Source organism: Gossypium hirsutum, chromosome D13 (assembly GCF_007990345.1).
Source record: "Gossypium hirsutum isolate 1008001.06 chromosome D13, Gossypium_hirsutum_v2.1, whole genome shotgun sequence".
Classification (NCBI taxonomy): domain Eukaryota; kingdom Viridiplantae; phylum Streptophyta; class Magnoliopsida; order Malvales; family Malvaceae; genus Gossypium; species Gossypium hirsutum.
The window spans coordinates 4956216-5100394 of NC_053449.1; the positions used below are offsets into that span (position 1 = coordinate 4956216).

Sequence of the window (144179 nt, forward strand, 5' to 3'; positions counted from 1 at the left end):
TTCCACAGATTCTTCATGAGGCAGAACCTGTTTATCCTCTTGTTCCACCATTCTTAACAATTCAGGAGACGAGACATAATCTTCAGCATTTTCTTCGACTTCAAATTCTCCTAAGCAAACAGCCTTCTCAAAATCAATTTCAAGATTCGTAACGGCTTATTCATGTCGTCAATATCAGAGCACCTGAAAGTTGAATGGAAAAGGAAGCTATCGGGGACATCCAAGTATTGGAAACAACAAACAAAATGTTATGTCATGGCAATGAGGCAAATGTAAGGATAGGCTATGAAATGAGAAAATGATTATGAAATTAGTGATAATGCGAAAAATCGTGACAAAATGCATCTTCATTGATATTCACTTAAATGATAAAGAGCGAATGCAAGCTCCTACAAAAGAATTCCATTATATCTAAGGACACAATAGAAGGTTGATGTTTAGCATTACTCTGAAGGCTTATAAACTACAAGAAGCTCATCAGCAATCCAATTGTTCAACATGAAACCAGGAGGGCAAGGGCGTATCCTCGAGACATCTTTACTTGCACCAGCTTCTTTGTCAATGACATTTATACTGACATTCTGAAAATCCCTTTCAATTAATCCCATCATATTTCGTGGATCATCTTGTCCAGGGTACATCATTCCCGCAGATGTAAATGTTTTTGACAAAGGAGGGTACTCTATTGGTTCTCATTCTGGTTCTCGGCCCAAAGTTCTTGCAATTCTTCTCTCTTGATCCTTCTTCCACTGTCTTCTTCTTTGGCGCATGTCAGGTTTGAACCCCAAACCGTATCGGGCCTTGTGGTGCACTGGCTTTAAAGCCCTCACTATTCCTTGTAGATGTCTCCCTAAACCTCTTCTCGCACGAGCTCCCCTTCCTACGGTCAACTTGACACCTATTCTGGTATTTCTCGACAGTTTTGGCATCGGAATTCTATTTCCCTCAGCGACGAAAGTGGCATTGATGAATTCAAGGGATCGAAAGGAACATTCCACTACGTCCTTGCTTACTTCCAGGTATGGCGCATCAGCAGAGATAGATGCGACGATGTCTTCTTCGCCCTCGACTGTGACCAAACAGCCATCCATGATGAATTTCACCTTTTGATGGATAGATGATGGGACTGCTCCAGCAGAATGAATCCAAGGTCTTCCCAAAAGGCAGTTATAAGAGGGTGTAATGTTCATGACTTGGAATTTGACCTCATAGATGTAGGGGCCCACTTCCAAAGGGATTTTGATCTTTCCCATGACTTCGCGCTTCGTCCCGTCGAATGCCCTTACCATGGAATGGCAGGGCTTTAAGTAGGACAAATCCATCGGTATTCTGGAAAGCGTAGCCAATGGCATAACATTTAACGCTGACCCATTATCGATGAGTACGTTCGGTATTATGTAGCCCTTGCAGCGGGTCGTGATATGCAGTGCTTTCACCGAACCTCTACCATTTAGCGGTATCTCATCATCACTAAAAGAGATGAAGTTGTCCGCATTCAGATTGTTTACCCACCTATCAAGCTTTTCGACAGATATGTTGTTGGCCACGTAAGCTTGATTTAACACCTTCAATAAAGCGTTCCGGTGTGGCTCTGAATTTAACAGTAGAGATAGAACTGAGATTCGTGCTGGCTGCTTACTCAATTGTTGCACCACACTATATTCGCTGTGCTTAATAAATTTCAAGAATTCTTGAGCTTCTTCCTCATTCACAGGCTTTTTAGTTTCTTGCACGGGTGGAATTTCTTGCTCGACTTCGACCTCGTGCATTACTGCTTTCCCTTTTTGCTTCGAGTCGCTACTTTTCTTTACTGGTTCAACTTCTTTAGAATAGCATCGTCCACTTCGAGTAAAATGACCTACCTCCCCAACATCTTCAGTTATGGCTTTGGACTTTTCAACTTCCGGTGTAACGATATTAACATCATATCTCCACGGTACTGTTTTGTTGTCCTTATACGGGAAAGGAGATGGTACTTCAATTACCATCTGTGGCTTCAATGGCTCTCTCATCGCGTCGTAATAAATTACCAACGGTCGATCAGCACTATAAGGGGGCCTTGATGATTGGCTATCAGAGACGCATACTTCTCTTTCGTTGGCATCTTCCCTCTTGTTAAGGACCTTGATCTCCTTATTATTCATCCAGTCTTGAAGTAACCTTTTAAAGTCCTCACATGACTGAATGTCATGTCCAACAATCCCATGAAAATTGCAAAAACTTTGACCTTCTTCTCCAAAAATTCTATCAGAGTGACAGAGCAATCCTTTCTTAACCAATACCTCCCAGATTTTCTGCAGAGGCGTCCTTATTTCTGATACACATCTTCTGACCTTCCATTCATCCTCTTTCCCCACTGTGCTCACATTCTCTTCGGTATGGTTAGGGAACGGGTTCCCCGTGGCGTTACTAGCACTATCGAATCGTAGGATATCCGCGTCAATGAGTCCTTGAACTCTCTTTTGAAAGCGAGACAGTTCTCAGTAGAGTGCCCTTGGCTCCCTGCGTGGTATGCACAACTAGCGTTTGGATCGTACCACTTTGGGTATGGAGGTTTAAGGGGTGCCATGTAATGGGGAGAAATTAGCTGTTTTTCTAAAAGTTTTGGGTACAATTCCCCATACGACACAGGGATGGGGGTAAATTGCGGTCTCTCGGGATTATGCCTTGATGGTCTTGATTCGTTTCTGGGTTGGCTTTGGGCGGGTACCGTGTTTTGTGGGAAAGTGGTAACGGGTCTTTGGTTGTTCGTGGCGTATACGGGGCAGGACGGATGTGGTGCTTGGTAGTAAGGGGTTTGAGAGGGATAATAGAAATTCGAGGGTGGATAATTTCGAGGTTGGGGTTGGTTAGGATACGAATTGAGAATGTAACGACTCTCAGTTCCCACCATGTGGGCTTCTGGCTCTTTCTTCCTTAAGGGTGCTGCTTTTCTTGAGCCTTCTGATCCTTCCATTCTACCACTCTTGACGTCATTCTCTATGAGTTCACCAGATATTACAATATCCGCAAACTCTTTCGTGGCACTTCCCACTAATTTGTCATAAAACGGCGCCTTTAAAGTATTGATAAAGAGAACGGTTATCTCCGTTTTTGTTAATGGGGGTTCCACTTGAGCTGAGACGTCTCTCCATCTCTGCGCATACTGTCTAAAAGTCTCTGATGGCTTTTTCTCCATCATTTGCAAGGTCATACGGTCTGGCACCATATCCGATACATGCTTGTACTGCTCGCAAAATGCTAACGCCAAGTCCTTCCGGGATCGAATTTTTTCTCTACTAAGTTGATTGTACCACCGAAGAGCTGACCCTGTTAGACTATCTTGAAAGCAATGTATGAGTAGTTTATCCTCATTCACATAACTGGTCATTTTTCGACAGAACATAATGAGATGTGCTTTTGGGCACCTTGTCCCATCATACTTCTCAAAATCAGGCACTTTGAACTTCGGAGGCAAAATTAGATCAGGTACCAAACTGAGTTCCTTGGCACCTAGTGCGGAGAAGACTTCAATGCCTTCTATTGCTTTGAGTCTTTCCTCTAGACTCCTATATTTTGCGTCATGGTTATCCAATTTCAACTTGGCTACCTCTGCTGGGTCATCCAGATCTGGAACTAGTGGATTAGCAGGACTAGCCCCTGGGTTCGACGCTAACATTCCTTGCCCCAAATTAGTGGGTGGAGCAGGTGGCATAGGTCGATGTTCCAAGCCAGTGGGTTCCTCTTGAGTATACCCTCTTTGTATTGTATATGCGGGCGGTGGAGTGAATCCCGGGGGATAGAGTGGATCCTGATCATGGTGAATTCTTGATTGAGGTTCCATAACATCGGGGTTCTGCATTTTTCTTTTGACCAAAGTTTTCATCATCTCCATCATTTTAGCCATCTGATCTCTTTGCTCGAGAGATTCCTCTCGAGATCTCACCATTAGGTCTCTCGTCTCTTGTTGCGATTTGGCCAGTTGCTCTTGTAATTCATTTTGAGCCCTTTCCATCCTTTCAATTCTCTCATTGAATTCATTCTCCATTACTCTAGCTTGTCGGTGCGTTTTATACGGATGACGTGGTTCCAGTATTGAAGTCTTGCAACTGCGAATTGTACGTTTTAACCTCAGCGAACGAGTATGGGATATGCAATGAATGAATTGATGCATGAATGTCAAATGAATGTCAATTATGAATGAAATGCAAGAAATTGGTGTTGATTTCAAGATAGCCCCATATTTAGGCATTTCATTTATCAACATAGTCTATTACACAAAGTTCTCATTTTTCCAACAGTTACACAAATTTCCTAGCCACATTGCCTTGTTTCTTCACTTGCTCTAAAAACTCTGATATGCTCGATCTTTGGCTCGGAGGGAATTGGCAACTGAGAACTTCGGCTTCATCTGATAATTGAACAACTTGCATAGCCGCTTTACGAATTTCATTGATCAAGAAGTCAAGTTGCATTTCTTTTTCTTTGAGAGTTCCTTCATACGCGTGAATGTCCCTATCGTACTGCTTACTCTTTTCTTCTAGAGCCTTCAAGAGGTTATCTAATTGTTGTTGACGAGATTGCAGCATATTTTCTAGATCTCGTGTTTTCCTTTTTAATTCTTGATGTTCAGACTGACTATTCGCCAATTTTGCAGTCACTATTTCATACTCGGCGTTCTTCCTTCTTAACTCTATCACAGCGCGCGCAGCCTTTTCCTCCTCTTTCTTTGCTTTTCCTTTCCAAAACTCCATTCCTCCCTTGATATTGCTAATTTCTTCCTTCTATTCTGCTGTCGACTTGCCCAACCCGCTATTCTTTATAGTGTTTCTTAATTTCTTGTTTTCCAAATGAAGGTCCCTTAAGTCGTTTCTCACAATCTCGGCTTCTCTTTGTACTTTTTCAGTCTTGGACCTTTCAACCTGAACTTCAATCTTCAGTTGATAGTTTTCTTCTTGAAGGGCACTAAGGTCCCGAGACATCTTGGCCTTTTCTCGTTCGAATTTTTGTCTTGCCATTTCTAGCTCAGACGGCGTTTCCTCCGAGAAAGGATTCTGGATGGTGTAGTTTGTTGATGAGATTTGCTGACTATTTACCCGTTGCTTCCTCCATATGTCGTAATCTTGGGTAAGGGTATCAACATACAAAGCTAATTCCATGAAATGAATTTCCTTCCAATACTTTGCAGTGTCTCGGACTCTCTTCATATATCCTTCACCCGCAAAAGCGAACTCGAACTGTGCTAATCCTCCAGTTGCGGGGAGGAATTGTCGAGAAGAAAATTGCCTTTAGACTAATAGCGGAGCATATCCAACTCCTCCCCATAACCCGAGTAAAGGTACCCAATCTTGGCTTCCACATTTGTATAGCAGAACTGAAGGACGGATCCAGGGTGCTCTCTATGTTATATTCTCGGCACGAAGATTCTGAAAAACTGATACCCAATGTTGCTCGGTGACTTCCTTCGGCCATTCTTTATTGAGGTAAGCTTCTAGCGGGGAGAATGTTTTAGAAAACATATGGAACGGAGTGCGCTCTACCTTCCAGAAGTGACTCAAAATCCAAACATTGAGCAACTGCGCACATCCGATAAATCGTCCCTCCCCTTTTCTTTGACAACTACTCAGGGACCTGAAGGTCTCGGCTAGGATGGTCGGGACAGGGTTGATTCATTGTTTTAACCTTTCGAAGAAATCAACTACTGCAACTTCGATATGTCTGAGAACTTTTAGGAAAATGACCAAACCATAAATGGCCAAAGCGAATAGATTTAGCCTTTTCAGCATGTCGGGATGGTTCAGAGCCAAATCTCGTAGGGAGGACCATGGAATGCAAATGGTTTCATTCTTCTTCTTTATCTGTTTTTCGGCCCATGCATCATTCATGTCTGTCAGTCTCACTAACTTTTTCTTGAAGGTCATCGGCTTAGGCTCCTTCACCTATATTTTGCCGAATTGTACATTGTCGATGCGGAGTAAAGCAGCATACTCTTCTATGGTTGGAGTCATGTCTTCTTGATTGAAGGTGAAACACTGATAAGCTGGGTCCCAGAACCAAACCATGGCTTGAATCAACTGTTCGTCTACACGGATGGTGATCAGGTGAGCTATATCTCCATACCTCTCAGTGAAAATGTCTCTAGTGTCTGAATCCCACTGATTCCAAATTCGAACCAAATCCTCAAAGTTATTTTGGCGAACATTTACAGTTATATGTTCGGGCAAATTAGCGACACACCCTTCCACTAGACTATCCCCCTTTTCTCTCTGAATTTTTAGAGACCAGTCCCGAACCACGGCATTCTTCTCGGTTATTTGTGTAATTGACTCCTCCATCAGAAACCCGTTTTTTGGCAACCAACTTTTAATCAACACCTTCCTAATATGATGCCTTTGATGCATGATGAAAATAAAAATAAAAACAAACAAACTTGGTTAGTAAACACAACAAATATAATTTGAAAAACAAATTAAACTACCCAATCCAATTATTTTGCATAAACAGTGTAAATGAAAGGCAAAAGGCATTTTCCCCGTGTACTTATTTTTGTGACTATAAGCGGACAGAGGTTCGGCATGGCTCTAGTTAGGTGGCTCGTATGGTTCATTATATGCGGTTTTGGTTCTAGATAGGTACTCGAATTGCCCGTACTATCATCTGCTAAGATTAACACGGAGCCTCGGTCATTACCTATCACAGGCTCACGAGTTCAATTCGAGGGGTTACATTTACTTATGCCTATGCGGAGGGACAAGTTAACTCACGAAAGCATAAGTCATATGTAACCCGAAAGTATTCACTAGCCTGTGCGGAGGGACGAGTTAACTCACGAAGGCGTAGCGTTTACTTTCACTTAAACGGACGGAGCCCGGGTAGAGAGCTCATGTTATGCGAAAATGCAAGTACACGGTGTGTGGGGAACAACTCATAAACCTTTACGTTTCACTTAAAGAAACTAAACCAAAATTAAAACCATAAAAATTGAAACACTGAAAAACAACCAAATAAGCAAGTTAGAAGAAATATTTACAACACGATACAAGTGCATTAATTTTGAAAACGAGATTTTCGGATCATGACCAAATATTTACTTTGAACAAGGAAATTTGAAATTTTTGACAAAATGTGTTTAATTCCAGACACGACTCTCAACAAGGCTGTCCCCAGTGGAGTCGCCAGCTGTAGCGACGTAAAAATTTTGTGGATTCGGGTCGCTAAATTGTGGCAATTTATTAGGAAATTGGAAATTGAAATTTGGTTTTAAAATAAATCGGGAGTCGCCACCGATCCTTTTTCTAGGTGTGATCGGACACCTATTAGATTTTTCTTTAAAAAAATGAGGAAAAGGCGAGTTAAGGTCTACGTTAAAAGTCAGAGAAAAATTAGGGTCCGGGAGTCGGTTACGCGCGAGGAAGGTATTAGCACCCTCGCGACGCCCAAAATTGGTATCTCCTAAACACGTGTTGTCTTGACTTTTAAAAATACGAGTTCAATGTTAAAATTTAGTCATAATCTGATTAAAAGACCGAGAAATTTTGGTTTATTTCGTTTTTTTTGAAGGGTATATCGCTTTAACATGAGTCAATTGACGTTCACCCAACATAGCGATGAACTCGATGACTTAATGTTAAATCGGTATATTACCTTAATTATTGATTTAAATCATGAATAAGAATATTTTCGACATAATGCAAAGTAAAATAATATGAAATAAAAATCAATAAATGAAAGAGCTAGGAATATATTGAAACAGATAATCGAGGTGACAATAATATTAGAAAAGATGAAGGTATAATGGAATTGAACACGAAATGAAATAATGAATGTATACGCGTAATAATAATATTAAGAATGTGTGCGTAAGATGATATATGTATAAAAACGTTTACATAAAATAGTATCTAAAAATATGAAAATACAATTACCTAAATTAAAATAAACGAGTAAGCAAATGATACAAATAATTAATACAAGCATTACAAAAGACATCAATGATATGATAAAAATAAAAAAAATTAAAAAATAATTACTAAACTCAAAATATGCAAGTAAATAAGCCCGAATAAAAAAACTATAAAATGAATCTAAATAAATTACCTAATTAAAATCAAAGTAAAATAAAAAAAAGGATAATTTACAAATAAAATAAATTACTAATAATAAAATAAGGACCCACGTATAACACGCGTGAATTTATAGGGACCAAGATTGAAATTATCCCTGATCTCGAAACACTGCGTTGAGACATGGGCTAAAGTGTAAGAACTTACAAATATTAGGGAACATTTAAAAAATAAACAAAGTACAAATAGAAGTCAATTGAAAATTGACGCGAAAGAGAAGGACCAAATGCGCCATTAGCCCATTTGAAACAAAAGAATGCGGATCCAATCTTTTGGATTGGGTCAACACGCGTGGGTCCCCTCTTTTAAACTCCATCATTTCCAAATCTGTTGCTAAGCTTTAATTCCCATTTATTTCCTTTTCAAAACCCAGCAACCTTTCATTCTCTCTTTTTTTTAAATAGAAGCTTTAACCCCTTCCCCTAGGGTTTGATTCAACATGCAGCCGCCTAAACCATCATTTATTTGATGGCTGACTGTGCGTCAATGGCGACCGGACCTTGTCAACGGAGGACACGCCCACGGAGATCGGGTAAACACACTCCTTCTCCCTTTTTTCTTTTTTTTTTTAAAAGAAAAAATCTTAAAATGTTGTGCTATTCTACCAAAAAACAAAGAAAAATCTGATGAAAATAATAATAAAAACAACCCTAGCCTGAATCTCCATATTTTCGAGACATGTGGGCTTTCATCGGTGTTGTTTCAAACACGCCTTTCGTTTTCCATGCTAAAAAAAATCACAAGTAGATCGAAAATAAAGAAAAAATGTGAAATCACCTTTGAATGACTTTTTTGATTTCTTTTTGCTATTCAGTATGCAGGTATTGTGTCTGTTTTTTCTTATTGCCCGTCAAAAACTTACAACGGCTATTACATGGCTTTATAGCCGAATGTTCCAAAGAAAAGTACAAAAATTTTGTTTCTTCTATTGGCTACTCCTCTGTTGCTGCCGTTGTTTTGTTTCCTTCTTGTAGGTACAGAGTCTGTTGGCATGCGTACGGGGTGTGGGCGTGGCGTACGAGGGCTGTGGAGGTATGGGACTGCTGTAGTGGGGGTATAGGGCCGCTGTAGTAGAGGTATGGGGCTGCTTCATGGTTGCGGTGCAAAACAAACAGAAGGGGGGACCTAGGGTTGCTGAAATGTTTTGTGTGTTGGGCTAGGTGGGATTTAGGGTTTTTGTATTATTTGGGTTATTTAGTTTTGGGTTTGGGCCTTTCAATGTGGAAATTGGACCTGTTTTGATTTTTGGGCTGTTTAACATTGTAAATGGACTTGAATTTTGGTTATGTGGATTTTATTTTTGCTTGGGCCAAAAAATTGGCCATTACAATCATGATCACTATTAGAGCCTTATTTAGGAGAGGTCACGACATTCCTATAGTAGCGGTTCTTTTAGATAAAAGATTTGATAATCCAATAAAAGCACTTATTGGAGGAATTCAGTCTAATTTACATACAGGTGTAATAGGATTTAAAGTTAAACCAAATTACTTTATTTCTATTACAGACCCTCTAATAGAATAGTGTCTTTGCCAAAGGATTCAGACAAAAAATTTCTGATATCAGTGATTTAGCAGAAGATCTAGAAATCAGTTGGACTTCTATTAATCAGTATACAAATACGGCAGAAGTAGAAATAAAAGAGATTAATAACAAAATTATTGAACTCTTTAAACCAAACAGGTTCACTACTGAAATTCAGCCGAAATTATTAGTGTACAGCCCAAATTTACCTAGGCCTCACCAAATAACAAGCCCAAAAATTTAAAACCTACCCAAGCCCAATTACCAAACCCATTACCCAAAACACAAATCAAAAAAAAAAAAGAAACCCTAAAAAATGGTGATCCAATCACACCTCATAAAAAAGGATTGGTGGCGACTCCCGTTTCATTTTTCAAAACCCAAGTCGACCCCGTTTTTCATCCAAAAAATGGTGTCAACGGCTTGGCGACTCCACTGGGGAAATAAAATAAGAGAGTCAAGCCACGTGTTGATTAATTTTTGTCTTTTGTCGAAAATTGAAAATTTTATTTAAATATACAATCCTCTCATTGCATTTCATTTGTTTTGAGTTATGGTTTTCATCATGTTTAGTATTTTAAATTTTTATATCTCTGCACATTGCATTGCATGACCATTGGTCACACCTTTTAAGTGGGAGTGAGAAGCTACTCCTTCATGAGGTTTTCACCTCCGTACAGGATAGTGGATCGCTTTCGGGATACATTCGTACCTATGTCTTTGTGAGATTTTCATCTCCGTGCAGCCATAGGGAAATGTATTCCCTTGAACTGAACTCGGTCCGTATGAACCTATAATGCATGAGGATCGAGGAATCTGCTGGTTCGGGTACCTTTACTTTAGAGCCAAACCTCATATAATGAACTTTAGGAACCCACCCTAGGTAAAACCACTTCAAACCCCTAGTGGTCACCCGAATAGGTGTTCTATTTATTATTTCTTTCTTTTGCTTTGTACTAACCTGTTTTTTTTTTTTGCTATGATTGCATTACATTTTCATCATAAAAAGAGGTGTTGATTTACGTTCGGTTGTTAAATAGAGAGCTTGTCATAAGAAAATGGGTCTTTTGATAAAGTGGAAAATAATACGGTTGCCCGAATATGTTCCAAGAAAACACAACAAGAGAAAGATGATGGTTTAATAGAGGACAACACAACTATTGCTCCGTTGCCCCGAAGATTCAAGGTGACAAAGATTATTCGAGAGCCGCTGAACTTTCTTAAAGAGAAGCCAATAAGCATCACGAGGATGAGCGAGCAACAAATCACGGCCCGGATCAAGCGAAAAAGAGATAAAAGAGACGTCCCTTTTGAAGAGTTCGTGAGATTCATCTTAACGCACGAAGGAAGAAAAGGATCATTGTCATGGAATATAAGGAAAAGGTCGTATATATATCCGCTTTATGTAAAAAGATTTGTTTTCTAGTAAATTTTTTCTAATAAGAATTGAACCAAGAATCAACGTCTCTTTTTGCATTCATGCATTTGCATTACATAACATCATGTGCATTAAGGACCATTAAAAAACTCTAATTGAATAAAATTATTTCAGTTAACCTGGAAAACCAGCATTCTTGCGGTACCCGAACAAAAAACTAAAGGAATGGACCAAAGGTTGTAGAGATTAGAGCAGATGAAAATACAGATGCTAGAGCAATTGGCCAAATTTTAGCAAGATATGAAGGATCAGATGCTAGAAGTCTAAAGAAATCTGATGAGCCAGTTAACCCAGTTATTGGATATGAGGTTGGGAAAAGGAAAAAACCCAGTGGTCCACTTTGGGAATGATGAAGGTCCTGCATATCTTCCAAACTTTACCCTAACCAACATCCAAGCACAACCAAACACATATCCACAAAGGGTAACTGTTAACATCCGACCACAATACCAGACCAATACCTCGACACCGGTAAATTTCGCGACATGTTCAGGTTCCAATCTGAGGGGCAATCTAACTAATCCTGTTGTCCTTGATGATCTAGCGAGAACAAAACAGGCAAGGGTAGAGTTCTCAAAACAATTTGAAGATCGTTACAAACGGAAAGGGCAAGAGTGTAACCCCCAAAACAATACTTCAAAGGTCTCGAGGAAGAGCAAAAATGAGGTGAATAATGCAGGTAGGCATAATGAGGGTTATTCAAAGCTGATTACCGCAGGTCAGCAAAGGTCGGTTGCTACTGGCCATCAGATATCCCCAAGACAAGAATCTGGCACAAAGCAAAGCATTAAGAGGTCTCAATTTGCACCAATCTCAATGTCGTACCAGGAGCTGTATCAGAGTTTATTTGATGCACATGTTGTGTCCTCTTTCTACTTGAAGCCTTTACAACCTCCGTACCCCAAATGGTACGACACAAATGCGCAATGTGACTATCATGCGGGAATTACGGGGCATTCTATAGAAAACTGCATTGCCTTTAAAAAGCTGGTCGAAAGGTTTATCAATATGGGCATCGTCAAATTTGAGGATTCACTCAGTACAGAAAACCTGCTACTCAATCATACAGATAATGAAAGGAATGCGATGAATAAAGAGATGTTGGGAAATGTTCACATCAGTACCGAATACGAAGAAGCAACCGGAGAAGAGATCTTATTAGATGTTCGCCCTTATAAACTTGAGAGTGTTCTAAAGAAACCCTTGTAGTATTTAGAGCTTACCTAGAGTAATATTCAAAACACACTTGTTGCTTTCAGCCTAGAGGCAACAAGAAGTCTTTGGTGAAATAGGCTCATGTCTGAACGTCATTATTTGAATGGAATGCATCTTTGCGATCTTTTGAACCAATATTCTTTCATTTCTTATGAATGATTATTTTTATTATTCTATTCTTTCATCCAAATCATTCATTCATTCATTCATTCATAATCATACTGTGCAGATAATTATTCTTAACTTCATATATTCTTTGTATATTCTTTTGTACTTACAATAGGTCCCTGGATATCAACGACATGAATGACACTGTTACAGACTTAGAATCTCCTTTTGAGCAAGACATGTGTTTAGAGGGATCCCACGACTTTGAAGATGACATAAATCGTAGCTTATCTCCAAACTTTTTGAGGATGGTAGAACAATAGGATAAACAGATCCTACCTCTTAAGGAATCATTAGAAATTGTAAGCTTGGTGAAGACTAGAATTGACCTAACCACAGAGACGAAGCAAGACCTTGTTGAGTTACCTCTAGAGTTCAAAGATGTCTTTGTATGATCATACCAAGGTATGCCTCGATTCTTATAATAAAACCTGCACAACAGCACGATGTCAGAAATTTACAGTGCGAACGATGCAATTCTTTGCCGGGGCAATGCCTCTCTCGTTGAGTCAGCATAGCTTTGACCATTTGAACTCGAGTTTCATCCTTTCAAGATGTTGTTGGATTTTATTCTGATTAAAGAGGAAGATCCAAAGTTTTCTATCGTAGTTGTGTCCCAAAAGGGCTCTATAAAAGAAATTTGGTACCAAATAAGGTTTTTCACATACAAGATGAAAGTGGAAGATCTTATGTGGAAGACTTTAGAATAACATTGATTCTGGTCGAAAAGCATGACCAGGACTTGCCTGATCTCATGAGTTCAGACTAAAAAAAAACAAAAAAAACAAAAGTCAAAAAATCAAAAAAATAAAAAAAATTAAAGTCAAAAATAGGAGAAAAAGAAAGAAGAAAAAAGAAAAAGAAAAAGAAAATGGAGAGGTCAAGGTGAAAACCCACAAAGGGCGCTTTGACCAAAGGTGGATCTGAGTTGAAAACCCGAAAAAGGGCGACTCAAAATTTGAGCAAAATAGGGCATGGACATCACCATTATCGAAGACTTCTAATGGGCATTGCTTCATTTTTTTGAGAGGCTACTTCATGGATCAAGGTCATCCTATACCAATACAGAATTTCAGAAAGGATGGTATTGGAAAAATGGATTGAACTTAAATGATAGCACGATAACTGAGGTCTGAAATCAATTCAGAAGCAGACACCATATTTTGTCACCGAATTACCTAAAGGTGAACAAGGACTGGCATGAGAAATTACCATTTGCCCTCATTGTTTATCGAACATATGTACTGGGGCAACACCTTTCTTTTTGGTTTACAGGATTGAAGTAGTTTTACCTATTAAAATCCCCTCATTACTTGTTGGAGGGATCCAATCGCGATATGATCAGTTGGCCCTAGGAAAAGGGTTAAAAGATATTCATCAAGGTCGGACGTACCATAAATAAATAATATGAGCCCATAATAAACAGGCTCGTATCAGAGAATTCCACGAGAGGGCTGGATGTTGAAAAAGATTCTTCCTTAACGAAAGGATTCTAAAGGGAAATGAATGCCAAACCAAGAATGTCCCTATGTTGTAAAGAAGACCATTTTTAGAGGAGCACTGATCCTGAGTGATATTGCCAATCCTATAAACTCGGATCCAGTTAAGAAACACTTCGTTTAAAGAAGAATGAAGGACCAAGGTGAAAACCTGCAAATGACACTTTGAGTCAAACAAAAAAAACAAAAAAATGAATGATGAAAACCAAAAAACCAAAAAAAATAAAAAATGAAAAAGTAAAAATGGAGAGGCTAAGGGGAAAACCCGCAAATGGCACCTTAGGCCAAAGGGGATTTGAGTTGAAAACCCGAAGGGCGGCTCAAATATTGATCAGAATGGGGCATAAAGTGATCAGATTGGGGCATGTGGTGATCTTGCTATAAAGGGTAAGGCGACATCTTGGGGCATCGACAGAGTCCTGTAGATCTCCTAAACACATTTTAAACTCAGAAAGGTCTTCAGAAAGTTTGTACAGAGAAGTTCAAGCTGCGATATCTAGGGCACCTAACCTTCATACTATTTATATATTGAATTTGTTATTCTTGGAATACTTCTTTCTTTTTCAAGATACATGTTCCAATCAATTCCTCTTTTTATTCTTGCTATCCTTGATAATTTATTCATTTCGAGCTATGCTCTCAAATCAATTCTATTTTATCTATCGTTATGATCTTTTGGAAGCATGTTGCGTTAGAATAATGATTAATGGAATAATAATACTTTCACAATGGAAGTTTTGCATATTACTCTAGAAGTTTATAAATAATATAGGAACTTGAAACAGGACTATTATTTAGAAAACACCAAGTTTAAAGGGTGAAATATCTAAGAATGAAGAGTCTAAGTTAAAGACTATCCTTTCAGATTTTGTTGTCCAAACATTGATTGAACAAAATGACAAGATGTCGTGTTGGTGACAAGGCTTCAATGATCACCAAGTAATAAGAAAAGGTTTTCTCGAAGAAAAATTTTGCAATTGTGCATGAGCATTTGGTATGACACCTTGGGAATGGGGTAAAAGACCAAAGAGCTTCACATTCTGTATCCTTGAATTACGATAAGAGAATATTGAGAAAAGCCATATTTTTCTACACTTGGGTTACAGTGAGAGATTGATGGTACAAATTTTTATGTCACAGTGGATTGAACTTTGACGTTCACAGTGGGGGGCAATCAGATTAAGTGTTTCTTTGGATAAGCCAGCTGAGCAAGAAGGCGTTGTAGCACGTCAGTGACAAAGCCTTAATAAACTTCGAGTAATGACAACCTAAGCAGGATCATTCTCGGAGAAATAAAATTTTGCATTCATGCAAACACCATTCACACATGTCTAGTTAGGAGCATTTGATTCATTTTAATTATGCCATCCTAATCATTAGGAATAATTAGGTTCATTGTACAGGTCATGTTCCCCAGAGAATAGATCAATGAAGACAACAGATCTTGCCTTCCTGCCTTGACAGTGAAGCAGATCGAAGATACAAACCTTGCGTTTCTCAATTGTAGTGGAGCTGGTTGAAGACAACAGATCTTGCCTTCCTGCCTTGACAGCGAAGCAAATCGAAGACACAAACCTTGTCTCTCTTGGTTGTAGTGGAGCTGGTTGAAGACAACAGATCTTGCCTTCCTGCCTTGACAGCGAAGCAGATCGAAGACACAAACCTTGCCTCTCTCGGTTGTAGTGGAACTGGTTGAAGACAACAGATCTTGCCTTCCTGCCTTGACAGCGAAGTAGATTGAAGACACAAACCTTGACTCTCTCGGTTGTAGTGGAGCTGGTTGAAGACAACAGATCTTACCTTCCTGCCTTGACAGCAAAGCAGATCGAAGACACAAACCTTGCCTCTCTCGGTTGTAGTGGAGCTGGTTGAAGACAACAGATCTTGCTTTCTTGCTTTGACAGCGAAGCAGATCGAAGACACAAAACTTGCCTCTCTCAGTTGTAGTAGAGCTGGTTAAAGACAACAGATCTTGCCTTCCTGCCTTGACAGCACAGCAGATCGAAGACACAAACCTTGCCTCTCTCGGTTGCAGTGGAGCTGGTTGAAGATAACAGATCTTGCCTTCCTGCATCGACAGTGAAGCAGATCGAAGACACAAGCCTTGTCTTCCTCGGTTGTAGTGGAGCAGGTTGAAGATTTCAGATTGAAGATCGAAGATGGCAGATTTTACCTCCCTATGACTATAGTGGAGTACATTGAAGCCAATAATTCTATCTCCCTGATTGGCAGTGGAATAGATTGAAGATTTCAGATCTTATCTCCCAAAGTGGGGCAGATCGAAAATGGCAGATTTTACCTCCCTATGACTACAGTGGAGTATATTGAAGCCGATAATTCTATCTCTCTAGTTGGCAGTGGAATAGATTGAAGATCGAAGATGGCAGATTTTACCTCTCTGTGACTACAGTGGAGTACATTGAAACCGATAATTCTATCTCCCTGGTTGGCAGTGGAATAGATTGCAGATTGAAGATGGCAGATTTTACCTCCTTGTGACTACAGTGGAGTACATTGAAGCCGATAATTCTATCTCCTTGGTTGGCAGTGGAATAGATTGAAGATTGAATATGGCAGATTTTACCTCCTTGTGACTACAGTGGAGTACATTGAAGCCAATAATTCTATCTCCCTGGACAGCAGTGGAATAGATTGAAGATTGCAGATTCTGTCCCCCTAAGCAGTAGTGGAACAGATCAAAGATATGGAGCAGACTAAAACCACGAATCTCACCCCCTAAAGTTACAGCAGAGTGGATTGAAGTTACAAGCCGTATCTCTTTGAAGTGCAGTGAAGTGGATTGAAGCAACAAGACATAGTGGATTGCGAGAAGGCTATTTGCAGAAGCAAGGCACCAAGAGGTCAAGACTCGGCGAGACCGGGCAAATTTGGTCTTTCTTAGTCTTTGCTCTGTTCTCATTGCACGACAACGAGCAAAGAGGGGCAGCTGTACAGCCCAAATTTACTCGGGCCTCACCAAATAACAAGCCTAAAAATTTAAAACCTACCCAAGCCCAATTACCAAACCTATTACCCAAAACACAAATCAGAAAAAAAGAAATCCTAACCCTAGGTGCGCCGCACCTAGGGCCTTCTGACATTGCCGCCGCAACTGCCTCTGCCGACATCACCCACTTGCACCGCCACTGTCACGTCGCCACCGCCACAAGTACCTACAAACATGTCAAAAGCAGCAACAATATTTGACAAAAAAGAAAAATAGAATAGATTTGGCTATAAAAGTCATCAAAGATCTATAATAGGGGGGCCGATCTTTATGTTTGTAAAATAGGTGGTTCTTCTTTAGAAAAAAAAGAAATCTATTCAAAAAAAAAAGGAAGAACAAAGATTAACAAAAAACAATAAAAGGTTACTCTTCTTTTTATTTTTGTTTCATTTTTATTTTTATTTTCATTTTTTTTATTTCAAAGTACAAAATAAATCAAGAAAGGAGGCTTTTTTACCATTTTTTACCGACGCCGGAGCGATCAGGAGGACGAGGAGACCATTCGGTAAAAAAAAATGAGACTTTTGGTCTCCCCGCCGCCGTGTACGGCGGTGCCGGCGCCGACGACCGGCGACCGGTGCGGTGGCCCTCGGCCGGACCCTTGGACGGCGCTCGGAGAGAAAATGGGAGAGTTGAGAAGATTTTTGGGGATTTTTTTTTTGAAGAAGAAGAAGAAAGAAAAATGAAAGTTTTTGGAAAAATGGGTTTAAATAGGGAAGCAAAACGGCGTCGTTTTGCTCAGCCCTTTAAAATGTCAAAACGGCCTCGTTTTAAGGCTATCCGACCCGCTCCAGGCTAGGATCCGCGTGTTTTTGTTGGAAGGGCTAATTGCGCCTTTAGCCTTTCTGACTTTTTAGGCTTTTTAATCAAGTATTTTTATTTTTTTAATTTGACCCCCATAATTTGTTGCGTTTGCAATTTGGTCCTTAATGAAATTGTGCGTTTTGGGGGAAAGGGAAAATTACATGTTCAGTCCTTCCATGTTATTAGCGTGTTAAGATTGGTCCTTCCTTTTATTTTATTTTTGATTTTGCCCCAAATCTTTGTTTTAGAATTTAAATTAGTCCTTTTTTTGTTATTTTGTTAATTAACTTAGTTATTATAATATTTTTATATTTATCCCTCAGTATTATATTATTATATTATGTTAATCTTGTATTATTATTATTGATTATTATTATTTACTCATTTTTATCTTTTTAATCTCAAATTTTGTTATATACATATATATATATACATTTCTATAATATATATTTATACACGTACATATTTTCATAATTTATATATATAAATATATATATATAAACATACATACTTATATATATTTTTATATTCTATAATCTATATACATATCTATATACTTTTTTTTAAAATTTTCATGAATATAAATACATATTTATATATATTTTATATATATATGTCATACATATATCTTTTACGTTTTTATAATTTTATTCATTTTATTTTTTTATCTATTGACTTACATTTTCATTATTATTTTGAAAGAATGCTTTAGTTTTATTTATATGCTTGTATTCTTGTATGTTATTGTTTTGTCCTTTTATTTATTTTATCTTTTATTTGTTGTTGTTCGTATTATTCATACTTACATTATTGGATTCATTATTGCGTTGTTACGAGCATTGACATCTTATCTTATTTCTACTATTTCGTGTTAAATTATTTCATTCAATGTATGAATTATGACTTTCGAATAAATAAAATTTCATGTTTAGATTTGAGAAAGTCGTACCCTAACTTACTGAGTTTCGACTTTCACAATAAATCTAAATGTACGAATATTTTCAAATTTAAGTTTAAAACGATCTCGAGAATTAAGAAAAGATCGTGTCCTAACTCACTGGGCATAACCCTTTTTTTTAAAAATCCGAGATAGCCAAATATTTTCTTAAATAAATAAAATTTTCGGCATGTATTCTCGTATCGGGAATTCGATACGTTGTGTCTTAACATATTGGATATGACATGTCGTTTCCTCGAGATGAGGATTCTTCTAAAAAATAATAATAATGACATTTCGTGTTCAGATTTGAGAAGATCGTACCCTAATTTATTGGGTTTCGATTTTCACAATAAATCTAAATGCACATTTTTTTTAACTCAAGTTTTAAATAATTTCAGGATTTAAAATAAAATCGCGTCCTAACTTACTGGTCGTGATCTCCCTTTTAAATCCGAGATTGCGAAAATATCTTTTAAACAAGCATTTTTACGTATCGGGAATTCGAGATATTCTGTCCTAACTTATTGGATATGATTCTCTTTCTCGAATAATGAGAAATATGCCCTTTTTTGAAAATTGTCAACATTTTAATACAAGGATCGAATTTTTAAATTTCTTTAAAGTTTTCAGTTTTTCGACACTAAGACATTAAGTAATCAACTAGGTACCAATTTTGGGCGTATCGAGGGTGCTAATCCTTCCTCGTGCGTAACCGACTCCCGAACCCGTTTTTCTAAATTTCGTGGACCAAACTTGTTGTTTTAATAAAATCAAACCGTTTATTAAAAACAACTACTTTTCGAGGTGATCCAATCACACTTCATAAAAATGGATTGGTGGCGACTCCCGTTTCATTTTTCAAAACCCAAGTCGACCCCGTTTTTCATCCAAAAAATGATGTCAACAATTAGATTTAAGAGATCTGTCAATTCCGAGAGATTGGGTGATGGAAAAAATTAATAGTTCTAGTACTTCTAAACCAGTAAGTACTATAGAATATATGTCGTCAGGCAATAAGTTGTATTTTAAAAATAATTGTATAACTAATACAAATGAAAATTTAGTTTTACCCTCTAGTTCTCAACCCGAAGAAGAAGAGGATAATATTAGTACAAATAGTACACCAATAGAAATTAAAACTGTTCAAATTCCTGTATTTCCAACTGATCCAAGTAATAATTCTAGACAAACTAGAATGGAAGAAATTCCAACTTCAAAAATTGATAAAAAGTCAAAAGTTGGAATAAATATCAAAGTTACATTTCAGTTTAAAAAATATAAAAAAATATTCTCTAAATGTCTTGATAGATACTGGAGCTACAATCTGTAGTTGCAGCAAAAATGCGATTCCTGTAGAAAAATGGGAATTAATGAAAAAACCCATAAAAATAATGGTAATAGATGGTAGTAAAACTATTATAAAACATAAAGCTAAACATATACCAATCTACATAAACAATGTTAGATTTGTGATTCCTAAAATAGTATGTTTTCCAAACATGAAAGAGATATATTATTAGGAAATAATTTTATTTATAGATATTTACCTTTTACTATAGACAAACATTCTATTTGGTTGTCAGTAAAAGAAGATTTTGTGGAAATTCCACTTGAAGAAAATAATAAAATTGTGTGTAATAAAAAATTTACACCTATTAAAAATTAATTAGTTACTATTTGTGATTTATTACTAATATTTGTTGATTTTTGAGCAGGCCTTTTAATGGATAGAGGTAAAAACCCACTAAAAGAAATTGTAGGTGAATGGACTACCGTCCATAGAAAACCCAACAAAGGGATTGCAGCAACAAACTCCAAAAAAGGATTTGTACCTGCACAAATATCATTTTATCCTAACCAATGATATTATGTGTGTTATCCAATGGTAAACCAACCACTTGGACCAAATGTTTTAAACTATCCAATGGTAAACCAACCAATTGGAACCTCTTTTTCAAACACGGTGTATCAATCACCAATGTCTCAAGATATGAGTTTAGCATCACAAACCAGTTATGCTGAAATCATCAAAGGTTTGGAAAATTTGTTGAAAAAATAACAAATTGAAGATGAAAAAGAAATTTCAAAAATAAAAGACTTTTATAATCCTGGTTTATCACCAGAATTTTATGATTTTATAAATGAGATATGGAAAACTCATATTTCAAATCAAAGAGCTAATTTCCGAAGAGCTCTTACCAGATTTTCATTATTTTTAGTTGAAAAACAACTAAAGAAAATGAAGCTGAAGATTTATTATTAAAATCTATTTTATACAGAGATTAGGATGATTTCCAACTCTTTGTTATGGATATTAAGGAGATAAACAATCTTCTTGATATTATTCAATATTTTATTCATAAGGGGAAAAATAATTCTATTATGAATAAGGTATTTAGAATATGTATGTTTAATAAAGCTAGGAAATATTCACAAAAATAAATGAAGTAATTTGCAGACAACAAATTCAATTTCAAAAAACTTTTTCAGAATATTTTCTACAAGCATATGTTTTTAATGATTATTTAGATAATGAATTTCCTACTTTAAAATATAGATTAGATTATGAACCATTTGATATAACCAATATTGAATGGGGTTTTACTAAGGAAGTAGTTGTATAAAATTTTTCTTTCAATCTTTTAATAGAATTTCCTGCTATAGTAAAATCTGTTTTACAAAGCATCATAAACAATGATGATTTCTTTTATTATTTTCATATCGAAATAAGTAGTCTAATTGGTATAGCTAAACAAGAAAAATTTTATCAGCCATATCAAATGTGGATCATTAAAAAGATTATTGGAACGCCCCAATTATCTGCAGTCAATGAAGATAAAGAACATTTGTCAAAAACTATTGATCAATGTTATAATAAATTTAATCATTATCAAGTCCAAACAGGAATTGATTTATTATCACAAGCTCATTATCTTCTCCATGATGATGTTTATAAATTATGGACGGATGGAAGAAGGATATTGGCATTTCCTAATGGAAACATCCAGGAGTAAAGAGATGAAAAATCTGTGAAGCTGTTAAAAAAGATAGCTGATATAGAGATAGAAGATTTTCCATCTCATATTATAAAAAAAAATAAAAAATACATGGGAGACTTGGAACTCACCACCAAGACTTTCATCAGATTCTTTACATTTAGACGAGATTGAAGAAATGAATCTCAACAATATGCAAGAAGGTTGAAGTCAACAAAGATAGCAACCTAAAATGAACGAAATCCACATATCAACAACAAAGATTGGCAACGTGGAAGTCATCATCAAATCCATGATGAAGACAAAAGAAGAAATCCAAGTGCAGACAACAAAGTCTTGCAACGTGGAAGCTATCATCAAAACAATGATGATGCAAACAATGATGAAAGCAGCCATGACACAAGCAAGTGATGGAAGTAGCCATTAATTCAAGCATGCAACGTGGAAACAACCAAGTCCATGCAATTAAAGTTACAAGAAGATAAATGAGACGTGGAAGCAGCCACATCCATTTGAAGCCGAATCCTTATCAGAAACACTGTTTGGGATTTAAAATACAATTGTATAGAATTTTTAATCTCCTCTATAAATAGATAGGAAAGTTCAATTGTATAGCATCGAAATTTTATAGAATAATATCATCTTGTAAATTACCAAATAGTTTAGTTTTTAGTTTTCTCTCTTGTAAACTTTCCTTTTTGTCAATAAAAGAGTCTATATTTCCTTCCGCTCATACTCTCAAATCCCTTCACTCTCCTAACCAAGGATAAGACAGATAATATCATTATTACTAACCAATTATCGCAGATAATTGGGGGGTTCCAATCATCTTTTTAATGATCCACATTTGATATGGCTGATAAAATTTTTCTTGTTCAGCTATACCAATTAGACTACTAATTTCGATATGAAAATAATAAAAGAAATCATTATTGCTTACGATGATTTGTAAAAGATATTTTACTATAGCAGGAAATTCTGTTAAAAGATTGAAAGAAAAATTTTGTACAACTACTTCCTTAGTAAAACCCCATTCAATATTGGTTATATCAAATGGTTCATGATCTAATCTATATTTTAAAGTAGGAAATTCATTATCTAAATAATCATTAAAAACATATGCTTGTAGAAAATATTCTGAAAAAGCTTTTTGAAATTGAATTTGCTGTCTGCAAATTACTTCATTTATTTTTATGAATATTTCTACCGGTAATAATTTCTTAGCTTTATTAAACATACATATTCTAAATACCTTATTCATAATAGAATTGTTTTTCCCTTTAGAAATAAAATATTGAATAATATCAAGAAAATTGTTTATCTCCTTAATATCCATAACAAAGAGTTAGAAATCATCCCAATCTCTATATAAAATAGATTTTAATAATAAATCTTCAGCTTCATTTTCTTTAGTTGTTTTTTCAACTAAAAATATAATCTGGTAAGAGCTCTTCGGAAATTAGCTCTTTGATTTGAAATATGGGTTTTCCATATCTCATTTATAAAATCATAAAATTCTGGTGATAAACCAGGATTATAAAAATCTTTTATTTTTGAAATTTCTTTTTCATCTTCAATTTGTTGTTTTTTCAACAAATTTTCCGAACCTTTGATGATTTCAGCATAACTGGTTTGTGATGCTAAATTCATATCTTGAGACATTGGTGATTGATACACCGTGTTTGAAAAAGAGGTTCCAATTGGTTGGTTTACTATTGGATAGTTTAAAATATTTGGTCCAAGTGGTTGGTTTACTATTGGATAAGACACATAATATCCTTAGTTAAGATAAAATGGTATTTGTGCAGGTACAAATCCTTTTTTGGAGTTAGATTGTGCTTTCCCTTTGTTGGGACAATTGCTAGCAATATGACCTTCTTTAATAGTTAAAAATAATTTAAATTTTTTTTTAGAAATTTTTCTTCTAAAATAATTATTATCAGAAAACTTGTTATTTCTGATTTTTCTTCACACTAATTTATAAATTTTCTTTTTATGTCTATGAAAAGAATTAGGTTTTAAAGTTAACCAGCCTAGTAAAGTTTTATTAATTGAAGCATTAAATCTTAATAAATCTCTACTAAATGGTTTTTCTGTTTTTTCAGACTTTATCTTATTAATAGTTAATTTTTTTAATTTATTAGTCAAAATATTGTTTGTATTTTGATCAAAAGTTATTAGATAATTATCTATTTGATTATCTGACTCTAATTTTCTTTTTCCATTAGGATCTGTTAGTTCAGTATCCATGGGTTCAGGAATATCTATATTTTCATCTTCAGATGAAGTGTTTTCTTCATCAGAATTATAATTAGAGACTTTTATGTCTTCATCCTGATCTGTTGAAGTTTTTTCTTCATCAGATTGATTACTAATTTTTATATCCTGATCTGCTGAAGTTTTTTCTTCATCAGATTGATTTTTGAATAATTCTATATTTTTAGAATTACTCGAACTGCTACTATCATCATATTTTAACATATAATGATAATTAAACATACTAAATAGATCTTTATGTTTTTCACAAAATTCTTCTATTAATTTTAAATATTCAACTCTTTCTAGTTGATCATTGCTATTAGAAAATTTTTCTTTCCAATGTTCTGTAAGGGTTTTATAGGACTCGAAATCATATTCTTTTGTTTATCATCTTTTTTTACGTTTTTTATGTTTTTTATGATTTTTTAACATAGATGTTGACTCATCAGAAGAAGTGTTTTTTTCTTCAGGTAAAACTAAAATATTATCCTTACCATTACCATAATATAAAGGACCTAAATCTACATCAGACTCGATATTATTATTAAAAACTTGTTCTAATTTATTATTAATATTAGTTAATATTTCTTTAGACTCATAGTTTAAGTCTAAATTTTTTACTTTACTTAAAGTATTTACTTTTTCTTCTACATTACTAACTTTTTTATATAATTTACCAAAATAAAAAGAAGTCATATCAACAAGATTATTTATACCCTTACTCAGAGATGAAATGTTATTTTCATTTCTAGAGTCTATATGCGTAATATGATCACAAGTTTTATCTTGAAATTGACACTCAATTTGTTCCATAATGTTTGTTCCTGGTACCTAAGACCGTCTATTATCTATATCGTCTTCACACAATGCCTAACGTCCTCCCTGGACTCAACGGTAACAAGAAGACAGAATAACAGATATATGGGTTTTGAAACAAACAACTGTGAAACAAACAGAAATGCAAATCAAACATAAAAACTTACAATAAAATAGAAATCAACTTATTCAAAGTCCCCCACTAAGTTAATACTTCGACCAATTTTTTATCCAACCAGTCTAATCCGATCCAAATAAAATTGCTTAAAATAAGTATAGATAAAATCTTTATTTTAAGTAACTTAAAAGTTAACTGCAATATCTAAGAGTCATAGTATGCAATTTGTATCAGATAAAGTTAAAAAATTATTTATTTAAAAAACACTATTTCATATAAAATATTTTGAAAATTATTTTTAAGATGAATAAGAAGTTATGAAGGTATATATTATTTTCAAAGAGAAATTTTAAATTTATACTTTGAAAATAATTTTATTGAAAAGAACAATTACGGATCTTGAAAAGATCAATTTTTATAACCCGTAAAACTAACATCAAATATATATGATGACATTAAAAAAAGAACGAAAAAGGAACATGAAAATTGAGAATAAAATAAATGTATGATCATAGTGTTGGCCTTCCCCAAGTAAATGTGTTAGGCACATAAACTTTGGTGCAAATATTTTGATAGCTTAAAGTTACGTTTGAAAAGGGTTATGACTAAACCAATTGATGTAAAAAATATGTTATAAAATGTTAGAATGCCTTTGTAGGACCCAATTTATGCCCGGGCCCAAAATGAAACAACTTATGTACAACGGACCCGAAACGGCCCAAATTCTTAAAAAACCCTGAACGTCCCATTGGGGCCCAAAAACTAAGCAAGCACCAGGGAACCCTAGAGTTCTCTCCCCTCTCGCGCCGCTCTCCCCTTTCGGGCCACCCGAGGTGCTTCGTCCCGAGGTCTGCCTCCCCTTTGCACCGAAATGGCAAGGTCACCTCCGTTGACCTTGCCTAACCCTGCAAAACAAAGCAAAAATAGAGGACAGAACGCAGAGAAAAAACGAATCTTTGTAATCGGCTATAAAGCCTGAGGAAAAATGTAATCTTTACACAACGAAGAGAAATACAACAGAGAACAAAAATATGTTATAAAATGTTAGAATGCCTTTGTAGGACCCAATTTATGCCCGGGCCCAAAATGAAACAACTTATGTACAACGGGCCCGAAACGGCCCAAATTCTTAAAAAACCCTGAACGTCCCATTGGGGCCCAAAAACTAAGCAAGCACCAGGGAACCCTAGAGTTCCCTCCCCTCTCGCGCCGCTCTCCCCTTTCGGGCCACCCGAGGTGCTTCGTCCCGAGGTCTGCCTCCCCTTTGCACCGAAATGGCAAGGTCACCTCCGTTGACCTTGCCTAACCCTGCAAAACAAAGCAAAAATAGAGGACAGAACGCAGAGAAAAAACGAATCTTTGTAATCGGCTATAAAGCCTGAGGAAAAATGTAATCTTTACACAACGAAGAGAAATACAACAGAGAACAAAAATCAATCAAGAAAAATCCAAGGTTGATATTTTTATTTCGAACTTCTGCTTCTTTTTTAGATTTTATTTTTTTCCTTTTTTCGCGTACTATTATAGTAATAAAAACGAAAAAGGGTTTTGAAACGTACCTGAGGTTTGGCCATGAACCACCGTCGAAGATCTTCTCCGTTCGTCAAGGTCACGGAAGCCTTTAGGACTTTGCTCGGACCGCGAACGAAAAGACGGTGAGGCCGAAAGGTCGCCTTTTGTTTAGGTTCCAAAAACACCCGAATAGGGTTTATTTGCCTTTTTTTTTTAAAGAAAAGAAAAGGGGGACCCCTCTCTAAAAATAACCTATTTTGGGCCTTCCGGCACGACGGAGCTACGGCAGTGCGTGGCGGAGCCACCGTGCAAACTAGTCGGCGGCATAGGCTGGGTTTGAAAGCCTAGAGAGAAGGGGGAGAGTTTTTTTTTTAGAAATGGGGCTGAGATGAGGGTAAAAAAATATTTTAGTTTAAATAATAAAAATGAAACGGCACCGTTTTGGCCCTTAAGATCCGCGCATGACCCGACCCGCTCCAAGGGATCCGCACGTTGTTATTGAATGGGCTATTTGTGCCCTCGGTCCCTTTCATTTTTGTTTTGTTTTAATTTGATCCTGCTGCTTGTTTCTTTATTATTTAATCTGGCCCCGCAAAATGGCTGCATGTTCCAATTAAGTCCGCGCATAAATGCTGCGCTTCAGGGCTTGGGCCTATTGCCTGATCAGTCCCTCGCTTTTGCAGCGCATTTTATTTTGGTCCCTGGGTTCCATTTTCCGTTTATTTACACTCTAGACCCCATGTTTTGTTTCTAAATTCAATTTAGTCGATTTTTTTTATTGTTTTAATTATTTTATATTAATAAATTGGAGGTTATCATGGTTATTATTTGTTTTACTATCGTTATATGTATTTATATTAACTAGTTTAAATATCAAAGATATTTATCTTTATATTAATATTACTATATTTGTATTGATGTTATTTATATTCTTCCTATCTTTCAAACTTTGTTATATATGTGTAATATATCCATATACATAGTTTTTTTTTTCCTTTTTATATATATATATACATATAACTCGTACAAATACATGCATATATATCTATCCTTGGTTTTATACTTCTTAAATACATATATACATACTTCTGTTTTCATATATTTTTATGATATATATGTGTACATACATGTATATCTTTTTATATTTTCATAATTTTTGTTCATCTTCTTTATTGTTGTTATTATTTATGTATTCACGTGTTCATTATTTTTTTTTTGAAAAGGACATTTTAATTCTATTCTTTTATTTGTTTGATATTATGTGATTGATTCGTCTCTTATACTTATTTATTTCGTTTTGATGATTGTTGTATTATTCATGCTTAGCTTGTCTTATTCATTTCCGTTTTGTTATGCCTACTAACACTTTACATCAAAAAGAAACTTTAAAAATAAGGTAATATTTCGCATTTGAAAACTCGAGAAAACATGCCCTAACGTGCTGGGTTTCAGTTTCTCGTTCGACCGAATAGCCAAATATCATTTTTAAACTTTCAAAATAAGGCAATATTTCGCGTTTGAAAATTCGAGAAAACGTGCCCTAACGTGTTGGGTTTCGATTACTCGTTTGACCAAATAGTTGAATATCCTTTCAAAATTTCAAAACGAGGCAATGTTTTGCATTTGGAAATTCGAGAGAACGGGCCCTAACGTGCTGGGTTTCGATTTCTTGTTCGACTAAATAGCCAAATATCCTCTTAAATTTCAATCCATGTCATTCGAGTTTTTTTTAAGGATCATACCCTAAATCTCTTTAAAATTTTCAATCTTCGACATTAAGACATTAATTAATTGACTTAGGTACCAATTTTTGGGCATTACGAGGGTGCTAACCCTTCCTCGTACGTAACCGACTCCCGAACCCATTTTTCTGAATTTCGTAGACCAAAATCGTTGTTTTAATAAAATTAAATTATTTATTAAAAACAACCACTATTCGAGGTGTCCTGATCTCACCTCTTTAAAAAGATCGGTGGCGACTCCTGTTTCGTTTTCATTTTTCAAAATCCAAGTCGACCCAGTTTTTATCAAAAAATGGTGTCAACTGCCCTGTTTAAATATGTAAAGTAAAAATTAAATGAATTTAAATTTATTATATAAAATATTATCTCAATTGATATGAGTAATGTTGCCGATGCAGGAGGACGTTAGATTGAGTGCGTTGAAGTGCATTATCCTCCTATTTATGGATTAGAGAGGTATTATAAGTTGTTCAAGGTATTGTATCAAAGGAGCATATACTATCAAAACTTATAATGATATTGTTCAAAAAAAATATTTATAAATAATTAATATAAGTTATTCGTAAAATCAAATTTGATTATATAAAAATTATTTTAAATATTAAAATTACATATAGGCATAATTCTTATAAATTAATAAAAATTCATAATTGATAGAATAATTAACTCAAATAAAAAGAATTAATATATCACTCTTTCTTCATGTCATTATTATTATCCTAATGAGATAATTAAGCCTTGTATTAAATTTGTATCCAATTGAACTTTTGTCATTAACTAAAATAATCAATTAAGTCCCTCCGTCAATGGTTTCAATCATTTACCACGTTGACTGTTAAAATATATTGACAAACCAATCTAATGGTGATACGTGACAACTTTTTGTTTAATCTAATATTTTTCTCATAAAAATAATAAAAAATTATAAATATCAGAAAATATCAAAAATATAAAAATGATTAAATATAAAAAATATGAAAATTGATATAAACTTATAAATATTATAAAAATAAATTTCTAAAAAATTCTAAAAATATATAAAATAAATAAAATATATTTAAAATTTTATTAAAAACATATTAAATTTGGGCAATTTACCAATAAAAGCCCATTTTTTTAAAAATTACCGAAATGGGCCAATTATTTAATTATTTACCGGAATGGTCCATTTTCCGCGAAATCGCGTCCACGTCAGCGCGATGTCAGGGTACGCGCCAGGAAATCGCGTCCACGCCAGCGCGAGTTGCTGACGTGGCAACAAATCGCGCCCTCAAGGACGCGATTTGCTGCCACGTCAGCAACTCGCGCTGGCGTGGACGCGATTTCGGCCCGCACGTGAACAGTACCCAACGGTCCAAAAAAAAGTATAAATACCCCCCTTTTTATGTGTAATTTGCCCCTTTTTTTAGTATTTTGCCCCTAATAATACATATTAATGTATTACTGTAATATGTAGCTCAAATTATGTATTGTAGTTAATATTCATAATATTGTAGCTCAAATTGTCAATCCGTCTATACTATTGTACTAATAATATATATTAATGTAATATTGAAGAGTTAATTGATTAAAAAATAAATGCAACAAGTACAAAAAAAATTCAAAATTATTACCAACAAGATTTGAACCAAGGTATTAAGGGAAAAAAGCAAGCATCTTAACGAACTAAGCTAAACTAATTAATTGACATATTATAAAAATACTGTTATTATCTTAATTATATTACTTACGTTCTAATGATTTATCAGACCTATTCCATACACGTGTCAAATCAAAAAAAATAATACAACAATTCTGTAAAAAAAATTCGGTGTTTACTTCAAATAAATAAGGAAAATAATGATTTGAATGTTCCAAAATTCAATTTTAAACCGAAAAAATCAAAATTTAGAGGCAAAAAAGGATCTTTTTTGATGAAAACTGTGGCAAACCGCCTTCGGCTGTTTGTCAGCGTGTAGATCTTGAAAAGTTATTCGAAATTAAAAAAAAATCGTCTCAATCGGACAACCGAGCCAAAAGTTATGGCCTTTCAAAGTTTTCCAAGCTAAAAAACAAACTGTTCATGCCACGTCAGCAAATCACGCTTACGTGGACGCGATTTGTTGCCACGTAAGTAATCGCGCTGACGTGGACGCGGTTTGCTGACACATCCCCTGACATCGCGCTGACGTGGACGCGATTTTGGGAAAATGGCCCATTCCGATAAATAATAAAATATCGGGTCCATTTCGGTAAATTTTAAAAAAATAGGGCTTTATGTGTAATTGCCCATTAAATTTCTATAAAATCATAAAAAGTATTAAAATTATTAAAATTATATAAAATTATAAAAAAATCATAAAAATTTGAAATGAACCAAATCAGTCTGTTGGACCAATTAGACCAAAATCGACAAGGGTATCGATCTAAAGAAAGTCATTAGACCGGTTTACTTGGGAACCAAATGGTTGAACTAATTCTTTTTTATTTTATTTTTTATTTAATTGAACTGGATGAGTCACCCAAACTGACAAATTGGTGGCCTGATCGGTTCGACCACTGATCTAATTTTGAAAACCATGGTTAGAATATTTCATTAGGACATATGCTAATAGTTTGATAAAAAAAACATTTAAAAATAAAAAATCGATTCAACCGCCCGATTCCCATATCAACAGGTCTAATGGCTTCCCCCGGACTAGTACTTTTGTTGATTTCAGGCTAACAAATCAGTTCAAATTTTTATGATTTTTTTATAATTTTTATAAGTTGATATCAATTTAAGTATTTTTTTTATTTTTTAAGACTTCTAATACATTTTTTAAGTTTTACTAATTTTATTTTTTTATAATTTATTATATTTTTATAATATTTACAAGTTTTTTTATAACTTTAATATTCTTTTTAATTTTTTTAATTTTTAATTTTTATAATTTTTATACACAATGCGTAGGATGAAACTAAAAAAACACTCCATTATCATGCGCAAATTGTAAAATTGATAAAAGATTTTTTCTTATACTCGGCACACGCAGAACATTAGCTGACTTAGATTGAGTAGGAAGAACAACATTACCAATTGACGAAATCACTGTAGGAGTACCATCACCCATTAAAAAAGATGACGTATCTTAATATGGCATGACATCATGTAGAGCGGACACATCACGACAGACATGATGACTCGCACCAGAATCAATATACTAGGAAGTAGTGCCAACATACATAGGAACATATGACCCATCATCACCAGAATTTATAGGAACCAGGAGAGTCAAAGTAATCAGAAACATGTAAATCACCTAACCGATGAAGCCCAATATACACCCGAGCGTCGGTTTAGTAGACCGCAGACCCAGACCAACACTAATCGGACCAGTAGGTCGCAGACTTGGACCAACACCAATTGGTTCATTCTACCTGGGATCAATCTGAACGAAATTAGATGATGACACACCATTCGGCCCATGTGCAACATTCTGTCTATACACCAGCACTAAACTCATTTGGCCCATTTTTATCATTATTTCATAGCCCATCATCAGGAATAAAATCACGCATATTGGGCTTAGACATATTTTGGAAAGAACAGTCATAACCATGTTGAGCATAAGGTATAAATGGCCCACGTGCAAACGACCCACTAGGTACCCAAGCAAATGGGCTTTGACCACCAGCTGTATAATAACCTTGACCTGCATAGTAACCTTGACCAAAAATAACTTTTGGATTCTTCTGTTGATGAGTCACGAACTGCCCGTCACCATGCTGCGCAAACACCCCAGATCAAGGACCATCAAAAACAGACGTGTACCATTGGTATGAGACCGGAGGCATGACCGACGAGTCGTTCGAGTCCCGATGATAACGGTAGTAGCACTTTTGAGCCACATGACCGAATCGACTATAGATCTGGCATTGAATGCGAGATCTGAAACTTCTACCGTGACCACGAGTAGGCACACGACCACAACGAACAACCCCTTAATCGGACGACGCATGCTCAACAAGATTCGCATGCAACACCGCTTCCTGAAACACTCGCGCTTGACGAGTCTCACACTCAACTAGCGCATCAACCAGTCGCTAGAAGGCCAAAACATCAGTCGATAATAGTGCGGAAGAAATAACCGCCTCATACTCCGGCGGTAATCCCGCAAGCATCACCTCAATCTTTTCCTCTTCTGAGATGCGCGAACCAGAAGTCTCTAGAATAGCACACAAATCTTTGATTCGAGCAACATAAGCCTTAATAGAGAGATTACATTTCTTTAAAGAATGAAGCTCATGTCGAATCCTCGATTGCTTCGCTCTAGTATCGACCGCGAACAGATTACTAGCCATAGTCCATATGTCACACACCGTGCACGCATCGTTGAACGAAGATTGATGAGGAAGACTTATAGTGGACAAAAGCCATGGAGTGCTGAAGATTCCACCAGCAGCTTCGGTTCTAATGAAGAACAGTTGAGTAATTATATAGCATTTACTTTTAGGGTAGACATTGTTGTTGCAACTGAGAGTGATACTGATGAAGCTTCTAAAGTTGAGTCAAATGTTGAGTTTTTTAAGACCTAAAAGACAATACTTGACAAGTGGGAAATGGTGTGTAATGTTAACTTCAGACTAATCATTTACAACAACCAGTTAAAAGAAAAAAAAACCGAAGTTGATCAAACAAGTGGAAGCAAAAGAGTCCGAATTTGCTATCAAAATAGCAAATTTAAATAATGCTCAGAAAGAGCTTGAGTCAACCAAGTAGAAGCTCGAAAAACTAAATGAAATTATGACCGCAGGAAGACAAAGTCCTGATAAAGAAGGTTTAGGTTAGGTTGAGGAAAAAGGTAAAGCCATTGCTGAAGGACCTATAGGGTGAGTTTGGATGGGCGGTGCGTTTACCTGCGGTTAGTGTAAAAACAGCAGTGGCGGTAAGATTAGATACTGTAGCGATACTGTAGCGTGAGACAAAAAGTAAGCTAAACGCACTGCACCGCACCCAATCGCGAATCAAACCCACCCATAGTCTCTGTTAAAGCTGCGAATGTTAATTAAGGTGAGAGCTCAAGAAGCCTATTGTTAAAAAGGTATACTCCAAACATAAGATCATTTGTCATTTTTGTGGTGCACCAGATCACATCAAGGTAATATGTTTTATGATGCTCTACGATTTGAGATGGAAACAAGTAGTGCTAGCTCCAATGCCCACTGGTCCCAATTCTGTTCAAAGGAAGAAGCAAAATCTTGTCTAGAGAAAGAAGGATCAGAAATGTTTGCCTGTTGCTCATCAATCTTTGAAGACCAGTATAGACCATGTATGGTATCTTGACAGTGGATGTTATCACCACAGGACTGTTAATGCTACTTTTCTTTCTGACTTTGATGATAACCATGGTGGTCATGTAACGTTTACTGATGGAAAGAAGGGTAAAATTCTTAGCAAAGGAATTCTTAATGTTCCTGATTTACCTGAATTGAAAAATATTTTTCTTGTTCGTGGATTAAAAACAATTTTGATTAACATCAGTTAATTATATGGTAAAATTATACTTTAATCCCTAAAACTTTAAATAGCGGTCTATCGCGATGTAGCGGCAGCTATTTTATGGTTTAATATATGAACATTTTAATATAAAGTCTTATAAAAAATATTAATAATGCATAAATTAAAGTTGTATAATTTAAATAAAATAATATAAATTTTATTTTCAATTTATTGTTTTAATATATGATTTTATATTTGAATTTGAGAATGTTACTTTTCTTTTCTTTTTTTTCGCACTTTACTTTTCCATCGTATGGCACTTTATAAGTGCTATTTAACTCATTTCTTCGTCTTTGAAAATGTGCACTTTAGATCTTCATACTTTTCATTTTTCAGTTTAGTCCCAAAAGTGGCGTCAACCATAATAGTACATTTCCTAAGTCATCCTCGTGCCCAAAAATCATCATTAACTCCAATTTCCTCAATTTGATCAAATTGCATTATAGTCCTTTAACTTTTCCAAATTTATAATTTGATCCCTTTATGTTGAAATCTCTTAGTCATAATCATTCTCTCAAAATTACCTTTCCACAAGTCAAAAAAATTCTTTACGTTTTCATTTATTAAGCTTTGCTTTTGAATTTCCTCAAAATTCCACTATCCAATCTCTATCATTTATTGTAGGCAAAATTTGAGGCGTTACAATTTAAATATAAGTATTAGATTAGATATTTGTATCTTGCTCTATAATAAAATTAGGGATAAGGTAACTTTTGACCCTGCACTTTTTTTTAGCCACTTTAACCTTTGAACTTAAAAACCGTTATTCATTTAAGCTCATTTGCAATGACTGTGAAAAAAATGGGGAGTAACTTTTGACCCCTGAACTTTTTTTATCCACTTTGACCCTTAAGCTTGAAAAGCTTTATTCATTTAAGCTCATTTATAATGATTGTGAAAAAAATAGGGATAATATAAATTTTGGCCCCCAAATTTGGCAAGTAGGTCTACATTGGCCCTTGAACTTGACAGCTGGGTTTACTACTGTACTTTTTTTTTTGTTCACTTTGGCACTTGAACTTGACAACTAGGTCAATTTTGATCTCTGAACTTGAAGAATCTAAAACTTTGATGATGTGGCACTCTGAGTTTAAAAAATAAAAAAAAATTAGATGATGATGTGGTACTATCTCAGAGTGCCATATTCAGTGTTTTAATAACCGAACCGATAGTTAAATAGGTTAAACCACCAGTTCAACCGGTTTGACTGTCGGACCAACAATAATTAAATAATTAAAAATTCATAAAAATCTAAAAAAAACTAAAAAAAAACTAAAATTGGTTTTACTTGGCTTTTTAGATTTTTATGATTTTTAATAATTAAAAAAAGTAACATTTTAGATTTTTCAAGTTTAGGGATCAAAATGGACTTAGTTGTCAATTTTAAGTGCCACAATGAATAAAAAATGTACAGGTACTAAAGCGAACCTAGTTGTAGATTTTTATGATTTTTAATAATTAAAAAAAGTAACATTTTAGATTTTTCAAGTTTAGGGATCAAAATGGACTTAGTTGTCAATTTTAAGTGCCACAATGAATAAAAAATGTACAGGTACTAAAGCGAACCTAGTTGTCAAGTTTAGTGGCCAATGTGGACCTACTTACCAAGTTCAGGGGCCAAAAGTTACATTATCCCCATTTTTTTCAGTCATTAAGAGAATGGGCTTATATGAATAATGGTTTTGACATTCAGGGGTCAAAGTGGATAAAAGAAAGACAAGAGACCAAAAGTTACATTATCCCAAAAATTTATAGCCTTACAATTTCTTTTTAGAATTAGTGACGAGAAACCTCACTTGCCACTGCAACATCCGTTACATTTATAGCTGTAACCTTATACCATTTTGTAAGAAGGAAATGATTCAAGTAATTAATTATTCATTAACCTTAGATTCAGATAATATTTAGGACAATTTATAAGAAGGCGATATATAATACAATAGTAAATTAAGTGATTTAATTGCCATACTTGGCCTTATAATCACTCCACAGTTGATCAACAGTTTTTCCCAGCAGTTCAACAAAAAACCCAGCATTATACCCACTTCTCATCTTCTTATTAAGCTCTGCAACGAACCCATTCCTCAGACCATCACAATACTCCAAAAACCTAGCCGTAACATCGTATCCTTGGTCCCATCTATCTCCCTGCCCTGGCTTCACCCAATGGCTCGGTATATAATTAGCCTTCAGCCTCACGAAATCAGCTATCCCTTCAATCAACCCCCCAGGGGTCTGACCGTTCCCGTTCCATTGCCAAATATGCGTCATTTCATGGTAAAGCACCCCGTTGAATTCCTTCCTCAAGTCGCCTGTGTAGTTTCCTAGGTAATTGGCGTTAACATGGATTTCGTTGTTGATGGAAAAGGCTACACCGTCGCCGTTTTCGATGAACAGTGTTACTTTCGGGACATTTTTCCTGTCGGATGGGTTGGTTTGTTGGAAGATGTCCCAGATGAAGTCTGTGGCTGATGACATGGTTTGGAGGCTGCTTTGGGCTCCGATTTCGGTTCGGAAACGAACGCCGCCGCCACTGTTGCCGGTCTGGTCGTTGATGGCATAGTCGACTGCATGGGCGCCTTGCATGGCTGCAAGAAATAATAGCAGGCAGGTGAAAAGCAAGGTGTCGGCCATGATTGTTTCACTAACTCTTAAATAAACCATGTTTCCTTTTTAGCTTTCAGAGGGTTTCTTTCCTTTTTGCCAGAAATGCATTGCTGCCTATGGTTTATATAAGAACTTGGCCGGCAGCCTACGTTCAACTTTTTCATTAAAATTTATTTATATTTACTCTTTTGAAAAGTTTAACTTTGACTAAGCCTTATTTAAGTCAACATTGATGATGCAACTATTTCGAATCTTTTATTGATTTTTCTTTTTTACACAATATCTAGAATTAATAATGAATCACGATGATAATCGAACTATATCCTCTTATATGATTAACAATATTCATGCCAATCAAGTTAAATTTCAACCAATTTATTTCTAAATATTTAGTTTTAGCATATTCATATAGACCCACTTAAGTAATAGACCAATAATATTAAAGAGTAAAGGGAAGAAGTAGATTATGAGCTGCTTCCATAGCTGAAGAACAGAAATCTAGAATTTTGATAAATGTTTGGTTTAGAAGTAGACGAGTCAATTTAATGCAGGCTAAGGGGGATGGTGGAAAAATTTGCTCCAAAAAACCTAGACTTGGTCAAATTTGAATAAAGAAATGCACCCATGGATTTTCATATTGTTTGTTGACTTTGACTTTGACTTTTATTGGTATGAAAACAGAACTTTACATAAAGACATGTTCCTGAGTTTAAATTTCATAAATAATTTTTTATTACTTCATTATATATAAATTTTGATTATTCAATCAATCCATACCAATTCACGAATTAACTGATTCAAAAACCCTCACTAGATCAATACTTCGACCAATTTTTTATCCAACCAGTCTAATCCGATTCAAATAAAATTACTTAAAATAAGTATAGCTAAAATCTTTATTTTAATTGATTTTTTGGTTAACAAGTAACTTAAAACTTAACAGCAATATCTAAGATTAATTATATATTAGTCATAGTATGTAATTTGTATCAGATAAGGTTGAAAAATTATTTATTTAAAAAACACTATTTCATATAAAATATTTTGAAAATTGTTTTAAGATTAATAAAAAATTATGATATATATTATTTTCAAAGAGAAATTTTAAATTTAAACTTTGGAAATAATTTTATCGAAAAGAATAATTACGGATTTTGAAAAGATCAATTTTTATAACCCGCATATATGATCACATTAAAAAAAGAAAGAAAAAAGAACATGAAAATTCAAAATAAAATAAATGTATGATCACAGTGTTGGCCTTCCCGAAGTAAATGTGTTAGGCACATAAACTTTGGTACAAAAATTTTGATAGCTTCAAGTTACGTTTGAAAGGGTAATTATGACTAAACCAATTGATGTAAAAAATATGTTATAAAATGTTAGAATGTCCTGTTTAAAAAATTAAATGAATTTAAATTTATTATATAAAATATTATCTCAATTGATATGAGTAATGCTGTCGATGCAGGAGGACGTGAGATTGAGCGCGTTGAAGTGCATTATCCTCCCATTTATGGATTAGAGAGATATTATAAGTAGTTCAAGGTATTGTATCAAAAGAGCACATATATATACTATCAAAACTTATAATGAGATTGTTCAAGAAAATATTTATAAATAATTAATATAAGTTATTCGTAAAATCTAATTTGATTATATAAAAAGTATTTTAAATATTAAAATTACATATAGGCATAATTCTTATAAATTAATAAAAATTCATAATTGATAGAATAATTAACTCAAATAAAAAGAATTAATATATCACTCTTTCTTCATGTCATTATTATTATTATTATCCTAATGAGATAATTAAGCCTTGCATTAAATTTGTATTCAATTGAACTTTTGTCGTTAACTAAAATAATCAATTATCCCCTCCGTCAATGGTTTCAATCATTTACCACGTTGACTGTTAAAATATATTGGCAAACCAATCTAATGGTGACACGTGACAACTTTTTGTTTAATCTAATATTTTCTCATAAAAATAATAAAAAATTATAAATATCAGAAAATATCTAAAATATAAAAATGATTAAATATAAAAAATATATGAAAATTGATATAAACTTATAAATATTATAAAAATAAATTTCTAAAAAATTCTAAAAAATATATAAAATTAATAAAATATATTTAAAATTTTATAAAAAAACATATTAAATTTCTATAAAATCATAAAAAGTATTAAAATTATTAAAATTATATAAAATTATAAAAATTATAAAAAAATCATAAAAACTTAAAATGAACCAAATCAGTCTGTTAGACCAATTAGACCAAAATCGACAAAGGTATCGATCTAAAGAAAGTCATTAGACCAGTTTACTTGGGAACCAAATGGTTGAACTAATTCTTTTTTATTTTATTTTTTATTTAATTGAACTGGATGAGTCACTCAATTTGACAAATTGGTGGCCTGATCAGTTCGACCACTGATCCAATTTTGAAAATCTTGGTTAGAATATTTCATTAGGACATATGCTAATAGTTAGATATTAAAATTTTAGTTCGATAAAAAAAACATTTAAAAATAAAAAATCGATTCAACCGCCCGATTCCCATATCAACAGGTCTAACAGCTTTCCACGGACTAGTACTTTTGTTGATTTCAGGCTAACAAATCAGTTCAAATTTTTATGATTTTTTTTATAATTTTTATAAGTTGATATCAATTTAAATATTTTTTTTTATTTTTTAAGACTTCTAATACATTTTTTAAGTTTTACTAATTTTATTTTTTTATAATTTATTATATTTTTATAATATTTACAAGTTTTTTTATAATTTTAATAAATTTTTATTCTTTTTAAATTTTTATTTTTTACAATTTTAATGAGTTTTAATCATTTTTATGATAAAATATTAGATTAAAATAAAAGTTGCTACATGTCACCATTTGATTAGTTCGCCAATTTATTTTAACAGTTAACATGGTCCATGATAGAAATTGTTAACAGAAAGACTTAATTAATTATTTTAATTAACGAAAGAGACTTAATTGAATATGAATTTAATACAATAGCTTAATTGATTTTTTTTATATTTTCTTAAAGACTTTCTTAACACATAAGGCAAAATATAAATAATAATTTATAATAACCAATGTTAACATTATAGCACATGAAATATTGTAAACTTTAAATACTTGTAAATAATTAATATAAATTGATTGTAAAATTCGATAATTTATAATTTATAATTTATATAAATGGCAAATAATTTTAAAAAATTAAAATTTGGAGAAAAAAATTGATTTTTCTAACTTTTTAGTTTAGCTTAAAAATTAGTTCAAACTCAAAAAAACTAGTTGTTTAACATTATTTATGAGTCAAAAAATTGTTTTACCTAAAAATCAATGCTAGATAAACCTTTATAGCAGTTGAAAAACAACAAAAGGAAACAAACAACAATTAGTCATATCTATTAAGATAACATTATAGAGATAGTAGACCAAAATTAACATGTTCATATTTATTGAGTCTTAACTCGATTAATATTGATATTGTTGTTTATGTAGAAGAAGGTAGGTTCGAGTTTGTTAAAATGCATTTATCCTCGTATTTAAAGTCTGGAGAGAAATTATAGATAGTTGTAGACTTTTATATTTTAAAAAATTATTGTTAAAATTTAACTCTCTGCTCCCAAGAGTGCTTGGTTGAGAAACCCTAGAGATAGCAGTAACTACTGTGGCTGGGGATGAAAGCAAGCGGTGGCGACGATAGAGAGGAAGTGGATGAGATCGGTCTTCTTGCTGAGGAATTAGTTCAACTATCAGTCAAAGGATCGTTGGTGGTACCAAGTTCCAAACCTACATTGATTTGTTCGGTTTGGACCGGGAAATTATATAACCCAGATAGTTTTAGGGCTCATACGAAAAGTTTATGGAAGACAAGAAAAAAGTTTGAAATCAGATTGGTGGGACGAAACTTATTTCTAATAATTTTTGAGATGGTAGAAGATCTGGAGTTGATTTTGGAGGGGAGACCTTGGCTCTTTCGAAAAAACTTAATTTTATTTGACAGGTTACACCAAGCGGTGGAAAGAGATCAGATAAAGTTAACTTCATCCCCGTTTTGGATAAAAATTGAGTCGTGTTTCCCAGAGTTCAACAAGAAAGATCTATTGCATGCCATTGGTTCTACGTTTGGTGGGGTCCTCAGATCTGAAATTAGTGAAGATTTCTGCCGACTCAGAGTTAATTTGGATGTTCAAAGACCACTTAGAAGAGGTATTTTTGTTTCTAATGCTTATGTTAGTAAAGTTTGGATACCCTTCAAGTATGAAAACTTGCCAATATTCTGTTTTGAATGCGGAAGAATGGGGCATGGGATGAGTAATTGAACCCAGCTATTACCTGCAAGAAAAAATAAAATCAGTGAAAATCCTCCTTATTCTGTGGCCTTAAAAGCAGAATCAAGATTAATTGGAAAAGAAAGTGAAATTTAATAGTTTGAAGAAACAAACGGGGGTTCAGAGTTCTTATATCAGAGAAGAGAGAATTTCACCCAATAGTATTAAATGTGCTGAGAAAAGAAGCAATGAAGAGGGGGCCCGCAGGAGAATTTGAAATTAAAAGAAGGGGAGGAGATGCCAGAAGAACAGTAAGGTATTTTGGAGGTAGAGGTAGCTGAGAAGGTGAATTTAAAGGAAAGGGGGAAGATGCTAAAAGAATATGCAGGTATTTGGAGACAAGGGGAAGCTGAGAAGGTGAGTAATTGCAATAGAGAGAAGAGCCAAAATCCAAATCAAGAGAAACAAGCAAATTGGATAAGCATTCAACATGGCACAACAACGACAAAAGCTAGAAATAATACGAGGAAGAGGAAGCCCATTGATGCAGATTTTACCAGCGATCATACAGGAAAAGGAGACAGATGGAATTAAAAGGTCGAAACAGGATACTTCAGACTACTACAAAGGCCCTGTGGAAATGGTGACAGACACTAACGAGCAAATTGAAGTTCAAGATTTATTGATATCGGCGGCTGCTAATAGGCAAGCCGACCGGACACAATGAAAACCATCAGCTGGAATGTTCATGGATTGGGGAGTCCACGAGCTGGAAGAAGGCTGCGTTACTTCCTCAAGCAGCACAATCCCCAAATGGTTTTCTTACTGGAGACCAAAGTTGATAGACAGAGGATGGAAAAAATCAGACAGAGGTGCGGTTTTATGAACAGTATTGATATAGAAGCACAAGGTTCGAAAGGAGGATTATGCTTAGCATGGAAAGGTGACACCAAAGTAAGTTTACGAAGTTTTTCTAGGAATCACATTGATGTTCTGGTTGAAGAGGAACAGGGTAACAAAGAGTGGAGATTTACAGGTTTCTATGGCTCTCCATATGTCCACAATAAGAGTGATTCGAGGGATTTGCTAATAAATCTGGGGCAAGATAACAGCCACCCATGGTTGGTAAGTGGTGACTTCAATGAGATCATGTATTCTTTTGAGAAATGTGGGGGTGCCCCAAGGGAAGAGAACAGAACGAAGGCATTTCGAGAGGTCTTAGAGAATTGCCATTTAGAAGATTTGGGTTTTTCGGGAGTATGGTTTACATGGGAAAGGGGAAATTTACCAGAGACAAATATTAGAGAAAGACTTGATAGGGGGTGGTAAATGATAAATGGAGGCTCTTTTTCCCAGCAGGTAGAGTTAACCATCTACCCCACACAATGTCAGACCACTGCCCACTTCTAATTAACACAGATGGCGAAAGCATTCATAATGGCAATTCAAAATTTAAATTTGAAGCGTGGTGGTTGATGGAGGACACTTGTGAAAAAATAATTAAAGAATCTTGGGAGTCAGGAACAGGCCCAGTAGCTGAGAAACTTGGAAAGTTGCAAGCAGATTTATTAGATTGGGCGAGAAAGATTAAGAAAGGTCGGGAGGGGCTAAAGAAAAAGTTAACGAAGCAGCTAGAAGTGTTAATGGGGAAAGAAAGGAATGACAATACAATGGCAGACATTGTAGACACTAAGATCCACCTAAATATGGAAATTGATAAGGATGAAATATATTGGGAACAAAGAGCAAGGGCAAATTGGCTGAAAGTGGGTGAGAAAAATACAGTTTTTTTCACAGGTTTGCTACTTCTAGAAGACGTATAAATTCAATATCCAAATTGGAGATATCTGTGGGCAGAGAAGTAACTGAGGAGAGTGAGATTAATGATGTGGCCACCTCCTATTTTCAGGAACTTTTCTCGACAAAAGGAAGGGCGGAATGTTCATATCTACTATCGGGAATAAAGGAAAATATTTCATCTGATATCAATAGAGAGCTAATGTTAACCTTTACAGCAGAAGAATTGTATGCGGCATTAAAGGAAATGGGACCAACAAAAGCCCCAGGATATGATGTTTTTCCAGCCATTTTCTTTCAGAAATTCTGGCATATCGTAGGTAAGGAAATAACCAATCTTTGCTTGGAAATTTTAAATAACGGTGCAAGTTGTGGTAATTTAAATCATACCGACATTGTGCTGATCCCTAAAATTCCAAATCCCACTATCATAGTTAATTTCAGACCTATCAGTTTATGTTCAGTAACCTACAAAATGGTGGCAAAAACAATTGCAACTCGACTACAAGCAGTTATTGGAAGATGCATTGATGCTGCTTAAAGTGCGTTCGTCCCGGGAAGGCTAATAACAGACAATGTGATACTAGCTTATGAGATCTTACATACTTTTCGGCAAAAGTGCACAGGAAAAAAAGGATACATGGCAGTTAAACTTGACATGACCAAACCCTATGATAGGGTTGAGTGGGGATTCTTGAAGGAAGTGATGTCACGAATGGGCTTCACACCAGAGTGGGTTAAGCTGATTATGACTCGTGTTTCCACAACATCCTATGCAGTTAATACAAATGGTAGAAGTGGAAGTGTTTTTTCACCGTCTCGAGGCTGACGTCAAGGAGATCCGCTGAGCCCCTTTCTTTTTCTGATTTGTAGTGAGGGGTTATCATCTTTAATGAGATTGGCTTCAGAAAAGGGACTAATAAAGGGTGCAAAAGCAAGCAGAAGAGGACCAGAAATTTCACTTCTACTCTGTACAGATGATTGTATGTTGTTTGGGGAAGCATCTGAAAGGGGTGCCAGTATACTAAAGGAAATTTTGAAGGAATATGAAAAGTGTTCTGGACAGTGCGTTAATTTCAACAAGTCTACCATATTTTTCAGCACCAATACGTCAGAAGAAAAAATGAATGAAGTTTCAGCAAAATTGGGGGTTAGGATCTCAACAAACTTAGAACGATATCTAGGGCTTCCAAACATGGTTGGTCGACGAAAGAAAAAATCCTTTCAGCATTTAAAAGAAAAGATTGCTACCAGGATTGATGGGTGGAGTACTAGAATGTTATCTCAAGGAGGTAAAGAAGTCTTTATTAAATCGGTGTTACAGGCCATTCCAACGTACGCTATGTCATGCTTCTTATTACCAAAGACTCTTTGAGGAGAATTTGAAAATATTTTTGCTAAATTTTGGTGGCAAAAAACGCATGGTATGAGAGGTATTCATTGGTGTCAGTGGAAGTACTTATGCCGTCCTAAAGAAGAGGGTGGATTGGGCTTCAGAAATATGGCTCAATTTAATGTTTCACTTTTAGCTAAGCAAGGATGGCGTATTATAAACAATTCAAATTCTTTAGTTGCGCAAGTATTAAAAGCGAAATATTTTCCAAGTGTTGATTTTTTAAACTCACAGTTGGGGAATAATATATCGTATACATGGAAAAGTATTTGGGCTGCTAAGGGCATCCTAGCAGAGGGCTTATGTTGGAAGGTGGGGCGAGGTACAAAAATTTCAATCAGTCGTGATTATTGGATTCCAGTTTTACCGCGTGATAGATTACCAGTTTTAAGTTCAAATTTGAATGATAGTAAAGTTGCAGAGCTAATTGATTCAAGTAGCAGAACATGGAAACAAGAGTTGGTAGAGCATACCTTTCCGGAGGATGTAGCAGAGAAGATCCTCAGTATCCCACTAGCTGAAACACCGCACGATGATTTCCAAGTTTGAAGCGTTGAAGCGACGGGTGAGTTCACAACACGGAGCGCCTATAAACTATTACAAAGCATTGAAAATAACCCTGAAGCTTATGCTTTACAAAATGACTACAAGGACTTCTACAGAAAACTATGGCTACTTGATCTTCCTTCAAAAATTAAAATTACAGTTTGGAAGATATCTTGGAATTTTCTAGCTACGCGAGCTAATATGCTACTTAGAAGACTGACGAACACGTCAGTATGTCCTCGCTGTAGTTCAGGAACTGAAACTATGGACCATCTCTTCCGGGAATGTCCTGCTACAATAGCAGTATGGAGAGAGTTATCTTTTCATAAGTTTTTGCAAGACAATCAAATGGGGTTTCTACAGTGGCTAACCTGGGTTTTCTCACAAAGCTCGACTCCTCAGCATCGAATCTTTTGTGTTGCAGTATGGGCCATCTGGGGAGACAGGAACAATAGATTGCATAAAAAAGATGGTAAATCTGGAAAAGAAGTAGGGAGATTTGTTCATAGCTATATTTCAGATCTTGATGCAGTTGGTAAAAATAGGTTGCAATCTTCCATACCTGTAAAAATATGGACAAAGCCAGTGGACAAGGTAGTCAAAATCAATTTCGATGCAGCGTACGATGGTAGACAAAGTAAAGCGGCTATTGGGGTTGTGGCCCGCGATAAGGAGGGTTCAGTTCTTCTATCATGTACGGAGGTTCATCAAAGAGTTCCCTCAGCCTTTGGGGCGGAAGCAATAGCGTGTCGGAAAGCCCTCCAAATCGGTGTTAACATGCAGTGGGAAAAAGTTATTATTGAAGGGGATTCTTTATCAATAATAAGAAAATGTAAAACAAAAAGGCCCGATAAATCATTGATTAGTGCGTATTTACATGATATTCATCAACTTCTGCTTAAATTCAAGGAGTGTAGGTTTGAGCATATCCCAAGATTAGCAAACAACCTTGCGCATATATTAGCAAATGAAGCGCTGAAGAGTAGTAGAGGAGCCTACCTGATCGGACGAGTCCCTGAAGCGGCAGAAATCCAAGCAGAAACTGAGAGGGCAAAAGAACCAGATTGAAGGAAGAAAGCGAGAAATGAAGGGATGAGAAGGACAGACATCAAAGTTATTTCAGCAGCCCTAGAGTAATCTCAAGCGTCTTGGAAAAGTAAATAAAATTGAAGAGATAAGACGTTTGTAGTCTTTTAAGACTGATTGGGCAGGTAGAATAGTAAACATTTATTAGAATCAGATTTTGTTTCCTTTTTCTTTTCTATAGGAGATTTGGTTTTTCAATTTTTGTCTTTTAATTTTCTTTTGCTGGGCTCAATTTTTTTAATTGGGCTCGTTGGTTGTTTTTTCTAGGATATTATGTGTAACATTTATTTATTTTAAAATAAAGCCTAATCTGAAACTTATTTCAAAAAAATATATATTTTAAAAAATTAAAATATTCATATTTTCGATCACCACTTTTTTCTTTTTTTAAATAGTAATGTATAAAATATATTGGAGGGCGGCCTAATGAGACTCTTCTAAGCTCAGCCGGCCAAATTTAATAAACTCTTCTACTTTTCTTTTTGTTCGTTTACTAACTATTTAATAAATTAAAAATATAAATATTAAAATTTATTAGCACTGAATTTATATTATAAAATTGTTTGATATATTAGTAATAATTAAGCATTTAGTATCATTATTTTACTTGATAATAGTAGATTTTAATTTTTAAAATTTCATTATTTAATAATTTTAATATTATTAATATGATATTATTTATTTTATTTTGAATAGTTTTGGGTAAAAGCTAAAGATAATAATTTAAATAATTAATTTTTATAATATATTTCAAAAATAATATTTTAAAAAATAAAATTAATTTAATATCTCCGACATTAAGCGGTGAGTAGTTATCTACTTATCATATTCAACACTTTTTAGTTGAAATTTTTATATTGAATAAAAAGTTAATATGATTACCAAACACAATTAAAATAATTAAAGTTACATTTGGTTTCGTTACATTTGGTTTCAAGGAACAGTGGTTGTTTTCATTTTCATTTTCGATTTTTTGGAAAATGAAAAATATTGAAAAAAAACATTTTTAATTGAATTTTTTGGAAACAATTTTTGAAAAATAAAAACAAAATATGTGAAAATAAAAAAATGTAAAAAAAATAGTTTTATTGTTTTTACTAAAAATGTTTTGTAAAAATAAAATAATGAAAATAAAAAATTTTAACTCATGGTATATAAACACAAAAAAATATATTCTTTTCAATATTTTTTCCAATATTAAAATTGGTACGGTGTTTTGAATTCATATAAATACAATTTTTTTTATTAGAGAAAAGTAGTTATCAATAAATTATGTTGAAATAAGAAAATTAATATAAATGAAAATAGAGATAAATAATATTTTCAAGAAAATAATAATGGTTTATAAAAACACACCCTTCGTAAAAATATACACTTAACTTTGGTAGTATTAGTCAATAAATTATGTTGAAATAAGAAAATTAATATAAATTTGATAAATTATAAATCATTTGTTTAAATATTTATTTGTATTATTTCGCTTTTCGGTTTGGACTTCATGCACTATTTCATACCTAAGTTCGATAAAATCGGTTAATAGTTTTCTACTGTTCTACTTTTCTAATTTAAAGGGGGTAACTTCGTTCCACTTTTTAATTTTAAAAATTTTAATTCTCGTAAGTAATTTTTATCACAATTTCAACTTAACTAAATTTATTTTCTATCAATCATATATCACATTATATATATATATATAAAGCTTAATTTAAATTTTAAATTGACAAATTTTGACAATAAATACTTTCAATTTTAATGATTATATTAAGATTTTCAAATAAAAAATATAATGATTGAATTTTTAACATTTAAAGTATAAAAATTAAATCTCAAATTATATAAAAAAATATAAAGATTGATTTTAACTTCTTCTTTTTAGATTTCAATGTAATACTTAAATTTGACAAAAGCTATACATTTTGGTAATAGAAAATAACAATTTTAATTCTTTTATGTTTAATTCAAGTTTTAAGATTAATTTAACGAAAGTTTATAATTAACCAGTAATATTATTAGCAATTAACTGCCATTAATTAAAACTCAAAAAAGTCACCAACATCATCCTATATTTAATTAGTTAAAACAAAATTAAATAAATTTACAATTAACACTGCATTTATTCTATTAAAAATCATGAAAATTCAAGCCCAATAATATTAGCTATATCATATCAACCTTAAAATTTAAATTAAATATTAAAAAATTAATATTATTACTTTCAAATACAAAATATATTCAAATATAAATACTGTATTAAATCTAATATAACAAACACAATCATAATAAAAATGTCAAACTCAAATACACAAAAAAAAAACCTTTCGTTTTCTATTATTTCTAAGCTTTTTTATATTTCAATTTAAATGCATTGTTAAATGCTTTAACTTCAAGATTGTTAATAAATTAGAAATTATCCATTAGAGCATATTATAAATTCTTTTTGATAGACCCTTACCCTTGTTCAAGGGAAAGTTACTCATGGAGGTTGGAATCCCGAAAATTTTTCAAAAGATAAAAACATCAAGTTTGAAAGATAAACTAAGACAAAAAGATGCACATTTAAGTACGAGTTAACCTCAATCCGCACTGTCCATTTCCAAATTTAATTTTATATAAAACGAAATTTAAATATACAAAAATATAGTACAAATGTTAAAAAATGTGTTTATTTATTTAACGTTCAGATGTCTAATAAAAATGACAATAGAAGACAAATAACTACCGAATATTAAATAAAAATAAGGATTTTATATATATATAGATGAACCGAAATAATTATTTACAAATATAAATAAACTCAGATAAAATTTAAAATTCATCACTAAACTTGATCAAATATATGCGATCAAGTTATTCAAATCAAAATTTAAATATTTAAATATGCAAAATGCCATATATTTTATTTGGTTCTAAACAGTTCCTTTATAATTATACTTTTTAAATAATGATAAATATTTTTTTTAAAATGACATATCACATTCATCTGCAATAATAATACTTTACAAAACATATACCATGCACTTAAATTAAAATTTATTAATTTAAGAGTTACTAAATATAATTATAAAATTATTTTTTTAAGTATTTTCTCATAAAAAGGAATGAAAAAAGAAGATACATTTAACTTTTCTTTTGAAATCGTCTTTTACTAAATATATTTTTAATGAGAAACTCACAAGAAAAGGCGGTATTTTTCAACTTGTCTTCACCGGGTTCTGCCTACCCAGCTAGAATGTACTTAGCTCAAGGCCTTAAAAAATCTGTAATCTTTTGTTATCCCAATAATCGGTAGAAGCTCGTTAGAATCATATTTCTATAGAAAACAATGAAAAAGTTCAGATCAGTTGAGTTAAAGCAATGGGTGCCGAGTTTGGGGAAAAAAATGGAGAATACCAACAGCCTAATTGGATAACAGAATAAGAACGAGAGTATTATCCGAATCGCGGTAAGCATTGGATACGGTATTTGTCCAATATGGATGATGCTCAATTTCTTAAAACTTTTTTCATATATTTGGAATATCATAATCTCGTATGCATGACAAGTGACACGTTTCAGTTATCCGTAAAGAGAAAAATCACCTGTGGTTACGCACGAGGAGAGCTGAACAAACAGAAAAGCCACTGGAATGTTGTTCAATTAGTTCAAACCTATCGAAAATGAAATCTATATTATCAGCAACAATAGCTAGATTTCGGATAGCATATACAAGAGTGACAATGTGATACAGCTAAAAAGTGCAAGAATTGTTGGGAATTTATAAAAAAAATTAAGTTAATGATAACATACATGCTAGCTTCTCACCTATAAATCATGGAACCACAACCACTATAGAAATGCAGTGAAAATTTCTTTCATGATTAGCCCATTTTGCACCAGCTGATGAAAGGATCAATGTGGACATTTAAAGAGTCCCATGGATATTGGACTACTTGATTGGAGGTATATGCAAGGTTCCACTATAGTTTTCATCGACAGACGCCTAGAAGAGTTATAACATACAGAAACAAATAAAACTTCATGTCAATTTACAATAAATGAAAACATATAAAACTTTGTTGAAAACAAGAGAAGACTGTAAATAAGTTGAAATTGAAAAATCCGGTGCTAAAAGGTGTTTTTAGCTTCCCAAAGCACAAATCTTGAAGATGGAGAATTAGAAGCTAAACGAAAACTGATTATAAGCCAATAAAATGGCAGAGTATATAATTTGAGGAATATTCTCAACGACTTGTGACCCTAAGAAAATAGCTTGAAACTATTCACAGAAGATCAGATAATACACTTAAAATAGACAAAGAATGCCAGAAGGAAAACGGATAACAATGTGAAGATATTAAACAGTGATTGTCACCAAAAGCAAAAAAATTGGTTTCTAGTATAGGAACGAGACAATAGGAGTGTTGTGATGACCTGAAGGTGGGGAAAGACCAAATTGTACACTTCCAAGAAGAACTGTGACTTGGTACTTAACCTGAAAAAATATTTATGCTTCCATCAGTACATTATCATAATGCTTGAAGGAGCATAAATGACAGAAGGTTAAGGAAAAGATAACAACGAATCTGATCAATTAGCACTTTGATATTAAACAGCATCCTTATGCGAGTATTAACACATATTGTAGATGCACTCCAAGGACAACTAATGATAAATCATGCTCAGTCCATTAATCAATGTTTTGAAACCAGATCAGTTGGTCGAAAAGGCCAGCAATAGTTGAACTCAAAGATCATTATGAGCGATAATTATGAAATCTACAACAAAAATACATAAAATAATAAAGGAATATATATACATAAAGGACCAAGGAGAGAAACAAAATTATGCAAGAACTTCTATCCTCTTCCATAATGGACAAACTTAGCAAAGTACAAGTACATACCTTCTTAGAAGACGAAAACAAACATAGATCTCCTCAATATCTACTACTATCTTCAGTTTAATATAATTCATGAGAAGCTCACTGAAGCTGTGAATAGCTTCATTCCAAGCATCACATCTTGCATTTAAAGGATGTAGGGATTCAGCAATAATGCATTGTAGTATCGAAGATAAACTCTCAGCTGAATTTGCTTTGTAATACATGTCAACAAAAAAATTCAATGTTGACAATTTGCTGACTTTAAACTTATCAACCCAAAGAGGAGGATCTCCAATCCAGAGATTGTTGCTCAAACCAGAATCAGTTGATCCAGGTTGATTGTCAGTAGCAGTCTTGATGCCCAAAGGAGGATGCATGTTATCTGTCCTCGGGCCCAGGGCAGTACCTTCTGGCATCCTGTGCGCAGGAAGTGCCTCAAATATGTCAGCTCTCAATTCCTCGGGCAGCTGCTGTAACACAGATGTGTCTACTTGGCTCAGAGATGAAGGCACTAAATCATTATTTTCAAGTCCTGCAGTGGAAATTGCAACACTATCGGGTCTTGCCTCAGAGTCTGGCACCATCCGCAGTTCCTCCAATATATGTTGTGTGCCCTTTGGGTAAGGAAAAAAATAACTGTCAATAATAAAACCAAATGCATCTTCTGAACAAATATAGATGAACATATGTCATCATAGCCGGGGGAAGAATAATAGAAGAAAGCTCAAAGGTCAAAAAACTGAATCAGTTAGGATATAAATAAAATTATATGTATTGCCATGTTTATCTTACACCAACACTTCAACAAGTAAAGCACATGTTACATATTCTCGAAACCCCAACCATCCCCAACCACCATCAGTGTCACTACTGTTTATATTTTAAACTCAATAAACATAACAACAGAACTAGTACTGTCAGCCAGGTGTTCCAATTGTTTTACAAAGTTTTAGTAGAGATGGGGATATTTTAAACACAATACAAAGAATCAAAAAGCCATATCTAGTTTGAACTCAAGAGTTACCTTCATTTCCAATGCTGTTCTTCTCAATGAAACAGAAGCAGAATTACGGGATCTTTCTGCTTCCTCTACTGCAACTTGGTGAACACCCCAACAAATTTAAAAGCCATTCATACAAGGAAATTAAATATGCACTTAAAGACCAGGTAAGAATATTTCACCTTGGGCTGGTTCAGGAGGAAAGAAGCATGCAGATCCAGTGCTTTTGTCACCTTGTACTTTTCTTTTGGTAATCAATTCAACTAGCTTTCCATCATAAATTTCATTTAATTCTGAGAGGAGCTCTGAAGGAAGATTCTCCACTACTCCCATGTCAAGGTGGCATAAAGGTGGGACACTTGAGCTCTGGTTAGAACCCCCCTCACCATTGGGTGCATTATTTGTCTCATGAACAGAATTCTCCACTGAAGCAATGCGTAACACACCTGAATTTCCACCCACACTCTTTCCTTCAGAATCTGTGTCATGAAGCCAGTAACATTACAAGCTAAGCTTAGTTCCAGTGATCTTTAAGCAAACCAACAGCAGAAACTAATCTGCCATGTACGCACTACGCATTTCAGCTTATTAGAGATATATTTTACTAATTCTTTATTAAATGAAAACTTTGAAGCATGCTGGTCACATATTGTGCAACAGATAAGATCTTAGAATGGCATCTTTAAAGAATACAAACTGAGTTTTAAGAAAACAATGCTTAGCGTAAGGCAATGAGCAACAGTTTGAAATTAGCCAACCACAAGTAATACAATCTAACCACCAAAACATGGGAAAGGGAATACCCATACCAACACATTCTTTGGCTATTCTATTGATATCAAATTGTTGCTTTGAACTCGCTGATGCAGACATGAGCCATGATTTCAAAGAGTTTCTTTCAGGTGCTTAAAATCAAACAAAAAGGATCAGTCAGGAAGAGTTATAGAACAGCTGAAGCAATCAAGAATCTAAGGTGGCTTGCATTACATCTAGGCCACCAAAAAATTAAAAGCAAGCACCCAAATGAGTGAAGTCTATTTTGGATGGTACAACACATACCTTGCCTAGAAGTATCTGCGCTTTCAAGCCTTGAAACTTGCAAACCAACACCCCGGATGTCCTTGACATCTTATATGGAATCAACTTAAAAGGTTATAGATAGTTTAAAAGCCTAAACTAAATTCATCAAATCTAACAGTTCTAATAGAAAATACTGCCTAAAATCTATTTCCAGATGGTGAGCATCAGGTGAAATCTGTCCACCGATTCCCAAAAGATGTTCCAGAATCTCATGTGCATAATTTTCCTTAATGAAAGTTACTTGAGCAAAGTGGTAGTAATTGGTAAACACAATACATTAGAATTATTTTGCCAGAAGCAACAATAGAGACATCTCGAATCTGCCCTATAATAAAGTTTCAAAATGTAGTTCAAGGCTAAATAAAACGACAAATCTGCTTGGGCTATTTTCTTTAATAACCATTGCCAGTTCCTAGAAAAACTGAGCTGAGAAACAAGAAAAAATATTAAAGATTGAAAGGTTTCCCACTCAACAAAGTCAATCAACCTCAATACTTTCGACATAAGGTCCACATTCATGCTTGGAGCCATAGCAACATATACATTACATTTAAGCTGAAACATCCAGAGGAAAAACCAATGGCATGGATAAACTTTTCCTACAGTTTGAGACTCTTTTAACTTTTTTCAAGTCTCGAGCTAACATACCTATGTGGAAAGATCCAAAGAGCTGCTTTGAAATCCTCTGAAGCACTTCAATATCATCAGTAGCAAGTGGAACCTATTGTGACATTGGGCAACGCAATAATAAGATGTGAATATGTAGTGAACGTGTATATGCACATCTCGCTGTTTATGTGAACTAATACCAATGGATAGACAGGGTAAGCACAGTGCAAAAATAACCAATGAGCATTTACTTAATAGTGGAACTGCGAAAAAATTTACAGTTCTGACATGGTTTAAAAATATAAATAATGTGTAATTATATGATAAGGCATGAAAAAATGATGTTACCGTTGTGCTATGGCTCAGGTTTTCGCAGTCTCCACAGCCCATAAACTTTGCAGGCTCTCCAGCATCTTTTCTTCTCTTTTTTATCTAGACATGAGTATTACACACCAGAACATTTCTAGTTTATTTCAGGCCTTGATACATTCTACTGTCTCAGATTATCTTCCAAAGCAATTCAGCAAAAGAATATCACTCAGATCATTTTAGTAAAGTGATACCTCATATAACCCAATACCAAAGAAGAGCGTACCTTAAGTGTGAAAGTACGCCCTTGCACCCCACACCCTTGCAAGCGTAACGAGACCTCTTTGCAAAGGTCTAAAAGGAAATGCTGAGCCTACAAATAATCAATTAACAATGTCTTCCTCAGTTAAAAAGAAAAAAAAAACAAAAAGATCACCCCTGAGCCTTTAGAATACATCAGACTACTGACATGTTGAAGATCCCTGAATCTTACACCCCAGTTCACTTCAGCCCCCACAGACTTGCTCTCCTGCAAGTTACATCAAAAGTAAGTATGACTAATAGGAATAAATTCACAACTAAGGAAAAACTCTTCAAAGTTCAAAATTGACCAATCCAATATTGTCAGATTGAAAAAATAAACTTCTACGCCATCAATTATAATAGACAAGATATGTTCTTCCTGACGACCAAAACTCCAGTTCTGAAATGGTATTTCTAGAACTTAGTTTTCTGTGCAAGAATAACTTTAATGGAGGTGGAACAAGTAAAATTATCAATAAAGATAACATCAAATGTACCTCTACTAACCTATTAGTTCATTTCTCTATTAAGCTGAAAGGAATTTCAGAATTCAAACATGCATTTCTCAATACAAAAAAAAATTATGTTACATAGCTTGAATATATGGATGTGACCTGCAATGCAAATGAGAATCTCTAAAAAGGGCAGGGCTACACAAGTGTGAAATCAGGCAACTCTTGGATGAGAAGAGTATGCAGTTGGACAAACCTGAATCATCCCAACAAGCCGATTATCCATTCCTCTACTGTAATTCCAGAGCATCTCACCAGTTTTAATCCCAAAATACTTTTGCAGGGAGTCCTGCAGATGAAGTGAGGATGGATATACACAACAAATTAGATTAATATTCCACCACAGAAGTTTTGAACATTATATCCCATTTCTGGGATAATGATCTATTCAGTCTCATCCATTTACCCAAACTTGCACATTAGAAATAGTAAATTGACCACTTCAATATAAGGAAGTACACCATGTTTCAAATGAAATCCGGTACTACCTTTGAAATCAAACGCAACTCCCCACAAGTTCGAACATTTTTATTTTTCAATTTTTCAGCCAGTACATGACCTATTCCAGGGAGTACTTTTATTGGAAGTTGATCCAAGTACTCATCAACCTGCAAATGAAAAGAACACGGTGGTCAGCACCGAAGAATTTATTGAAGATTTATCAGTTTACAGATATTTTCAAAAGGATTCTTGCAATCCAATAAAACCAAAACTATATATCACTAAGAAGCAAGTCTAACGTGATCAGTTCGATGCCATCTATCAATTATAGAAATTTAACCATATAGAAAAAGGCATATCCATGCTGATACTGGAAGTTCAAGTCCACTTATGAAGCTCCTATTAGTTTTGCAGATAGAGCTTTTCTACTGGCTACACTGCTTGATAGAGCCTTGAGTTGAGCAATATAAAATATTGAACGCTTATTTGGTATCATTCAATCACAACACAATCATAACAATATATGGCACTCAATAGCTGCATCTACAAAGGTTAAACAAAGCTTACACATGTGCATTGCAGTTTACTTCACTGAGGCTAGTGCTTTTCTTGCACCTTGCGCTTAAGGCTAAATAAAGGTTCTAGTGCCAAGAGTGCACCTAGCTCCCTAGACAACACTGATTTCACTTTTAAAATTAAGCGCAGGATAGTTAGCTTTCCTTAATGTGTTATGTGTCATTACAACAGAATCTAACATTTAATATGCTCCATAGAAACCAACAATTAGGATAGTTTAATATACTTTAGGGAACAGAATGAAGAGATAACTTACATTCAAAAAGATACATGTTGAAGAGAATGAGCATTCTTCAAGAATTCAATCAAGGATCATTTTGGTATTTAAAACTAAGTGCAGGATGGTTACCAATCCTAATATTGCATTTTCTTGATGTGTTATTGTCATTAAAATTTCTTATAGTAAAATATAGTACAAGAGAACCCAACATTTAACATCTCCAAACTCCACAGCTTGGAAATTGCAAAATTATCAAAATGAATAATAATAATAATAATAATAATAATAATAAAAAATTAGCTGAGCATACCCTCTCAGGATGGATATAACATTGACCATTTGGTTTAGCAGTTCTAGTGGCTAGACGGGCCATAAGCATGTTCTCTGCAATCCCAGCACTTGCAGTGCATCCTGTAGCTTCAGATATTTCCTTTCGTACTGCTGAAGCTAAAAGCTGAGGATCTTTACCTTCTAAGTCTGTGACATCTAAAAATGCTTCATCGCAGCTGACAGCCTATATTCAACAATAATTGTGACATTAGCAATAACAAAGGCTTTCCTTCTACCAAAAGACAGACTTGATCCAATACATCATGAGCAGACCTGAACTCTGTTGCAGTGTTTATGCAAGATGTTATAGAATTGATCGGCAACCTGCATGATTAAATTATATATGAGAAAAAGCAAACAGGACTAAAACTCCAAAGAAAAAAAAAGTATTTTCCTAAGATGTAAAGTTGGAAACATGAATCCACATCTAGGACTTTATTCTTAGTAAGATCAACTAATTCAAGGTCCTTTTTTTATAGTTTCCATCCATGACCACCTTAGTCATGTCATTCCCCCTTTGACATGCACATCCTCCATTCAAAAGGAAAAGAAATGCAGAAATAGAAGTTATAAAGGAGGACAGCAGAAGAAGAGAGATGAGGGAACCACGACACTCTTCCTTATCTATGCAAGTGTAACAGCAAAATTGCATACCCAGTTGGTGATTTACCTCCTCATATGATTCAAAGTTGTACGGGAGAATAACAAGTTGGGGGCATAGACTCTTGGCATCTCTAACAAACATTCCTGCCTTAATTCCTGAAGCATAATAAAAGTTTATCAATCTCGTGCTGAATAAAAGCTCTCCAGCTAAAATATTACAGAAAATGTAGAAATATAACTTAGATAAAAACCAACCATAATCTCGAGCAGGATAATTTGCAGAAGAGATTTCAGCAGTTCCTTTTGGATTGTCTGAATGGCATACAGCTACAGGCTTGTCATTTAATTCAGGATGGCTCCTGATAACCACCGAGACAAAAAAACAGTCCTGAAGCAACATATTAGTATCAATCCAAAACCACATGTACAGAGAAGAAAAGGTCGTCCTCCATAGACATCTACAGATTTGTAACTCATCCTAAAAGCCTAATCCCATATACCCCATTATCAATTATCAATACAACTATGGTATTAAAAAAGTAAGAGGATAGACAACAAAAAGTCAAGGTTAAAAGCTCAATTACCATGTCAATATGGATAATGGGAGTCTTTTGAGTACCAGCAGAGACATTCGAATGAGACTTTGTAAATCCATTTGACAAACTAGGAAAACGGCTACGATATCTATTTCTCCAGGTTCCAATGAAATGCAGCCTTGAATTCTACAATAATTAAAAGACCTGTCAGTGTATAGCTGTTATAACAATATCTACAGACATAAACAACTCAAACGCATGAATGCCCTTTCAAAGGGAAGCCAAGAAAGCATTAATATTACCAGTCCAGTTAATCAATTACTACTGATATAAACAAGTTCAGCGAAAAAGTTACCACAATGAAACGCTCGATAAACAAAACATATTGTGCTACTTGGGCCACTAACAGGGATTCAATAAACTTCAAATGGAACTATGGCAATCACCATATGCCAGTCTACAGAATACACTGGTAATTAACTCCATAAGGCATACTCAAACAATTAGCCACATAAAGGTTTAACATTCCTAATACTTGGGGGGGGGGGGCAGAACAATTGGCTTGAAGCAAATATCGCAAAGGATTATAGAGAACTAATCAAATATCGCACAGCAATGTGAGAAAAGGAAATCATTAATCTATTCAATACCTTGAAGTAATTCTCCACAAAATTGGGATCTCCAAGAGTTGAATGCCGATGCTTGGAAGGTCCAATGACTGTTGATGTGGGTGATCCTCTTATACCATGATTGTCAAAACAACGGCTACTAACAGATGAAGAGGACTGTTCAGGACAGGCCTGAAGTCTGTCATTTGCCATGCTTTCATCCTCCTCCTGCAGATTACTCTGTTCTACCACCTTTACTTCCTCAGGTTCTTCACTATAGCTGTTACTTGGCCCATCAATTACTGTTTTATCAGTATTTTCATACTTAAGCTCATCATTTTCTTCAGTAGCTTGCTTCCTCCGTTCAAAAGAATTACCTGCTTCAGAAAAACTTGCATCCTTTGATGCATCCTTCAAACATAAAACCTCATTTTCATGTTTTACTTCACAAATTGCATTTGTAAAAGCACCCTCATCCGCAGGATTACATTTTGTAGTGAAGAAGGCTGACAATGTAGGTTGATTGTTAGCAAGCTGGTCAAGCTGGTAAGGAACCCCTTGAGCAAACAAAACAAGATCCATAATAATTCAATAAGATGGAAAAATGATAGTTGACACTATTCATTACAGAAAGTAAGACAGATAAATAAAATTATCAAAGCTCCACAAGGAATATTATTTCATTGGAGTTAAGGTTCAATAGTTAATCGACCATTTCTCTATGCTTATCTCTTCTACTATATAACCATAAACTGCAAGCCAACTAAATGCATCAACTTACAACTCAAAAGTTTGTTGGCAGCAACAGAATCTAGAATCCACATAGGTTTCACTACAGGAAGTCCACTGCTAAATGACCTACATTCAAATCAACAACAATAACTAACTCAACTTACAATCAAAATCCGCTTTAACCATTCTGAGCATGGAAAAATAATTTAATTTTTTTTTTTTAAATGAACCTGAGATTCTTGATTTTACTGTCAGGAAGATTGCTGCAGATGATATGAGTGACTCTATGCCTTGAAAAATAATTCTCAAATCGACCACCGTGGTTTAACATATATTGTCGCAGCTCCTGCACATTTCATCATCAATACAAACAACAAACGTCACCAAGTAAAAGCCATAAAACATGAATTGCGGAAATGAACTAAACAACACTAGATGGAATTCAAGGAAAAGTAGAAAAGAACTAAACCTGGCTAGATGGAACCGTGAAACCATCAACAAATATAGAAACCCCGTGAAAAATAGGTTTCGCAGAAGAATCGCTACGAGTAGAATTCGAAGCCTCTGCATCAAACTGATTTTGAAGCTTTCTATTCTTCACTACCATATAACTACAAAATGATAATAAGAATAATAACTAACAACCGAATCATAACTGAATTGTTTTAAACATTAAAAAGAACTAAAAGAAGAGAGAAAAATAATGAAAACCTTCCAAAATCAGAGAAAGGAGAAGAGCGAAAAGAGGAGCGAGAGGAAGATAGAGAATTGCTGCCCCAAGCCATGCCTAGGGTTTTCTGGTTACTTGTCCTCTTCTTGCTGCTATTACTTTGATTTTTCGAAGAATGTGAATTGAAGCTTCGTTTCGAATTAGAGGAATCCGCACTCATTTTATTCTTGGAACTGAAAGATCGTGAAATCGTTCAAAAATAAAATCACCGCCACAACCGAGAAAAAAAAAACAAGAAGAAGAAAGAACAAAATTAGCGGGAGAATTTCAGTTCAGACACTTTACAATAGGCGTATGCAATACGCTATCTGTATACGGTATTCATTAAGTATTATATAGGGTTAATTTAACGTTTGGTCCTGTAATTTCATCAAATATGCAATGTGGTACCTGTACAAAAATATTGTGTAATTTTGTACCTATATCATTTCTGTGTATTAATCCACCTAGAGGCTTAATACAAGAACAGAAACCTGCCGGCTTGATAACATGCAATTTGGACGGTGGATTCACATATTTGCGGATATCCGATTCGGATTTAACGGATTCAAATCATATTTGGATTCAGATTAAAAGGGTTATCAACTGCAAATTCAGAGCAGATGCAAATAAATCCGCTCAGGTATTCATTATTCCATCACTAAAATAATATCATTTACTGACAGAAGCTTATACTGACGGACTGAATTAGTCAATATAAACGATTTCTGACGGATTTAACCCGTCAATAATTTTAATAGCATTTATTGACCGACCACAACATCCGTCTATACGAATATTGCTTACCGACGGATGGTAAAATACCATCGCTATAGGTAGACCTTATATCGACGGATGGTAATGGACGTCAGTAAATGTACGCATGTGGAAACTTTTTTCCTAATAAATTATTTACTTTTAATTTCTAAATGAGGTTTAAAATTAATTGTGTTTTTTAGGTATAAATGTGTTAAAGGTTCTTGTATTTTTTTTGAATTTAAAATATTTTAATTTTGAGATATTAAGTTTCTATATTTTAATTATTTTTTTTCTTGATTTTATTTTTTTAAATATTTTTATGTTTTTAGTTAATATATGGAAAAAAATATTTTTTTTAAATATATTTACATTTAATGGGTGAAGACCAATTTGTTAATATTAAGCGACTTAAGTTTTGAAGCAGTATAGAACATGTCCATAATGTATTCTCTCACATTTCCTTGTCCCTTATACTTTATAGACATCAAAGAAGTCAAAAGTGATGTCATCTTAACATTATCATTTTTAGCAAAATGCTTCTCAATTTCATCAAGGAAAACCTTAGCCTGAGTAATCTCTTCACATTTTGTGCCTCTAAAGGATTCTAGAATGTTGTGTTTCATGATCATTAGACTCGTGCAATTTGAAGAATCCCACCTTTTAACATCAGGAGTGCTTGTCGTAGTGAGAGGTGCAGGTTGTTATTCCTTTAGTGCAAGATCTATGTCCATACAATCAAGCACTGGGTATAGAATTGATGTTAGTAGATATTGTGGCAGCAGAAGATAAACTAGCTGAATATAGAATAAAATTAAATATAAATAAAAATATGCTCACATCAATATTAATAAGTAAACAATAAATTCAAGATAATGATTAATCTCATGTCAATATACCAAACACAACATTAATATCAAGTCTTCAGGCAGTAATATTAACCGTAAGCGATACTCTTGTTGTAGCAAACATTAACAATAAATTATGTCAAACAATGAATTAATTATTGGACTAACTTATTACTCATATAAAGTACCTTATAATTACCACACATTTATCACTGCAGATGTCATTGAAATTCTGTCAAATATTAGCTCACTTTTAGGTCAATTAATAAACGCGTGAATAACAAAAACATATAATCATATTGATATTTTAAATAAATTAATCTACGTAAAAGATGACACTTTGGTGGCATTTTGTTTCAACAAACCTATTTAAAAGATTAGACATCCTTAATTAAAACCTAAAGTCAAAATATGAATTTATTTGTTTCAACATATTTCTCTTAATTTCATTTTTGGACAAAAATATTAACTTGTAAGTGATATCTTATTGTAGTAATTAAATTCTGACAATAAGTCGAAAAATAAATCTTCCTTCGAGCCGATTTATTACTCACATGTAAAACTGAATAATATTATTAATCTTCCTTTGGGCAAATCAATATTAACATAACTTAAGTTACATCCACGCAAACTTTCATATTTTAAAACAAAATAAATTACACAAAAAAGATCACTTTGGTGACTTATTGCTTCGATTAAGTTATTTTAAAATGTATGAAATTCCAATATTCAAATTGAAAATTTTTAAACAGTCAAAGATCAAAATTGAAATTTCTGAATGCACTACAATTTCCAAAATAACCCAAAGTAAGATTAGAAAAATAAAATAAAAAAAATCAAAAAGATGAAATCATAAAACATGATTGCATATTTATACATAATTGACTATGTAAATATTAACAACTACTTCATGTATATTAATAACATAAATCCATAAACCATACTGTGAAAGAGCTTAGCAATCGCCTACTTCACTTCACTTAATCAGATACCATAATCAAAATTATATTAACCACTTTCCAAAAATAAAATCGAAAAATAATTCAAAGCATGATGCTTTTGGTTTCACCATTCAGCAAGAGACCAAACCAAATATTTTTTATTAAACGCATATCATGTTCATTATGAGTTTGCACCAATGCATTCAAAAAATAAAATAAATATCCATAGCATAAAATTAACAACTGCAACGAATATTCAGTACATCAATTTAACAAAGATTTCACATTGTTAATCGAAAGTCGGTCCAATTCGCTAAACATGAGCAAAATCTTGCTCATAATTACTAAAATGTCTCCAGAATAATATATATAACCATAAAATCGTAAAACAAACTATTAGCAATTAATTAGCCCAACCCAAATAAACTTCAACCAAATTAGATTACTTTTAAATTGGAGTGACATTTTATTATAACAAACAATAACATGTAATTACTGGGTTTAATCCTTTGGGGGAGGACAAATTACGACTGCCAAGAGAGGATATCGTTAAATGATGATTAAATCCTTATCGATTTGATACTAAATCCTATATGATTTATTGTGTGGATTAAGGGTGAGAAGTACATATGTCTTGCAATGTTTCGAACTCCTGAAAAAGTTTATTTTGAGGATGCAAGTAACTGAAGTGATCACTACCCCACGCAACGAGAAACCGTCGATACGCTTATGAGCGAAGTTTAAGATTTCAGATTGGGACTGATCATTCAACATCCATCTTAATACGATAGATCATAAAATGCAAGAGGTAAATATAGAAGGGGAATGAAATGATTCTTCGAGAAGATAAAAAGTATAATAAATCGTATAAATTTGAAGCCACAAGCATCAAGCACGTCCCGTCATCTCTTCCACTTTACCACCACTGAAGAACTTCAGCAATGAGGAATAATTTAGTTGCAGTAAGAGCAAAGAATCCAAATCTGATGTCAAGCTTTATCCTTTCCTTGTAAGAAGAACTGAGAGCAAATTCAATGCTGTGATATTGAAACCATTGTTTACGAGCAAAGTTAACAAGCCTCCACCGAAAAGGAAGACAAGATTGGTGTTGTAGTGGGGGTAGTGATGGATGATATAAAAGTTTGAGGTTCCAGCTTTGAAAATCAAAGCTTAGTTTTACTGAGACTGCTAAAGCTAGTATTGAGAAGGTTTGTGGAGAATGCTCGACTTTAAATGCTCCTTGGCACTTCTTAGAGGGTTGAAGAATGGTTGTAAAGTAGTAAACACTTTGGTCTTAGTCCAGCACTTGGTGTGTTTCACAACCACATATTCAGTCAAAGGAAAGTAAGTTAGAGAGGGCTAGAATGGTGAAAACAAAAGATTATATAATTTTTCGACACACATTCGGAGCTTCATGATACGACACCGCCATGCACAACAAAGCGAAGAAAAAGAAATGAAAAAAAAATTGAAAAAGAACTTGAATAGAAGAAGAACCAAAAGATTATATAGACCCATCCAATCCAAGTCACCCATTAGGCACCTCTGCAATCAGCCCTCTTCTCAAAACTGCTTTGGAAATTGATCGTGAGCCTCGAAGATTTTCAACTCTGACCCCCCCCCAAACCCCCACTTAGGACCACATGCTGCTTCCTAAAGAAAAAAAAGGGGAAAAAAAAAGAACAAGCAACTTTTTTTCAACAACATACATAATATTATATGACATATTTCCATGAATGTCTTTCATATCTGAACCAGGTGTTTACCTTTCCCAGGTTCCGGTTTTTTCTACTCCTTTGTTACCCCCTTTTGATGATCCATTTCAAGATACAGAGCTATCAAAATCTTTTTTTTTTTCCAGACAAAAATGGCACTGCTTAGCTCTTTACCAAGTTAGCCCTAAAATTCTAACAAAGTATACTTCAAAAAACTAGCTACATATAAATTCACAGTTTCACTGCCTTATTATTACATTGTTTCCCATCGTCGCCGGCGACCAGAAATCGGCACCGTTGCTATTCTCCACGTGTGCAGTGCAAGCAACGGGGACCAGGCACAGCCCCCTGCTCTTCAGTTCCTTTCTTGATTCTTCACCTCCGTTGTTTTCACCATCCTAACAGCAACACAAAAAAGACACCCTTTTGACCCCATTTTTTTCGTTACACCATTAATTCATCAAAAGAGACAAAAAGAAAAAACTGGGTTATTATTAATATTTGTTTGATTACTTACATGCGGGTGTTGCAGGTAAGGAGAGCAAAGGACTTGAACCTGGTCATGCAGGAACCTGATATAACCCATTGCTTCATGGAGTACTGATGCCGTATCTGTCTGCAACATTGTTAAATTACCCCAAATTTCATTACTCCCTTAATCAAAGTCATTCAATCCAAAATTAATGATTAAAAAAGAGTTGAAAAAGAAAACCTTGCCAAATGGTGAAACCAGCTGCTGCAATGCATTGATTCTATCTCCTATCTTCTCTTTCCTCACCTGTTTGTACAATTGATTCTTTGCTTTTCAAAACAGAACCAAACAAGTCAAAAAATGAAATTATATGTACAAGTAGAACCACCTTTGCATGGCCGCTGGTGGTGGGGTTCTCGACTTTGGACCTTTTATTGGTTCTTCGCCTTGTCGGTTGAGCTTCAACAATGGCACCCCTGCACTGCATCGATTTGGTGTTGTTACCAGAAGAAGTCGAGGAAGAATCACTGCATGTGAGCCCAGCTTTAGGAGCAGCATTAATAGCAGGTTTACCAAGCACTATGTCAGCATCATTTGGATGGCATCCCCCAAAGCAAAGCATTTTGGGTGTACTCTTCACAGCAAACGAAGAGCAAGTGTAGTTAAAACTCTGGGCAGGACCAAGAGTATCACCATCATCATCATGGCCACCACCAAACAATAACTGAGAAAAACTACTACTAGTAGTAGTTGTTGTTGCAGTCTCCTGGTCCCCCTCAAAACCATGGTCAGCCTCGGTTTCAGCCATCATAAAGGAAAAAAAGTAAGAAAGAAAGAACCCCAAAAGGCAAAACGCCCCCACAAGCTTGAATATTAACTTTTAAATTTTCTTTGTGTTTTGTAGTTGGAAAGCAGCTAGCAGGCGTTACAAAATACAAAAATATGAGAGAATTATAGTGTGTAAAGTAAAATGGAAAAATGGGTGGCTGTTTTTCCCAAGATTGGCTTTGGTTTTTTCGACTGTAGTGACAGTCAAACCCATCCACCCCGAGAAAACCGTGGTTTATTTATCCAAAGCTTTGGTTTATTTACAGTACTCAAATCTTACTGGTTTTCCACTGGGTCTTATTTTAATTCCAGTTCAAGACTAGTTGATTGTAATAAAAATTCCTTTAAATTGGATCATCTAATATTTTAAAGATAAAAATTTAGAATTTCACTTGAGATTTTTATTATTTATTTGGTGTTTTTTACAGGTATTATATTGAGAAAAAAATATACCTTTCTATATATATGACTGTCTTTTCAGACTTGAAACACCAAAAAATTAAAGAAGCTGATCAGTGTTCAGTCACCACCACCGATTGAGTTGACTTGACCTACAGAATTTAAAGAAAAATATCTAAACACGGCCTTTATAAATTCAGACGCTCAACCCACTTTCTCTGCATGTTGATTGAGGGCGTGTCAATAACATATTATGTATATGCCTACAACTCATCATGTCTTCCATCGAAAGCTCATTTGAAAAATAACAAATTGCGCCTCCTCCGCGAGGCATGGTAGTATTGCACAAGCTAGATCAGTGAGAAAGAACGATGAAAATTTAAAAGATTACCACAAGGAGTACATCGATATTTGGGATAATAGGATGAAATTTTTACTTATCTGCGAATCTTTTTTTTCTTATCGGACACGACGATTTGTTTCGAGTACATGTCCTGGTTCAGAGTCGTCGATAACTCGTATTTACTATCGGTGGAGGCGAGGAGTAGGCAACTTCGTCAGAAGAAGCAATGACGAGCGGGCCAGTAGCGTAGGTATGGAAAATGTGTCGTGTCAGGTTCATCACCGGCTCTGACACAACAAGCGCAATCGATGTTTATTCCACATCCCAGTCAATTCATTCCATTTATTTCTATTCATATCACTAACCTCGTGTTTTTTCACCAGCACCACAAAATGCACCATCACAGCACGGGACACCTCCGTGCGTAACATTTTACCCGCATGACCACGTTGATACTAATGCAAACGTCGAACCAGATATTGTTGCATGTACCGTCACTAATGCCATCATTGATACCAGTATCGATGCTCGGGTTAATACCGACATATCTGAGTTTTGCGACATCGTTCGATTATTCGTCGATAGTGTCACTAACACTCACCGCATTGTTTTTTATCGTGGTAGGTCATCAACACAACCACCTTATCGTGGAGTGAATGACACACAATTGAAGGCTAGAACGACATAACACTCGAGCACGAAGGAAGGCGATGGAGACAAAGATGAAATCGAGGGTGGAGATGAAAATGAAGACAATTGTAGAGATGAAAATGAGTACAAGGGTGGAGGTGAAGATGAAGAAGATGATCCGACACCACTAGTTGTGCGTAGAAATTCTACGTGCACCTGCCAGCCACCATCTTGTGGCACACATTCGGCCCAACAACATCGATGATGTATTTTTATTTACTTATTGCGATGTAAATATAAATGACATCAAAAGAAAAAATATTTATTTTTTTATATTTATATTACAACTTGTATTTGTCTTTGTTAAATTCTAATGTAAGTTATGCGTTACGCGATTGTTATGCAATAATGGATCGAAGTATAACAAGGGAGCCAGTTGACAGTTGTTACGCGGTCACGAGTTCAAACTTTTCAGATACCTAGAAATGTTGCATTATAAATATCATACAAAAGTTTGAGGGCATAATCATAGGAAAAAATGTGGGGCTTGCCGCTATAAATGGCGTAACTTTTTTCTCCATTTTCACGTAACTAGTATCTTTAACCTTCCTTCATATCTAAAGGTTGGCACTACCGTGGACACAAGAGAACTCTCAAGCGGACAACAGTTGTTACGGTGCAGTAAAGGTAATGCTCCTTTCGGAGTGACAACGGTTGTCATTATTAAACAACCTATTAATGATTACAAACACTGCCATACTAACTCGAGTTTGACATTTACTATGTCGGAACATCTACTTTCCGCCTGAGATCTCTCTTGTGTCCACTTCAGTGTCAAATTTCGAATAAGAATGAAAGTTTAAAGATACCGACTACCTAGAAATAAAGAAAAAAATTAAGTTGATTACACCAGAAATCCCTTCATTTTTTGTTATAATTATCACCTCAATATTATATATGGTATATATAAGGCATCGTTTGTAGGTATCTAAAAATCTTGAACTCGTGAACGTATAATGACCATCAACTAGCCTCTGGTTATACTCAAACCCATGACCACTTCACAACCGTCAACTAGGACCTCCACTTAGTCTTCGACTCGAGACCATATCAAGCACTATCATCCCAAAACTTGACTTTCATAAGATGAGTTTCTAAGGTAATGGTATTATCTCGACATGACATATGAAGTGTATATGTTCTAAGGCACGTTACCGTAGCCCCGACCCCTCAAATCTACCTATAATTTTTACAATTTAAACCCTAAAAACCCAACCCTAACAAAAATGAAAAACCCTAACTCTAACCCTAACAAAAATAAAAAACCATAACCCTAAGAGAGAGTGTGTGAAAGCGCACCCAGCTGAACGCGTTTTCACACACTTTCTTCAAAATCGGCCTATTTCATTAATTTAAAAAAATACTTAAAAGGCCAAATAAAAAAATTGGCATATAAAGATAAATTAACCTAATATTTATATAGTTGGAAATTAAAACTTGAGTGCTCAAAGTTTAAGTGTTTGAGCATTGAGTTTCTGTCGATTGTGTAAAAAACGGCATTTGATCTCAAATACTATGTACTATAAACGTGTAAGTGTCACGGACTTAGATTTTTCCCACAAGATCCGTATAACGTTAGACAATTTCTTCGCTCTAAAAATGCTTAAGTCAACCTAACTCGCAACAATTGAGGATTCAACAGAATTCTTCACAAGCACCCACAAAGAACAGTGAACGAACGAAATAAGAACGAACTCAAAAGATGAACAAAAGCCACAGAAAAACAAGAACACTTGAGAAAAAGTTTAAGTGAATGTTCTTAAATTTATATTAATAACTGAATGAATTATAACGAGGAGGAGAGGCCTCTGTTTATAGTTAAGCCTCCCCAAAATCAATGGTATAGATCAAAGCACATCAATGGCTAAGATTAAAAGCTATCTAGATATCAAATCTCTAATATTACAGAATTGTATCATCTAAAGATTAAATTTAATGTCTATGATCACATATATTTGAAGATAACATTCTATATTTGCCAAGCTTCGGAGATGGGCTTTCAATCTCTCCAAGCAACGAGCCAGTCTAATTGGGCCAAATGACCTCATTTGAACACGATGGATCACACAAGCTCATCATGGTTGCGGGATCCCATGACATTATCCATCACTTGTTCTAGCGACGACCTCGTCACGTCCTCCTCATGGAACCGGTTTATCTTTTATTGGAACTGCTACAATGCATCGGCAGGTTCTCAACTTGCTTCACTATCGGGAAGTCCCTTCCATCGAACTAAGTATTCATGCTGCGACCTATGGTATTTTCATCTGATCACATATTTTACCTCAATGCTTTTAATTTTACGATCGTATGAGACCTTTAACCTCATTGGTACTCGTTCGATCTTGCCTCGATTTAGATCCTCTTGATCCACATGAAATGGCTTAAGCATACTCACGTGAAATATTGAGTGGACATTAAGCTTTGTTGGCAAGTCAAGCTTGTAGGCCACATTGCCTACTATCTTCACAACTCGAAATGGCCCCTCATACCTTCGCACAAGCCCCTTGTGCAAACCTGTATATCACAAAATCAAGTGTAGTTTACTAATCACTGAATCACCCACCTGAAATTGTACATCTCTTCGATTCTAATTGGCTCACTTTTTCTTGCACTTACTTGCCTTGTGTAAACAAACTCTAGCCAAGTCATTTTTCTCTTGCCAATCATTCGCAAATCAATAAGTTGTTGAATTTGGTACTGTATAACGGGTCACAACAGTATTGGGTGTAAGTGATTGTTGGCCCGTCACTATCTCGAATAGAAATTGATTCGTGGGCTCAATTCGTTGTAAGTTGTATGAAAATCGGGCCACATTTAACAACTTTGGTCAATCCCTTTGTGTGGCACTCACATAATGCCGAAGATATGTCTCCAACAACGTATTCACTCGTTCGATTTGCCTATCTGATTACAAATGTATGCTAGTGGAAAATTTCAAGTCTGAGCCCATTGACTTGAACAATTCTGTCCAAAACTGGCCTGTGAATCACCTGTATTGATCACTGATAATAGACATTGACACTCCCCAATATTTCACCACGTGTCTAAGGACCAAACGGGCTACCTCTTCAGCAAGGTACTCCTCGGTAGTTATAATAAATGTCGCATACTTCGAAAATTTATCCACCACAACAAGAATACTTGCACATCCATCAGACTTAGGCAAACCAACAATAAAATCCATGGATACACTCTCCCATGGTCTTTCTGAAATAGGTAAAGGTTGTAATAAACTGACAAGAGTCTTTAACTTAACATTTTCTTGTTGGCATACTAGAAAAGTTTTCACATAGGTCTCCACATCATCACCCATATGAGGCTAATAGTAACAATCCTCCAAAAGGGCCAATGTACAGTTCATTCTTAGATGGCCCACCCATCTCGAGTTATGACACTCTTTCATGACTTCCTTGCGCAATTTCTTATGATGAGGCACATAGAGCCAGTGACTATAAGTGTATATCAACTCCCAATCAAGCTAAAATCTCTTCGTTTTCCCTCTATTGGCAAGATCAATCAAGCTTTTGGTTTTGGGATCATGGGACAATCCCTCTCGAATGTGCTCCAATAAGGAACCATCGGATTGGTTGATTGCAGCAAACTCTATCTATCGGCTAAGCGAATCAGCCACAGTGTTGGCACTCCCCGGCTTATATTCCATCGTGAAATCAAACTCAACTAGGAAAACTTGCTAACAAGTCTATTTGGGAGACAACTTTTTCTGGGTTAGAAAATAAATATTGGCAAAATTATCGGTAAGGACCACGAACTTGGAACCTAGTAAATAATGCCTCCATGTATACAAGCAATACACCATAGCTGTCATATCATTTTCTTGGATCATGTACCTCCGTTCACTCTTATTAATCTTTAGCCCCTAAAACTTAATTGGATGCCTATCTTGCATCAGTACTCCCCCAATGGCATAATTCGATGCATCCGTGAGTACCTCACAAGGCTTCAAATGATCCGAAAAAGTAAGTACAGGCTCCCTCATCATCACTTGCTTCAATTGATTAAAGGCCCTCTCATATTGTGGATTCTAATCTCATACCTTGCCCTTTTTCAACATGTTCGTCAAAGGTGTGGTAATTTTAGAGTAGCCTTCAATGAAGCGTCAATAGTAATTTGCTAACCCAAGAAAAGATCTCAATTCCGTCACCTTGGTTGGAGGCTCCCACTCAACAATATCCCAAATCTTACTCTCATTCATCTGGATTTTGCCATCTCCTACAATGTGGCCTAGAAATGGCACCTCTCGTTAGGCAAATGAGTATTTCTCCTAATTAACAAACAATTCATTTTCCATCAAAGTTTGGAACACTTCCCTCAAACGTTTCACATGCTCCTCGAGCAACTTACTGTACATCACAATATCATCAAGGTAAAAAACCACAGAACAATCAAAGAAAGATTGAAGTACCTTATTCATCAGGGTGCAGAATGTAGCTGGGGAATTCGTGAGTCCGAAGGGCATCACCGGGAACTCATACGAACCATACCACATCACAGAAGCTATCTTTAGCTCGTCCCCCTCGACTATCCGAACTTGATGGTACCCTGATCTCAAGCCCAACTTGGTAAACCATATCGCACTACCAAACTGATCAAACAAATTCGCAATAAGAGGAATAGGGTACCTATTTTTCATAGTAATCTTGTTTAGAGCTCAATAATTGATGCACATCCTCAACGACCCATCATGTTTATTTTAAAACAATACCGGCGTACCATACAGAAATTTAGATGGCCTAATGAATCTTGCATCTAAAAGCTCATTCAATTATTTCCACATCTCTTCTAATTCTGGCAAAGGTATACGATATGGGGCCTTTGTTGGAGGTACCATGTTAGACACTAATTCGATCTTGTGGTTCACCTCCCTCTTGGGTGGAAAAATCTTGGGTAACTTGGGGGCATTACATCTAAAAAAAACTGTAATAATTGGCCCACTTCCTTTGGGATCTCACCAACGGACTTAACGGTTTCCTCGATATTCAAGATGGCTAAATAAGAGACTTCATCTCTACGTACTCCTTTAGCAAATTGGATTGCCGATAATGTTTTTCCTTTCATGTTTCCTCACTTTTCATTCTTACTATACATTATGGTTCGAATCTGAAATCACTATGTAATTACCAAAAGGAACAATAGATGCATTAACCTGGTCAATAAAACTTAATCTAACCACAAAATTATAGTCATCAAGTGGTATTACTTTAATGGATGTGTTACCGGTCCAATCGCCAAGTTGGAGATCACTCATTTTGTAACCCCATTGATTGGAACATTTTCTAAGTTCACATTTTTTATTCGACCCTACTCATTTTAGATCTTGAGATCAAGTTTACGAGTAGCTTCTTTAGATATGAACAAATCAGACGCACTTGTGTCGACAAGCGTACTCAATTCTCTGCCAGCCACTATGATATCTACAAATATCAGTCCAATACTACTTTTGTCTTTGACACCCCTTAGTATCGAACCAAAATTATTGTTTGCCTCATCTGCCTCCTCTATTTCTTCCATAACAAACAGTGCGGCCTTTTTCGTACAGTCCTTAATCATATGTGGACCATCACAATGGAAAAAACTTATAGGCCCATTCATCTTTTTTCCCTAAGGCTTCTTACTGTTACAATTCTTAGCGGGATTTTTTTTGTCTCTTTCACCATTGCCCTTTGGTTTGAATTTGGGCTTGGAAGACTTAGGCTTGTCTTTCTTCCCACCAAATTCGATAAACGATTCTACTACAAACATGGTATTAGTAAGCTCTTGAACTCCTCGGCGTTGCAACTCTTACTTCGCCCATGGTTTCAACCCATCCATGAAGGACAAGAATACCTCTTTCTCAGACATATCTGAGATTTGAAGCATGAGTTTGCTAAACTCCTACACATACTCCCTCACAGTGCCTTATTGCGTAAGCCGGTGCAACTTTGCTCGAGCTTCATCCTCGGCATACTTTGGAGTTCACCTTGTAGATTGTGAGTTTACCTTTGAGCTCTGCAATCTCTTCTTTCAAGGCCGTCATCATAGCTCCAATAGCATCATCCTTACCAGTCAGCTTTTGAATAAAGTCCAACATATAATCTCTGAGTTGCTCCTTCATAGACTACAACCCATTAGCGACCCTATCATCGACATCATCAATCCTTTCATTGACATCCCCCACAGATTCTTTGAGAGTGACGACTCGATTTTCCAAAGCTGATAGTATGTCCTTCGAACGACTAACTTTCCTAGCGCTTCCACGGGTCTCCATTGGCTTAACATTCTCAACAACTTCTTTTGATATCTTTCAACGGCCTTAGCAGTTTCTTCTCTCCAAAAATGTCTAAGTCAGCCTAACTCGCAGTAATTAAGGATTCAACAAAATTCCTCTAAGGCACCCACGAAGAAAAATGGACAAATGAAATAAGAACGAACTCGAAAAATGAACAAAAGCCATAGAAAAGCAAGAACACTTGAGAGAAAGTTTAAGTGAATGCTCTCAAAATTATATTAATAACTGAATGAAATACAATGAGAAGAAGAGACCTCTATTTATAGTTGAGCCTCCCCAAAATCAACGGTACAGATCAAAGTACATCAATGGCTATGATTAAAAGCTATCTAGATATCAAATCTCTAAGATTATAGAATCGTATATTCTAAAGATTACATTTAACGTCCAGGATCACATATATTTAAAGATCACATTTCATATTTGCCAAGTTTCAGAGATAGACTTTCAATCTCTCCAAGCAACGAGCCAGTTCGATTAGGCCAAATGACCTCCTTTAAACACGATGGATCGCACAAGTTCGTCATGGATGCGAGCTCCTATGTGCAACCCATGACACAAGATAATGTTTTTTTTCAGTAAGAAAATGACACATTGTAAATTTTGATGCTTAATTTTTGTATATATGCTGAAAAAAATTATTTGAGAAATTATGTTTTTTTAATTTATCGATCTACGTTATTTTTTGGGGGAGAGAAAAAAGTATCCTACAGGGCACGTTTTGATTGTGTGGCAATGAAAACGTGTCTTGTAGGACGCGTTTTCTCTATTATGTCAGTGAAAACGCGTCCTCCAGAGCGGTTTTAGCTACTTCAGCTGTAGGATGAGTTTTAATATTGACAATTCAGTTTTTTTAGTCAAATGGTTAAATGTTAATGTTTTTGTCCTTGAGTTTCAAACTCGATTACTCTCCTACTCACATTTGTATTTTTTTATTTCATGTTATTTTAAGCTTTTTTATTTTTAATTAATATTTTTAACACATTAATTTTTTTATTAGATGGTTAGATAATTGTGGTTTCATACTTGAGTCCTAAGTTTGGTTCTTTTTATAAACATTTTAATATGTATTTTTTTATTTCATATTGTTTCAACTTTTTTTAATTAATGTTTATAATTAATAAATATATTATTTTCAAGTTTTTTTTATTTTTAATTCTTTTTTAATTAATAACTCTTTTATTTATAAAATCAAATAATTATTGCAAATATAATTACTTTTAGCAAATATAATTTTTATATGTGTAGTATTTATTTTTCATTCCTTACAATGAGTGTAGTAAATTGAGATATTATATATTTTTGTATGTGTATTTGAAATATCTCACATATAAAAATATTTGAAATATCATACCCACAATGTAGATTAAAAATAACGATATTTGAAATATTTTACATATTTGAAATAATTATTTGATTTTATAATATCAAAAATCACCATAGCTCTACAATATAGGTGGAGAAAATAAATTTTTGACATATAAATATTATATATAAAGAAAAATATATCTAAAAAATTAATTAATTTTTTAAAAAAATAATTACATATTTATTATTTAATTTTATAAATAAAAGAGAGATGAATTAAAATTTAAAAGAAACTTGATAAATAATATTTTTATTAATTATAAACATTAATTAAAAAAACTTGAAAGAACATGAAATAAAAAATATTAAAATGCTTATAAGAGAAATCGAACTTAGCACTCAATAATAAAATTTCAATTATCTAACTATTTAACCAAAAGAGCTAACGTATCAAAAATATTAATTAAAAATAATAAAAGCTTCAAACAACATGATGTAAAAAATACAAATGTGAGGAAGGAGATGAATTGAACTTGATACTCTAAGACAAAAGCACTAACATTTAACCATCTGACCAAAAGAGTAACAATATTTAGTACAAACACAACCTATAGGTCATATTTTCCTTTCTCTCTCCAAAAACAACACAAATCGGTAAATTTCAAAAATTTCAACATACTTTCTAAAAAAATTCAGCATATACATATAAATCATCCAAATTTCGACCTAAAATTTAAAACTTGATTTAATTAAATCAAATTTAAATCTAAATTAATAATTTAAATTTATTCAAAAAAATTCTATATTAATTTGAACCCAAAAATTAACTTAAACTTGAAATGATGATCACCCTAAAATATTTAATTTTATGATGATTCCGAATACAAAAAATTATATATTAAACTAAGTGACTTAAAATCATGATATTATAAATTTGAGCTCAAATTAAAAATGGGCAAATATCATAAATAGTCCCCATATCTTATCAAACTTTCATAATAACTAATTTTAGTTAGTTTCAATTGTTTTCTTCTCACTATCAATACAATATTAATAGGTTTCAAGTCAAGAATTTGATTAAAACTACATGTAAATATGTTATTAGCATTGTTATCAATGTAAGAGAATATGAGTTTAAGGGTGTTGAAGCGTATTTTTCCTCCTATTTAGGGATTAGATGAGTTATGAGTAGTTTCAGGTATTGAATAAAAAAAATAACATTAACATTATAACCCTACTACGCCGGGATTTTTAAAACTTTTATTTGATTATATTAAAATCTTAAATCTAAAATAATTTTTATTAAATTATAATCATTTTACCTTTTTTGCTATAAAAAATTAAATGTATTATAATTATTTAAGATTGGATATAGATTTTAAATGAACGAGTGAATTAATGTTTAGATCAATCATTTTAAATACATCATTTAAAAAAAAAGACAGGATATAAATACTCATTATTCTCCATCAACTTACAAATTAACCTAAAACTAAATATTTAAATATAATAAATGTTGATGCTGAGATTAGACAATGTAGGAGCTATGGTAGTGATCAACGGTTCATCTAGCTTAAGGTTAACCAGGGAGTCGCTATGGATAATGGATCACTTGATGATATTAAATTGGAACGGAAAAAAGGTCAGAAGAGAAGAACCAACGTGAGTAAGAGAGAGAGAGTCCTCTTTATAGAACCAGTTTAAATATATTATTTTAAAATAAATTTAATTAATTCATAAAATAAAATGTTGATGTATGTATATTCTTGATTTTATAATTGATTTAATGAAGCTTAATTATTAGTATTATTTTATTTGAATTTATATGGTTTAATTAATAGAATATATTTAGTGTTAATTGTTATTAATTATTAGTATTATTTTATTTGAATTTATATGGTTTAATTAATAGAATATATTTAGTGTTAATTGTTATTTTATTTAGACTCTAAATGTGGTTTATTGGTTTGAATTTCACTTTCCCCCCTAATTGTTTAGGTATGAATCTCTATTGTAAAAAAAGAAAGTTGTTAATTTGTTTAATAGCTATTTTCCCAAGTTTTAAGATTGATTTGATGGATAGTTAATTTCATGATTTTACTAATAAAATAAATTTAGTGTTAATTACGAATTCATTTAATTTTATGTTTAATTTGTTAAATATAGTCTACTGATTTTTTTTTTGAGTTTTAAGATCATTAGGTGATCCACTATCCATAGCGACTCTCCGCTTAGTCTCAAGCTAATTAGTGAATCCTCGGTAACCACCCTAACTCCTATATTGTATGATCTCAACATCAACATATATTGTATTTAAATAGTTAGTTTTAAGTTAATTTGTAAGTCAATAGAGAATAATGAGCATTTATATCCTCTCAGAATTTTTTTTTAAATAATGTATTTAGAATCTATATCTAATCATAAATAATTACAATACAAAGAATATTATAATTTAATAAAATTTATTTTAAATTAAAATTTTAACATAATCAAATTAAAGTTTTAAAAATCCTAGACATAGTAGGGTTATAATGTTATTGTATTCAATATCTAAAGCTATTTATAATTTCTCTTAAATTTTAACTTTAAATAGAAAAATATATACATTTAAATATGCTTAAATTTATATTCTCCTATACTGATAATAATCCGAATCAATCCAAGTACAAACACCGTAAATATGCGATAAAAAAATTTGTTAAATTCCACAACTTAAACCTTTAGAACTAAACTTGATTTTGACATGTTATTATTACTAATAATATCGAATTAAAAATAAATATAAGAAGGTAGAGAATGGAAGGCACGGCAGTCGAGATGGGGTCCGACATTTGGTTCATCGGATGCTGCGTTTTCCGACACCTCGTTGGTCGTTGTTGGCTTCGTTCCTCTGCATGTTTCCTCCCATTTCGCTTTCTTCCATGTTTCAATATCAGGCTGCCTCCCCCTCTTGTTTTTTCTATTACCATAATCTTCCCCCCATTTTATTAAAGCACATACGTATATATATGATTTGTTTTCGTAAATATTTATTAACTTTTATTTTTATACAAATAAGATGAACTCGTGTTAAATAGGTGTTTGACAAAGTTTTAACAATCTCTATTAGGGTAAAAACATTTGTCATTTTTTTAATTTATTAAATTTGAATATGTAATGGATTCGTCAATTGAGTCTTAGCTCGATTGGTATTGGCATTGTTGCTAATACAAGAGAATGTGAGTTTGAGTATGTTGAAACACATTATTCTCCTATTGAAGGGCTATAAGTAACTTTAGGTATTCTATGAAAAAGATCAAATGTGATAAGAACTTACAATGAAATTAACATTAAAAATATATATTGAGTCTTGGCTTGTATGAAGCAGTGGTTAAAGTTTTTGTTACACTTGTAGGTTCAAACTATGTGATCCTATCCCCCACCCCCAATATTGTATTAAAAAAATGGAATCACAAAATTACGTATGAACTTTGATTCGATATGTAAGTCAATACCTGAACTTTGATTTGGGACAATTGTACACATGAAAATTCAATTTTGATTCAACTGTAACATTTAAAAGAATAAGTACATTAATTTATTTTTATATTAGATATATAACTATTTTTATTGCAACATTTATACTTACGACGGTGTTATATTGATAATTATGTTAATAATTTTGCATAAATTAAATTAAATTAATATTTCATGTATAAATTATATAAAATCAAAATTCATGTATAACATTACACATTGAACCAAAATTCATGTATAGATGAAATCTTTTGAGTAATAAATTAAAATCAACAAAAATTCGGAATGAAGCATTGGTTGTAGTGGTGAAATTGAGATTTTATACGCGCAGATGATATGGTTTAAATCTCAATATATACAAATTTTATATCAATTAAGTTTATTAAAAATGTAAAAAGACGAAAGTACTATTAAATAATATAACTTATTTCAAATATATAAAAGTAGTTTAGTAATTTTCCAACTGAGTTGTTGTCTGATTAACTTGTGACATTAATTCAACCGATGGTTTAATAATAGTATAGATATTAAATTTAGGGGTAAATATCAAAACTATACATGAATTTTAATTTTGATTTAATAATATATATCTAAAGAAATAAATACATTAATTTATTTTTTATATTAGATAAGTATTAGTATTTGTGTGTGCAATATGTAGATGTAAAATGTTGTTATGTTGATTATGGTATTAGTAGTTTATGGAAATTAAATTAAACCAACATTTCATATATAAAAATACATAAAATCAAAATTAATGTGTTATTTTAAATTTAACACAAAACAATTTCAAATTATTAAATTTAAAATAATTATCATTTAATCTATTAATCAAATGTGTTCAGTATATGTTTAAGATCGTGGGATGGATCGAAACGCTAATTTAATAAATATATTTATTTACAGCCTGTTTGGTTCAGTGTAATAGGTATTCCATTACGCCTCGATTACACGCCTATTACATTACCGACCTATTCCGGCGTTTGGTTCGCTGTAATCGGTATTACGCGCCTATTACATTACCGACCTATTCCCCAAATTCTTTGCTTTTCTATTCCCTTCCCAAATCGACGATTAGCCCTATTACGTCCGTCTTCCCAAATCAGTCTCTGTTTTACCCTCCCTCCCAAATCGACCTCCACCCTCTCCTTTTTCTGTCCTCGTTGATTTCTCCTCCCATTTCTTTACCGATTCTCTCTCTCGGTCTCTTTTTTCATTTTTTCCCTGTCATTTGTTGTGGTTTTTAATCTCTCTCGATCTTTTTTTTTCATTTTTCCCTGTCATTTGTTGTGGTTTTTGAAATCCACTGCTTCATTGGAGACTGATTTTGAGGTATGAATCTTGAACTTTTCATTTCTTTGTCTGTCTTTGCCTTGGATTGTGGCTGCTTTCATTGTGCTGTTGCTGATTTTGGTACAGTATGATACTGTTGTGAATTTCTTATTTTGGTTGGTTTTTAGGTGTTTGATTTGTGATAGACTGAACTGGGTTTGCCTTTATCATATCAAGTATAAGCATGTACGATAGTTTTGTATTGTAAATAACATTGCAAAACACAAAAGAAGTTGCTTGTTTAACACAGAGTATCCAATGGTTTTAATGTTTTGGTCATAAAAATATTTGCTTGCATAGACATAATTTCTACCAGAAAAAATCAAACCCTACTTTGGATTCTTTGAAAATTGAATGATATAATTTCAGTTGAAGACAAGAATTTTTTTGCCTGAATAAAACTCTATTGCTTGTTGTTTTCATTAGTTAAATAATAAGAAAGAGGAAAACAACAGCGGGACGAGAAATTAGTGCATTCTATTGTTTGAAATTGAGTTAGATTGTCTTCTAAAGGCTAGGACTGATCTAATTTGCTTTCCGTCACCTGATCAAAAAAGCAAAATTCTCTGAGGGACAAGCTTTTAGTAACATAAAAGGAGAAAGAATGTTAAAAGTCCTGACATGCATAGTCATATATCATTTAAGTTTCATCTTAGGCCCTAAAGAATGTTAGGTCCTCTGACATGCTAAATTATTTCCATTTAATCAACTAGCATAGATGAATATGCAAAGAAGCTTTCTTCTTTTATGCTAAATTATTTCCATTTGTCACCATGTGCATGGTTTATGCTAATATCTTTTATCTTTTAAGTATAGTTTAAATCTAGGGCCTTAACGTAAGGTAAAGTGCCCTATTATTTGAGTAGTTTTGTTGCTTCTTCTGTTGTCATTTAAAAATATGATTTCCAAAGGCAAGTATTAATATGACCATGGTCTTCTCCTGCTCTTGAATTGAAAAAATAAAAGAAAAAGGAAAGTTTCTTGTGTGATTGTTAAGCATCCAACCTAAAACCAATTGTCAATAGGTGAGGGGCTCAACTTGGATATAAGGTCACAAGAAACACGAGATTTATTAGATGTGATATAATACCAAATAACACACCCCTTTATGTGTTTCTCAACAAGGGCCTATACGTGGACAACCTCACAAGGGGTGGTTGACCCCACTTGGGGTTAGGCAGGAAGAATAGATCACGCCTTGGGTCTAATACCATGTTAAATAAGGTGATGATAGTCCTAAAAGCTTAAGCATATAGGAAATGGTCCAACCATTATATTTAAGTTTCAACAATGATGAACATAATTCTTAAAAAAAATGAGGCAAATATAGTTTTTATTGATGTGATTACTGAATAGCAAGTCTTATTATTGCCATTGCTCTCTCTTCTTCATCCCTGAATAGAAAAGGATTGGACCTGCTAGTGATGAAAATTATTCTTCTAAACATGAAACTAATCATTATGGCATCCAGTTGGTTATTTTTCCTTTGGCATTCCTCTAGACATATGTGAAGAAATCATGGAGTGGGATGCATTATGTTAAACAATTCAATTATAATTTGACATATGTTTTGAAGTCTGACTTATGACGACAGAGCAGAGCAGATTCTTAGAGTAACCTTTGGGTATATGCTCATGAGGATTTGTGTTGAAATATTGCATTCTTTAAGTTTTTTGTTTTGTTTCTCCCATAGAGCTCTCTAATTGAATGATAGCTTGGCTTTGGCTGCAAAATGAATCAAGCTATGGATAGGCACGTTTAATATTAAAGAGGTTTGCACAAAAAGCAAATCATATCAAGTCTATTTCATTTACTGTTAAACTAATTAAATACTATATCAAAGGGATCTTAAATTTCATCAATCTCCAGCCTTAGCGCATGAGAGTTTTGTTACTTTAAGTCAATGACAAGGTGTCCCCATATAGACACATGAACTAATCTAGGGCAGCAAAAGAAGAAAAACAAAATGTAATTGACCATAAAACCTTTCTAGATCTCCTTCGATGTCTCCTCTTTTTCAAATGCAGCTGAAATTTCTTGTCAATATTTACATAATCATCCTCTTTTCTATTCTGCAGATAGAGCCAATCCCAAGTGGAAATTTGCCTCATGGTTTTGATCCTGTTGAAGGTTGCAAGCTTATCAGAAAGGAAAATGTATTATTTTCAAGAATTTCCCTTTTCTTTTTTTCCTTTATGAAGCTGAGTGTTAATGAGTAGAAGATGAAACTAGAAATTGTTGCATTTGTTTTGATATTGTTCTTGATTTGTTCTGGTTCCTGCTTGTTTTGGGGATTATTAATTGCAAGTATAGTAGGATATAGTTCTGTTATGATTTAGATTTTGAAATCAAATGCTGTAAACGAGTTACTTGAGGTATTATTTATATTCAATTAATGGGTTAATTATGTTGTTTTCTATTTAAGACTCAAATAATTATTGAATTATTTTACAAGGATTTTTATATATTAATAAGCTCTCTATTTTTAAATTATGTAAAAACAATCAATTTTCAATTTCGATGCTTATATAATGTTCAAATTTAAGATTAAATCTTTATATTTTAATTTTTAATATAATTTGGTACACCAATATTAGCCTAGATACTTTAACCGATTAAAATGCTAACGTTAATTTTTAAACTTGATAATAATATTAAATTTTTTTTTGTTTAATTCGAACTCATTATAATATTATTTTTATATAATTATGAAGTGAATTTTTTTTAATTTCAAAATATCACATTAACGAATTTTAAGTATAATTGCAAATACAATACTACATTTTAATAATTAATTATAATTAACTATAATTAACGAATTTTAACTATCGAAAAAAGTGTAATTATTGTTTCTTTCACAATCATAATTGCAAATACAATACTACATTTTAATAATTATTTGTAGATGTATATGAGATTAAATTTACAAAAAACGATTATATATATTTATACGAAATGAAATTTAAATTTAAAATGTTATAAAAGTTTTAAAACTTCAATTTCATTATTAAACCAAATCCTCATTCTTTATTTTATTTGTTTTATTTTATATATTGAGCTTTTGATTCATGATATTAAACTTAATTATAATTTTATAAAGTGTTCACCTTTTGATTCATGATATTAAAAATAGTAATTAATATAATATGTTTTTTTCTTAAGATAATTATGTCAGGTGTTCCACAATCAAATGCTTCTTCTCAAGCTTCTCGAGGAACCAAAAGAAAATGGGTTCCAGAAGAAGATGCAGCATTGGTTTCCTGCATGGTGGACTTGCACAATGTTGGAACATTTAATGCTGATACCGGGTTCAAAGCCGGTTATTTAAACCAGTTGGAAAAAATGCTAGAAAAGGCTTTACCAAATGCAATGTTGAAGGCGAAACCTAATATTGAATCGAGGATTAAGTTACTAAAAAGGGAGTGGTCAATCGTCTATGACATGCTTAATGGCCAAAACAACTGCAGTTTTGGTTGGGACGAGCATAGGCAGCTCGTTGTTGCTGAAGATGCGGTTTGAGACTCCTATTTAAAGGTAAAATGTATTTCAAGTCTTTATTATCTTATTTTTACCAAACTTATAACTTATATGATTTCCTCATTTTTTTTGAGTCACAAAGAAGCCGCTCAATTCATACATCGTACTTTCCCTTACTACGACCAGCTTACTGCCATATACGTAAGAGATCGAGCGACTGGGAAAGATGCTCAAACAGCTGCTGATGTTCTTGAAGAAATAAATGCTGAGGATGTACCTACTACAGATATGAATGAAGAGAGAAACTCATTCTATGACTGCGAAGCTGACGTCTCTTTGGATGACATGGATGTTTCTGCCACGGAGCCGCTAGGAGATAGAGACCAAGGGGGTTCCTCATCTTCAAACAAGAAAAAGAATAAATCTGATGCTTGTGATAATATGTCTTCTTCATTTAATGAGGCTGCCACTTTATTGGCCGAAAACATGCGGGCCATTGGCGATCAAATCAGTAGGAGTATTGCCTCCGATGTGGTAGTTCAGCAGAAGTAAGAAGAATTCCAGATCATCCAAAAGAAAGCTACAAATTTATATTCAACCTTATGGGAAATTGAAGGTTTAACCGACGATGAGCGGTATCGAGCTTTGAGTAAAATTCTAGATCATCCAACTCAAATGCTCGTTTTCTTTAGTTTACCTTCTGCTGCGCGATTGGAATGAGTCAGAAGATTTCTTTCTAACCATTAAAAATCAATGTTCAAACTTTTTGATGTTGTAAAACTATATAACATATGGATTATGATGTAGAATTTTATTTTCATCTAACATTTTCTTAATATAAGTTAATTATGTTTATGTAGAATATAATTCTCAAGTTATATTATGATTTCAGTAAATTCATATAAGAATATTTATTATTAAGAATTTTATGAAATTATATATCATTATTAAATTATATTTAATATTAATTATTTTAAATTATATAAATTCATATAAGAAATTTTATTATCAAGAATTTTATGAAATTATATATCATTATTAAATTATATTTAATATTAATTATTTTAAATTATATAAATTTATATAAGAAAATTTATTCTCAAGAATTTTATGAAATTATATATTATTATTAAATTATATTTAATAATAATTATATTAAATTATACAAATTCATATAAGAAAAATTATTACTAATAATTAATTTAAATTTTATTAAATCATATATTTTAATTAAAATATATTTAATAATAATTATTTCAAATTATATTTTATATTATCATATATTATGATTTTAGTAAATTCATATAAGAATATTGATTATTAAGAATTTTATTAAATCATGTATTTTAATTAAAATATATTTAATAATAATTATCTTAAATTATATTTTATAGTATCATATATTATGATTTGAGTAAATTCATATAAGAATATTGATTATTAAGAATTTTATTAAATTATATATTTTAATTAAAATATATTTAATAATAATTATGTTAAAATATGATTAAATTATTTATTACTGATATTAATAATCTTATTAAAATTTAATAACAATAACAATAATCATTTATCTAAACAAATTTCTGTTAAGGGTATTTTAGTTATTTTAATTTTTTTTTCTTATGTTATTACACCTCCATTCCATTCAACCAAACACAAGAATACTATTATGCCTATATTCCATTACATTCAACCAAACAATTAATTTACTATTACGCCTCTATTCCATTACAGTGAACTAAACGTGCTGTTAGTGGATGGCTGGAAATGGAAGCCAAATTAAACGTACTTAAACCTTTTAGGAAAAGGTATATTGACTGGAAAATCATGGTAAAACGAAACCCACATAATCTCCAGAAACATCTAAGAAATTAATGAAAGACCAAAACAAGACCTCGAAAATAGTAAAGTTGGCCTTTCATGGATTTTACATTATTCAATGCCATTTGATATAAGTGTTCATAATTGCCCTCAATATAAAATTAATAATATGTAAATTTAGTTAAATTGTTGTTGTTGTTGTGTGAATAGGTAAAAAAAAAAAGAGAAAGTAAATTATTGTATAAAAAATCATACTAGATTCAATTCTTAGAATCGGAAGATTCACAAACTTTAAAAAGAATGGAAAAATTTAATTTTTTAGATAAAATATTTTTTCAATAAATTACGTCTACATCCTCGAACATTATCAGATATGTTTCAAGAAAGAAGGAAATTTTGTTTTTAAGAAAGAAATGTCAAATCCCGGGATAATTTAAAAAGCGGAAAAATCACCTTTGTTTACAGTAATACAAACACTTCACAACTTTGTATTTTCAAGATGTGGGATTGTGCTATTTCAACAATTGTTTAGATATTTATCATTTTATTATTTAAAATTTATAGTTTTTAGTAAAATTTAAATCTCTTTATTATAGGAATTAAATCAAATTAATGATTCGATTATTAAATGGGTCAATTAATTATCATATTGTTAAAAAATCAAATAAAGTTAAAATTTACTTTAAGAAATGTCAAAAAATTTGCAATTTAACTCTAGATAGAGTTTCATTTGTAAAATCATAACGTCTATTAAAAGGTAAATTGAGTTATTTAATAACCCCCTCAAATGGATAAAAATGAATATTCAATGTTTGATTTTTTTCCAAATAAATGATTAAAAAAATTACTGCAGTAAAACAACTGTAGTGTTAATAATTATATTAAGTTTAATCTAAACAAGAGTGGTTTAATTAGGGTTTATTGGTACTCGTCACCAATTTTAAAAGGAAAAAGGGTGGGTCTTACTTTTCATTAAAAGAGAGTGATGTCAAAATCTGGTATTACGATCACAAGTTCCCAAAACAAAGTGGTGAGTAAAGCCTATAGGGGACATGTAAAACAGTCCAATTGTACCCACTTGATTCATTACATAGTTACGTAATTAAGGTTGAGTTTGGATGAACGGTGTGTTTAACTGTGGTTAATATAAAAACAGCGGTGACAGTGAGATTAGATACTGTAGCGTGAGATAAAAAGTAAGCTAAACGTATCGTACCGCACCCAATCGCGCTTCCAAACCCACCCTAAATAATACTTGGATTTGGTAAGATTTTCATATTAATATTTAAATTTTTTTAAAGTTAAACCCTAAATTAGGTAGGTTTTAATTTTAACTATTGTCCGCATATTAGAGCTTGAATTTGGCAATAGTTCCCATATTAAAATCTAAATTTTAGGGTTTTAAAAATTAACTTAGACAAAAAAAATAGAATCTAATATAAAAATAGTTAACAAGCTTAAACCTCAAATAGTGATTTAATCACCACCATCACCACCACCATCTTCATAATAAGAATATGATGGATATTTGCAATTTTTTTTAATGGCTTAATTTAATATTTGGTACTTGAACTTTATACTTTTTTCTTAATTTGGTACTTAAATTTTTTAGACGCAATCTAGTACTTGAACTTGATATTTTTCTTACGAGACTAAAATTTCAAATTAAAGTCTAAAAACTCAGAATTTAACCAAAGATTTTTTTTTAATTTATCGGTAATATTATTTTTAATCAATAGTTGGAGTTAGAGAAGTTGGATGAAAGTCCTTTATCATCACAATATGTCCACAATGAAGATTCTATTAAATGAAGCACAACAGAAAACAACATAAAGAGATTTACTGTAGTCGCATACCCAAAATTCCCTTCATTAGTTTATATTACTAGACATTAATGCAAATATAAAAAATGTAATTGACATGAGTAATGTTTAATTTTTATAATTTTTCGTGAAGAAATCTTAGAAGATTGTATTAATAAGCATATCTAGATATAGGAAAAATGGATTATTCAACTAATAATTTGCAGCATGAATTGACAATACAAACATGTTAATCAATCATTAATTGGTGAAGGACAGAAAGGGAGTTGTATGGAAAATTTGAGCGCCAATTGAGAAATTCTTCATCATTTCAACCAACATGTGAGCGGCATAGTCTGCATATCTGCTCAAAAGCTACTCTCCACTCACGACTGCATAACTGTCGAATTCTTAGAATCAAGTCTCTATGTAATTGCTCTCTCAAACCGCCATGGATTTCTTTAATAGCAAATGCACAATCTATTTCAACAATAATATCGCTACATTTAGCATCCCACCCCATATTAACTGACACAAATGTGTGTGTTTTATAAGATGGAAGGCAATAAGGATCGTCCAGGATAGAACCCAGGATTCATACCACTATGGATATCCTTTGTTATTTCACTCGTGGTTTAATTTACAAATGTTGGGTATAGTGGTAAAACACGTTATAATTTTAAGTAAAGAATCTAAAATAGAATCTTGAAAATGATATTATTGATTTATTGGCTGTAAAAGTTAAAAAAGGAAATGAAAAGTGATAAAAAAAAACCTTTCTTGGAGATATAATTCAATAAACAATTTCTAAAGCATATGCAACAAAGCAAGTGCTAAGTAAAATGATACATGTTGATCAAATCTGATCCATTGTTAGGAAAGAAAGAAAGCACTGAGAAGATCAGTCTCCAAATATTCAACATTAAGTCTTCAATCCAAGAGAAACTTTGGATAGAAAACAGATTTTTATAGCCAAAATTGCAGCATATTAATATTCAGAGCAGTAAACAGCCAATAACGTTGATACCAACACTTATTTGCATTAAAAAAGGAAAAGCGTATCCGAAGTTCGTTTGAGCATTACAACAAACACCTAGTAGGCACTAAACGTTTTCATCCATGAGACATATCTCCTTCAACTTTTGGGCAGCTGATTCATCCACCAAGTACTGCAATCACGAGAAGAACCAAATAAATTCAATGGCAAGTGTATTGAATTTAGAGATTAAAGGCGCACACCTTGTTGAGGACCCAAAGAGAGTGATTGTAGGCCCGGTGGAAGAGCTCGTCGAGGGCTTTGGAGTCGGAGGCGTCGAAGTCCCTATAATTAACGAAGTTCTCGCGGGCGTATTTAGCGTAGTAAGGCCTCGAGTCTTTGGGTAAGCGCCTCACCAGCCTTAGCATCTCAGCATAAACTCTCAAAGCTTTCTCCATCTTTGAAAAAAGGAAAAAGATATTACTGCACTTCGATGGCTTCACTTTCAGAGGTGCACTTCGATGGCTTCACTTTGCTCGTTACAAAGGTCAAATTTTATAATTAGTCCCTGTATTTTACTAAACTTATGAATTTAGTATCTATACTTTAATTTTGATAAATTTAATCTTTGCATTCCACAAGTTTATAATTGTTCACTCTAATTGTTAACCCCCATTAATTTTTTGGTCAAATCCTTCTATTAATCTCTACCTTATGCATAAGCTTTGGATTTAGTCGATACACTTTAATTTGATTAATCTTAGTCATGAATAAATGATAGAAATTAAATTTGTTTGATTAAATTTTGCTATTCGTCATGTACTATGAGTGAATTTTTAGATTTAGTCAATGTTCTTCAATTTGATACTTTTTAGTCCTTATACGTTTCGAATTTTGAAATTTTAATCTTGATGTAAACGACTGCCGTTAAATCTATTAACCAAATTTTTTGTGAGAAATATATGAAAATAATAATTTGACACTTGTGATAACATATTTATCACATAAAACTTCGGAAATAACAAAACTTAATGAAGTTAATAGCTATCGTTTGGAAAAAAAAGAAGAATTGTTGATTTTACCCAAAAAAAAAAGACCAACAGAGATTAATGATTAGACTTGGATTATAGATTAAATTAATCAAAATGAAAGTATAGAAAAAGTCTGAATCCAAAATTTGAGTAAAACAGAGGAACTAATTATAAAATTTGACCATTAGAAAACGATCTTAGTTAGTGTCAGGCCGGCCTATAACTCTTTACCTATGGACCAGATTTGTGGGTTTAGGTTGGTCAGTGAGCCGGGCCCCCAAAAAAAGAATAAATTGTTGTTGGCTAAGTTATAACAGTTGGAAGGCCCATAAAGAGTCCTTCCAGGGTAAAATTCATTCATAGTCCATACTCTTTTAATAGAGTTTCATTTTCATCCATAACCTTAATTTTTATTTTTTATTTTAAATTCAGAATCAATTATTAGAACTCAAAGTGTCCCAACCCAGCTAAGTAGTACACATATGATTTTTCTCATGGAACTTGAAGCCCCAAAGCTTTATTTTACCAATGCAACCACAATTTCATTGTCAAAAAATCAAATTTATTTGTGATCCATAACATTGCAAAACATTTCACTAAACATCCATTTGTTAGTCGAGTTAAGATTTTAACTAGTGCATTTATGCAAGCACTACTTATCAATGACTTAATGTAAGCCATTGATTTTATGTTGGAAGGACGAGATAAATTAATAAAATTTCAAAGAAGTCAAAGCTAAAAATCTTATGTTAAAAAAGAAAAAAAAAAGTAGTTTATGTTAAAAATGGGTCAATAGGAATTTGAACATATTCCTAAAGAAAATAACATAGAAACTGATTGCACCGTCAAGATGGCTTTTGATAGAAATGAGGGTCTGCAGCTGTTCACAGAGATTCTGTTGAATTGGGTTAGATTAATATGATTATTTTATTTGATATTTATCTCATTTTAACGATGAAATCAAAAAAAAGTTAAATTCAATAAATAAGATGGCCAAAACCCCTACTTTCCATTGCCTTTTCCCATAGTATAACTCACCAATTTATTTATCATTTACTTTATCATCACAGTGTTTGCTCGAATCCTAAATCTTATTTTAATCAAAGATTCATCACTAAACCAATGATGTAATCGATTGTTAATTCCTTTAGTTTGTAAGTAGTACTCTGGTGCATAGTGTTGATAGCTCTTTAATAAGAACATTTTTGTTTTATAATCACTACTGTATGACTTGACATATGTCATATACATAACAAAATATTAGCCCTTTTTTACCCAAATAATGTAAAAAATATATAAAAAAAAACATAATAATTACGAACATAGGCATTTTCTATAGTGTTCTGACGATGTCATTTGACATATTGGCGGCACCAAACTAAAATGTGATGATCTAAAAACTCTAGGGATCTTATATGTAAATTTTTCTTTTTAATTCGCAGCTGAAAAAACCTTGAATTTTAAAAGGGTAAATTGCACCCTAAACACCAAAAATAAATTGACCTCTTATCAATTAGTCTAAAATGATTTTTTTTTTCCAAAAAGTATTTTTTGTAAGTAAGCCGATTCCAACTGGAAATAAATTTTATTTATTTAAAAAAATATTTTTATTGTTCAAATTATGTTTGACATAATAGTTTTATAATAGTTTATAATAGTTTTCTTTTGCTCTCATTATATTTAAAAACTATAAATTTAACTAGTAATTATAATTTATATATAATAAGATTTTTCTAAAGTTTTTATAATTATAATTTTATACTATGTCTGTAAATCAAATTAATAATAAAATTATAAATATTTTTTAAAAAATAAATAAAATTTATTTCTAATTGGAATCGGCTTACTTACAAAAATACTTTTTGGTAGAAATTTTTTTAGACTAATTGATAAGAGGCCAATCTATTTTTAGTGTTAAAAGAGGATAAATAATAATAATAAATAGGGGAGTTTAGGGTGCAATTTATCCTTTTAAATTTTGGTGTCCGTCGTACTATTAGGTGACACCCTTTAAAGTGTTTTTTCAGCACCTAATTAAAACGAGAAATTTACATGGTCCCTATAGTTTTTAGATCATCACATTTTAGTCTAGTGCCGCCAATATGTCAGGCGGCACCGTTAGACCACGGTAGCAAATGCCTATTTTTGTAATTATTTTATTTTCTATACCTTTTTCGTAATTAATTATTTTTATATTATTTGGATAAAAAAACCCAGATATTAGACGACACACAGATGTGGATAGAAAAAATTATATAAAAATATATTTATAAACAAAATAAACAAATAATACTTTTTATTTTATAAGAAAAAAACAATAAATATTTAATAATTTTATGATTAAATTAAAATCCAAATAATAGATGATACAAACTCAATGAGTAGTGTAAATTGGCTGCGAATCCATGGAATAGGAGTGCATATGTAATGGAGTATATATTGTTGTGGGTATTGGGTGTTGAGTTGTGATACTGCATATATGAGCACATGGGGTGCATTCTAATGAGCCAAAGCAAGGTTTAGTTGCCCATGACCCACTTCGCAGACGTATTTGCGAGGAGCAACCCAAGCAGCAACCTTAGAGATTTTGTGGATTCCCTCGTCAGCTTGTATGTGGACCTATTTGTGTTTCCACCAACTTGAGCTTCTTCGGGGAGCAATGGGTCGGTTTGGTAAAAATTAAGATTTAAAAGATTGATTTAATTCATCAAGTCTTATATTTTAATCGATTAATCGAATATTTTAAAGCTTTCTTTAAATCATTTGTGAGATCGGTTAAAAATAATGGTGATGGTGAGATTAATTATTGTATCGTTGAGATCGAGTATTATAGCAGTGAGATATGTGTTTGGATTTCAATGCAGCTGTATTGTTGAGGTGAGAATTGAAAATGATTATTAAAGAAATTAAATTAGAAATGATATGTAATATAAGTTTTAAATTATTTTAATTTTATGAAATTATTAAAAATATGTGAAATTGTAATTTTTAATAAAATTATTAAATATTATAGAATATATTATTTATATTAATATATATTAAAATAATGTTGTATTAAATAATAAATAAAATTATACTTATATTAGAATGCAAATTATAAAAAATATATATAAAATAAAAATGATGGAGATTTAAACTGATTTTTTTTCTCTTATTTCCTTCATAGTATAACAAATAGAATACAACCTTTAAAAAATTTTATATTTATTTTTACATGATTTTATATATTTATTATGTACCATAATATATATTTTTTAAAATATTAGGAGTAAATTAAGCTAATTAGTTTAATTGTAAAAATTCATAACAGATAACCAACCGACTTAACCTAATCTAATAGCCTACAAAATCGAATGAACCATCATAAGGTATGAGTTAAGTTGAGGTAATGAATCATAATTTCTAATGGCATTGCCTCTATCAGGGACGAACCCAGAAAATTCTGTTGAGGGGCTCGAAATTAATTTTAATTTTTAATAGTCCATATATTTATAATTTTAAAGAATTAAACCAAAATTTTATCATTTTTAAAGAAGTCAATGTACAATTCTACCTTTATTGATTTAAAATTTTTTAATATTTAAAGAGCTTAAATAAATAATTTTCCATTTTAATAAGGGATCGAGTCCATGTCAACCCCCTACATACGCCACTGCCTCCTCGATGTCAATTGAAATTGAGAGCCTCCATCAAGAATTCAAGATGGAATGCTGTTGGATCTAAAACAAATGGTTTTGAATTAATATTTAGGGTTTTTGTTGTTTTCTTCTTATTTTCCTCAAAATGGAAAAGTCAGCTTCAAATCCTAATACCACAATTAGCATATTGAAATTCAAACCCTAATATATGTTTTTTTGAATAAATTTATAAATTAATTAAATTAAATTTTAGATCTTTTTTTATATACATCAACTACTAATTCATCAAAATTTAATAGCTCAAATTAAGATAATCCCCTTCATGTATTTTTAACATACAAGTAATGCTTAGTAAACTCATAATGTGCATCCTTGATTTAATGGTTATTAAATAAAATTATTGCACTCCATCAGGGTATAATAATTTAGAACTAAAACCTAAGATTTTATTTAAGTTTGAACATCGAGTTATAAGAAATTTAATATTTTTAAATTCTGGATTCGAAATTCAACCCATATAAATGAGAGAACTATGAAATGCCAAAGCCCCTAAAATGTTAATGAAGGGCAAGGGCAAGTTGCAAAAAAGGGGGATACACCTTTATTTGACATCTTTGTCTTTGATTATCTGTCCATTTCTCCTAATTGAGATAGACAAATTGCTTTTATTATGTCCAAACTAAAAAGGGTTGTCTAGTAATTGAAACCCCATATGCTACCAAAATAGTATCCATTTTTTAAAATTGTGTATTAAAATTTATATAAAATTCAATTAGGGTAATCAAGTGTTCTGCCTTGGTGGAACACTTTCATCTCAAAACATTTTGAAAATGAATAAGGATAAAGGGTATATATAATATAGGGTAAATTGCTTACTTGGTCATTCAAGTTTTTAGCCGCTTTCATTTTAATCACTCACATAAATATTTGGTAATTTAAGATAGTTCTGAATATGCGGTGCGGTGCGGTGCATTTAGCTTATTTTTTATCTCACGTTACAGTATTTAATCTCAACGCCGCCATTATTTTAACATTCATCTAAATTCACCCTTAATCACTGTCGTTACAATAATTTATCGTTTCAATCAACTAACCGTTAAATCTCAATGGTAGCTGACTGGTAATGCCATTTCATCATTTTTTTTTTACTTTTTCACCCATTTGTTACTGTTCATGGTATTCTTCCCCAACCCATTTTTTCCTTCCAAGCCACCCCCTTACTTCCACCCTTTTTTTCCTCTTTTTGTCTTCTTCTTCCTTTGCTCCCTGCTTCCAGCAACCGCACCTATCTCTTCCACCACCCAACACTTTGCTGCAAATGGCAAAAACAAGATGAAAAAACGTAATAAAACTCCTCCGAGTTCTCCATTTTTCTTCTTCTTCTTCTTCTTTTTAATCTTGTCTTCTCATGATTTAGTCAGGTGAACATAAAATGATTTACTCTTACATTTGAAAGATTTCTCAAACATCGTTAATACACCCATGACTATCAATGTTAAAACCATGTTTACATCGAAAGCCAAACAAAACCCATAACTATGGACGGATAGCATATCCATATGAAAACTCGAACAAACTCATACAAAGATCAAAGCTCAAATTTTGAAGCTCGAGTGAATAACCAGAAAAAAAAGAAAAAAGAAATGGCAGAACAAATGTAAGAACTAAAACATCTGAAAAATAATGTACCTTTGACCCAAAATGAGATCTTAAGGACATTGGACATACTGTTCCATCTTCACCACCAAAAACATCGTTGGATGAAAACTTTGCTGACAAATGAAAGCTCCCATTTTCAAAATTTGGTATCAACGGAGAAGATTGAGAGGGCCCAAATGGATGTTTTATGTTAACGGGAAATGAAGAGAGATGGAGTTGTTTATATATTTTGGTATGTTGTTTTTAATTTATTATTATTTTTAAATATTATTAAATTTTGTGATCCGAAAGAAAATATTTTATCTTAATAATATTTTTTAAAATTTATTCAATAATTAATATAGGTGGAGTTGTAAAAACAAAAACTTTCTTTCTTTTATGTAAAGATGAGGGATCGGTTTAACATTGCGTTAAACACTTGGTTTTGAAGTTAAAGTGCGATGGAAAAGTGTTTTTTCAATTTCACTCAACCGCGAAAAGCTAGGGTTTAAGCATTTTTTGCTTTTAACTTTTACGTTTTGAAATACAAATTATCAAAATATTCTTATTTGTAATGTATTATTATATTAAGTTATTTAAATATGATTTATTATTATATTTTAAATTTTAAATTATTTCATGTATAATTAAATTTATAAATAATTTATTAATTATTTAAAATGTATATTTTATGTATAATTATATTAAACTATTTAAATATTATCTAAATTGATTTATTTTTAATTTCCAACATTCATGAAAATTTTAATTTTTCACTATAATTTTTTACAGTAATGCCAAACAATTTAAATTAACAAATCATATTTTTCAGCAACATTTTTCAGAACTGATATTTTCAAAAGCACTTTTCAACCGCAACAATAATGCTAAACTAGCTCAATATAAAAACATTAAAATATAAAAGTATCATCGTAATAATATTAATTATAATTTAAAAGGAGTATTTCTGTAAATATGATATAAAAGTATAAAAAGATATTTAAATCTATTAATATTTATTTTAAAAAATAATTTTAATTATGATTTTAAAAAATAAATATTTTTGTAATTTCATAATTGTTCATGACTTAATTAAAAATAACATTTGTTTAAATATAAGTATTAGTTGTATTTTTGGCCTAATATTTAAAATTCTGTTTAGCATCATAAAATCATTATCCCTTCAGGAAAAAAAAAAAGGTTAGATGAAATTTAAGTTAGAATTATAATAACAATAAAATAAAAATATTTAAATCTATTAATAATTATTTTAAAATTAAAATAAGATTACAGATTAAGATTACTAATTTACTTTTTTTAACTTTTGGTCTATATTTTTTTAATACTATTTTGGGTCGAAGGTGGTATATAAAACCCTCCCAGTAATAACAACTCTAATCTTCAAATTTTGTCCAAATACTTAAAAAAAAAAAAACTACAATGTTTTACAAAACTTTTTTGGACTGGTAAAATTGAAATTTTATTATTTCTAAAAATTATTTTTTAAAACCAGTGATAAATTTCATTTTGTTGAACCTAATTATCTAAAATTGAGAAATTGATAATAAGAAAATGGATCATCATTCCATCAAGCCATAAATCCAATTAGACGGTAATTATAACTCTCCAATTTCTCAATTTGATATCTATCCATAATTGATAGATAGATGAATAAATAAATGTAAGATGATTATGGTAATAAAATTATTGAAATTTAAGATTACTTAATACATTAAATTACTCTATTTGGTTTATTAAGTTGGAATATAAAATTTTGTTTTTTGATGACAAAATATAAAATTATCTAAAACTTTTTTATTAACTTATCCTTGTTATAAATATATTTTTATATATGAGTAAAGTTAGAAACAATTTTAGAAATTATTAGCATGCAACTTTTTTCATCATCAATGATTTTTTAGAATTTTTTTTTAAAAAAAATTAGCAAATTAACGTATATCTTTCAAAACATATTTAAAAATTATTTTTTGCTAAAAAAGTTGACTGTATTAAGAAATTAAAAAAATTATGATTAAGTATACATTTTCTTAATTCAAATGTGAAACTAGATTTATTAAAAAGGTAAAATCTTGGGTAAATTTGGTTTAACCCAAGCCAATAAATTCAAATATAAATATTAAAATAATCAAAGCCAACCTATTTTGATGATAAATAAATAAATCTTATTTAATTTAACTAAACTAGTTTCTTAATTTTCATCCATTAAATTGTAGAACAAGACAAAACAAAGTTGAAAAATAAGATTATTACTAAATCTTAACACCATTACGAATGTAACATTTCCAGCCCAAAGTAATCTTTGAAATACAGGGGAATGTAATAAAATAAGATTTCGTGAACCAAAAACTCTAAATGATTTTACATTCCAATTATTCAGAAATAATTCTCCATTTTGTAAACCAAACACCTTCGAATACACATTAATTTAACTATCATCTTAAGCGCCATACGTTAGCTTGAATTTAATGTGAAGCATATTTAAAATACATGAATTTTAATAACATTAATTTTTGTAACAAATAAAATTTAAATTGTCTATGCAATAAGTGTACACGTTTAAAATTTAATTCACATATTTTAAATATGCTCTACGTTTGACTCATGCTGACACTTAATGCCCAAACTAACATTAGACTAATAATGGAAGGACCTTATTAATATGATACTGACACTTTAAGGACTCAATCAGAACATTTTGAAGTTTAAAGATGAATTTAGAAATAAAAGTAATTGCTAAGAAAGCAAAGACCCTCCTGCCTTTGATGTTTTTATAACAAAAAAGACCGAGCACAAGTGGCCCTTGATGCACTTGTTCCTGCTGTGCATATAAATTGACCACTACTACTGTTTTAAAGGAAAAGCCAAGAAGTCCCAACATGAAGACTTCCTCTTAGATATTCTTGTCCTAGAAAAACAACATACTAAATTGGCCCGAAGATACCATCCTATCTTATGTCTTTGCTTTATCACCATTATTGGCCACTCTCTGGGCCCCATTTCACCCCCCGACAACCAATAAACCAAAAGCCTAAAGGTGGTTAAAATCCAAACTAAAACCTACAATCACTTCCATTCCATATATATGCATATCTTTCATTTAACATTCAGCATATCAATCACTCACTTCCCACAGAAACTATAAGCTTTTTCTTAGTGGGTGCCATCTTTTTCATATGTCTTGGCTTGACATGAAGGGCATAAAACACCAAACTACAGTGAGGAAAGATTATTACAGTAAGACTTTGCAATTTTCACTTTTTTTTTAAACAAAAGAAATCAATTTAGAAATGATTGGCAAGTGAAATTGTAAAGCATTAGGTAGATTTACTGGCAAGTAAAAAGTTCGTTTTATTCTGTGAATATATACGTCTTATCTGCTTCAAACTCTGGTAATCAGCTTCGGAGAAAGTCACCAAAGCTTATGATGATGAGTCTGTATTTGATACTGTCGGTATATAAATCTATACTCTTAGCAGTGAATAAATGCATATATCTCGTTAAAAAAGCTTAAAAAGAAGCACATAATATTAAAAATTTTAACATGTGACAGTAACTTATGAGCAGTACGTTGGAAGATTGTGTGATGATTTTGACCATGAATGTTAGCACTTATTAGATATGTCAACTCTGAATTTCATGCTCAACTCCAAAAGGACTCCATGTAAAGGTGTTCTCATTGCAGAAAGATAATAAAAGTGGCGAATCCTATAGCTTTGTTAAGTGGCAACAGTGAAGATGATATAAGCATTTGTCCCCCCCCCCCACCCCCCCGGGAAAAATCCCAAAGCATTGCAGGCAATGTGGGGTCTAAGAAACGAAATGTGATAGAAAATAAAGTTAGAAAAGGCTAAACATCATACCTCATACTTTTCAATTTCCATTTATTCCACTTCTCCCAGTTTAATCCAACTATTCAAACCATACCAAATTTCGAAAATCCCTTGTATTCGTTCACCTTCAAAAGGGGAAAAATGGTTTTCCAAAGTGAAGGAGCTGAAACTGAAAGTAGATCCACTAAACAACAAAGCGAGCTAAGGGTTAACGAAGATAGCAATATTGAAGCAATAGAAGAAGAGTGGTTGAACCTGAGACTCGGTGGGAACTCAATACCAGCACCTGGAGACTGCGAATCGGCCTCAGACCCTCAGTTAAGGCCATCAGTTCCTTCCAAGGTTTTCTCCTGCAACTTTTGCAGGAGAAAGTTTTATAGTTCACAAGCCTTGGGTGGCCACCAAAACGCCCACAAACGAGAGAGAGGTGCGGCCAGAAGATACCAGTCCCAGCAGATGATGATGATGATGGGTTTGCCGATGAGCAATCATGTTGTTCGATCGCTTGGTGTCCGACCACATTCACTTGTGCACAAATCAAGCAGAGATGGAGCTGTTGCTGCTGCTGCTGCTGCAAGTGTAGGGAGATTTAATGATACATATGCAGTGCAGTTTACAGTTGATGACGGAATGGGTTTTGTGTGGCCAGGCAGTTTCCGTTTGGATCCTCGACCACCCGAACCACCACCAGAACCAGCCAAGCTTGACTTGAATCTTCGACTCTAATCCATCTATCTACTCTCCTGTCCAAGTTTAGATATCTCTTGTAAACTACGGATTATTGTTGGCATAGCTTTTGAGATCAGTTGTATTTTACTGTAAACATAACGTTAAAACAGATATTTTCTCTTCTTTTTCCTTTTGCCATCAAAATCATAATTTTGATACAGCCCAAACCATAAAATTCAAGACAATAACTTTTTGGCAATCTGAAAGCTGATAAAGACTAATTGAAATCAATGTGATTCGACCAAATCAGTTTAGTCTAAATGGTTTCAGCTTAAGTTCGATACGAATTTTATTTTAAACAGGCTAAACTCATCATTTTTTGTTAATAAAATGAGTACCTAAACAACAGACTTAACTAACTATATTTCAAAAAAAAAAAAAACTACAATGAAATATTCATGATATTTAATAAATATAAGATAAAATTTTTACCTAAACCCTATCCAATTACGCTGTTCACTAAGTCAATTAACTGAGATAACCAACAGAAACAATCAAAATTTTTGGGGTCTCTAAAAACAGAACCTACCGACTAACCAATTACATTCCTAGTCTGCAGAGACAAGCAGGCAAGGTCATAGTCATAATTCCCATGTAGCAACATTGAAGTGCTAGCCACATCTAAATATATTACTAAATGCCTGCTGAGGGAACAGTATCAAGAAAGCAAAACATAGACCAATATCTTCCACCCAAAATCCATCCGGTTCTATCATTCTAACTTATGCTCTTCCTGTAGTAACCCATTCATCAACGTTGTCACTTTCCCTGAAAAAAAAACCTTATCCAGAATCTATAAACCAAAATAAATATATACATATAAATTACAACAAATAAAAATAGGTGTATTAACACTGACCCTATTGATTGTAAGTCACCAAAACGGACAGGACAAAATAAAGCTTATTGACAAGAAGTTTGCCAAAGAAAACACTGTTCCTAGTTGCCAGCAGCAACTGATTATTATTGATCTCCTAAATCTTAAAGGTTATTTTCTTCTTGTACCAGACATCTGGCAGCACTTGATTTGAGATCTTTACCTGAATTTCAGGTCTAGCTGGTATAATTGGGGTCCTACAATTTCCAAGTCTAAATTTTGATGAGTTTGCTCGGTACAGATTGTTTGCACAGGCAGTGGAAGATTACCTAATTACATAAAAGCTTAATTTCACAATTCCCAGCAATTAGTCATTTTACATGTCTCTTCGGCTAGGCTCTAGTCAAAGCACTTAATCTCAGTACTTCAGAGCAAGATGAATTTCTCAAAGAGAAAAGGGCTCAACATATTAACTCTGATACCAATAAAATGAATATTAGGAGCCATTGCTATCCAATGTGGGCTAGTTTATATCTACTACACCTAAATTTAGCAACAAACCAAGGCTCGAATCCCTATTCTAGTTAATCAGCTTTACTTTTTAAAATCACTAGTTTTTAACTTTGAACATACCCTGTTGTTTATCAACCAACTTTTTCACGTTTAATATTTTTTTCTGGTTAGAATATATAAATTCAATTTATCAATCAAGTATAGAAAGCATTTTTAGTACAAGTTGAGCTATGTTTAGCAACACACCTGAAGCAATGAGCTATGCTCTAATGTACGAATCTGACCACCATTTCCAAAAGCTCCTTTGATTAATTTCTCTTCAGTCTTTGCATTTGTTTATGAAAGAAAAGATGAAACTAAGGCACTGTAAACCAAAATGAGATGGAGAATTCTTACTATGAAACTAATATGAAACTAAGGCACTGTAAACCAATATGAGATGGAGAATTCTTACTATGTTTATATCCAAAATTACATTTTTAAAAAAAAGTTTGGTAAAGGTACATGAAATGATTTTAACTCTGATTTTTTGCCCAAGGAATCGACCCTTTTGGATCAAAATTCACAATGACCACATTATACAAATAATTTGAATTTGTTGCACAAGGCAATTTAAAGTCTACAAGTTACCAGGGAACAAAAGCTTTTGGGTCAGATACACGATGACAGGAAGCCTTTGGCTGCTGATGCTTGGATCACCATATGCAGCAGAATCAGTAGGATAACCTTTCTGCTACATAGTTAGAATAGCATCGCAAAGCAAAACATTAATGTCACAAGATCAATCAAGAAAACCTGCTTTAGTTCATTATATATCCAAATAAGGTTCAATGTCCAAAATTTAGAGGAATTCCTTGATAGACAAAATGCCAAGCTGGAAATAATGTGACAATGTATCTAATAACCTATCAATTCATGATATATTGAGAAAACAATCAAACATTAAAATATATGTATGCATTCACACAGCCTCTCGAGGAATAGAATTTCAACTTGAGATTAAATTTAAGGGTATACTTTTTGACCCCCAATCACACCAAAAGGAGAAGGGGAGAGTAGCTACTTGAAATGGTACATTTTAAAGTTGCAGTAACAAGGAAATAAGATTTGTCACTTTAACTTACAAGGAAATTAACAAGTATGACAGTTAATATTCCCAAGTAAACACATATAAAAGTGAACATGCTAGTGTGGCATAGGCAAACACGAAAAACCAGAGAGGAAGTCAATGATTATATACTTACAGTAGATAAAGATTGATATGTGCCTTCCTTCCAACATCTTTCTCGAAGAATGGCAGGATGTGCACTCCCATCAAAAACACAATGGATGCGGGTGCCCCACAATCTAAGTAGCACTCCATCAACCAAAAGTAATTAGAAAAACTGAGTAAGTGGCTGAAAGGGGAAATCAATTCAGGAGAGAAAAAGAGTGCAGTGGCTTATGTATTAAGAGTTTTTCAAGCAACCAGATGAACCTGAAATTAGCATTTCTTCCAGGATACAGAGGGGAAAAAATGAAGAGATGGTTAAGAAAATGTCAACCACATAGATTTGCATAATCAAAAGCATTTTGTAGTCACCCACTTACCCAAAATTGTAAAAGAAACCAAGAACTTGGCATGACTATTTAGACAAAAGAAAATAATGCAATCAGCTGCCTTCCATTCTAACCTTTCCAAGATTATACCCATTGTAAAAAACCAAAACTTGTCTAAGTTATCACTTTCACGGTTAGAAGTGACACCTAATTATCAGTCAATTCATCTTCATACAAAACTACCTGCGTAATAAACATGAATACTTCCCTAAATGCAAACTTAAGAATGTTAAGAAAAGCATACAAAATACAATGTATCGTCTTTCATACCATGTTTATAGTTTAAGACGCTGACCTCATCACAGAAAAGAATTGGTTCTTTTCATGTGAGTGCAGCAACATCAAGCCGCAGTGTGCAATCCTCCCAATGGAGGCCTGAGCTCCCCTCTGAAATTTCTTCCCTTGGGTTCTGATTGCAATTTAAAATGACAACAAAATCATCATCAATCACTATCCTAAATATCCTAGGACACAAAAATAAACCTTTGCAAAATTTCCTAGTCTCTAAATTCTCAAACAAAAATTGCTAATGCATGACATAGAACAAAAGCCTAATTCTAGCAGCTCCTTTAAAAGAAAATATACCTTGTTCGAATCAAGCTCAACCATGTCACTTCCACAGTCATAGTCCAATATCACCTGCTGGAACGGTTTACTGAAACATCCAAACAATCAATTTTGCTTCACTTTTAGTTTAATATTCAAAAGTAAAATAAAATCAAACTAAATGATCGTAAAACTGAATTTAAATAACCAAAAACGTTAAATAAAATAATCGACATTTCTTTTTACCTTCTGAATTTCCATTGAGCAGCAGAGGGAACTTCAACAGGAGGCAAACCTTCATGCTTCCAACCGCTTGCGACGAATATCGTTGCCGCTTGCGACGTCTTTAAGAGAACCAAACAACTTTCACCGAATATCATTTCCGGTAAAGTGGCGAAGTTTGGAGTCTTTGTTCCCATTGTTGGAGAGCCAATAAGTTGAGAATCAAGCGGTTACGAGACTCGATCTCCCGTCCACGGAAAAACAAAAACTCGGCTCCCACCGATTTTAGTTCTTCCTCGTCTACTTCCACTTCCATTGTTCGCCGATTTTACGAATTTTCGACGCTTTTTTTCTCCTCTATTTCACCGGCTCGGATCCCATTTGGGCGCCAAAACCCAAAATGAATTTGTAAAGCCCATTCAGATCATTTGAAACCAAAGCCCAATGGATCATTGATAAACTAGACCTATCATCGGTTAGGCCCACCCAAAAAGTGTGAGAGTTTGGGCAAAACTATAGACCCGAAAAATGGGTTTAAAGAAAAAAATAATGCTCATTTTCTAAATGAGCCGGGCTTTGAGTAGAATTTTTATCTTGAGTCCGGTCTGGCCCAAATTACATGCCTATATGTATTATATTTTTAAAATTTTTTCATATAAAAAATCTAAAAATATTATTACAATTGGATTGGGCTCGGGTTTAGCATTTTTAATATGGGTCAAGCTTGGGCAAAATTTTAGGCCCATTCTTCGAGCCAAGCTTAGGCCTAAATTATGTATCAATTTGGCCTAACCCATGATCAGGTCTATGATAAACAAATCTTTGCAAGAAAATTGCATATATGTAACAAACAAAAGTATTCATGACTCGGGTCGAAATTCAATTCCAAAAATATTCGAATATTTCATTCATGTCGGTCCAGATGAATCAATTTATAATTGTATACCTCGTGTTACAATGATTTGTGACTCCCAAGTAACATAAAAATATTTTATAGGAATTACTTTTATCATATTATTTTAACTCAAATACATTTATCTTTATATAATTATATTCAAATTTCATTTCATTTGATTGGATTTGTTAAATTTTTAAATCAAATTTGATTGACAAAATAAGACTTATTAACTCAACTAATTCAGAATTTTTTTCCTCAATCAAATGCTAACTACTACCTATTAATGTGTAATTTTTTAATATCATAATTATGTTTAAATATTTTATGTTATATATAAATTTTGATATTTCGTGTTATGCCATAAACATTTAAGGTAACTATCACCTCGATGAATAGCTTGAATTAAATAATTAACTCAACAACTAACTCGTCTTAGACTAACTAATTAAAGCAAATTTAGTAAAGAACCTACATATTAACATATGATATGACTCGAATATAAAATTTCAAAAGTTCCTAATACCTCAACTTTATTATAAAACCAAAACCTCATTCGCATATGCTGAGTAAATAAATATGCACTACCAAATTCATATTCATGGGTCTATATTGTTGTAAGTTTCTTCGAGGTTTTCAATTTTCAACTCATAATCTAGTTGTGATGAGAATATGTTCAACTTAATCCGATCATATTAACTAAAATCATGTCTGTTTTATAATTCATGTTCAGGATTTTTGACGGTCCCTTCCAACAATAACACATACGAGCAATTGTTTTACTACAAATGTAAGCTTAAATTTAGAATTTTTCCACATCATGAGCATGGGCGAATCTAGGGGGGCTAGCAGGGGCCCCGACTCCCCCTAATTGGCCATTTAAAATTTTTAAAATTTTAAATTGTTAAAGGTAAAATTACACTTTGCCCCCTAAAAAAATAAAAATTTAATTTAATCCTTTTAAAAAATACATTTCTACTATCGTAAAAATTACAATTTAATTTCGGCCCTATAAAAAAATTCCCACCATCTAAAGATCAAATATCTATTATAATATGCTAACATTGCTCTATAGCAATGATTGAAACTCTCAAGGTTTAGAATTTGGTATTGTTATCTTCTCTCAGGGATGAAGTTAGAAGGTGAGCAAAGTCCTTTTTAACCCTCATAGTAATTAGTTAACTAATTAAGTTTGTTTTAACCTTCTGATTAATGAAAAATCCTCTAAAAAGCAGTAATTAAAGCTAAACCTATTTAACTACTTTTGTTTAGATTTGAACCCTTAAAATTTTATAAATTTATCTAGACTCTACTAAATAAATTTTTAACTTCATCCCTGACTTTTCTATTCGGATATTTTATTAGTGATTTAATTAAATTGAATTTTATTTTATATAATAATGCACAAATTTGATATTAAATTTAAAATAGAGTTGCATGTTTGATTTGAATCTTACAATAATACGAATATTTGACCTGCTACTATCCCTAATTAAAAAGTAATGCCTTGGTCTCACAATGGATTGAAATCAAATTGACAATAAAGTAATATAAACTATACTATATTATGATATAGTCACGATGTGGATGAAAAAATGATATAATAAATATATCTGTATTGATTAGAAATTAAGTAATGTTTTGGTTGAAATAGTAAAATTAAATGTTTAAAGGTCATCGTCATGTATTTAAATATCATAATTGAGTTTTTATTAATTTAAACATAATAATATAACCTACTTTGTACATAGAATGACATTTTAGTAATTTTCCAATTGAATTGGTGCTCAGTTGACTCGTCAAGGGCTTAAATATAAGTATTAAGGATTCTGTTGTCGTGGGTTCGCTCGATGCCAACAATTTTGCACACTACCAATGCTTCAAGTCAGAGACCTGACATGTACATAAAACAAAGGGTACAATTTTAAATTAAAAAAAAATCGTGGTCGTAAACATAATTAATTTACTCTATCACTCTCTAAGTATAGAAACCTCACTTTTATATCTAAAGACTAGAACACTCACCTCTAAATTATTTTCCTAGAAACTTAGATTGTAAACACAATCAATTTAATTACTCACAACTTGGACTCACAATATACGTTCCTCAATGAACAATAAAGTGCTCACTATGCTCTCATACAAAACCTATATAGACCTCTTGATATGTAGAAGTTATCAAGACTTTCTAACATACTCGAGATCGATTACAATCCAACCCCTTGATAACAACTAAAAGAGTAAAAGAAATATACTAATAAATACCAATATAAAGTGAACTAATGCAGATTGATTCTTCAAATAAGTCTTTAATGTGATCCCGATCTGTTCTCCACAATCTAAGGGGTTTAATTATTTGATCAGAACCAATTCAACCTCCAAGGATAGTTGCTTTAAATGGATCGGTCTTCAAAGTTCAACTTCCCATACATCCAAAATGTCAACACAATTCAAAGCTCGAAGATTTTGTTTCAATAAATTAAAAACTCCAAATATGACAAGTTGTTGGAGTATCGTTGGGTTGATGTAAGCGACCACTTTCAGCTGGCACTTAGCAAGCCACTTCAAAAATTTGCCTCAACCAAACTCTTTTTGTAGTCAAATTAATTTTTACGTATCGTTTGTTTTAACTACAAAATATTCGCCGATAGAGGTTGCTTAACAAATATTCAAGTTTGTTGAACTAAAACTTATGACAAATATCATGACTGAGTATAAGTTAGATATGCAATTCGTGTATATGGGTATATGACATGGCCTGAATGAATCATACTTATGTGTGTTTGTTAACTAAAATAGGGTCTCTATAATTTTTAATGTTATTAATAAATTGAATCCTAGACACTTCATTTTAAAGTTATTTGTTAACGAGAAAAATAATTTCAACAAATTTCCTCTTAAAATCTTAGTTATCGAAAAAATAAGGAAAGATTAATTATCATGCACTTCGTCGATAACAATAACTAATTTATTAGTAAATATTAAGATTCACTTTTGCATTAATAATTAAAAGTGAGATTCTGTTGCTTTTAACTAGATTCCATAATATTGTTTTCTCTAAGTTTTATTTATTATGTTTCTAATAAATTTTTTAATTTAAAAAATACCCTTTAATTTTTAATTACTTATTTTACTAAAGAAATAAACTCATCATTGATCTATGTGGATTCGACCTTACTTAGTATTAGATACATATATTATATTTTTGAGTAAAATATCATATTTAGATTTGGCACTCGCAATTAATAGGATTAATATTTTCTTAATAAAATTAACAAATATCTCGTGAGTAAAAGTATTCGTGCACTAAATCAAAATCCGTTTCTAAATTTTTTTTTTAGTTTAAACTCAACCTCGATTCGATTTATCTAAATGACCCATTTTACTATTTAAAAAAATAAAATATTAAAAATATATAATTTGTAAGCTATTAGAAAAGGAAAGGGGGAAGAGTTTTCACACATAGGATTCAAATCATGAACCTGAAGCAAACAAACTTGAAACTTGTATGAAGCCTTGTCATTAAACCAATAACATATTAGTTCTTTAACAAATAAATTTTACATTAATATTTTTTTTTCTATAATTAAAGTTAAACAAAAATACTTTACGATAATTTTTAAAATATATATATTGGGTTTGAGCGGCCCGAGACAAAAAATTCCTTATCCAAATCAAGAGCAAAGTTAGAAAATCGTTTAAAGAGGTTAAAAATGAAGAATATATTTCTGGGGATGCCGAAACATAATTTTACAATCATATTGACTTGTAAGTTAATAAATTGTGAAGGGACTATATAGCCAATTTACCATTTTTGAGTCAATGCCAGTTGAGACTTGAGAGTTGTACTTCCCCTAAGTCAAGTGCCCCCCAAAAAAAAACCCACAAATAATACAAATATAAAATTAGAAAGAAAAAAAAGATTTGATAAATGATAATATCATGTGCATGCTTATATATTTTTTAGGAACAAAACACTGAGTCGGTGGGAAATTGGAATTTTGGTTTTGTTTGGAATCTATGAGTTTGACTGAAATATTAAGAACCGACCGACCGACCTGATTTTTTCTTAATATTTAATCTCTTAATTACAGCATTAGGAATTTGATAATATGACTCAAATCTAAACATGATTAAACAATAACTAAGATTTGTTTTTTTAATAATTTCTTATCATCATCGATCGAGTCTTAGTTTTATTGGCATTGCCAATGCAGGTAAACGTGAGTTTAAGTGCGCTGAAGCGCATTATCCTCGTATTTATGAGTTGAGAATGGACTATAAATAATTCTACATATTATATAAAAAAAGATAATTGAAATCTAAAATTTCACTAAAGATATACAAAATTAGAGGATTTTTAATTAATATTATATTTAATCTTCAAATTGTTACTATTGCATATCACCTCCCTCGAATCTAACCTAAAATGCATAGAATTATTAATTAGAATATATAACTAATGGACGGTTAAGTGCTAAATTAATTGATCAAAACTAAAATTATGTATTTTTTCAAATGCCACACTGCCTTGCCTATCCCCTAATTTCACCTCTAAAATAAACTAATCAATTAAGGTTAAATTTCACATAAGGTCCTTGTGTTATATGTTTATGCGGAATTTGGTATCTTGTATAATTGGACAATATTTTGCACATTTACAAATGAAAAAAAAGAAGGGAGAAAGTGTATTACATATCAATTTGTACAAAAAGTTAGTCTTAGGACTAAAAATACACATTTCAAAAAGCAGAGGACTAGAAATGATTAAATTACAAAAAGAATACGGTGTTGTTTAATAAACTAAAAAAAGATTAAGTGGTAACATTGAATTTAAAGTTAATAAAATCTATTTGGTATATTACTTAAAGTTAATAATTAGACTGTTTGATAAATATAAATTTTAAATTATGATTTTTTTATTATTCTTATTTTGTAATATTTCACATCAAATTTTAAAGGTAATGTTTTTAAAGGACAATATAATGCTAAAAAAATAAAATAAATTAAAAATATTCTCCATTAAGCAATAAATTGTTCCTTATCTATTTATCATTATCCACATTTTTATGGGAAAATTCTATCACGTGGTTATTTTTAGATTATTAAATATGTGTAAAAAAGTAATTCACAGAAAAAACATAGGCATAATGATAAATTTAGCCCTCAATGTTTATATCATTGGTCAATTTAGTCATTATTCTTTTTTGAGTTAAATTTGGCCATTAACCTTTTTAAAAGTCAAATTGTTTAACGGAAACGCTGACTAAAACATTAATTCTTTAACGATATATGTGTAGCAACCCGCGTGGTAGTTCATGTGTACTTCATGTTAATATAACATTATTTGTTTTATATGCCACATCAACAAATAATTTTAAATATGTAGAAATATTCAAAAATAATAAAATTTAAAATATATATAATGTATAAAAATTCAAAAATAGCACGAAATACATGTGGATTGCCATGTTTAGAAATTTAATGTTTAAGTCGGTATTCTGTTATTATATTTATTTAAGATTCTTTCTTACTACTACAATTTTATATTATATTCTGACAGTTGCTGATCATTTAAATTATTATAATTGCACAAATATGTGATTGAGTTGATTTAAATCGAAATAAAATATTTATTGTGAAATATTAATTTTAAAATCTAAATTTTTTAAAGCCTCAATGTTATTATTAAATTAAAACCTCACCAATTTATTTTTAACTTTTAGATTAAATTGAATATATTTAATCCTTAGATTTTTTTTTCTGTGTAATTACAAGGAAAGGATGAAAAAAAATTAGGGATTTAATTCCTTTTTTAATAAAAAAATTCGAAACATATTTACTATGAAAATGGAAAATAAGAGATGACGAAATTTAAAAGTATTATAAAAATATATATTTTTTAAATACTGATTTTAATTTGAATATTGAAATAAAAATGGATTAATTATTACTTAATAAACAAATTTCTTTTCAAAAGAAAATAGTGCAAAAGGTAGGGGCATTTGTCTCACGTGGCGGCAGCCCATCGATATGAAGTGCCAACCATTTTACTAGAAACCAGCCGCGTGGTTATGTGACGCGTAGCAGTGGACTTCCCTTTTCGCCCTTGTGCTCCGCTGACATGGCGGTCACCTAACCCCACATGACTGCCTCATTTCTTGCCATGCCTACGTGTTGTGACACCCGCCTTGTCCCCTCCCACCACTACACTTTACTGGACAATTAATTAAAATAATCTTAACATTAATTTCTTCAAAAACAAACAAACAAACATCCAATTTTTCTACAGTCTTAACTGTCAATCTACTTCCTTTACTACGTTGAAATTTGAGTTTTAGTCCCTCTTCTTTATTTTGGTATAATACAATAAATAAATCTTTTTTCTTTTATAATATTACAAATAGGTCCAATTTAGTAATACCATAACTTGTCCTTAAGTTATCATCTCATTAAATATTCGGTTACATGTAATTTATTAGGCTAAACTATCAAAATAGTCACTTTTGTTTACCTCAGGTTATATTTTAGTCACTTATGTTTGAAATGTTACGTTTTAGTCACTGAGCCGTTAATTGCTAATAACGGTGTAATGGTAAGCTAACATGGCACATTAAATCATCATTTCAAATGAAAATTTTAGGTTAAATTCTACAATTGGGCCCCATATTTTTTTTTATTTTGAGCAATTTAAATTTTTTATTTTATGTTTTTTTAACATTTTTTCCATTCTCTTCTACTTCTCCCTCTGTTTTACTCTCTTCTTCATTTATTTTAGCGTAGTTTTTCTATGTTTTTCATTTGTTAAAACTAGTCCACAAACTCGCCTCACTCGAAAAAATTAAATTGTTCAAAAAAAAAGTATACAAACTAGTTTTAACAAATGAAAAATATAGAAAAACTAGGTTAAAAGAAATAGAGAAAGGAGGAAAACCAAGGGAGAAGTAGAAGAGAATGGAAAATAAAGAAAAAAAAAAGGAAAGTTGAAAAAACATAAAAGAAAAAAATTGCTCAAAACAAAAAAGTAAGAGGATCGATTGTATAAATTAACCTAAAATTTTTGTTTGAAATGATGATTTAACGTGCCACGTCAGCTTGCCGTTGCACCGTTAATGACAATTAACGGATAAATAACTAAAATATTACAATGAGATAACATAAGTGACTAAAATGTAACCTAAGCTAAACAAAAGTGACTATTTTAATAGTTTACCAAATTTATTATTTCTTGAATATAAATAATTGAATTTTTACGTGATATTATATGAATAAATAATAGTAAAAAAATCTACATTATCATTTTAACCGTAATAAATTTCTAAATTACATCTAAATATGTTCTTTTTTAAGTTAATAAACTTTCATTTAAATAATAACTTATAAAATGAAAATGATGAAAACTTATTTAAATAAAATAAAAGGTTTAACTCATAAATTGGTATTTAAATTATACTCTCTCTTTTTTTTTTAGTACCTAAACTTATTTTTGGTTATAAGTGATATTTAAATTACTTTTTTTTTCTTAAGTTGGTATCTTCATTAGTCAAACCGTTAAGTCTATTTTAAAAAGAGACTTAACCACAAAATAGTACCTAAAATTTGGGAGGTTTCATTTTGGTACCTAAACTATTTTATTTTTCGAGTTAATACTTATGTTAGTTCAATTGTTAGTTAAACTGTTAAATATATTTAAAAAGAAAAGGTAACCAAATAAAAATTGACACATGACAAAAAAGACAATCTTTTATATATTTTTTCTTTTTCCTTTTTATTTTCTTCTTTGGAACTAGACAGATGGTAGATAAAAAAAAAGTATTAAAAAATTCATAAAAATTAAAAATAAAAAATAGAGAAAAATTGATTCAACTGGTTTTTTTAGCTTGATTTAATTGATCTGTATCTGTTTGTGAGTGTCAGTCTGGTTCATAAACCATTGGTTTTGATCAATGAAAATACTTTTTTGACCTCGTCGTGTCGAGCAAGTAGATGGTAAAGTTTGAAAATAGAATTAATTGCCATCATCTCAACCTCAGGGGGAATATGTGGTGATTTATTATTGGTTGAAAATTTTTCAACGAATATAACAATTTGGTGTAAAACGATGAACAAATGAATCGTTTAGGTATTGCTTGTGACAAAAAAAAGTTTAGGTACCAACTTGAAAAACAAAAGGTACACTTTTGGCAATAATTTGTAGGTTAAGCCTTTTTTAATATATATTTAATTTTGACTAACGATTAGACTAATAAATGTACCAGCTTAGGAAAAAAAGTAGTATAGGTACCACTTGTGACAAAAAAAAGTTCAGGTATCAAGATAAAAAAAATAATTTAGGTGTCAATTTGTGGATTAAGCCTAAAATAAAAATATAAAGATTATCTGGTTGTTACCTGTAAATTGTTTTTTTCCCCTAATATTTAAGTTTATTGTTTTGATTTTGTGTTTTTCAGGGTTAATGTATTATTTGATACTTAACTCATTTGTTTAGTTTGGTACTTGAGTTTTCTTTTTTCAATTTGATAGTCGAATTTAGCTTTAATGTTCAATTTAATCCATGAGTTTTTTCAGTTTGATACTTAAGTTTTTTTTTCCAATCAAGTATCTTAGTTTTTTTTTTATCTTAGTTTAACTTTAATATTCATTGGTCCATATGGTCCCATTTGATTTGAGTACTAAGTTGAACATTGAAGTAAACTAAAATACCAATTTAAGACAAAAAAATTCAAGTACCAAATTATACACTAAAGACAAACAAATGTACCAAAATATATATTAATATTATTTGTTTAAACAATTCTTAAACTACCTACAAACCCTTCAAATCCTTAAATCGAAAGTTAAGACGTGTTTAAGTGTGTCCAGAATTACATCCTCCAAATTATTGCAATCAATGTTTAAAAAATGACAGTCAACTTAATTAAATTATTGTTTCTCGTGTCATCAATTTGAACGTCAGCCTAATAATAATGAAATAAATAATTAAAAACATAAGATAATATATAATCAATTTACCTATCAAATTTTTTTATCGATTTCAAATAATTTAAGTAATTTAAATTTTTATCCAAATTATTATATCATTTAGTATTTAATTAAATTAATTCCTATATAATTTGTAGAACTCTGACGGAGACCACAGCAACAATGTAACGGAGGCTATTTCCTTTTGTTTGTTTCTATTTTTTTTTAATCGCAACTTATCCGTATGAGTGCGTGAGCCATCATCCACCTTTTGTCGGGCCCACATCGACTAGCAAGATGACGTGGCACTTTCACTTCCAAAGTCTCGGCCTCTTCCCCCTATTTAAACCGCCATCGAAGACTCGAACATCCCCAAGCTCTCAGCACAGTCCACACCAAAAAAACTCCCTTCCTTTTCTTTTTCCTACAATACGAGCGCTTTAATTCTTGTTCTCCGATCGTTCGATAAAATCCCCCTTCAAAAAAAGAATGGCCGTCGATTCACCTCTCTCGTCTCCGCTAGGTCCGCCGGCGTGCGAGAAAGATGCGAAAGCTTTGCAGTTCATCGAGGAAATGACTCGAAATGCCGAGTCCGTTCAACAGAGAGTCCTCGCTGAAATCTTATCCCGAAACGCACAGACTGAGTACCTCACACGGTTCCAACTCAACGGTGCAACCGACCGAGAAACTTTCAAGTCCAAGCTCCCGGTCATTACTTACGAGGACCTTCAGCCTGAAATCCATCGTATTGCTAATGGCGACCGCTCTGCTATTTTATCTGCCCACCCCATCTCAGAATTCCTCACCAGGTTCGTATATAATATATAATATACGATTATGAACTGTACTTAAAGAAAAGGTATAATTTCGGGTTTAGTCCTTCTATTATGTTAAACTTTGTTATTTCTTTAATTACCATCATTAAAGCGATGACCTGGATTCGTTTACTATTTATTTGGTCTCAATTTCGAGACCAAATGAAAATTCGGTCCATCATATTCACTTAATAGCAAATTTACATCTTAACCGAATGCTTCACAGTTACTATACTGTTATCAATTTGAACAAACGGTCTAAATTATGACAAATTCAATTAGAAGGTTTAAATTCTAGATTTCAACATAATAAGAGGACTAATACTAGAATTAGACTACAAATAATGAGATCCATGTATGTTTCTATATTGATGCTGATAAATTTTCCTGGAAAATCGTGCAGCTCCGGGACATCAGCTGGTGAGAGGAAACTCATGCCTACAATTAAAGAAGAGCTAGATCGCCGTCAGTTGCTTTACAGTTTGCTCATGCCAGTGATGAATCTGTAAGTATTTGGGGGAAAAAAAAGGGTTAAATTTTGGTTTTGGTCCATTCGCTGTGCTAAATTTAAGATTTTTTATCCATTTTTAGTTTCTCATAATTTGATTTTTTTGTCTTTTACAAAAAAAAAACAAAACAAAACAATTATTTAGTACAATAGTTAACACTGTTACTTATCATAAAAGCACAGCCAGCATCATATTATGTGAAATTGAACTCCATGAATTAAATCACTAATTTAAGTAGTAGAGGATTAAAATGAAAAAATTGATAGCACAGAAACAATGTACTAATTAGGTTTGTGATGTTGAATTAATGGAACGCGGTTTCTATGGAACAGTTATGTGGCAGGCTTGGACAAAGGCAAGGGCCTATATTTCTTGTTTGTGAAATCGGAGATAAGGACCCCCGGTGGTCTCTTGGCTCGCCCTGTCCTCACCAGCTACTACAAGAGCGACCATTTCAAGACTCGCCCTTACGATCCTTACAACGTTTACACCAGCCCCAATGAGGCCATCCTCTGTCCCGACTCGTTTCAGAGCATGTACACCCAGATGCTCTGTGGCCTCCTTGACCGCCACCAAGTTCTTCGCCTCGGCGCGGTCTTCGCTTCTGGACTCCTCCGTGCAATCAGGTTCCTTCAACTCAACTGGCGACAACTCGCACATGATATGGAAACGGGTTCCTTGAACTCGAAAATCACTGACCCTTCATTGAGGGAATGCATTGTTAAGACCCTAAAACCTAACCCCGAGCTTGCCCAGTTCGTCCGCCATGAGTGTTCGAAGGATGATTGGGAGGGGATCATTGTAAGAATTTGGCCTAACACGAAATATCTCGACGTCATTGTAACCGGAGCTATGGCGCAGTATATTCCAACCCTTGATTATTATAGTGGTGGGTTACCTTTGGCTTGCACCATGTATGCTTCATCTGAATGTTACTTTGGTTTGAACCTTAACCTCATGTGTAAACCGTCGGAAGTTTCTTATACCATCATGCCCAACATGGCGTACTTCGAGTTCTTACCCCACGAGCCTAATCTTGACTCAACTGGTTTCGATTTCACTCATGAATTGCCTCCTAAACTCGTCGACCTCGTGGATGTGGAAGTTGGGAAAGAATATGAGCTCGTGATCACAACCTATGCGGGGCTATGCAGGTACCGAGTGGGCGACATTCTTCGCGTCACCGGTTTCCACAACTCGGCCCCGCAATTCCATTTCATCAGGAGGAAAAATGTGTTGCTCAGCATCGACTCAGACAAAACCGACGAGGCTGAGCTGCAAACGGCGGTCGAGAATGCTTCTCACCTCCTCCGTGAGCACAACGCCAGCGTAGTGGAGTACACGAGTCACGCCGATACAAAAACAATCCCTGGTCATTACGTAGTATACTGGGAATTGTTGGTGAAAGACTCGACCAACTCCCCAGACAATGATACCCTAGAACAATGTTGTTTAGCAATGGAAGAGTCACTGAACTCAGTATACCGGCAAGGGCGAGTGGCGGATAACTCGATCGGACCGCTAGAAATCCGAGTGGTAAAAAACGGGACGTTTGAAGAGTTAATGGATTACGCAATATCAAGAGGAGCATCCATTAATCAATACAAGGTTCCAAGGTGTGTTAGTTTCACCCCAATCATGGAGTTGTTGGATTCTAGGGTGGTGTCTGCACATTTTAGCCCAGCTTTGCCACATTGGTCCCCAGAAAGAAGTCAATGAAATGGGCATATATAAATAGATAGATTCTCTTTGTTTTTATTATTTTTTAAAATTAAATTTAGTTATTATTATTATTATTATTATATAATTTTGTAGTAGCTTTTGGTGTAAGGTAAAAGTGTAAGTTGAGTAGGACGATTCAAAGGCTGTTTCTTTCATGTATGGAGCATAACAGGTAAGGTTTCTTTGCTTTAATATCCTGTCTTTGGCTTTTCTTCCTAGATAGCATTTTGGAATTCAAGATTATAAAAAAAAGTTTTCCAAAAAAAAATATATTAAAATTTTAAAATTGTCAAATGTCCTTTAATTTTATTAAAAATAAAAATTAATTTTTAAAAATAAACAACAGTTTTCTAAAAATAGTAATCCTGTATATATTACATGCCATGGAAGTAGCTCTAGGAAGGTAATTACGAACCGAGAACTCACATTTTGCTCTTTAAAAAACATTATTAGAAGGAATTACCATAAACCTAATAAATTAATTTTCATCAAATATTCCGGTTGGCAATGAATTTTTGGAGTTTTTACTGCTTCAAATCTGGTTGACATTTTAGTGAGTTTCAATGCATGTTTCCCCTTGTTTAAAGAGTTAGGGACACATTAGGTAAGTTGTGTAAATTTAGGGAACCAAATTCTAAAATGGTTTAAATTGAATAATTAAACTTTTAGAGGGTCAAAAATATAATATTATTTCATTCGATTAAAGTTAGAAAATGATTAAATTAAATTGTTTAAAATTTTTTGATACAATGCTTAGAACTACCAATAACCTCTTTTTGATACAATACGATCTTATGTGATTTTTTTTATTTCAAATCCACCTAAGTTAATCTATCTATTGAAAAGTGAGAATTCATAATAGAAATTCTCAAAAACATCGAAAATATAGCAGAAGCAACTTAAATATAAAGAAGTGATGAGAGAACAGAAAAACCATAAGAAAACAACGCCCACGAAGTGTTTGAGTAAATGCTCTAAAAATATATTTACTAACTCTGAATGAAATACGATGAGATTTATGGGATGTTTATAAATGAGGGGGAATGTCTCTATAATCCAACGATACAATTTGCTTTACAGCGATGGTCGAGATTAAAGTTAATTTACGATTGAGATTCTTAAAGGATTTACATCATTCCCTAATATTAAAAAAATCAAATCTTCTAGAAATAAAACTCCTCTCTGCTCCCAAGAGTGCTTTACGTAGAGTCCTAGAGAAAGCAGTAACTGCTGCGGCTTGGGATGGAGGAAAGCGATAGTGAGGATAGAGAGGGGAGGGATGAGATCTCTCTTCTAGCAGAAGAACTCATCCAATTATTAGTCAAGGGGTCGATGGTGGTACCAAATTCTAAACCAACGCTAATATGTACAGTTTAGACAGAAAAGCTTTATAACCCAGAAAGTTTTAAGGCACAAATGAAAAGTATATGGAAGACAAGAAAAAAGTTTGAGATCCAGATGGTGGGGCAAAATTTATTTCTGATAGTGTTTGATTTGGAAGAAGATCTAGAGACGATTATGGAGGGGAGACCTTGGCATTTTCGTAAAAGTATTATTTTATTTGATAGGTTAATTCAGGCGGTGGAAAGAGATCAGATTAGGCTTAATTCATCTCCGTTTTGGATAAAAATTGATTTGTATTTACCAGAATTTGATAAGAAGGAACTCTTGCTTGCAATTGGTGTTACGTTTGGAGGGTTCTCAGATCTGAAATTAATGAAGTCTGTTGTCGCTCAGAATCACCTTGGATGTTCGAAAACCACTTCGCCGAGGTATTTTTGTCTCTAGTAATAATGTTAATAAAATGTGGGTTCTTTTCAAGTATGATAATTTACCGATGTTTTGTTTTGGATGTGGAAGAATGGGGTATGGGATAAAAGATTGCACTCAAATAATACCTGCAAGGAAAAGTAAAATCAGTGTTGATCCACCTTAAACGTTAACTTTAAAAGCATAATCAAAATTAACTGGAAAAGAAAATATGAAATTTAATGCTATGATGAAGAAGGTGGGGGTTCAAAGTTCTTACATAGGAGGCAAAATAGTGCTGGCAGAAAGCTCTAGAACAATGGAAAAAGAGAATAACGAGATTCGGGGTGCACAGGAGAATATGGAATTGATGGGAGGGGATGAGATGATAAAGGAGCAGGGATGCATATATGGGATAGATGAGGTCGAGAAGTTGAATGATAGTACAGTACAAGAGTGTAAAAACGTAAATCCTGAAAAGAAGACGAGCTGGAAAAGAATAAAACTAGTGGCTACGGTGATACAAACAAAGGCTGAGAATAGTACGAGAAAGAGTAAGTCCCCAGAAGAAGATCTTGCAAGAAGTGATAATGAAGATTTTGATGTGGATGGAACTAAAAGATTGAAACATGATGATTTTGAGGGTTGCGAAAAAGCCTTCTCAGAGGTGATGTTAGATAGTTCTGGGCAACTTGATATTAAAAATTTCTTGAGATCTGTGGCTACCAAGAGGCAAGTCGACCGGACGCAATGAAAATTATAAGTTGGAATATTCATAGATTGGGGAGTCCACGAGCAGGAAGAAGGCTACATTTTTCCTAAAGCAGCACAATCCCCATATGGTCTTCTTAATGAAGACAAAGCTAGATAAGCAATACATGGAAAAAGTCAGGAGGAGATGTGGTTTTACTAATGGAATTGATATTGAATCAGAAGGTTTGTGATGAGGATTATGTTTAGCATGGAAAGGAGACACTGTAATAAGTTTACAAAGTTTTTTTAGGAATCACATTGATGTTATGGTTAATGAAGGTAAGGATGAAGAAGAATAGAGATTCACGGGGTTCTATGGTTCGCCCTATGTTAATAATAGGAGCGCTACGTGAAATCTGCTAAAGAAATTGGGGCAAGATAGAAGTCATCCATGGTTAGTAAGTGGTGATTTTAATGAGATCATGTATTCTTATGAAAAATGTAGGGGTGTACCAAGGGAAGAGAGTAGAATGGAAGCCTTCCAAGAGGTTTTAGAAGAATGCCAATTAGAAGATTTGAGATATTCGGGGGTTTGGTTTACTTGGGAAAGGGGAAATTTACCGTAGATAAATATTAGAGAAAGACTTGATAGGGGAGTGGCAAATGATAAATGGAGGCAGATATTTCCAACAGGTAACATCAAACATCTACCACACTCAATGTCTGATCATTACCCACTTCTTCTAAAACAAAATGTGAAAATTCTTATAAGGGCAATCCAAAATTTATATTTGAGGTGTGGTGGCTCATGGAGGAAACGATTGAGAAAGTAATTAAAGAATCTTAGGAATCAGGAACAGGCACAGTAGCTGAAAAACTTGAAAGATTACAAGCAAACTTAAAGATATGGGCGAGATCAATCAAAGAAGGGCGAGAGGGACTAAAGAAAAAGCTTACGAAGCAACTTGATATGTTAATGACGCAAGAAAAGACTGACGAAACGATGGCAAAAGTTATCGACACCAAGATTCACTTGAATATAGAAATTGATAAAGATGAAGCTTATTGGGAACAAAGGGCAAGGGCAAATTGGCTTAAAACAGGGGATAAGAATTCAGCTTTTTTCCATAGGTTTGCCACATATCGAAGACACATTAATGCCATATCAAAGTTGGAACTAGATGGATGAGGAGAGGCTAATGAAGTAAGTGAGATTAATGAAGCTGTTACTATGTACTTTCAGAAGCTATTCACGTCAAATGGAGTCGAAGATCCTTCTTATCTCCTAACGGGCATTGAAAATAATATTCTGGCAGATATTAATAGAGATTTAATGTTAAACTATATAGTAGAAGAAGTCTATGATGCATTGAAAGGAATGGGACCTACTAAAGCACCAGGACATGATGGTTTTCCAGCAATCTTCTTTCAGAAATATTGACACATTGTAGGTAAGGAAATTGTTAACTTTTGTTTGAGAATACTAAATAATGGTGAGAGTTTTGGTCCTTTCAACCAAACAGAGATCGTGTTGATTCCAAAAATCCCTAATCCCACAAGCCTAGATAACTTTAAACCTATTAGCTTGTGTTCGATTATTTATAAAATGATGGCAAAAATAATTGTAAATCGACTACAAGTAGGTATTGAGAGATGTATTGATGTGGCTCAAAGTACTTTTGTCCCGGGAAGGCTAATTTCTGACAATGTGCTTTTAGCTTATGAGGTTTTGCATACTTTTCGACAAAAGCGCAGAGGAAAAAAAGGATATATGGCACTAAAGCTTGACATGAGTAAATCCTATGATAGGGTCGAATGGGGCTATATAAAAGAAGTTATGTTAAGAATGGGTTTTGCAAAGGACTGGGTGTAGTTGGTTATGAAATGTATCTCCACAACGTCCTATGGAGTTAATACAAATGGAAGAAGTGGACGAAGCTTTAAATCGACAAGAGGCTTGGGACTAGAGGTGCTTATGGGCCGGGCTGGACCCATAAAAAATTTCAGCCTGTTACCTAGGCCCGGGCCCGGCCCGACCCGAAGTATGGGTCTGATATTTTGCCCAGGCCTGGCCCGTGAAAAAAATATGAAGCCCGGGCCCGGCCCGGCCCTTTTTTAAACTTAAAAGTTAAAACTAATTGTTATTAAAATTAATTGTTATTGAATTTATATCAAATATCAAATTGTAATTTTTTTGTATATAATGAACAAAAAAATAAAATAAGATTATAATATATTAAAACAGTATATTACATTAAAATTTATTGTTTTAATAAAAAAATTAACAATATTAATTATTTAGTTAATAACATTATAAAAATATAAGCACCATTTTATGTTAAAAAATAAAGTATAGAAACTAAAATTTAATCATTTTGGTAAAAGGATATAAAGATTAAAGTTTAGTTGTAACTTGTAAGCATAATGGAATGAGCAAAGATCTGAGTTTTGGTAAAAGGATATAAACTAGTTATTTAACTATGCTAGCCTTGTGATACAAGATCAAACTTGTCACATGTTTAAGTAATACTAAAAAACACACATCATTTATGAAAAGATCTGAGTTTGATTGTTTCGAAGGAAAGGGTGTGATAGCAACCTCTAAGTGATAGCAACCTGACTGGGCCTGCTGTTTTTCTGCCTCAATAGCTTGTTTCTACAATAAAACAAAGCAAAAACAAAAAAGATGAGATTAAAATTATGAATAACATGTACAAAATACAATGGGAAATGTTACTACTGCAAGAAGTGAAGTAATAATGGAATGAGCAAAGAGTTGCAACATCTACGCCACTAGATTTCAAGAAGTGAAGTAATAATGGAATGAGCAAAGACTCGATTTTTCAAAGAGCTGGTACTGGGATTGTCATACAAGAGAATTTAAAACAGTGTTGTACAAGCTTGGTCTGTTTTCATACAAGAAGAAAGAACATAAGGATATAAATGTAGATAGGCTCCTTATAAGAGAATTTAACAGAGTGTTGTACTAAGAGAATTTAAAACAGTGTTCGAGAGCTCATCAGGTTCACTAAATTTAAGGAATATATGATCTGTAAATTCACAAGAAATATCAATATTATACAAATATTAATTATAGATATTGATTCCATTATGTTACAAAATGTATTTTTACTGTGACAGTACAATCCTTTATAGTTTGACTTTTCCTCAACAAGACCCTAAATAAACAAAGTTGGATGTAATTTAAATATAAGAATTTGTCTTTGTAAAGTTAAATGGACAATTTAGGCTTACTCAACCGCTCCATATCATTTTAAAAATATATACTTAATAATTTTTATTTAAACTTTAAATAGTTTTTCTTTTAATTTGAAATTAAACAATTTATCTAAAATCTGATTTTTTTTCTTGAAGTACTAACTTCATTAAAAATGGAAATCGAAGTACGAATGAAGTCATTTCCACTGCATATAATCAAACTTCCAATTCTTGTTATAAGGGCACATTGTAAATACCTATCTAATGAGACTTCAACAAGATTTCACTTTCATTTTATTCAATATATTCATTCAAGGCAATCAAACATCCTCAAAAACATCAAATTATAAATCCATATCAAATCTTCAGATACAAAAAAGAGATATGAATGAATCAAGCTATGAAGGAGACCACCAATCAACCAATGGTCAAACAACAAAGAGATAATAACTGGATTTCATATGGAACATAAGAACGCAAGCCCAATTAGCTACCTTCAGTTTTAAAATGAATATGCCACTGAAAGTGAAAACCAATCCAAAGAAAATTAATACAACATAATCTTATCATTGTTAGCCCTCATTCTAAACAAACATGAACCTAGAAAAAAAAATAGGTAGGAGATTCAGAACAACAAAGATCCCATATATAGCACAAAAAACAAACAGAATCATCTCAGAAACACGAAAGAACATTCAAGACCAACCATTTATAAAAACACCCAAGAATAAAAACCACTCAAATCGCATGAAATGAAGAAAGCCCACTAATTTAATCTATGTTGGATGAAAGCACAAAGATTGCAAACACAGGAACATTAACCCCAGAAAGAAAAAATGGAAGTATGAACAATCTTACCTCTCAATAGCCAGATTATTACAAGCAAGGACTTTAATAGTCATGGAGGCCCGGACACTGGAGGTGGAATGGTGGATCGGTGGAGATGGTTCTTCGATTTGGGGAAAAAAATAGAGGAGGGGATGGGATAGGGATTTATCAGATACACGGGAAATGGGAAACGGGAAATGTAATAATAAATTTTAAAAATAAAAACAATATTAATTATATCCGGGCCGGGCCCAAAAAATTTTACCCGAGGCCCTGCCCGTTTTCTAAACGGGCCTATATTTTTACCCGAACCCTCTTAAATTTCAGGCGAGACATCGGGCCGGGCCGCCCAACCCATGAGCACTTCTACCTGGGACAAGGAGATCCTCTACGTTCTTTTTTATTTTTAATGTGTAGCGAGGGATTATCATCTTTGATGAGATTAGCATTGAAGGAAGGATTGTTAAGAGGTGCAAAGGTGAGTAGAAGAGGCCTAGAAATTTCACATTTACTTTTTACAGATGACTGTATTCTGTTTGGGGAAGCATCAGATAGGGGGCAAGGCGCTAAAAGGAATTCTGAAGACGTATCAAAAATGTTCTGGCCAATGTGTAAATTTCAATAAATCTACAATCTTTTTCAGCACGAACACTATAGAAGGAAAAAATAAAGAAGTCTCGGCAATCTTGGAGGTAAGGACCTCAACAAATATGGAAAGATATTTAGGTCTCCCGAATGTGGTTGGTAGACGGAAAAAAGAATCCTTTCAGCATTTCAAAGAGAAGATTTATACTAGAATTGAAGGATGGAGTACCAGAATGTTATCTGAAGGAGGTAAGGAAGTATTATTAAATTCGGTACTTAAGTCTATTCCAACCTATGCTGTCTTTTTTCTTACTACCAATGTCGCTTTGTAGAGATATAGAAAGTATATTTGCTAAATTTTGGTGGCAAAAAGCGCACGGGAAAAGAGGAATTCATTGGTGTCAATGGAAATATTTGTGTTGGTCAAAAGAAGGTGGTTTGGGTTTTAGAAACATGGCTCAGTTTAATGTCTCATTACTAGCCAAATAGGGGTGGAGAAATTTAAACAATCCAAATTCTTTAATAGCTCAAGTTTTAAAGGCAAAATATTACCCAAATGTTAATTTCTTAAATTCACGATTGGGGAACAATGCTTCGTATAGATGGAAAAGCATTTGGGCTACAAAGGACACTTTAGAGGAAGGTTTGTGTTGGAAGGTGGGCAGGGGTACGCATATTTCAGTTAGTAATGATTTTTGGATCCCAGATATGAAAAAGAACAGGTTATCAGCTTTAATTACGAATTTGAATGATTTTAAAGTTGCTAAATTAATTGATCAAAGTAATAGAACATGGAAGAAAGAATTGATAGCTTCTACCTTTCCAGAGGATGTTGTCGAGAAGATTATTTGCATTTCGTTGGCAGAAGAACCTTATGAAAATTTTCGGGTCTGGAGTGCTGAGGCGCCGGGCAAACTCACAGTACGCAGCGTCTATTAACTATTACAAAGCATTGAAGATGATCCTAGAGCTTACGCTTTACAAGCCGACTATAAGGAATTCTACAAAAAATTATGGCTTCTGAACCTTCCTTCAAAAATAAAAATTACAATCTGGAAGATATCATAGAATTTTCTATCTACATGAGTTAATATGCTACTAAGAAAGTTAACAAACACAACAGTATGCCCCCGTTGTGGAGTAGGAACAGAGAATATGGACCATCTTTTCTGTGAATGTCCTGCTTCAATTTCAGTTTGGAGAGAGTTATCATGCCAAGCATTTTTGCAAGAAAATCAGTTAGAGTTTGTATAGTGGCTAACCTGGGTATTTGCGAAGAACTCAGTATCACAGTGTAGGATATTTTGTTGTGCATTATGGGCAATTTGGGGAGATAAGAATGATAGAGTGCACAAAAAAGTGAGTAAATCTGGAAAAGTAATAGGAGATTTGTTAATAGTTATATATCAGAGTTGAATAAGATTGATAAAAGCAAACCACAAACTTCTATAACTATTAACAAGTAGAGGAAGCCACCTGATCAGGTTGTGAAAATTAATTTTGATGCAGCATACGACGAAAATTTTAATCAAGCGGCTGTGGGGATTGTGGCCAGAGAGAGTGAGGGCAAGGTTCTTTTATCATGCTCGAAGATCTATCAACCGATTGCATCAGCCTTTGCGACTGAGGTACTCATGTGCCGGAAAGCGATCCAAATCGGCATAGACATGCATTGGGAAAAAGTCATTATTGAAGGAGACTCTTTATCAATAATAAAAAAACTAGTAGTTTACCTAGTTGGAGGTGTCCCCGAATATGCAGAAGAACAAGAGGAAAGGGATAGAGTGAGAGAGCCAGATTGAACAGGAAAGGGAGAAGATGAAATGGGGGGAGTCTGAATGAGGGTTGGTAATGGAATGGACGAAATTAAAGTCCCCTCGGGAGTGTGAATGCGTCTTGATGAAGAAATGGCAGATGAAGTGAGAAGACGGTGAAGAGTCATCTTGCTGATTGGCCAAAAATAACAGCAACATTAATGGGAATCCAGAGCCTTCTGACTCTATTTTTGTTCTGTTGATTTTCTAGGCTGAATTAGGATTTGGTTTGTTGTTCTTAGTTTTTATCGTTTCTTTGTTTATTTTGATGCTGGGCCAAATCTCATATCCGGGCCTTTCTTTTTCTCTAGGTAATTATTTATGTACTTTTGAATTTATTAATAAAGCCCAATCTGTAGTTTAATTTCAAAAAAAAAAAAATCAAATCTTCTAAGATTAATTTTCATATTTACCATGACAACCCTAATTTTCTTTAACCGTTTCATTGGGTCACCAATACTTCAAATAGGTGAACTTCTCCACAAGCAAATAGTATTATTTTCAAAATGTTAAGTGTGACAAGATTCACATGCATGACAAACCCGCCATTTGATATGGTAGGATTACTTTTTGAGAAAAGAAAATCTATCATATTTTTTAAATAATTTTAAAACTACAACATCTTTCTAAATATTTTTTAAATTATAATATTTTTAAAAAATTAAATTTTAAAAATAACAAAATTTGGCCAAATTGTCATGTGTCAACTTCTTGTGAAATTGCCTGACGGTCTCACAGGAAGTTGTTATGTGGCAATTCAACCCTTTTTTTTTAAGTATAAAGTGTGACACATGTCATATGCATAGCGAACCTGTCATTTGTCATTATATTTAGGGATAAATCTCAAAACTATAAATGAACTTTGCTCTAATATGTAATTTTATACGTAAACTTTGATTTTGTACAATTTTATACATGAAAATTTGATTTTATCCAATTCTCACAAATTATTAACATAATTAATGATATAACATCATTTTATGTTTATATATTACATAAATGTATAATTATATTTATCCAATATAAAAATAAATTGATGTACTTATTTACTTAAATGTGTATGGTTTAACCAAAATTAAAGTTTCATGTGCATAATTGCACTAAATTAAAGTTCATGTATCAAATTGTACATTTAATAAAAGTTCATGTATAATTTTGAGATTTGTCCCTTATATTTATCATAAATATGATTGTACTTGTCCACATAAAGTTTCAAATTGATCTGATATCTTTATCATATTGATAGATAATTGTTGGGCATTTTTAAATTACTCAAAACTCAACGTGCATGTATTATAAAAAAAAACCAATCAAGATGCATGAACTATGTGAATAAAACATGAAATATGATCGTTGGATTATTAAAATATTAGTTGGACAAATTTTATCCAAATGCGAAAATTATTTGGGTTTTACATTAGTGTAATAGATCACTTATTGTTGATACATGGAGCAAGTTATGGTGGTTTGTGATAGTTTTCTCAATGGGTGAAAAGTCGTAAGAAGGTTGAGATGATTAGAATTTGGATGCCTAGGGAAAGATAGAAGAGGTGAGGAGAGAGAGTTGAGAGTGTAAGAGGAAAAAGTGCCTCAACCTTATTCCCGGTTCCAATAAGCCTTTCAGGGGTTGCTTCGAATAGTTTCTAAGGTGCCACATGCCAACCATATATTTGTTTCGAACTTATTGGAATTTAGCTAACCTACTACTACATTGCCATCCTAGGTATGACTATCATGTCTAGGGAACAAATATATATGATATTTGAGCGGTAGGCATCCTATCCATGTTAGGTGTGTGGTCCTATTGATTAGATCTTGTGAGGTCTTGTGCTCGCAAGATTTTGAGCTTACTGGTGTCTTAGCTTGCAAAGTGTTCTCCTCAGTCAAAAGCGTTGACTTGCAAGATTTGCTCGTGTGGTGTAGGTAATAACACTTTTATAAGGTTAGCATTTGATACATTTCTAGTGAAATGTTTTAACTTCACATTAAGGCTTCAAATATTTCCAAATGTCCTTATTTAGTACTTTATTTTTTAAAAAAAAATACCGAAATGGGCCCATTATTTAATTATTTACCGGAATGGTCTATTTTTTGGCAAATCACGTCCACGTCAGCGCGATGTCAGGGGACGCGCCAGGAAATCGCGTCCACATCAGCGCGAGTTACTGACGTGGCAACAAATCGCGCCCTCTAGGACGCGATTTGCTGCCACGTCAGCAACTCGCGCTGACATGGATGCGATTTCCTGTGCCACGTAGTACGTTCCGGGGGACGCCATTTTGCCGTTTTTCCTACGTTATGTTTTTTCGGCTTTTAAGGCTTAGGGTTCAGGCTTTTTAGGGTTTTTAGGTCTTGGAAGAAATAATTTTGAGTTGACGTTTCTGATCAAATAGTATAAAATCGTTTCTAGCAGGATGCTATTTGAGAAGAATTTTTGAAATCGCGCCCTCGTGGACGTGCTTTTGCTACAGTCGGTCATGGAAGAAATACTTTTTTTTGACGTTTCTGAGCAAATAGTATAAAATTGCTTCTAGCAGGATGCTATTTGAGAAGAATTTGTGAAAATCGCGCTCTCGTGGACGCGCTTTTGCTACAGTAGCATGTTTAGGCTGAGGCTATAAATTAGGCATAAAATGTTCTTAGAATGCATAAGTCACAGCAGAAACAATTTAGAGAGGCTAATAAGGTTAGAGTTTCAAATATGAGTGAACGTATTAGTGTTGTTATTTACTACGATGGTGAGGTTTGCCACACCGAGAATGGTGTTGTTTTTTTGTCAGAGAATACGGTGCGACTGGTTTTTAACCAGAACATAGATTTGACAGGACTTCGTAAAAGAAATAGGCGTAAAATTTTCAGAACGACGCCAATGAAAGTTCTGTCTATCACATATCAATTTTGTTCTTCTGTTGATCCGGTGACTATGACTCGTTCGACATAAAAGATGCTCGTAGCTTGGAGGCAATGGTGCAGACTCATCTTGCTAGTGGAGCACCTTATATTAAGTTATATGTACAATTTACATCGCCAACTGATGTACTTGCGACCGGTGTTCGAGATGTATACACGACCCCTGGTCGACACTCGGTTAGTGGGTTACAAAATACGGAACAGTCCATGTTCGATAGCGGTGTCAAATGCACATCCCCCGTAAGACACTCTGTCGGTGGATAGGACATGTACGTCAGTGGCTCGACGTTTGATGCTGGAAATACGTTCTGGGGAACGGCATCAAGTTTTAGTGGGTGGCAATTTACATCCAATTGGGGACGTTATCAAATGCCCAGAAGAAGGGATGACGTACTCCCTACGATGTCAACTGGTGAGGGGACCTCGTACGCTGCAGATGATTGTGAGTTAGAAGATGACTCCGATGTGGATCCATCTCGAGATCCCGGGCCGGATGGTGCAAAAGTTGGCTTATTTTCTGAACTGAAGCTTATTCTAATAGAACCTGATTTTTGCTCTCCTCAGTCGCGTCGCCCCGCACATCTCCCGATATAACGTTGCCAAGACGGCAGACCCCCAACTCAATTCACCGGCTGCTCTAAAATCAACGAGTTTCAGTAGCCATTTTAGATGTACGCGGCTCCGTGACGTGTCGGGCATCAGATAACCTCCAATTAATTGAAGAATATATGCTTAAGCATATTGGATTATTTCAATTTCGGTTAAATCTTCATCCAGATCAGGAAATGTATCACGTAACTAGCCCATTTCGATCTTACCTCCCTCAATTTTCTCCGGAATAGCGCCCAAAAGCTCGTAGAACACCGCCCTCCAATCGCTAGATTGGGCAGACCCGGTGACTGGGCTCCCGTCCACCGGCAATCCCAATTGCAGACTGACATCTTCTAGAGTGATAGTGCACTCTCCACATGGAAGATGGAATGTGTGCGTCTCGGGTCTCCACCTCTCGATCAACGCACTGATTAGTTTTGGGTCCACCGTGCATCTCCGGCCTACCGTCGCCATGTGCCAAAAACCCGCTTCCCGCAGGCAGTTCTCTACCAACGGTGATGGAGGAGCATGCATATTCCGGATATTGCATTCCAATAACCGATCTACAGACTTTTATAATAAATAAAAAATTAATAATTATCTAAAAATGCATAAATAAAAAATTCTTAAATAATATTTAAAAATTAAATTTAATACTTACCATTTTCATTTGTTCCACCGATATGTGATGCTTATCAAGACGAGTCAATTCTCCGGCCATTGCTGAAATCGTACAAATTTTTACGGTTTAAAAAAAATTAAAAAAATATTTTTAAAATTATTTAAAAAAGGGAGTTAAGAGGAACTTAAGAGGAACTTAAGAGAATTTTTGAAGGAAATTGAGAGGAAATTTGAGAGAGGATTAGTTTGTGAAAAAATGGGTGGGAGATATTTATAGTTTTTTTTACCGTTGGGGGGGGGGCAACGGTCAAATTTTTGACCATTGGAGCACTGTTCACGCAAGGGTCAAGTCTCGGCCACGTCAGCGCGAGTTGCTGAAGTGGCAGCAAATCGCATCCTAGAGGGCGCGATTTGTTGCCATGTTAGCAACTCACGCTGACGTAGATGCGATTTCCTGACGCGTCCCCTTACATCGCGCTGATGTGGATGCGATTTGCCGAAAAATGGACCATTTCGGTAAATAATTAAATAATGGGCCCATTTCGGTAATTTAAAAAAAAAGACTTTTTTTGGTAAAATGCCCAAATGGAACACCATATATAATCCTTTGAAACTTGCTTGTGGAGTCTAAAAATTTCATTGACTGGGTATTAAATATTTTTATATATATATATAAGAAAAATCCACTTACATTATTGTAAACTCAAATTGTTTATCTGCTTTCGTGACTTTTTGTAGGATTAATATTTTTAGAATCCAACTGTCATATTTCATGTTCTATTTATATGATTATCTATGTCAAGTTTTAAGTATATTAAAAATGTCTAGCTATTTGTTTTATATAAAAAATTCAACCGTTATAGATAAAGACAATATTTTGGATCAAATGCTAGATATATTGGAACTATTGAAAATTTACTTACTTGACAAACACAATTATATTAATAAATTCAACTGTAGATTATTAAAATATTTATCATACAAAAAAGTTATAGAAGTGTGTAAAACTATTTGAGTTTTACACAATCGTAGGGGGATCTCTTCCATATGTATTATTGTATATTTAGAAGTTAAAATCTTTGATTGAATTGGTTCATGAGTCAAATGAATAGGAAACCAATTGTGAAATGAAAAAAAGAAAAAAAATATTCTTTTTTACAAAGTAATTATATTATTACGATAGTATTTTGGTTTTTTTTTATACTCATAGGTTTGAATAAAATGCAACCGGGTATTCACCCTATCAATATCTCAAATCAATGATGGGTTCGATTCAGACCTTGCCTAAACGGCACCCGAATCAGACCGAACCATTTGTCAGGCTATTGTTCTCTTGTTTTGTTCCTTCAAAGTAATGTAGTAAGACATCGATTTCTCAAAAAGATCAATTCTTTTGATTGCATGATAGACTTCCCTGAAAAACATTGGCGCACGTGTAAACGAGGTGCTCTACCAACTGAGCTATAGCCCTTGTGTTTGTGATACATATTTTATCATATTATGTAGATAATTTCTTGCCAAGATGAATATTACATGATCCAACATCATAATCATACCCTATTGGTCGGTTTGATTGGTATTGCTTAGAAGTAATATTGGATTTATAATCCATCGATGTAATATGTCCCTTTTCTTTCTCTTTATGATTCCTTATAATAATAAATGACCTACTTAACTCAGCGGTTAGAGTATTGCTTTCATACGGCGGGAGTCATTGGTTCAAATCCAATTGTAGGTAGAACTTATTAGATACCATCGATCCTGATGTCTTATAAGTTTTTCTACCCATATTCTTTTATTGATTTTCTATCTTTTTCATCCTATTCTGTTTTCGTTTTCAATTTTCAAATTTTTTGTTAGATCAAAATTTGATTTCACTTTTGATTATATTTGATTCTATTTAATCGACAGAATCAAAATTGGATGTATAAACGAAAGTTTTGTTTCTACTAAAATTATTTCGATTAACCAACTCGTTACGAAATCACGTTGATAGCCTCGACTCATGTCTTAGCCCATTTGAGAGCTAGATTTGTCTCAATTTTTTGCCTCTTGCCTTCAGCTTTCGTCAAGTTAGCTTTTGCTATTTCAAGAGCTTGCTGAGCTTCTTGGGGATTAATGTCACTACCCTTCTCCGCATCATTTACTAAAATAGTAATTTCATTGTTGCCTATTCTAGCAAAACTACCCATCAGAGCCATCGTTAACCATTGGTCGTTAAGGCGTATTCTCAAAATACCTATATCTACAACTGTGGCAATAGGCACGTGATTTGGTAATACGCCAATTTGTCCGCTATTAGTAGATAAAATGATTTCTTTCACTTCTCAATCCCAAACAATTCGATTAAGGGTAAGTACGCAAAAATTTTAGGTCATTTCTTCAATTTTCTCTCCATTTCTAAGTTCGTAGCCTTCGCAGTAGCTTCGTCAATGTTACCTATCGAATAAAAGATCTGTTCAGTAAGACCATCTAATTCTCCAGAAAGGATCAATTTAAATCCTCTAATTGTTTCTGCTAGACCAACATATTTCCCCGGGGTACCGGTAAATACTTTCGCTACAAAAAAGGGTTGTGATAAGAAACACTCAAATTTTTGCACTCTTGCTATGGTTAAACGATCCTCTTCGGATAATTTGTCCAACCCAAGGATAGCTATAATGTCCTGAAGTTCTTTATAACGCTGTAAGGTTTGCTTAACCCTTGGTACAATTTCATAATGTTCCTCACTAACGATTCGAGGTTGAGGCATAGTGGATGTTGAGTCTAAAGGATCTACTGTTGGATAAATACCTTTGGCAGCTAATCCTCTTGATAGTACGGTAGTAGGATTTAAATGCGCAAATGTTGTAGCAGAGGCAAGGTCGGTCAAATCATCCGCAGGTACATAAACTGCTTGAATAGAAGTTATGGATCTCTCATTTGTAGAAGTAATTATTTCTTGTAAAGTACTCATTTCGGTACTAATGGTGAGTTGATAACCCACAGCGGAAGGCATTCTACCAAATAAGGCAGATACTTCGGATCCTGCTTGGACAAAACGGAAGATATTGTTTATAAATAGAAGTACGTCTTATTCATTAACATCTCAGAAATATTCTGCCATAGTTAGGGCAGTCAATCAAACTCTCATATGAGCTCCTGGCAGTTCATTCATCTGACCGTAGACTAAAGCCACTTTTGATTCTGCGAGATTTTGTTCATTAATTACTCTAGATTCTTTCATTTCCATGTAAAGATAATTTCCTTCACGAGTCCGTTCACCTAATCCGCCAAATATGGATATGCCCCCATGAGCTTTGGCAATGTTGTTGATCAATTCCATAATGAGTACTGTTTTACCTACCCCAGCCCCTCCAAATAGTCTGATTTTTCCTCCACGACGATAAGGAGCTAAAAGATCAACTACTTTAATTCCTATTTCAAAAATAGATAATTTTGTATCTAATTGTATGAAAGCGGGCGCGAATTTATTAATAGGTGATGTTGTGCCAGTATCTACAGGACATAAATTATCAACGGGCTCCCCAAGCACGTTAAAAATTCTTCCTAGGGTCGCTCCACCGACTGGAACACTTAGAGTAGCTCCTGTGTCAATCACTTCCATTCCTCTTGTTAGACCATCTGTAGCACTCATAGCTACAACTCTAACTCGATTATTTCCTAATAATTGTTGTACCTCACAAGTTACATTAATTTGTTGACCGGCGGTATCTCGACCCTTAACTACTAGGGCGTTGTAAATATTAGGCATCTTGCTCGGAGGAAAGGCTACATCCAGTACTGGACCGATGATTTGAGAAATATGCCCTAGGTTTTCTTTTTCAAGCGTGGAAACTCCAGGAACAGGAGTAGTAGGATTTATTTTCATAATAAAGTGAAATATGTCAATTTGTTTTTCCAAAATTATCTAATACAAAATAAATCTTTGACAGGAGGTTGATCGATTAATTCAATAATAAATGGGGTTCGCGCTTGATTTCGTTGGTCCCATCCAATTCAAGTGCATGCAATTGGATTGTTTCCTTATTCAATGAAGGAATTTTTAAGTTCAACCAACCTATTTTCAAAATAGGAAGTGGATAAATAAAAATTTTGGGAGAGTCTTTCATTTGTCCATCATTATAGGCAACACCATCTATATTATCTATGGAATTCGAACCCAAACTCTATTTATGATTCATTATTTCTATCTCATTAGCCTTGTTTAAATTTCATTTCGTATTTATTTTAGCATATCGGTTTTTTTTTACTTTACGTCCAACCTCTCCCCCCTTTTTCCATCTATATTCTCTCTTTTTTTCATTTCAGGGTTGAATTACGCCTGTTTTCACATCTAGGATTTACATATACAACATATATTACTATCAAGGGTGAATTTCTTATTTCTTATTATTGAGGTTATAATATATAATATATAATTTATATTAGATGTTAGAATATTAATTCTATTATATATTTATCTATTCTATTATATATATTCTAATATATATTAGTATTATAATTTATTTATATATTTATTAATTTATTTATAATATATTAAAATATTATGTTAATATTATTTTTATATTATTTATCTATTTCTATTTCATTTATTTCATTTGCATTTAGAATTTGGATTTAAAAAAAGTAAGGAATTAGAAACTTGAAAAACACGGATCGGGTTGTGCCATACATATGAAAGAATATAGAATGATGATGTATTTGGAAAATCAAATACCATGGTCTAATAAGGAGAAAGGAGAAAGGGACATAACTTTGAGCTTTGTTGATTTACTACGTGATGATTTTATTAAAAAAGATCGAAGCTGTGGTATTTATTTCACTCAAGATTGGGTTTCTATGCCAGGTGTTCTGTCCGTAGCTTCAAGGGGTATTCACATTTGGTATATGCCTGCTTTGACCGAGATCTTTGGAGATGATTTCGTACTACAATCCGGTGGAGGAACTTTAGGACACCCTTGGGGAAATGCACCGGGTGCCGTAGCTAATCGAGTAGCTTTAGAAGCATGTGTACAAGCTCATAATGAGGGACGTTACCTTACCCACGAGGGTAATGAAATTATCTGCGAGGCTAGCAAATGGAGTCCTGAACTAGCTGCTGCTTCTGAAGTATGGAAGGCAATCAAATTTGAATTCGACGCAGTGGATAAATTAGATAAACCAACTTGATAAATCAAATTTGAATTTGAAGCAATGGATACTTTGTAATCCAGTAATTATAGTCGGTTTGTTGAATTGCAATTAAACTCGGCCCAATATTTTACTAAAAGGATTGAGCCGATTCTATTGTTTATATTTTTTATAGATATATTTTTATCTAGATATACAAGATCTTAAATACAAAAATAAAAGACTAAACACAACTCAAAATTTCTCTTGGGTCCATAATTAATCCTATGTATGGATCCTTAGGATCGGTGTATTCTTTTCTATCCTATATACCACGGTTTTAGATCATGAATCGAGCATCACAACTTCTTCTACCCATCTTGTAACAACCCGATTTTAGGCTTAGTCAAAACAGTGGCTTCGGGACCACAAATCTGACTAGAAAAAAATTTATTTTTATTTTATTTTTATGGTCTACGATTTCATGGAATGATTTTGTGGAAATTTCGTTCGAAAATTTTGACGTTTGGGCACTCAATTTAGTAAAAAAAGACTAAATTGTAAAAAGTACAAAAGTTGATTTCTACATGTTAAAAGTGTCCAATTGTTATAAAATTTTAAATTAGAGGTCCTTAAATGAAAATTAGACCATTGGTTAACTTGTTGGACAAAAATGGACATGAGATAAGTGAAATAGGATATTTTTAAGTTGGGGGTATTTTAGTCATTTAGTAATTAAAAGAATTAAAAAGGCCAAAATAGCCAAAAGTTTGTCCATCTTCAAGCCTTGGCCGAATTTCACAAGGGGGGGGAGCCATAGTTAGGGTTTTCAAGCTTCCAAGCTCCATAGTAAGTGATGCCAAGCCCCGTTTTTAATGTTCATTACATTTTTGGAGTCCTGATAACTTGATTTAGCTTATTCTAGCAATAATTTAACCTAGGGTTTATATTTTGAAAAATAACCATAGGTGAAATGTGCTTATTTTGATGTTTTATGGTAGAATATGAAGCTTGAAATTATGTTAAACAACTTTTACTAAGCGATTTTAACTGAAAACGAGTAAAATGACATAATCGGTAAAAATACCTAATGTTCATAAGTGTTAGAGTGGGAATTCGATGTTTCCATAGAAGGGAAAATGTTCAGCATGTCATAATACATAAGAATAAGGGATGAAGTTTAATTTACGAGCTTTGAGGCAAAAGTGTAAATATGCAAAAGTTTAGGGGCAAAATTGTAATTTTTCTAAAGTTTGAGTCAATGACTGTTTTGATAAATGTGAGTATTAAATAAGTCAAATATGTTATTATAGATCAAGAAAGAAGTGGAATCGACCTTGATCGGAGAAAAGAAAAGATGAAAGACTAAATTGCTAAATTTTTATATTGTTGCACCAAAGTAAGTTATGTGTAAATAATAGCAATATATTTATAAATTGTGAATTATATTTGATATGTGAATTAATAATGAATGTGGAAGGAAAATTGTTCATGAATTATCCAAGTGATAAAATGTTTAAAATAAAGTGTTAAGTGTAAATTCCCGGTTGAACTTAGGAATAGAAGTGGATACAAGTGACATGTCACTAGAGACCAGTGTTACAGTGTTACAGTGAGTCCCGGGTGCTGGGTGATCTAGCATGTGTTGCAGACACCTGATAGCTTGTGTGAGCAGGTCCGTGGACATTTCCAGTGTTATTGATCAATGGTAGCTTTGGCTACATTTCAGTGGTAGCTATGGCTACATATCAGTGGTAGCTTTGGCTACATTTCAGTGGTAGCTACGTCTACGTATCAGTAGTAGCTTCGGCTACATATCAGTGTGGCACTTATGTGCTAATTCTCTACGTATCCGTGTATATTCCGAGTGTTCAACAGGAAATTGACTAAGTGAAAATACATGAGATCATGTAACGATTAAGTGTAATTGAATGATGAATATATGTGTGGAATTGAACTGAATAGTGATCGAAAGTGAAAAAGTGAAATTATGAAATAGTAAAATTAGCAACAAAATAGTTTTGGATAGAAACAGTTGTGTGACTTTGAAAAATCACCAAAAATGGTGGAAATCGAATTAGAGTGTGAAGAAGATATGAAATGAAAGCTTAATGAGTCTATTTTTACATAAAAGAAACAGAGCAAGCAAAAGACTTATATATTTTGAGATATTTTAAGTTTAGTGAGATAGGGTCAGAATGAGTTTGGAATCCCCTGTTCTAACTTTGGAAAATTGTTAAAAATTGTACAAAAATAATTACAGGCTAAAATTTATATGTTTAGAACCCTGAATGAGTCTATTTTCAAGTTAAACAAATATAAGTACCATCCAAATACTGTATAGTGAGATGATTAATTTTTAGTAAAGAGAGGTCAGAACTATCGAGCAGTGAAATAGACGAAACTTTAAAGAATAAACTGTATTTATTGGCTAAGCAAAAAATTCTGAAAATTTTATGGTAAGAAGATATGGGAGTCTAGTTTCAGAGAAAATTAACGGATCTTAATTTGGAGCTTTTTACCTTTGGATAAAAATAATTTAGTGACTCTGACTCGGATAGACAACTTTGAATATACATGTGAGTGAATAGTAAAATTATATAAAATGTTATTTATAAGAGTGTTATGTACATTAAGGATGTTGAATGGAGAGGAGGAGGAGGAAAAATAAAATATATGAATGATTTATATATAACTTGGTAATATGCCGATTATATTTGATAAACGTTGAATTAGAAATGACATAATGTTTTATTTCAATTAGTTATTATAAATTGAATTGTAAATTCATATGGATGAAACCAAACAATTATTTGTTAGTATTATGCATGACATAATGTATTATTCTATATATATATATATTCATGGTTGAATTATGATTGTTGAGAATGTAACACCCCTTACCCGTATCCAACACCGGAATATGGTACGAGGCATTACTAAAACACATACACTTGTAAACGTATTTAACCGAGTTATAAAATTTCATCTAAATTAAAACTTTCAAAATAATTAACATGCTTCTATAACTTTTCACAATATATCCTCAAAATATTATAATCATAATAATTAGGGCCTACGAGATCCGATACATACTCATGCAATTCAATGCTTCATTTCCATTCCATTCAATTCGCAATTTCTCATGCTCACAATTTAAATCATATCACTAGCAATTTCTATTTAATTCACGTACAACTCAATGACATTAAGTTCAACACTAATACATACTTACCATTTAACTCAACGTTTATCGATTATACCATTCAATAACACATTTATGAAATTCTCAATTTTGCAATGAAAATGTCACTTTAAAATAACAACATCATCCTGGTATAAATACACTACCACTTAACCATTTACTTTAATTCTTTTGGGCCCATTTGTCACTTACCATCCTTAATCAAATTAGGGAACGGTTACGGAAAATTGAGTACTTCACATCCACTTTGCCATAGTATAACTATGGTCTTACGTATGATCACTTATCACTTGTCCCTGATCAGATAAGTGTCGCTAGGCTACCACTTATCACTTTGTCACTTGATCAGATAAGTGTAGCTAAAGCTACCACTTATCACTTTGTTACTTGATCAGATAAGTGTAGCTAAAGCTACCACTTATCACTTTGTCACTTGATCAGATAAGTGTAGCTAAAGCTTGATCAGATAAGTGTAGCTAAAGCTATCACTTATCACTTTGTCACTTGATCAGATAAGTGTAGCTAAAGCTACCAATTATCACTTTGTCTCTTGATCAGATAAGTGTAGCTAAAGCTACCACTTATCACTTTGTCACTTGATCAGATAAGTGTAGCTAAAGCTTGATCAGATAAGTGTAGCTAAAGCTATCACTTATCACTTTGTCACTTGATCAGATAAGTGTAGCTAAAGCTACCAATTATCACTTTGTCTCTTGATCAGATAAGTGTAGCTAAAGCTACCACTTATCACTTTGTCACTGATCATAAGTATTCAAATCCGGCGTTCCGCTCAATTTGATCATTTATTCAGTTTTCGCATTTTTATTTTATTCTCATTTCAACAATAAATATATCTCATCATACATTATATAATTCATGAAATTAGCATTTAATCATTAATTTTCAGCCATATGAACTTACTATTTCATTACCTTTCCACACTCGTTTCCTATGCACATCACACAAGATATAAACATATCATTCAACCATAGTCGCAAACTAGTACATTGAAACATAAATATTTTTGGAAATAATCACATAATAAACCATTTCACTAAAGATTTCATAATTTAAACCTTACCACCCATTTCATGATCACAATATTTATTCATATATCAAACTTTCCAACATGTGTTAATTCAATACCCATTCACGACATTACTTCATGCCAAATCATATATCAAAAATACAATACACACGTACTATAAACTTTATTTTCCCACATGAGCTTAAACCATGACCAATACTGCACAAATATATGCATCATTTCTATTTCATCGTTTATCAATTATAATTAAGCATATGACCAATTATACACAAATCATTCATATATTTTCCAATTTTTCCTCCTCCTCCTCTCCATTCCACATCCTTAATGTGTATAACACACTTAAACAACACTAGCTATAATTTCACTATTCACTCACATGTATATTCAAAGCTATTTATCCGAGTCAGAGTCACTAAATTATTTTTATCCGGAGATACAGAGCTCCAAATTAAGATCCATTAATTTTCCTTGAAACTAGACTCACATAACTTCTTACAATAAAATTTTCAGAATTTTTGGTTTAGCCAAATAGTACAGTTTATTCTTTAAAGTTTCTCCTGTTTCGCTGTCTGACAGTTCTGACCACTCTTCACTAAAAATGAATTATCTAATTGTACAGAATTCGGATGATGTTTCTGTTTATTTCCTTTGAAAATAGACTCATAAAGTATTCTAATCATATAAATTATAACTTATAATTATTTTTATTCAATTTTTGATGATTTTCCAAAGTCAGAACAGGGGAACCCGAAATCATTCTGACATTGTCTCACAAAATTTATTATATCTCATGATTTACAATTTTATTGCTTACACCGTTTCTTCTATGAGAAATTAGACTCAATGAGCTTTAATTTCATATTTTATTAACCCTCTAATTCAATTCCCACAATTTTTTTCTGATTTTTCAAAGTTATACTACTGCTGCTGTCCAAAACTGCTTTAGTGCAAAATGTTGATTTCCTTTTTGCCCCAAATTTCACAGTTTATACAATTCGGTCCTTTCTCAATTAACCCCTTAATTAATTTAATTTTCTCAATTAATACTTTACCTAGACATTATAAGTTGTTTCAAAACTATTAAAATTCATAATTTCCACATATAACTCTATCTTCAAACTCTTTTACTATTAGGTCCCAAACATTCACTTTCTATTCAATTCTTTCAATAAAATCAGCATATGAACAATTTAAAGCTCTAATTCCATGCTAAATAATCATATACTTCCAGCATGTATTCATAGCAACTTTCAACTTCTTTCATAGAATCAAAAACTAATGAATACAATAAGTGGGCCCAGTTGTAAAAGTTACAAAAATACAAAATTTTCAAGAAATAATCAAGAATTGAACTTATCTGCAGTAAAAATAGGAAGAAACAGCTTAAGGAAACCCTTCTATGGTGTTTTTGATGATGAGAATGCAGAAAAATAAAGAGAAATCTAGATAATTCCACTTTGGTCCTAACTTTATTAAGTAAATTTTGCAATATTCCAATTTTGCCCTTAATTCTCGTTACTTTGTTGCTGATTTCATGCCTTTGCCGTCCAGACCAAATATACCTTGGGTCTATTTTCCTTTTAAGCCCTCTTCCTTTTATCATTTAAGCTATTTAATCATTTCCCATAATTTTACATTTGTTACAATTTAGTCCTTTTTGTTCAATTAATTATCGGAACTTTAAAATTTCTTAACAAAACTTTGATACTAACTTTTTAACACTACATTAATATTTATAAAAATATTTATGGCTCGTTTTAACATCCTCGAGGTCTCGATACCTCATTTCGATTCTAATTATTTTAATATTTATTTCTAGTGTACTATTCACTATTTCAAAAATTTTCCTAACTTCACATTTAACTTATAGTCACTAAATTAATAATATTTTCTACCCGTTTGTCAAATTTAGTGATCTCGAATCACCGTTCCGACACCTCTGAAAATTCAGGCCATTATATTTTTCCTCGTCGGATTTGTGGTCCCAAAACCACTGTTCTGACTAGACCCAAAATCGGGCTGTTACAGAGCAAGATAGATAAATTGGAAAAAAAGTTCAAATTGAGTAGAACGCAGGGTTGAGTACTTTCGTTCAGTGATAAAGACGAATTGACAGAAAATACCATGGATGGGCCATGGCAATAAGTGATATGTAATTCCGTGTAAGACCATAGCTGGGCTATGACATCGGTATATGTTATGTGATTACGTGTAAGACCATAGCTGGACTATGGCATCGAAAAAATAAAGTACTCAATTCCATAAGATGTTCACTAATTTGACAAAGTTGGTAAGTATTACATGGACTCACACTCAAGTGATAGATTTATTGTGATTATTGAAGTTGAATTCAATTAAGTGATTTAACCAATTGGATATTATATATGGCAAGATGTGTTAGTGAATTACATATTTATGAAATGATATTTGAAGTTCAGTAAGTGATATATGAAATTAATATGAAAAGATTTATGATTGTTATTAGTATTGTTTCTGACATAATGTGGATTCTTCGATGTTGAAATTATTTAACGGAATTATTGAGCACATGAATGAGTATGAGACTCATACGAGTTAGTATAGATATGTACATGTGTCTTATAGGCTTTGAATGATAAGACTTGTGAATTGTGAATTAATCTATGTGAAAGTATATGGGATAGATTAGCGAATATTTACAAGATATTGAATATTTAATATATTACAATGGTTTAATAGGAAAAATATGACGATACAAGAATATGAAATGATACGGATCAATTCAGGTACTCGCGAGAAGCAAGTAATAATTGATAAATTCATATGACGAGAAGTGAAGGATTATAAGTTCATATATGGCTATGAAATGAACAAATGGTGATAGCTATAAGGCTTGGATCGAATGAGTAGATATATATTGGGCCTTGTAAGTGCTAATTAGCGATTCGAAGATAATAATTTGAAAGTTTTAATCTGTATAAAATTTTATAACTCAGTTTAATATGTTTATAAATGTATGTGTTTTGGTAATGCCTCGTACCCTATTCCGGCGTAGAATACGGGTAAGGGGTGTTACAATATGACATCGCAAGATTTGGCCATAACGTTTAGGTCAGGTTTGGGGTGTTACACATCCTGTATGTTGTCCTTTTGCCTCCGTGTTGGAATAGAAACTTATTGTATTGTATTAGTAGACGAGATTTTATGAAAAAGGTTCTTGATAGAAGGAAATTTTCTTTTTTCCATTTTTTCCGTGCGGATTTTACACAACATGGGGAAATCACTATTTATAATTGAAAATTGATATTTCTAATTCAAAAGAAAAAAGAGCTTTATCATATATAATGAACTACTACTCCAGGTTCTCACAAAAGAGAATTGTTTCTTTCAATATTCACTCGTTGTTCGTTAATAACCCTAGTGATTGTATCTAGTATGCATATTCTGATAGGAAATAAAATATTCAATTGATTTTTCATCGAATGACTATTTATCTATTGTACTTTCATGGAAATAGAGGCAAGAAAGCTCTATGGAAAAATCACAGTTCAATTTGATCTTGTCTAAGGGAGAATTAGAATACAGATGTGGGCTAAGTAAATCAATGGATAGCCGCCTTGGTTCCATTGAAAATACTATTGTAAATGAAGACCTGACTAGAAATGATACGGATAAAAACATTCATGATTGTAGTGACGGCTCTAGTTATTACAGTAAGGTTGATTATTTAGTTGACGCCAAAGACATTCGAAATTTCATTTCTGATGACACCTTTTTAATTAGGGATAGTAATTAGGACCGTTATTCCATATATTTTGATAGTGAAAATCAAAATTTTGAGCTTAACAATGATCATTCTTTTTTGAGTGAACTAGAAAGTTTTTTTTATAGTTATCATAATTCTAGTTATATGAATAATGGATCGAAAAATGATGAGCCCCACTATCATTTTAACTTGTATGATAATGATACTAACTATGGTTGGAATAATCACATTAATAGTTGTATTGACTCTTATCTTCGTTCTCAAATCTGTATTGATAGTTCCATTTTAAGTGGTAGTGATAATTCCAATGATAATTATATTTATAATTACATTTGCGGCGAAGCTGGAAATAGTGGTGAAGGCAAGAATTTCGATATAATAACTCGTGAAAATGGTAATGATTTAACTCTAAAAGAAAGTTCTAATGATGTCGATCTATACAAGGATTTGTGGGTTCAATGTGAATGCGAAAATTGTTATGGAGTAAATTATAAGAAATCGCTTAATTCAAAAATGAATATTTGTGAACAATGTGGATATCATTTGAAAATGAGGAGTTCAGATAGAATCGCACTTTCGATTGATCCAGGCATTTGGGGTCCTATGGATGAAGACATGATCTCTCTGGATCCCATTGAATTTCAGTCTGAAGAAGAGCTTTATAAATATCGTATTGATTTTTATCAAAGAAAGACAAGATTAACTGAGGCTATTCAAATAGGCACGGGTCAACTAAACGGTATTCCTATAGCAATCGGGGTTATGGATTTTCAGTTTATGGGGGGAGTATGGGATCCGTAGTAGGCGAGAAAATCACCCGTTTAATCGAATATGCTACCAATAATTTTTTACCTCTTATTCTAGTGTGTGCTTCTAGAGGAGCAAGCATGCAAGAAGGATGTTTGAGCTTGATGCAAATGGCTAAAATATCTTCCACTTTATATGATTATCAATCAAATAAAAAGTTATTTTATGTATCAATTCTTACATCTCCTACTACTGGTGGAGTGACTGCGAGTTTTGGTATGTTGGGGGATATCATTATTGCTAAACCCAATGCCTATATAGCATTTGCGGGTAAAAGATTAATTGAGCAAACATTGAATAAAACAATACCAGAAGGTTCACAGGCGGCTGAATATTTATTCCATAAGGGTTTATTTGATCCAATCGTACCATGTAATCCTTTAAAAGGTGTTTTGAGTGAGTTAGTTTAGCTCTACGATTTTTTTCCTTTGAATCAAAATTCAATCAAGTAGAGTCTTAAGTGAAATTTTTTATTTGTAGTGAAAAGGTAGTTAGTTAGTTTATCAGAATCAAAGTCAAAGCCCACGTAATGGGCTTTGACTTTGTGACAAAAAAAGGAATTATTGAAAAACAAATTATGTGGATAATTATTATTATCATTATTCGATACTACTAATGAGTAAACCTCTAGCAACAAGATAAAAAGTGAAATTTTCATTCCGTGAAATGAAATTCGAATTTGGAGAGACAAATAAAACAAATTTTATCTTCCTCTATTGCGTATGTATATATAATTTAAATAGAGAAAAAAATAGAATAGAAATATAGAGTTTTGCATCTTTCTATATCTCCCGAAAATTCTATTTTTACTAATAATCTCTGTTCTTGGATCGGATTCTAACGAAATCGAATCTTTCGATAATTTGTAATAAATTCTTTCTTTATTAAATTCAAAAATTTAAATTAGAAGACAAGAATAATAGAATAACAAGAAAAGTAAGAATAAAGTAAGATAATAAAGAAAGTGGATTATCTTATCATATACACCTATTTTATTTGATTTAAAAAGATGGGAAAGTCCTCTAATTTAATTGTAGATTCCTTGCACTTATTATATATCTATTAGATATATGGACTCGCTTCGATATACTTAGTATTTAGATATAATTAGTATAATATAAGAATTATAATATAATCGTTATAAGATATATTTCTAACTAAACAATATAACAATAACAGGTACAAATATTAAATTGAGGTACCCATTTTATCACAACTTTCAGCAGTTTTCTCTCTATTTTTGTGCCTTTAGTAGGCTTAGTATTTTCCGACAATTGCAATGGCTTCTTTATCTTTGTATGTTAAAAAAACTAAGATTTTTTAGATTCGATGTGGCCAAGACCAAATCTTATCAATTTTTTTTCAAGACTTAGATGTCATAGATACCTATTTAGTAGAATATTGTATAACATCTGGCTTACCTGAACCGAACATAAATGAAAAAGCCCCTCTTATGCATACGTAAACATGATATAGGGTTAAATGAATTATAGCAAGTGGATCGGTACCGAACGAATGTATGAAATTAAAGTCTATATATCTAGTAGGTCCGTATATGTGATTATATAAAGGGGATGATTTTAGATCGAAGCAATTTGATGAATTCCTTCAAAAAGTTCATATCAAAATAATCCTAGTTGATGATAGTTACTTCGAAAATAAAAAAAATAAAGTCAAATTTTTTTATTGTTCTCTCAATTTGAATAAAGTGCAATTGAATCTAGTATGTATGAGTTGATGATATTAAAACACGTTATTCTCTTATGTATGAGTGGAGAATCTCTACATGTTTTCATGGATTCCACTATTGAGAGGGGGAGAAAGCACAAATATATATATTTTATCATATTAAATAAAAAAGAAACGAAGGAAATAAGCCACGTCATCTAGGTAATGACATAATGTAAGTATGATGACACCGTGTTACGTTACCTCTAACATTTTTCGTTTCTATTTTCCATCCACTCAATAATAGGTGGCTGCCGTCGCTACACGAGGGAAAAGGGAAGACCAAAAAAAAAAAAACCGTAATTGGCGGAGAAAGAACGACGGAGAGGAAGAGCCGCGGTGGCAGAAATTAAAACTATATGGCCGCCCCTCTTTCCTCTCATTTCCGTCCCCTTTGCTTCTCTTCCCAATCATGTTCGATTCCAAAGCCCAATCTCTTTCCTTCCTCTCTCTCCTTCCCTCCTCTTCGCTCCCTCTCCCCTTCGAACGCTAAAAAATTCTCCAAATCCCCTCTCCTCGCTTTCTCTTCCTCTGATTTTGATGCCTCTCATTTCAATGATGGCTTCGGTCCCAATCCTACCCCATCTAAGGTAAGCTTTTCAGAACCAGTTTCAGTTTGGTTTAATTAGGCCCTAGTCCCTTTACTCTTCGGACTTTTAAAATTGAGTTCCTCTCTGTTTTTATTTTAGGAATTTAGTCCTCTACTTGGCTGATTTGAAAATTAAACTCCAATTGATGACATTGGTAATGGGTTTTCGTTAAATTTGAATATGTTATATTTTAATATTCAAAATTTTGGCTTAAACAATTAAAGTTGAATTGCTAAGACATAGTAACCAATTGAACATCTGGACTGAGTTCGAATCTTGAAGTCATCTGGGAAGCTTGATTAGATTAGACTTAGAGAATAAAATGGATGAGGACGCGTATGATTATAAAAAAAAATGATAGCACAGTCAAATTTAACAGAAATCACTTAATAGTGTTATGAGTTGGACTTTAATTTTTCAATAAGAGAAGTTGAGGATTAAATTCCTGGAATTAAATGCAGAGGACTAAATTTCAAATATACTAAGAGTACAGGGATTGGTACATAATCAGATCTTTCAATTTTGGAAAGTTACCCTTTTTTTATAGTTTGCTAAAGTTAGATTGGGTTTGCTCATTTCTGGTTTAAAAATTGACTTTTAGCAATGTTCTTTCAGAAATCTGTCCTTACCAATCTGATACAGGAGATTGAACCACTGGATGTTAGCCTTATTCAAAAAGATGTCCCCCCCACAACTGTGGATGCCATGAAAAGGACTATCTCGGGAATGTTGGGTTTACTTCCATCTGATAGGTTTCAAGTCTTTATCGAGGCACTATGGGAACCTCTCTCCAAATTGTTGGTTTCTTCTATGATGACTGGGTAATGTTCATATGTTCTGCATAAGGTGCTCCATGTTACTAGATGTTGCTATATTTGTGTTGGTTGCTAAGAGGACGAAACCTTGGCTAGGGCCTATAAATTCCTCTGCTTGTTGTAGTTTCAATACTTGTTGGCTTTGTTAATGGTAATCAGGTGTGTCAAATATGGGTATGTGCTAAACTCTGGTATATTCATTGTTGAGAAGTTTTTCCATGTATTTGGAGGGTCATTGGTGTCACATACAATATATACTTTAAGAAAAGTTAAAACTTGGAGAAACATAGGTTGGT

General features: G+C 32.9%; 10 protein-coding genes, 2 long non-coding RNA genes and 2 pseudogenes across 24 annotated transcripts in view; 6 read left to right on the plus strand and 8 right to left on the minus strand.

Moving 5' to 3' along the window:
• Window positions 1–35522: 35522 nt before the first annotated feature.
• Window positions 35523–36412, minus strand: LOC107918566 (uncharacterized). The gene has a single exon (XM_016848152.2). It carries the CDS (start codon window positions 36323–36325, stop codon window positions 35618–35620), a length of 708 nt encoding a protein of 235 aa, XP_016703641.1. The 5' UTR covers window positions 36326–36412; the 3' UTR covers window positions 35523–35617.
• A 3864-nt stretch (window positions 36413–40276) lies between these two features.
• Window positions 40277–45444, minus strand: LOC107920521 (uncharacterized). Of its 3 annotated transcripts, none has more exons than XR_001690647.2 (5): window positions 45303–45443; window positions 44866–45197; window positions 44675–44737; window positions 44231–44592; window positions 40277–40631 (listed from the first exon to the last, which is right to left on the minus strand). It is a non-coding gene; the product is annotated as an uncharacterized lncRNA (long non-coding RNA). The 3 variants fall into 3 exon arrangements; XR_001690646.2 differs by having other exon boundaries at window positions 40329–40631; window positions 44866–45062; window positions 45303–45444; XR_001690648.2 differs by lacking the exon at window positions 45303–45443 and having other exon boundaries at window positions 40329–40631; window positions 44231–44595; window positions 44866–45055.
• On the plus strand, window positions 44505–45436 carry LOC121225675 (uncharacterized). Its single transcript, XM_041110075.1, has 2 exons — window positions 44505–45080; window positions 45303–45436. The coding sequence occupies exons 1-2, from the start codon at window positions 44505–44507 to the stop codon at window positions 45369–45371; spliced, it is 645 nt and encodes a 214-aa protein (XP_040966009.1). The 3' UTR covers window positions 45372–45436.
• A 2953-nt stretch (window positions 45445–48397) lies between the features above and the next one.
• LOC107920717 (DNA repair protein REV1) lies at window positions 48398–59133 on the minus strand. 6 transcript variants are annotated; one of them, XR_005923530.1, is made up of 25 exons: window positions 58821–59125; window positions 58579–58720; window positions 58340–58455; window positions 58159–58235; window positions 57420–57934; window positions 56818–56955; window positions 56489–56621; window positions 56301–56389; window positions 55904–55954; window positions 55611–55814; window positions 54552–54671; window positions 54260–54352; window positions 53718–53777; window positions 53535–53621; window positions 53288–53371; window positions 52979–53051; window positions 52310–52378; window positions 52060–52155; window positions 51433–51729; window positions 51275–51342; window positions 50272–50864; window positions 49800–49860; window positions 49191–49368; window positions 48968–49036; window positions 48398–48699 (listed from the first exon to the last, which is right to left on the minus strand). XR_005923530.1 is itself a non-coding variant. In XM_041110076.1 (23 exons), exons 1-23 carry the CDS (start codon window positions 58997–58999, stop codon window positions 49315–49317), a joined length of 3405 nt encoding a protein of 1134 aa, XP_040966010.1. In that variant the 5' UTR covers window positions 59000–59125; the 3' UTR covers window positions 48398–49314. The 6 variants fall into 6 exon arrangements, 1 of the variants encoding a protein (XP_040966010.1); XR_005923528.1 differs by having other exon boundaries at window positions 51275–51348; XR_005923527.1 differs by having other exon boundaries at window positions 48398–49036; window positions 51275–51348; window positions 58821–59133.
• Window positions 59134–62207: 3074 nt separating this feature from the next.
• Window positions 62208–64582, minus strand: LOC107918903 (transcription factor bHLH113). 3 transcript variants are annotated; one of them, XM_016848477.2, is made up of 6 exons: window positions 63939–64469; window positions 63791–63856; window positions 63596–63694; window positions 63336–63476; window positions 63130–63208; window positions 62208–63016 (listed from the first exon to the last, which is right to left on the minus strand). In XM_016848477.2, the coding sequence occupies exons 1-5, from the start codon at window positions 64359–64361 to the stop codon at window positions 63152–63154; spliced, it is 786 nt and encodes a 261-aa protein (XP_016703966.2). In that variant the 5' UTR covers window positions 64362–64469; the 3' UTR covers window positions 62208–63016; window positions 63130–63151. The 3 variants fall into 3 exon arrangements, 2 of the variants coding, with proteins under 2 accessions (XP_016703966.2, XP_040966011.1); XR_005923533.1 differs by lacking the exon at window positions 62208–63016 and having other exon boundaries at window positions 63596–63690; window positions 63939–64582; XM_041110077.1 differs by lacking the exon at window positions 62208–63016 and having other exon boundaries at window positions 63200–63476; window positions 63596–63690; window positions 63939–64581.
• A 21689-nt stretch (window positions 64583–86271) lies between these two features.
• LOC107919493 (LYR motif-containing protein At3g19508) lies at window positions 86272–87003 on the minus strand. Its single transcript, XM_016848945.2, has 2 exons — window positions 86598–87003; window positions 86272–86527 (listed from the first exon to the last, which is right to left on the minus strand). The coding sequence occupies exons 1-2, from the start codon at window positions 86790–86792 to the stop codon at window positions 86462–86464; spliced, it is 261 nt and encodes an 86-aa protein (XP_016704434.1). The 5' UTR covers window positions 86793–87003; the 3' UTR covers window positions 86272–86461.
• Window positions 87004–95776: 8773 nt separating this feature from the next.
• On the plus strand, window positions 95777–97344 carry LOC107918522 (zinc finger protein 4). The gene has a single exon (XM_016848096.2). It carries the CDS (start codon window positions 96634–96636, stop codon window positions 97216–97218), a length of 585 nt encoding a protein of 194 aa, XP_016703585.1. The 5' UTR covers window positions 95777–96633; the 3' UTR covers window positions 97219–97344.
• On the minus strand, window positions 96530–101288 carry LOC107919440 (TIP41-like protein; annotated as a pseudogene).
• Window positions 101289–111128: 9840 nt separating this feature from the next.
• On the plus strand, window positions 111129–114012 carry LOC107920803 (probable indole-3-acetic acid-amido synthetase GH3.1). Its single transcript, XM_016850659.2, has 3 exons — window positions 111129–111583; window positions 111993–112094; window positions 112431–114012. The coding sequence occupies exons 1-3, from the start codon at window positions 111264–111266 to the stop codon at window positions 113815–113817; spliced, it is 1809 nt and encodes a 602-aa protein (XP_016706148.2). The 5' UTR covers window positions 111129–111263; the 3' UTR covers window positions 113818–114012.
• A 783-nt stretch (window positions 114013–114795) lies between these two features.
• On the minus strand, window positions 114796–122922 carry LOC107918267 (uncharacterized). Of its 4 annotated transcripts, none has more exons than XR_005923536.1 (5): window positions 122371–122922; window positions 122157–122263; window positions 121713–122074; window positions 118862–118918; window positions 114796–115718 (listed from the first exon to the last, which is right to left on the minus strand). It is a non-coding gene; the product is annotated as an uncharacterized lncRNA (long non-coding RNA). The 4 variants fall into 4 exon arrangements; XR_001690007.2 differs by lacking the exon at window positions 114796–115718 and having other exon boundaries at window positions 118652–118918; window positions 122371–122517; window positions 122628–122922; XR_001690006.2 differs by lacking the exon at window positions 114796–115718 and having other exon boundaries at window positions 118652–118918.
• Window positions 122923–129204: 6282 nt separating this feature from the next.
• LOC121225678 (ATP synthase subunit beta, chloroplastic-like) lies at window positions 129205–130764 on the minus strand (annotated as a pseudogene).
• A 758-nt stretch (window positions 130765–131522) lies between these two features.
• LOC121225478 (ribulose bisphosphate carboxylase large chain) lies at window positions 131523–132002 on the plus strand. The gene has a single exon (XM_041109794.1). The coding sequence runs from the start codon at window positions 131523–131525 to the stop codon at window positions 132000–132002; it is 480 nt and encodes a 159-aa protein (XP_040965728.1).
• Window positions 132003–139975: 7973 nt separating this feature from the next.
• On the plus strand, window positions 139976–140759 carry LOC121225679 (acetyl-coenzyme A carboxylase carboxyl transferase subunit beta, chloroplastic). Its single transcript, XM_041110078.1, has one exon. The coding sequence runs from the start codon at window positions 140088–140090 to the stop codon at window positions 140742–140744; it is 657 nt and encodes a 218-aa protein (XP_040966012.1). The 5' UTR covers window positions 139976–140087; the 3' UTR covers window positions 140745–140759.
• Window positions 140760–142620: 1861 nt separating this feature from the next.
• The window catches only part of LOC107920398 (uncharacterized), a 4473-nt gene continuing 2914 nt past the window's right edge, over window positions 142621–144179 (plus strand). The window contains exons 1-2 of the mRNA XM_016850105.2: window positions 142621–143068; window positions 143684–143889. Coding sequence (XP_016705594.1) covers window positions 142838–143068; window positions 143684–143889 — 437 coding nt within the window. The 5' untranslated portion in view covers window positions 142621–142837. The remainder of the gene's footprint in view (window positions 143069–143683; window positions 143890–144179) is intronic.

Coding starts and splice junctions, on each gene's coding strand:
- LOC107918566 (XM_016848152.2), bottom strand. CDS start 36,325: ATGGTTTATTTAAGAGTTAGTGAAACAATCATGGCCGACACCTTGCTT.
- LOC121225675 (XM_041110075.1), top strand. CDS start 44,505: ATGCTACTTAGAAGACTGACGAACACGTCAGTATGTCCTCGCTGTAGT. Junction 45,081..45,302: donor CCCTCCAAATCGGTGTTAAC/ATGCAGTGGGAA, acceptor AGAGGAGCCTAC/CTGATCGGACGAGTCCCTGA.
- LOC107920717 (XM_041110076.1), bottom strand. CDS start 58,999: ATGAGTGCGGATTCCTCTAATTCGAAACGAAGCTTCAATTCACATTCT. Junction 55,955..56,300: donor ACTTTGAATCATATGAGGAG/GTAAATCACCAA, acceptor TTAATCATGCAG/GTTGCCGATCAATTCTATAA. Junction 54,672..55,610: donor GTTATATCCATCCTGAGAGG/GTATGCTCAGCT, acceptor TTTCATTTGCAG/GTTGATGAGTACTTGGATCA.
- LOC107918903 (XM_016848477.2), bottom strand. CDS start 64,361: ATGATGGCTGAAACCGAGGCTGACCATGGTTTTGAGGGGGACCAGGAG. Junction 63,857..63,938: donor CCACCAGCGGCCATGCAAAG/GTGGTTCTACTT, acceptor TTGTACAAACAG/GTGAGGAAAGAGAAGATAGG. Junction 63,695..63,790: donor TGGTTTCACCATTTGGCAAG/GTTTTCTTTTTC, acceptor ACAATGTTGCAG/ACAGATACGGCATCAGTACT.
- LOC107919493 (XM_016848945.2), bottom strand. CDS start 86,792: ATGGAGAAAGCTTTGAGAGTTTATGCTGAGATGCTAAGGCTGGTGAGG. Junction 86,528..86,597: donor CTCTTTGGGTCCTCAACAAG/GTGTGCGCCTTT, acceptor TCGTGATTGCAG/TACTTGGTGGATGAATCAGC.
- LOC107918522 (XM_016848096.2), top strand. CDS start 96,634: ATGGTTTTCCAAAGTGAAGGAGCTGAAACTGAAAGTAGATCCACTAAA.
- LOC107920803 (XM_016850659.2), top strand. CDS start 111,264: ATGGCCGTCGATTCACCTCTCTCGTCTCCGCTAGGTCCGCCGGCGTGC. Junction 111,584..111,992: donor ATCTCAGAATTCCTCACCAG/GTTCGTATATAA, acceptor AAAATCGTGCAG/CTCCGGGACATCAGCTGGTG. Junction 112,095..112,430: donor CTCATGCCAGTGATGAATCT/GTAAGTATTTGG, acceptor TCTATGGAACAG/TTATGTGGCAGGCTTGGACA.
- LOC121225478 (XM_041109794.1), top strand. CDS start 131,523: ATGATGATGTATTTGGAAAATCAAATACCATGGTCTAATAAGGAGAAA.
- LOC121225679 (XM_041110078.1), top strand. CDS start 140,088: ATGAATAATGGATCGAAAAATGATGAGCCCCACTATCATTTTAACTTG.